Source organism: Odocoileus virginianus, chromosome 24 (assembly GCF_023699985.2).
Source record: "Odocoileus virginianus isolate 20LAN1187 ecotype Illinois chromosome 24, Ovbor_1.2, whole genome shotgun sequence".
NCBI classification, from domain to species: domain Eukaryota; kingdom Metazoa; phylum Chordata; class Mammalia; order Artiodactyla; family Cervidae; genus Odocoileus; species Odocoileus virginianus.
This window is the reverse complement of record NC_069697.1, coordinates 29,964,511-30,065,529: the sequence shown is the minus strand read 5'-3', so window position 1 is coordinate 30,065,529 and position 101,019 is coordinate 29,964,511. Positions and strand designations below refer to the sequence as shown.

Here is a 101,019-nt window from a genome sequence, read left to right as displayed (position 1 = left end):
GCCAGCCAGTGGGAGTCCCAGGAGGCTGGGTCCCAGAGACCCACGTGGGAAGAAGGTCACAACAGGTGCTTATGGCTAGTCTACCCACGATGAGATCCCAGCAGAGGCACCTCCTCATCAGGAAGCCAGGAGAGGGTGCAGCTGTGGCCTCTGATGGGGTTTGGAGGGCCAGGAAGAGGGTGAAGCCACCTGGGCAAGAATCCAGGAGACTGTCACCTGTCAGCCGTGTGGGGAGCGGGAATTCCTGCAGCAGATATTTACTGGTGCTCACTGTATGGCTGCTGCTCTGCCAATCCTGGACTGGCAGGGTGCAGACTGGTCTAGAAACTTCTGGGAACACACTGGTTTCTGCTGGGATGGAAGATAGGGAAGCTCCAGCTTAGGCCACTGTTTGAAGTAGACCACACTCATCTCTGGGCTTCCAAATGATCTGTCAGGGCCAACAGGCTATGGGACAGACTGGCCCAGGGGGGCTACAAAGGGAGATATGTGTCCAGACAAGCCTGTTCCACCTCCCTTTTCTCTCTGAAACTGAGGCTGAGTCACTGCAGCCCAGGACCAGAGTCTGGATGGACCCTGCAACTGGCTCAGCACAGGTGAGGCCTGGAGTCACTTACTGAGGGGCCTCTGGCACCACAAGATGCTGGATCTCCAGCCTCCCCCCAGCTGTGACCTGGGAGTGCCCCCAGGATGGCAGCCCCCATCTCATGACTTGTCCATCAATCTGTAGTTTCCTCTTACCGAGCGTGGCTTAGAACAGCTCCATGTGTGGTTTTCTCCCACACTGGTTTGCATGCTGTGTACCACAGTTGGGTTTCCAGGAATTTTTTTTTTTTTAGTTCACGGGCATCTTGACATTCAGCATCACATTCACCACCAGCCCTAGGCATGTTCGTCAGACATGCCACCTGGCCCATTCGTACTGTGATGGACCCAAGCTGTAAATCTGGTTCCACTGGCTACACCACATCCTGGTACTCTGCCTGGAATGCCCTGCCCCCACCACCCCAACCCATCTGCTGTCCATCTCCTACTCATCCACCAGCCCCAGAGCAAATCCACCCTTCCACAAAGCCTGACTTCCTCCTCCACTCCCACCTATGGACTCAGTTCTTGCTATTTGTCACATGTGCCTTTGAGACACATCACATCTGATAGACAGTGCTGCCAATGGAGTGGGGGTTAACCGCTGCCCTGCCATTTAACTCTTCATCCGTACAGGCTGTTTCTTCAGCTGGCCTCTGAAATTCCTTGATCTAGGAACTCTGCCTCATGGGTCCCCTCAACTGCTTTGTATTGCCCACCTAGTGAATATTAGATTACAGCCAACTTGTGCCTGGGACCATCAATGAATCAGTGAATGAGGAGTAAATGAATGAGCAGACTGAGCCTTCCAGCCTCACTGTGATAAAGGCCCAAGGGAAGATGATGACAAAACAGAAAAAAAGGCTTCCTCCAGTAGCTCTGAAGGGTCCAGAATCGGTCCTCAGGGAGAGTGTGGGAGGGCTCATGGGCACAGGGATTCACTTTGTAGTTGTTTTGTCATAGCAAACACTATTTTCATCTGGGACTAATGGAAACCTCGGGGGACCCAATGCCCCAAACCACTCCTTGGCACCACCACTGCAAAGTGGCAGCCAGTGCAGGGACTGGCTAGAACTCAGGATTCCAGCAAATTCTGAATCCACCATTCAACTTTATCCTGCTTTTTAGAATCCCAAATAAGCAGCTGCCTGCACTTTTTGCCAACTGTGCTAATGTTTGTTTTATACTGCCTGCTAGTGACTGTAAAATAAAACTTTTTCACATCCTCGAACCCCAGTGGCTTCAGAGAGGTCTGGGGGCACAGATGGGAACAAAGAGAGGTGGCTGAGACAGCAGACAGGGATAAGGAGGCTTGGAGAGACAGCGCGGGAGTGAGCAAGGGCAAGATCAAGGCAGCGTGCTGGGCGGAGGCCAACCAGGAACCAGGTGCAGGCTTAAGGCACCCTGCCCACCTCTCGCCCCAGGTGTGTTGGCACCGCCAGCTGATCTGTCCTCACAAAGACGATGACAGGACTGGCAGGAGCAATTCCCAACCCATGGCGTGGGATCTGAAATCTGGCCAAATTTTCATAATTACTGTGCTGAGGTAGTTGGATGATGGGCAGTTTGCCCCTTCCTCGTTCATCTGAGCATGCGCTCCGTTACGCCAAGCCAAGCGGACCATGGATGAGTTCTCAGCATCACACAGGACGATGGACAGGGTGCACTGAAAGCTCGGGTTGAAGCCAGAGGGACACCATGCTGAGGCCACGGGTTCTAAGCCAGGCTGCCTGGGTTTGAATCCCAGCTCTGCCAGTCACCTGCTATACAACCCTGGGCGAGTTCCCCGACCTCTCTGTGCCTAGTAAGAATACCTTACAGGATAGGTTGTGGGACTGAATGAGTCAATATTTGCCAAGTCTTAAAACAATATCAGGCACATAGCAAGACCAGGGAAGTGTGTGCCTTTTTTTTAAAAAAAAAAAAAAGGTCTGGCCTTGAAGCATGGCCATGGGTGCTCCCCTGGTGGAAAGATCAACAGGCTGTGAATGGAGCTGAAGAAGAAGCTGTTCAAGCTGGGGCTGGTGTTTTACCTGGAGCGGAGACTAAGCCACCACGTGGATGGGGCTGTGATAGACGAAGGGCTGATCATATGGAAACATCTCAAGAAGCAGGTGCGCATGCCAACATTACCGTGTGGGAAGAGGCGCAGAAGACTCCCCCAGTCAGAGCCAGGTTGCCCAGGAAGAGAAAGTGGCCATGAAAGTGGAAGCCCCTCCCAAGCCAGCCAGGACTAGTGTGTATGTACTAGGTTGCCTCACTCTTTGCGACCCCATGGACTGCAGCCCGCCAGGCTCCTCTGTCCATGGGATTCTCCAAGCAAGAATACTGGAGTGGGTTGCATGCCCTCCTCCAGGGGATCTTCCCGATCCAGTGATGGAAGCCACATCTCTTACATCTCCTGCTTTGGCAGGCGAGGTCTTTACCACCTGGAAAACCCACAGCCCAAATCAAAAAAGAAGACAAAAGCCCCCCAGACATAGAGGACCTTGAACATAAGAGCTAGATCTCACAGCTCTTCCCCCGGAAGATTCTCAAGGGGAACCAGGAGGACTCAGAAGGTTGTTTCAGAGGACTTAGAAGAAACCGTAGCTCCTTTTCACTCCCTCACAGCCTACTGATTTGCCCTGCAGGGATGTACTGAGAGAAAGAGGGTAGAGAAAAGAGATTGGAGAGATGGTCCAAGCAGTCAGCTCTATTTGTAACAGAGCCCAAGGGTTCTCTCTGAAATGTGTGTGGTTAAGCATGGGAATGGGCCATGAAAAGGGGCTGTGAGTGTGGAAACAAGACAATTGAAAAGCAGGACAGACAGCGCTTACTTGAGCAAAGGCAACAAGAAGCCAACCTACATGATGGCCCTGTTTCCCCAATGAGTGACACTCCAATTGTGGATTTCTGATCAAAATGGTTATTGTAGAGATGACAGAGGAGGTAAGGGTCCTGATATGAGCCCTGCCACCTCCCCTGTGTGACCAGGGTGGACTAGTGACCGTGATTGTCTTGGTTTCCTTTGCTGGATTATGTTTTTAATAAAGTGAACATTATTTTTCCCTTAAAAAAATAGGTTCACATAGAATCTAATTTACATGGATGCTTAGAGAAGGTCTCCCTGAAAAAATAACCTTTAAAGTGGCAATTTTTCTTTTTGTTTGGGGTCATTTTTCTAATCTAAGCTCTCCATTAGGTGATTTATTTTTTATTTTTTGGCCCTGCCGCATAGCTTGTGGGACCTTAATTCCCTGCGTGCGTGCTCAGTTGCTTCAGTAGTGTCTAACTCTTCGCCACCCTATGGACTGTAGCCCTCCAGGCTCCTCTGTCCATAGGATTCTCCAGGCAAGTATATTGGAGTGGGTTGCTATGCCCTCCTCCAGGGGATCTTCCCCACCCAGGGATGGAAACTGCGTCTCTTATGTCTCCTGCACTGACAGGCAGGTTCTTTACCACTTGCGCCTCCTGAAAAGCCCTGATCAGGGATCAAATCTGGGCCCCTGCAGGGTAAGCCAGGAGTCCTAACTACTGAACCACCAGAGAATTCTCTATAAGGTGATTTAAAAAAATAATTCCAAAAATAAATTTACATTCTCAAATTGTACATTTGAGTACTTTCAAGTCTTGGGGATGACACTGTAATGAGTCACAGCGTATAGCTCACCTGATTTGTTGGCCAAAGGTGATCCCTATTTTCTGGGGGTCCGGCTGCAGCCTGGGGAACTGAGCTTTGTGCGTGGGAATCTGAGGGCTTCAGTGGGAACAACGCACAGCTCTGGCCTTCCGGGCCTTGGTTCTAGATGAGATTGCCAACGGTTGCCTGGCCCAGAAGATAAAAACCAAGAGGCGGGACAAAGAAGGCCGGCCTCTTCAGTGGGCCTCCAGAGTCCAGCAGGCTCTACCTCCAGCACACAGGTTGCCCTCCAGAGCCCGGTCCCAGTGAAGCTGAGCAGGTGGAGCTTGCCACCCACTTCTCCCTCCAACTATCACCCCGGAGGATTCTGCCATATTCCCCAAGTCATACTCCGGACCTTGCCCTTGGCCCTCTGTCATGAACATTCCCCTTATGCCATTGCTTTAGGCTCTTCCTTTCCTGTTCTCCCCCTTAAAGTGACCATTAGAAGTATTCACTACAATCTCGGCCATCAGAATCCTCCCAAGTTTGTTGTTGAGTTGCTAAGTCTTTCCAACTCTTTGTGGCCCCATGGACTGCAGCATTCCAAGATCCTCTATCCTTCACTATCTTCCAGAGTTTGCTCAAACTCATGTCCATTGAGTAGGTGGTGCTATCTAACCATCTCATTCTCTGCCACCCCCTTCTCCTTTTGCCTTCAATCTTTCCCAGCATCAGGGTATTTTCCAATGAGTTGGCTCTTTACATCAGGTGGCCAAAATATTGGAGCTTCAGCTTCAGCATGAGTCCTTCCAATGAATATTCAGGATTGATTTCCTTTAGGATTGACTAGTTTGATCTCCTTGCAGTCCAAGGGACTTTCAAGAGTCTTCTTCAACACCACAACTCAAAAGCATCAATTCTTCGGCACTAAGCCTTCTTTATGGTCCAACTCTGACAACCCTACATGACTACTGGAAAAACCATAGCTTTGACTATATGGACTTTTGTCTGAAAAGTGATGTCTCTGCTTTTTAATATGCTGTCTAGGTTTGTCAAAGCTTTCCTTCCAAGGAGCAAGCATCATTTAATTTCCATGACCAGTTCTAACTGTTGCTTCTTGACTTGTATACAGGTGTCGCAGGAGACAGGTAAGGTGGTCTGGTATTCTCATCTAAGAATTTTCCAGTTTGTTGTGATCCCCACAAAGGCTTTAGCATAGTCAATGAAGCAGAATGGATGTTTTTCTGGAATTCCCTTGCTTTCTCTATGACACAACGAATGTTGGCAATTTGATCTCTGGTTCCTACGCCTTTTCTAAACCCAGCTTGTACATCTGGAAGTTCTCAGTTCCTACACTGCTGAAGCCTAGCTTGAAGGATCTTGAGCATAACCTTACTAGCATGTGAAATGAGCACAACTGTACAATAGTCTGAGCATTCTTTGACATTGCCCTTCTTTGGGACTGGAATGAAAACTGACCTTTTCCAGTCCTGTGGCTACTGCTGAGCTTTCCAAATTTGCTGGCATATTGAGTGCAGCACTTTAACAACATCAGCTGGAATTCCATCACCTCCACTAACTTTGTTCAAAATAATGCTTCCTAAGGCCCACTTGACTTCACTTCACACACCAGGATGTCTGGCTCTAGGTTACTGATTACACCATTGTGATTATCCAGTTACTAAGACTTTTTTTCATATAGTCCTTCTGTATATTCTGGGCATCTCTTCTTAATCTCTTCTGCTTCTGTTAGGTCCTTACTGTTTCTGTGCTTTATCGTGCCCATACTTACATGAAATATTCCCTTGATATCTCCAATTTTCTTGAAGAGATTGCTAGTCTTTCCCATTGGTTTCCTCTATTTCTTTGCATTGTTCACTTAAGAAAGCTTTCTTGTCTCTCATTGTTATCCTCTGGAACTCTGCATTCAGTTGAGTGTATCTTTCTCTTTCTCCTTTGCCTTTTACTTCTCTTCATTTCTCCCAAGTTACATACCTATGTAACAGGAACCTCCTAGAGACAACTAGAACTCAAGTAGGCTGCAGAAGATAATATTTAGGGGCAGAGAACTCTCTGAGAATGCTTCTAACAAAATTGTGCTTGGGACTTCCCTAGTGGTCCAGGGGCTAAAACTCCAAGCTCCCAATCCAGGGGGCCCAGATTTGATCCTTGGTCAGGGAACTGGATCCCAAATGATGCAACTAAGAGTTTGAATGCTGCAACTGAAGATTCTGCATGCTGCAAAGATCAACAATCCTGCACACTGCAGTTAAGACCCAGCACAACCAAATAAATAATTTTGTGACTGACTCTCCCTCCCACAGGCAGTCTGGCTGGGGGGCCACCACTGGGAAGGTGCTCAGGAAGTTGCGGAGGGTCCACACCCTCATGACCCAAGAGGGTCACATTGCATGTGATGCCTTGAGCTAAGTCAAAGACAGCAGTTGCAAGAAAATATCGCAAGCCCTTCTAATCCAAATCCCTATTTATTAATAAGGAAGCTGAGGCCTCAGGAGAGGAAGGGACTTGCCCAAGCCCACTGCCTGCTCATGGGAGGACCGCCCTGACGCTGGCCTGTGCTGCCTCAAGCTCTGGTTTACAGAGCGCTTTTTCTGGGAGGTGGAGTAAGTTTTAAATGTCCTCTTGCCAAGGACGCAGCAAAAGGCTGCCCTCTCGCCATCCTTATGCTGGCTAGAGTCCCCTGAGTGCCAGGAAAGCCTTGCAATCTCCTCCACTCAGCAACCGGGAAGCAGTTCCAGCTGCCCACAGCTCACCCACCAGCGAGGAAACTGAGGCCCAGGCCCTCCTCAAAGGCCAACAGCATGGCAGGCAGGGTCAGGCAAGGCCCTGGGCTCCCTGGCCCACGGGCCATACTGGTCAGAATCTAAACACACACAAAAAACCAGAATCTTACTCTTTCCCACATGACATGGGTCTGGGCTCCAAGCCCAGCCTTCCTCCTTCTTCTGGGGGTCCCGAGGCCCAAATTCCTGCAGCAGCAGCAGCCCTTTGGCCCCAGCAAGACCACTTGCCCTATGACATGCAGGCGTGAGAGGGATGAGCTCTCAAAGCACAGAGCAGTCGGATGCAGTTGGCTGGTAGGGATGGTAGCCCCATTTCAGAGCACTGTCAGGCTGGGCTATGCTTGGGTCTTGAAGAGTCCAGAGTCTCAGAGAGGGGTGCCTGGATTGGCTGGGGCAACCGGACGGGCCTGAGAGGATGCTTATTTCCAGCCCATGGCCTTGGCCCTCATGTGAGAAGCCCAGGACTTTGGGGGCAGGGCTGATACTTTCTGGAATGCATTTATGTTCTGGCCTATAGGTCCATGAAAGGAAGAAGAGATGGAGAACAATGGCCCAGTCAGAGACTGTCCCAGCCACCAGCCACCACACTGATACTTGGGTGGCTGGTGCCAGTGTTGAGCTCAGAGCACCCCAAGTCTAGGAGGCAGAGCTGTGCAGGCAGGCGTCCAGGGCTCAGGGGGGCCAGAGGGCTGCAGCCCAGGGGAGCAGCTGTGGGCCTAAGTGCTTAGGGGTGAGCAGTGAGATCCCATGGCCCCAAGCATCCACTGCTGTCTGGACTTGCCCTCTGGGGCATCTCCTCCCCTCTGCTGGCCTTGTTCTGCATCAGTCTCCCTAGCTGGGTGGTCTGCTCCAGGGGGACATAACCACCTATCTCATAGGTAGGACTGCCCTATGAAGCCCACAGTGAGTATTTCAAAATAAAAGGAGGGACTGCTGTGCCGTTCAGTCATGTCTGACTCTCTGAGGCCCACCCGGCTCCTCTGTCCATGGAATTTTCCAAGCAAGAATACTAGCGCAGGTTGCCATTTCCTCCTTCAGAGGATTTTCCCGATGGATTGAACCTGTATCTCTTGTGTCTCCTGCATCGACAGGCAGATTCTTTATTGCTGCACCACCTGGAAGGAGACATTTATAGGCAGGGTCTAGCCCCAGAAAAGAAGACAATGTTGGGGTTCAGGAAGATTATCTCTGCATTTCCTCCAGGGACACGAGGAAAGGATTTGGATGGGAAGGCCCACGACATGGGCATGGTTGATACACATCCAGGTCCTTCACCTGCCCACCCTGTTATTAACAAGTTATGTGACCTTAGGCAAATCTTTGTGTGCCTGTATGACTTTTATAAAACAGGGGTAAAAATACTTCCCTTATCATCAGGGTAAAAATTAAGATAATAGATGAAATAATGAAAATAATGAAAACACTACTCAAAATTAAATCTATTAGTGTGATAAATACTGCGAACAACAGCAACATTAAGAAGATTCATCTTTGCTGCTTGGAAATCAGTGCAGCCAGAGGCCCAGGGCTGCTGGGAACACAGAAGCCGCGAGGAGCATCGTGAAAGCAGGTGTGCCTGTATCACCACCACCAGCTCTAACTCTGCTGGATGCGATGGAGGGGGCGGCTGCGGCCTCAGCTTCAGGTCTGTGCTGCTTGGAGCGAGGTTGGGGAGAGAGGAGAGGGAAGCAGGAGCAGCCAGAGGGTCGGGGCACCCCAGGTTGCCCTACCCCTTCACCAGGTCCTGCTCAGCCTGCTGGAGGGGGACCCTCCCTGGCATGCACCCCATAATTACAGCCCTGGCCTGGTCCCCAGCCTACCCTGGGGGTTGGCAGGAAAACTAAGGATAAGAGGGTAAGGCAGGGGTGTGTGTGTAAATGTTTTAGAGAGGAGGAATCACCCACTCTGTTCCACCTCATCAAATACACACATCATCTCTGCTTTCCTCCCTTTGAGATAAAATATCTTTTAAAGGCCTGACCTCACACTTTCTTCTTTCAGCATCCCATGAATTCCTCTTCCCAATGCAGCTCTTCTGAAGCTGGGGCATATCCTGGGAGCCCACCAGCACAGAGTCTGGCCTGCTAGAGCCCACAACGGATGCCACCCATCCACCCCATAGCTGAACAGCCAGGGAGACAGGTGACTGGGCCCTCAGAGCAAGAGGCCACCGTGACCTGGAGCCTTTCCCTCCGTGCTGGCTCATCCCATCACTGGGGTCTCTGGCTCCCTGTCTGTGTCCTCCTGCCTGTCCTGGGCACAGTTCTCCTGGCAAGGCCTTCCTCGGTCAGTTCAAAAGGCGTCCTGCCCCAGTGACTGAGGCAGCTGGAGATGGCCGGGCAGTCGAGGCGGAAAGGAGATTCCCGCACTGCCAAAACTCCTTGGGGACCTGGGTGTGACCACAGGGAAGAAAAAGAGAAACGCTGACAGAAGATGCCCACCACGCTGGGTTTCTACTCTTTGTTACAGGGCTGGTCGCCCCTGGGTCTGAAAGGATGAGAAGAGCCGTCCAGCTGGCTGGTCTGGACCTGGCCGAAACTTCGACAGAAAATGGGTTTAGGAGACAAGAAAGGCCCTGAAGTTCTGACTCACCATGTCCACACCTCAAGTCATGATTACTCAGCTCCGGAAGCTTCCATGCCCCTGGGTCTTCCATCTCCACCCATGGGCAAGGGCACTGGCTTGGTTACCCTGCCATCTGCTCCATCCCAGGCTCTTCCTGGAGAGTGGGCTCCCCTAATTCCTCTGAGGAGATGCTGCCCCCCACAGGCAGCGGACACGGGGCAGCCCTCAGGTGTCACCTCAGCTGCAGAGGCAGAGCGGCCATTTACCTGTTAGTCTCTAAGAGCTGACCTGGGGTCTTCACACCCATCTGACACATGGAGAAATGGAAGTGGAGAAGTGTTCACTGACTTGCTGGGATTCACTGAGAAACCTGAGGTGTGACCCCCCCCAGTTGGCTGCCTCCTGCTAAGAGCTCTGACCCTTTCTGGAGGCACTGCGAGTCCATGACCTCAGGAAAGAGAGATCCGGCAGGGGAGGGGTAAGGGAAGAAGGGGGTGCTCAGCCTGAGACCCTGAGGATGTGCCAGGGGCCTCCCCTCTCTGGGTATGGGACCCGCTTGCTCCATACGCCCCAGGGCCCTGGTACTCAGAACCCGCACCAGGGCATCGCCAAGGCCGAGGGTCCCTCTCAGGGTCAGGCAGCGCACCTCACCCTGCCGAGGCTCGAGGCCACGGGAGCGGAGAGGGCCGTCCCACCTGGAATTTCCTCATGTGAGGGTCCCTGGGCTGGAGGGTCCTCACGGCGTGGCTGGTTCCCAGGGGAGATGTGGAGGACTCAAAGCCGACAGAGCTGACGGGACCACTCATCACAGACATGACTCCCGGAAACCTCCGCCTCTGCATCCCTGCCTCCGCTCAGAGCACCACCCAGCGGCCGGAGGCAGAAGGCAGGAAGTGGAGTGGCGAGGGGAGGAAGGCGCAGCCTCTCAGACCGCCGTGGACCGCTGAGGGCCACTTGGACCAGCCCCCCGCAGGGCTGCAGGCGCCCACAGCCCCTGTGACGGCTGAGGCCTGGGTGCAGTCAGCCTGGGAGACCATCCCGGGCCGGGGGCGGGGCTTGGCCCTCCCTGCCCCACCCCCAGGGGCTGGCTGGAGAACACAGCCTCTGCCCACTTAGGGCAACAATACGGGTCCTCAGGGACCACCGCTCCTGGACAAACAGCCCTGACCACACCCAGCTGTTTATCGCACAGGCTGTGGAAAGAAAGGCGCCACTGCTCCCCACCTCCACCCGCCGCCTCCCCAGGCAGTGGGCCTGCTCCGGCCACAGGCGTGCGGAACTCAGCCCACCATGGAAACACACCCCAGGGACCAGAGACGGCTGGACAACAGAGCCATGAGGCGGAGAATCTGGGAGGATCCTGGCGTGGAGAGCTCTCTATTGAACACAAAGAGAGAAAACGCTCTGCTCTCCCACTCACTCCAGGCCCTCTCTGTCCCCCACTCCTTGGCCTTGGGCCCCGGCTCGTTCCATTCCCAGGTCCTCCTTGGCCACCAGTCATCACGGGGGACGGGTGCCTCCACGCTGCCCGCTCCCGGGCCTCAGGTCCAGTCCTTGGAGAGCCCTGCCCGGCTCGGCCAGCCCGTGGGCCTCCTGGCCCGGCGCGCCCTGGGCTCTCCTGGCGGCCAGTGTCTGCTCCAGCCCAGCCCCTCCTCACGGCTCCAGCTCCCGGGAGAGGCGGGACAGTTCCCGCTGGTTGTCGATGACCTTCAGCTGCTGGACGTAAGCCCAGGTGCTGGCGGGACTCCGGGTGCTCACGGACTGCTCCGAGCCTGGGGGCAGGGAGGGCGGTCAGCACTTTGTAGAGCCCACCTTTCCCCTTCCAAGGGGCAAATCGACCCCCCTGCCCTATGCCACCAGCCTGCCACTCCCCGCCCCGCCTCTGGGACAGAACAGCACAGTGGTCAACCGCACAGACTGAAGAAAACAGGCCCCCAAATTATATGCAGCTTAATACCCCTTTTACTAAGTTCAAAAACAATGAAAACTAAAGAATATTTTGTTGTCGTGATATATATATATAAAGATATTTTAAAGATATATGTATTTTTAAAAAATTTTTTGGTATGTTTTTTCATATGTACACATGATAAAGCTATTTTTTAAAAATAAGGACATGGGTAACTCAAAATTCAGCATAGTGGTTTCCCTGGGTGGGGAGGGGCAAGAGGACAGGAGAGGGCACCACCACTAGGGAGATGGAAGTTATTGTCAGTGTGCTATTATCAGAATAGATACATACATACAGTAAGATAATGATGACGGTGTGGTATGAACTGTGGATTACGACTAATCCTGTTTCACACAGACTGAAGGCCCATTGAAAGAACACGGGTCTGGAGTAGGAGCACATGGGTCCCAGCTCTGTCTAACCGCTTATCTAACCAGCTCTACCCCACGGCGGCTTCCACCTGTTTTTTCAAGGCTCCAGCCCATTGTATACCTTTAAGTGGGGATAACACTTTACCTACTTCATACAGCTGCTGTGAACCATTATCAACATCATGCTTTGCAACCCCGTGAACTGTAGCCCACCCGGCTCCTCTGTCCATGGGATTTTCCAGGCAAGAATACTGGATCTTCCCAATCCAGGGATTGAACCCAGGTCTTCCTCATCGCAGGCAGATTCTCTTCCATCTGAGCCACCCGGGAAGCCCTTTCACGTATGGATGTGCCTGTAAATGCCAGCCAGCCGTGGCCAGCTTGTCAGCACCCACCCCTGCCCTCACTTACACGTGGAAACCCTGACCGCCTGGCTGTCCTCATGCAGGTGGGAGACTCGGCTTCTGAGCGGTGACAGAGGCACTGGGGGTGGGGGGGGAGTCAGTGAGAGACCAGGTTGGTGCCTTGAAGGGGACATCAGTCAGGGGCGCCCACCGGGGACCTGCCCTCTCACCGTTGCTGTGGCTTCGGCAGTGGTGTAGCATCCGTGCGGCTCTGGCCATCATTCTCTGGGGGCCAAGCAAGGACATGAGACCTGATATGAGGAACGGGGCCCTGGCCTGGCCTGGGGGACAGCTGAAGTGCTCCTAGGCACCAGGGGCTGTAGGAGACGGGGCCATGCCTGCTATGCCCCAGCTCACCCAAAGACCCAGCGGGGACCAGGCACTGGGAAGACAGAAGTCAGGGAGGGCCTAGAGAGGAGCAGGACTAGTGGGGAAGGGATTCTGGCTGAAGGGCGAGATAGCTGAGGCCATCACCCCGGCACTCCCTGGTGGAGACCAGATCCTCTGAGGGCGTGCAATGGAGTAAGGCAGGGGCTATTTTAAAGGAAGTCTTCATATTTACATTACTGAGAACACCTTTGGACCATCTCCCACTCCCGTCCCTTCCAAAGCCATCGTCACAGCCTCCAACCTGTTCCAGCCTCAGATACCCGCTCTCCTTGGACTCACCATCTTCTCAAAGTTGATGAGATTCTCCACCAATGTGTGATTTCCCTCATGGATGAAGGTCATGTCTGCAAAGAGATGGGCCTTGTTCATAGGTCCCCAAACTCCTTCCCCTCCCAGCAGCCAAGGAAAGGTGAGGGGCCAATAACAGGGAGGCGAGGGCCTGCCTCCCCCCACCACGCGACCCTCTTCCTCCCTGCTAACCTCCTGGAATAATTTCTTTATATCACTTAGGCCTCGTGTCATCGGCCATCTAATGTCTGCGTGTCTTAACTCTGCTTCTACCTGGTAAGCTCCTTGTTAACCTTTGTGGCCCCAGGGTGTTGGCACAGTGGAATCATCCAGGGGGTCTGGTGGACACTCTGCGGCAGGGACGGGCGGGATGGGAGCAGGGCGGCAGGGGCTGGTGCCCTTACCTTTGAGAAGAAGGGGCATGAAGGGGATGAGGGGAGGGGAGAGCTTGGTGAGGGCCAGACGGTACACTCGGTGGTTCCACGAGGGGTCCTGAGAGGGAGGAAGCCACAGTGAGAGAGGGAGGGTGGTCCCGCACACTGTGACCTACCACGTGCCACAGCACAACCAAATGCCCACCCGCCAAGGAGAGGCCATGTGCCCACTCCTTGGAGCTCAGCCTCCTCTCGGCCCCAGATCTTCCCAAGGCAGGTTGTGCGGCAGGCAGAGAGACCCGGAGCTGGGATGCCAGGCTGCGTGACGTGGTTTCCTGGCCTCCAGTTAGCCCCCAGGACACGCATGGACATTGTCACAGGGGCTCTGAGGATTCATGGAAAACTCATTTCTGCCCCTATCTCCCTCTGTCCCTCTCTAGTTGGTATACCCCTTTGTACTTCTTCAGCCCTAGGAGAAGAATTTTTTCCCCCAGAGCTCTTGGAGCCTTGCTGATGAAAGCAGCCTGCACGAGCTCTCTTAAACTCATTTCTGCCCCTATCTCCCTCTGTCCCTCTCTAGTTGGTATACCCCTTTGTACTTCTTCAGCCCTAGGAGGAGAATTTTTTCCCCCAGAGCTCTTGGAGCCTTGCTGATGAAAGCAGTCTGCACGAGCTCTCTCCTGAACACTGTACACCTTTTGCTACCCCCGCTACAATTCCTGGGAGTGGAGGGCTCAGCTCCTCAACTCTTGCCTCATTTTTGGCCTAGGCGCCTTGAGTCTCCTGAGGGCCCTCTGACAGACCCCAGAACACCATGCGAGTTGGGTCAAGACCTGCTTCCTGAGTCCTGAGGCAGGTCAGCAGCCCCCTGGTGGTCCCCCGGCACCTCAGGCCCCAGGGCTAGCAAATGCCGCAGCAAATGCCACACAGGCCCCTGTATACCTGCTGAGGCATATAATACACTACACAGACCCCACAGTGCTGAACACCGCATTTCTCAGCCAGCCCCCAGGCTCACAGGCCAAAGGGAACCGGGCCCTGACCCAGCTGGAAGCCCGGACAGTGGCCACGGACAGGCAGGGGTGCCATGGGGAAGAGGCGGGGGCTCGGGCCGGGCTGGGGGGCGTGGGGAGCACTCACCAGCAGCCTCTCGAGGGCCGAGTAGAGCTTCCGGACTTTGTGGGGCAGCCGCTGTGAAGGAGAGGCAGGCGGGGCTGTCAGTGCTCTGGGGTTGCAGGCCCTATCCCCAGCCAGGACCCCCAGGACAGGCAGGGGCCTGACTCAGGACCGGGGTGCGGAGGCCCTGACCTACCCGGCAGAAATGGCACTCACCTCCCAGGTATGGGCCAGGCGGCTGATGGCCGAGTTGCTAAGACCAAACATGACGGCAAAGAAGGAATTAAGATTCTTTTGCTCCTTGAGGCTGTGAGCAGAAGACCCAGAGACCCTCAGGGGAGGCGGCCACACACACAGAGCCCCAGACCCACACCACCCCCCAGGCCACAGCACAAGATCCGGCCAGGCCAGTGCTGCCCTTGCAGGGCCTGGGGCTTTATGGTATGGGGAGGCAGGGGCCCCCGGGGCCCCAGGCAGGCATGAGGGTGGGCAACTTGGCCGCACCCCGATCACAGATCGGGGGGTTAAGTAAAGGCACCGTGGGACTTTGCCACCCAGCCCTCCCAGCCCACAGGCACTCACTGGGCCGCCAGTTTGATGAACTTCCTGAGCAGCTGGGCCCGTAGGCCAGGCACGGAGCAGAGACACAGCTCCGTGGCCACCCAGTACTGCAGCTCGTTGAAGCGGCGCATGAAGCGCTCCAGGTTGGCGGTGGTGACGTCCCGCAGGTGCTGGGGGCCCAGCACATAATGGATCAGCTCCACCTGGGCAGGGGGGCAGCACACGAGGTCAGTGCGTGGGGCGGGGTGTCCAGCACACGAGGTCAGTGCATGGGGCGGGGTGTCCCCATCGCCCGCTCTCCTCCCCTCCACTCTGCCCCAGCACCTGGTGGATGCTGTTGAAGAGGCTCCAGTCGTGGTCTGTGAGCTGGCCCGCCAGGTCCTTGGTGCTCACCAGGTCCAGCCCCTCGGCAGAGCCCACACTGGGCCCCAGCTGCTCGGGGTGTGGGGTCTGCAGGTGGAAGAGTGCTCAGAGGGGTTCCTGGGGAGTCCAGGGGGCATGGTGCGGGGAGAGAGTCTGGGGCCAGAAGTCTGTGCCCAGGGCTGGAGGAATGTCAGGAGGGCAGGGGTGCTGCAGGGAGTGGAGGGGCTCCCCAAGGAGGCATGCCCTGACAGTTCCCCAGTGCTGGGGCCCCTCTCCCAGTTGAGAGCTCCCAACAGTTCTCCCCTTGAGACTTCCTCCATCGGCTGAGGCCCACTCTTCTCTCTTCCTCCTTAGGAACAGCCAGAGCCAGGCCCTGCTCTCCTTTCCATGTGGCCCTGTCCTAGCGCCCACCCGCACCACTCCCAAAACAGCCCTTCCCGGGGCCCTGGCGCCCTGCCTGGCCCTACCAGCTCGTGCACTTCCTGTGGGTTGACAACAAAGAGCCGCTCGTTAAGCCCCAGGGATGTGGCCACACCGCGGGCATCTGGCTGCAGGCCAATGGCATCTGCGAAGAGAGCAGAGGCTGTGCTGGGTGGGGACAGAGAGGGAGGCCAGGGAGCAACCGGAGGCGGGGTGGAGGCTGGAAGAGATCTCCCAATAGCGGCCCTGGAGTCCTAGGCAGGTGTTCTAAATGCACAGGTGCGCATGCCCACACACGCACAGGGGCAGCAGGGCCTGAGGACAATGAGAGAGGAGTCTTAGTGAGACAGGCTGACACTGGGCAACGCTGGAACCTCCCTGAGCCCCAGCTTCCTCCTTTGTCAAACGCAGACACCAAGATTTCCCGTGACTACTCATAAGTCAAATGAAGTCATTGATATAAATAGCGGCTACAAGGATATGATACATATACGAGCCCTTTGAAAATTGGGAAATGCCTTATAGAAATCTGTGTGTGGATTTTCTTTGTGTGTGTGTGTGTGTGTGTGTGTGTGTGTGTGTGTGTATTTTCATCAGCTCTTGTGGACTGGGATTGTGTTTTCATTCATGTTTGAGTCCTCAGTCCCTAGACCAGTAGCCTCCAAAGTAAGGTACACAAGACCATCCATGCATCCAGGAAAAAAATATTAGCACTTACATTGATTTCCCTTACCTGTTTTGCATTTGGTCTGTGTGTTGCTCTATGATCACGTAGCAGTAGTGTAGGAGTGTGTGAATGTGACTTGCCAGGAAATATACACAAACAAGGGAGTTTGTAATAAGATACTGACTACTGACATAGTGAAGTTGCTCAGTCATGTCCGATTCTTTGCAACCCCGTGGACTGTAGCCTGCCAGGCTCCTCCATCCATGGAATTTTCCAGGCAAGAGTACTGGAGTGGGTTGCCATTTCCTTCTCCAGGGGATCTTCCCAACCCAGGGATCGAACCCAGGTCTCCCGCATTGCAGGCAGACGCTTTACCATCTGAACCACCAGGGAAGCCCTGACATAGGTGTCCATCAAAGCAATCAGTGCTCTAAACAGAGCATGGCATGTAGGGTCTCCATTAACACTGGCTTTGGACAACTGCAACTTGCCAAGTGGCCACCAGAGGGCAGTGCTTCCCAGAGGAGCACACAGGCACCAGTGCCCTCATCATCTCGCCTTCCTGAAGAAAGGAGGCTTTGCTGGTCTCCCTGCCACTCCTTGCCATTATTCTCTGCATGACCAGCTGCTTACCCTGGGCTCCAGCTGTCATATCCATGCCGTGTCTTTCATGGATAACAGTGGTTTTTAATGTCCCAAGTTCTCTAAAGGCAGGTCTTAATAATCCTCATGCTGCCATACTCTGAGCACCAACTTTATGCCAGGTCCCATGCTAAGAGCTTCAAACACAGTAGCTCATTTAATAGCCACAGCAGTCCTAGGTGATAGGTCGTTACAGTGCTCATTCAACAGACAAGGAAATGGAAGCTCACAGAGGTCAGACAACTTGGGCAGGATCATATAGACAATATGCAGTGGGTCTGGGATTACAACTCAGGTCTGGGAGTCCACAGTTCAGGCTCTTAACCATCAAGCTGCTCATCTTACCTGCCATGGTACCTCTGCCTCCTAACATGCTGCTGGCCCATAAATGACCCTCGAAGATGTTGATGGACTAAATGAGCAACTACCTAAATTCAAAGTCTGTCTATGTACTCAACGGGTGAGCCTGGGAAAAATCACTGAATCCATTTGAGCTTTAGTTTCCTTGTCTTAAAATAGGATAAACGTACCCATCTCATAAGATGGCTATTAGGATTAAATAAATATGTAAGCATGATAATAATGTCAGGCATGCCTGGTGGCTCAGTGGTAAAGAATCCACCTGCCAAGCAGGAGACGCAGGTTCGATCCCTGGGTCTGTGCCCATCACCTGGAGCGGGAAATAGCAACCCATTCCAGTATTCTTGCCTGGTAAATCCCACAGACAGAGGAGCCTGGCGGACTACAGTCCATGGGGTCACAAAGAGTCGTACATGACTTAGCAACTAAACAACAAATGATAATAATGAAATAGTAGCTAATATCTATGTACAGCTGTCAAACATCATTCTAAACACTTTTATAGATCAGCTCATTTAACCCTCACAAGCAGGCACTTTTTCATCCCCATTTTATAGATGATGAAATGGAGCACAGAGAGATTAAGCATCCTGCTGGGGGACAGAGAGAAGGGAGCCAGAGGGCTGGGCTCAAATGCTGGCAGCAGGCTTCAGAGTTCATGCTCTTCAGCACAACATGCAAAGCACATTGAAGAGATGTAATAAGCCTCCCATAAATGCTAACTACCATTAACATTGACAAAGATGGTGATGATCTTAATTCAGTGGGTGGGCAGAGCTCTGAGGGGGCCCCCTCCCTTGGGACCACCCTACCCAGAGACACAACTCACCACCTGCCGAGTTGACCTTCACTAGCACCTGCCCCTTCGTCCAGCTGTCCTCCTGGGCCAACGCTGCCATCACCTCTCTCACTGAGGCCGTCACAGGCAGCTGCAGGGTTAGCACAGAGTGGTCTGGCCGGCAGATGTCATAGGGGACTGGAGAGGAAGATGAGACTGAACTGTGGGAGGGAGCCGCCTGGTCTCCCCACCCCAGCAGGGAGAAGGCAGTGACTGCAGTGAGGGAGGGTCCCAAGGAGGTGGGTAACGGTACTAAGGAGAAGCCTGGGCAGGCAGGTGGGAGACCCTGAGGTGAGCGAGGGGGGAGCCTGAAACAGAGACCCCCAAGGAGCACAGCATGCCATCCTAGGCCAGGTACCCCAAAGTCAAGGGTGGTGAGAGCAGGGTTCGAGCTCTGCCCCGGCTGACTCGGACCACCAACCTTTGTCCCCAACTCTGATGGCACAGTTGCTGCTGGGGAGAGGCTCGTCCTGGCTGGGGAGCCAAACAGGTACATTCCGGGCCTGAGAAGGAGAGGAAGTAAGGACCAGAGGACACAGGAGAGCCTGCAGGGACGGGGAGGGGCCTGTCACCCGGAGCATGGGTCCCACACAGCACACACGCCACCTAAGGGATCTGCTTGTCCTGCAAACCTGGGACAGGTAAGGCGCTGGGGACATGGGGACTGAGGCTCCCAGGGGAGACAGCAGAGCTCAGAATGAGTCCATGCCCCTCTATGTGTGTGTCACCCCCTCTGCCAAATGGGCCCTGAGCCTCTCTAATCTAACACAAGGCTGCTGTTGATCCTGGTCTTTTCCTCCTTCAGCTACCATTTGCTGTCTTCTACATGCTTATTTTAAGGATCTAAATATGCATAAAAGCCCTTTGACAAAATATTATTATCCCCATTTTACAGATAAAATCAGTGAGGGCTCAGAGAGGTTAAGTAACATACCCAAAGCAGCACAGCTGCTAAGTGGCCCAGCTGAAATCCTAAACCTGCCCCGCCCCGCTCCTCCTCCCCCATGCTCTTGTCCACCAACACTCAACTGTGTCAGCTGCCCCATAACCCTTCCTCCAAGGCCCCACCACAGTGGGCTCTTGGGGGGCCCCCACTGCCCAAAGGCTTCCCTCACACAGCTCCTCTGCCCACCGACTATTCTTTCCAGATTTTGTACTATTTTCCTCCTCCCAACTCTAAAGGCAGCAGATGAGGTTTAGACCTTGGTCCATGGTTCTTCCCTGGATTTCCAAATCTCTGCACTCCCCTCAGAGCTCCTCCCAGCATCGTGTACCAATGCCCCCCCCCCCTCCCCGCCCTCAGCATCTGGAAGACTCTTAAAACCATACCACTGGGCATTGAATTATCTTGCAGACCTTGGTCTCAGGATCTTCCATATCTGTGCTCCATCACCCCAAATACTCCTCAGATCCCCTCATCCCGCTTCCCAGGCTACTCTTCTGGCCATTCCCCTGGGTTCAAGGCTCCTGCTCCCCCCTGCTCCCCTCCCCCACAGAGTATCATCTAGTTCCGGGGTCTCTGTGTTCCCCCTTCTGCAGCCCAGGCCATCTCCGGATCCACCAGCCTGTATCGCCTCACGCCTTATCTACTACAACAGCGCAACTATTCTCCGCCAGCCTAGCCTCTCGGGTGCTTCCCTCCCTCCCACTCCCATCTGCCTGACCAGAGCCAGATTAACCTTCCTATCACAGCGTCCAGGCCACCATTGTCTGCTGGATAAAGCTCAGGCTCCCCAGCTGACCTATTCAATACGCAAATCCCATCTTGTCAATCCTGGGCTCAAACACCTCCAATGGCTTGCAATGGTCAAAGGACAAAGGCCAGGCCCCTTTCAGCGGCCCACAGGGCCCCACCTGCTCTGGCCCCTCCAGGGCTCCCTCAGGAGGTGGGCTCCCTTCCCCACACTTGCCTGCGGCCTCTGCGCCCCCCACCCTCACTCCCTGCACCTCCCAGTTCCAGCGGTCGCTTCTCCCTGACCCCGATCCTCTCCTTTTCAGCCCTTTCCTCCCTGCCTCCAGAGACCCCATCTTTGTCCTCATTCAGCATGAGGTTGCTCTGCAGCTCTGTCCCCCACTTCCCCGTGAGCCCCTCGAGGACAGGGTGGCTCTCCCAATGCCCTACCGCATCCCTGGCATGCCTTAGGTGCCAAGGATGCGGTAGGGGGTTGGGAGAGCCACGCCGGCACCTAAGGCATGCTGCCTGCCCTTCACTGAACATCAGCAGCAAGAGGTCAAGGCCCCTCAGGGATGGAGCCAGCATGCCAGTGGGCCGGGAGAGGCACCAGCAGACAATTAGCCAGGAGACAACTAAACAAAGAAAACAGTTCCACTGGGACAAGGCTTCGAGAAAACCTTTGAGGACACCTTGGAGGGGAGCCAGTGGAGGAGGGGCTCTCACAGGGAGATGGGAGGGGCCGGCAGGTAGGGGCAGGAGGCGAGGAGGGAGGGAGCTTCACCTTCAGCAGAAAAGGACTCAGAGGAGGAAGGGGGCAGGATGAGGTGGGAGAGGCAGCTGGGCCCTGCAGGCCCACATGAGGCATTTGGGTTTGATTCTCACTGCGAGTCTCCACAGGCAGCCCCAACATACCTTGCCAGTCCTCCCCACCCAATTCTTCAAATCTCACTCCAGTCAGGACTCCTCCTCCCACTTTCCTCTCCCAGTCCACTGCTGGGGGTGGCACTGGCCCCCAGGACCCCCAGGGTTTCAGAGATGCCTCCAGGCACCAGCCCTCACCTGCCAGGCGGGAAACTGCTAACTGGCCCAAGCTGTGAGCATGAGTGGGCTTCCCAGGTGGCACTAGTGGTAAAGAACCCGCCTGCCAATGCAGGAGACATAAGAGATGTGGGTTCAATCCCTGGGTCAGATATCTCCAGGAAGATCCCCTGGAGGAGGACATGGCAACCCATTCCAGTATTCTTGCCTGGAGAATCCCATGGATAGAGAAGCCTGACGGGCTACAGTCCATGGAGTCACAAAAAGTTGGACATGACTAAAGCAACTTAGCTTGAACATGAGCATGACCAGATGGAATAAAACCCCTTGTGGGGGTGGGGGGGACTGACCTTAGACCTCTGTCTCCTGCAAGGCCCAGCCCCAGTGTCACATGCAGCCCGAGCTCCATGATCACCTAACCCAGACCAAGGATGTGCCTGTGTTTGGGGGGGACCTTCCCATGTAGAGGGGCCTGGAGGTCCTTGGAGGAGGGGGAAATCAGGGGCCCGGCAGAGGCGCGAGGAGCCCACTCGGGACGGACACCTTCATCTGAGGAGACGTGTTCCCACAGCCGTTCTCCAACCTGTGGAGCAAGTGAGAGGGAGGTGAGGCTGGGGGTAGGGTCTCCCAGCAGGCAGGACGATGCAGGCTCAAGAGCGGAGGGGTGCCCAGGCTCTGGATTCCCCCCACCGTCACCAGAGGCTCAGAGGTTGGCAGACTTGGAGAGGATGACCCAGAACAGGCACGACTTGAAATCCAGCCCCTGGATCCTACGATTTCCCCAGGCCAGCAGGGGAGGGAAAGAGCTCCAGGGAGAAAGGGACCCGGTGTGGTGTCAGCTCAGGGAGGCCACATGTGAGCTCTCCCTGAACCCCAGCTGCCCCCACGGGAGGCCTGGGAGGGCGGGAAGGTCTGGAAGCGCAAGGTAAAGGCTGGGAAATTGACTGGGTGGAGCAGGCGGGAGCTGGCACCAAGGGTGCTCAGCAATAGGTAGGAGCCAGTGAGCAGCGCAGGTGTGCGGGGCGGTGGGAAGATGATACACAGATGACCGCGGGCTGCCTGAGCATGGACGGACGCATGACGGGAGGGTGCAGAGCAAGAGACTGGTGAGAACGCTCACTGAGATGAGCAGGACTAGACAAGTGAGCCAGCACAGGGTTTTACAGGCAGCAGCCGAAGCCCTGGGGGTGGGGGTGGGGTAACGGGCTCAGGGCGGCATAGCTGCAGAGATGCAGCCTAGATTTAAGCCACGTGTTCGCCCCCGCCCCCAGCCGGTGCTCCCAGCTCCTGCCGCACTGCCCGTCCTGCCCGCCTGTGACAAGGTCACTTGAGCCAAAGCATCACCTGTGGTGTCGCCGCCTTTCTGGCCACTGTTCCCGAAGCAGGTTGCTAAGCCGGGCGTCCCTGCTCACCAGGTCCGACAGTTTCTGGGGGGGAAGCCAAGGTTCACTGAGACCCCCGTGTCCATCCTGGGCAATCCGGCCCAGCCCCGCCTGGCTCCCAGGTACCTTGAGGAAGCTGGTGGCCACAGGGTCGGTGCGGAGCGTAGGGCCGTATAGGGTCACCCACTGACTGACCAGCCGCAGGATCTGTTGCCTCTTGTTGCAGACGTAGGAGCTGCGCTCCTGCTCGCTGCCCCCCGCGGGCTCCGCGTGGAAGGTGGGTCCCAGTCAAGGGAACCGCAGTGTCCAACAGGACCACCCACCACCCCCAGAAATGGGCACAGGAGGGCAGGACACCCGGAGCCCGTGAATGGGCTGGGCCTGGAGGGTCCAGGACAGCCGTGCTGCGGGGCCATCCCTCCTGCCCGTCCCACACACCGTCCCCACCCCCAGGGCTGGAAGGATATTGGTGCAGGAGGGCAGCGCAGAGCTGAGCAGTGGGCATGAAGACGCTGTGGGTCAGCAGGAAGTCACTGAGGAATGTCTCTGTGAGGCAGGGACAGGGGACAGGTGAGGGACTCAGCGGTCAAGTCTCCTGACCTCAAGTATATGCATAACCGCGGCATCCTTTTAACCAACCCCACCACGGGCCACAGAGCAGCAACATCCAGTCCCTGTCACAGCACTCCCCACACAAGTCGAGAACACAGGAATGAAAACTTCCGGCCCGCTGACCAAAGAGACCAATCAAGCACCCGATGAGGTCAGATGCACAGTGCCTGGCCCTCTCCCAGGCAGTGCTGACCGCTCTCTGAGTCAGAAAGCAGGCAGGGTGTCTCCCGCCCCTACCTGTTGGGTCATGAGCGCTGGAGTCAGGCCGCATGGCCTCCAACAGAAGTTCTAGGATCTTCTCTGGGGTGCCAGACATCACCGTATACCTGGCAGAGACAGCCGGTCCATAGCACTTGAGCCCCGACTCCCCCTCCCGCAGCTGGGGCAGACATCAAGAATCAATCCTATCACTCAACCGTAGTTGCCAGCCCTCTGCCCACCCCCGTGCGGTGGAGGGGGAACTAACTCGGGGGATGCATCTTAATCCCTGGAAGCCTCTCCACCCCCTGCGGGCAGGTGTGTGACACAGAGAAGGGAGTAAAGCCCGGGAAACAGAAGGAGAGAAGGTGGGCAACAGAGGTGGTATGGAGAGGCGGCACGGCGGGTGTGTTACCGGTTCCTGCCTGGGGTTGGGGGACGAGAAGGGCCAGTGCCCTGGGAGGCTCTCTCCAGCACTAACACCACTTTGCCATGTTCTTCCAGCCTCATGGTCTTTGCTTCCACATCCTGGAGAACAAGCCACACCCAGTGCTCCATATACAACCATAGCTCCTCTCCCCAATCTAGGGCCTCCCTCTGCCTCCCCCATTCCAAACTCCGAGCCCCACAAGGCTCCCACAAGCACCCGCAGCCCTTCTCCCTCCCTAGTCGATGCCCACTGACCTTAGATGTGTCCCTCACTGCTGACTATCGCCCAGCCTGAGCCCCTTCTCCAGCCCATCCCTCCCAGCGCTCCTTCAGTGGATCCCACTCTCCATCAGGCTGCCTCCCCTTGCACCCTAGACCCCCACCCCTGTCTCCTCACCCCTGATCTCCCACTAGAGCCAGGGTTCCCAGGGCTCGCTGAACCTCCTCCGCATGCCACGCACCTCCTCACACACCCAGAGTTGGGCTCCCGCCTCCAGCCACCATCCCCAAGGTTTCCACCTCTGACCTTTCCCTACCCCTTAAAGCCTCCGTCTGGTCCCTCCTCCTTGCCCCTTCTCCTGACACGTGTCCCTGCCCTCCCCACCCCCAGCAGCGGCACCTTGATGATACGGTTGAAGTCCTGTTTGTCCACGCGAAGGAAATGACAGTTGTCTTCCCCCAGGACGATGGTGGCTGCCCGGGGTGCGTCGTTCACCAGAGCCAGCTGTCCAAAGTCGTCTCCCTCGTGCAGGGTGGTCACCAGGCCCTGCAGCCAGGCCCGAGTTACAGCCCAGCCCCCCAGCCCTCACCGGGACAGATCCAGAGCCACCGAAGCAGGAGGGGACCTGAGAGACCGGCAGCCTTGGGGCCATTAAAGGCACTGCCCACGAGGACAAGGACCAGTGACCAGCTCCGCCCCAGGGGCTGGGCACGGGGGGCAGACTCACCTTGCCATGGGTCACCACGTTGACTGAACCCTTCCAGATAATGTACCACGAGGTGCCCTTGTCCCCCTGGCTGAACACTGAGAGAAGCAGCACAGATCAGACATGCCCCAGGCACCCATCACTTCTTCCCTGTGGCCTCCGCCCACGTCCAGGCAGGACTTACACACAGTTCCTGCCTTGCTGTGAGGTTCAAAGAGCAGGACTGCAGCCAGTTCCCGCTTCACCTGTGGGCAGGGGGGCGAGAGTCAGGGAGGCGAGTCCGGGGACGAGGGGCCCGGGGACGAGGGGCCCGGGGAGGAGGTCAGGTCCAAAGCCACGCATGCTCGGGGGACAGAGCTGTGATGAGGTCAGGTGACCTGGGATTCAGCAGGAGACAAAGCAGGGGAAGAAACGGGCAGAGAGAGCCAGAAGGGCCTTCGGACAAGGATGCCACGCCGGGGACAAGACATCAGGCTGAAGTCTCCAGGCCACAGGTGGAAGGGGAGGGGGGTGTCTTCTGGCCTGGCAGGGGTCACAGGACGGGAGGTTTGGGGGAGGGCAAGGTGGGGCGGGGGCCAGGGGCTGACCGAGTTGGAGAGGTGGGCCACGGCCTTGATGTGCAGCAGCTCCTCAAAGATGAGGTCCAGCTCCTCGTCTGTGCGCTGACCAGGGCTGCGGGCACAGGGGACCAGGAAGAAATGATGAACTATGAGCCAGGTGCGGGGAGCCACAGCGCCCACTCAGCCTGGGCTGGCCGGGGCTGCTTATCAATAACGGGCCAGCCTTTGATGGAAGCGCACCATGCTCCAGACATGGGGCCAAGCACTTTACATATGACTTCATCCCACCCTCACAACAACCCCGTGATGTGGGCTATCGTTATCCTTTGACAGAAGAGGAAGCTGGCCATCAGAGACCCAAGGACACAGAGCTAGTAGCCAACGGAACTGGAATTTGAACCCAGACCTGCCACGATTGTCTTGGCCACGGATGCTTCTCAGAGGGGGCAGGGTCACTGGAGGCCACAGGCCCCAGGGCCTCAGTTACAGAGGAAGGACCAGGTTCAGAGGGGGCAGGAGGGCTCGAGATCACAAGGCATGTCTGTGGCAGGTGCAGACCAGAACTCAGGCCTTGGGTCCCGCCAGGGTCCTATTCCTCCACGAGAAGTCGGGGCTCACTCCCCCTCAGGGGGAAACCACAGAGTCTGAGAGCAGGGTTTCGCCCACTTACGGCTTTCGAAGCGCCACCGTGAGCAGGGCATCAGGCCCCCGCTGGGACAACAGGGCCAGAGCCTCCACCAGCTCCTCCTCCAGCTCATGGACGCCCACGGGCTCTGGCTCCGGCCCAGGGAAACGGTAGAACTGGGTGTCTCGGTCCTGGAAGGCCCAGTCGTGTTTCACTGTGGGGCAGAGGCCCAGGCGAGGGGGAGGAGAGGAAATTGAGGCCACATAGGTATGAGGCTTCCACTCAGATGCCCAGCACAGGCCTGCTCCCCAGGACTGCCTTGCACTGGGCGCCCACCCACCCGGGGCTCAGGCTCACCATGGCAGAGGGCGCCTTCATCCAGGAGCACCTGGCAGATACCCACGGCTTGGCTCCGGGAGTGGACGCCCAGCCCCAGGGCCAGGATCCCATCCACCAGCTCCCGGCCGGAGCAACACTGCCTGGGAGGGGAAGGGAACAGGGCAGAGAAAGGAGATCAGAGGGCAGGAGGGAGAGAGGGGAGGGAGGAACTCCATCCGAATGGCACCTTCTAGAGCTAGCAGCAAGGCTGGGTCCAGAGCCTGGACAGAGTGAAAAGGAGAGAAAACTGCTGGGGGTGGCGGGGAGGCGGGCGAGGAGGCAGCCAGGGCCGCCGCTCACCTGTGGAGCCGGAGGTGGTACTTTCTGTCTCTGATGAGGTTGGGGCAGTTGGCCAGGAGGTGTCGATGCAGCTGCTTTCCTGCCCTGAGCACCCGCTCCGTTGAGGCCTGGAGGAAGGAAGCACAGCCAGCTGGCTCAAGCCCTGAGTCCAGGTGTGCGGGCCCCCTCCCAGTCCTGCCCCTCTGGACTCGTACCTGCTCCAGGCTCACGCTGAAATCCAGGGACTCCTCGCTGCTGGTGAGTGGCGTCTGAGGGCAGTGGGGAGTCTGAGTGTTAGTGCCAGGCCTTGAAACCCAGCTCTCGGGCCCATCCACCACGACTCCCAGCCCCGGCCCAGCTCTTGACTCCAGTCATTCATTTAGCTAACGGTTCAACAAAGACTCACTGGGTACTCCCCCATATGCCAGGCATCTGCCTCATCGCTACCCAGGAGCCCTATTACTAGACCCGTGTCTTCCTTCATGACTCCATCAGCGCATCCCCAGGGATAAGGTCCCAGCTCTGCCTCCTCAGGGCCCAGTGTGCCCAGGCATCCAGGTAATTCAGCTTGTAGGGGAGGGGCACCGGGGAGCTGGGGGAGCATGGGGACGTGAGATAAGGCCAGGAAGTAAGCAGCTCAAGAGGTCCGGAGGCCCATGGCCTGATGCTGAGCCAGGGTCGGTCCCCAGTCACAGGACTACAGACAAACTTCCTGCCTTCTGTGGGCCTCGATGCAGGCTGGCAGTTAAAGACACAAGCCCTGGAGCCGACTCCTGGGTTCCAATCCCTGCTCCTATGTAACCCTGAATATATGATTTAATCTCTCCCTGCCTATAAATCTATAAAACATTCATAATAACAACTCAAGCTTTGGAAAGGATTACGTGAGTTAATAGAGATCAAATGTTTAAAGCACTGACTGGCATATACATATAGTTGTGTGTACACGTTAGTTATTATTACTCATCTGTGAAGCACAGGGCGGGTTGCCTGCTGGAAGGCCCTTTATTCTCCTCGATGCTGCTGCTAGTCCCTAACCCTGCAAATCTGAGTCAGACCTGGCAGCATATGGGATGGCTCCGGAAACGGGGCTTATGTAGAATCATTGGTGAACGAGGTTTCCCTGCCCTTGCATCTATTGGGCCATCCAGGACTCGCAGGCCTGTTCGCCCTGGGATGTCGGCCATAAAAGCCTCTCATGCTTCTCTCCTCCTGCCACCTGAGAACTGGAACTTGTGAACACCCCTGAGAAGGATGCCCTACCCTCTAGGAGCCCTCCCAAAGGCAGGCACTGGACAGTTCATACAATATGTCTTTCTTGTGATTTCATCTGACTTCACAGAGAATAGGCTCAGACGGGAAGCAGGCAGAGGAGGCAAGGTCAGTCTTCCTTGACTTAATCAAGAAACAAAACTCTAGAGGTGATGTGCCCTGGTAACTCAGACACATAGCCAGACAGCCAGGGATAAACTCAAGCTCCTACCAGAAGTGCTTACATTCTTCGTCACACTCCACCCGGTACACTGCCTGTTTCCTCTCCCTCCCCTTCCTTCTCTCCGCAGCCTCCCCATCAGCACTCAGGGCCTGAAGAGGACCTGGTCTGGGGCCAGAGCCCTCTCCCCGTACCCAGCATCTTCCCACTGTGTGCCGGGCAGAGGCCTGAGGTCCGACATGCGTAGGCGCTTGGCCCAATGCCGGGCAGAAGTCACTAGGTGTCCCAAAGGTATCCTTACCCCAGTCCTGGGGCCCATCCTAGTGCCAGACATGGCCCTGGAGACTCGGTGATAGGACAGGAAAAGAGGAGGAGCCAAGGAGGGAGGAAGGGCAGGAATGCTACCCGGCCAGCCTCCTGAGCTGGAACAAACAGTGCCAAGAGCTAATGACTTGTTGTTGCTCATGTCAGAGTACCCAGGTGGCCCCAGTCCCCCCAGCGCCCCTCGGTGCCCAGGACCCAGGCTCCAGCACACACTCCCTTCCTGGTATTATTCTGACCCTGGAGGGCACATGAGGAGGGGAGGTGCCCGGTCACATGGCCAGGCTGGTCAAGACTCAGATCTCAGATCCGCAGGCCTCGCTTCAACCATTTCCTGTCCTGCCCCAGGGGACGCGCAGGAGGCTCAGAGCTGGAACGCTGGCCCATCAGAGCTGAGGAAGAGACCTGAAGGCATCCCTCTTATTTTCCCAAAAAAAGCAGCAGGAGCCCAGAGAGATGAAGTAACTTGCCCAGAGTCACACAACTGCTTAGAAATGTAAGATCCTACTGGAATAATTGTTATCAACGCTGAAGCAGAAGTAGGTGTTTGTCTCCTGTTTCCTGGCTAGAGAAAAGGAGGTACAGAGGTTATGTAACCTGCCCTTTTCAAGCTGGTAAATAGGGGCACTAGAATTCACCCTGTGCCCATCTGATTCCAAAGCCCATGATCTTAGCCACTAAGCCCTACCATCTCCCATAGAGCCTCCACGGTGCTGGGCCTCCCCCACTGTGTGCTATGGACTCGGAGGTGGTAAATTCTGTCCTCAGGAACGTTCCACGGGCAGGGAGTTTGAAAAATTCTGGGTTAGACGAAGTTCCATATGTGTGTCATCACAGTCCCTCTGAACCCTTGCCATGGGGTCCATGTCCATGGTCCCCTGTGCATGGGGACCTCCTGGGATCAGGGTGGGGGTCCTATTTAGGGACTGCGGTCAGGTGTGTGGGCTCTGGAGTCAGGCGCCTGGGTTCAAATCTTGGTTCCCCACTACCAGCTTGTTGTGTGACGCTGGGCTGCTTATAAAGCTCTCTGTGCTTTAGCTTCCTCATCTATAACATGGGGTTGGTGGCAACAGTACCTATCCCATAGGCTAATTTTGAGGATCAAATGAGTTAATTAATAATATGGAGCATTCAAAGCCATGCTTGCTTTGCAGTAACTACTTACTCAACGGTAACTTAATATAACTCTTCTTTCATGATGGGCAGCCATTGCTTGGACACAGTGCAAGAAATGCTGTACTTTGACTGATGCTGTACCTGATCTGATGCCCCGGAGTGTCAGCTAGAAAGCAGTGGCTGGTGGGGGTAGGGGGGGAGGCCCTCACCCACCACCTCCTATCAGGTTTGGACAGGAAGGGCTCAGGGTGGAAGAAGAGCTCCTAGTTAGTTTCCCTGCACAGCGTCATGGCCTGCCCCACCCCCTCCCTGTCACCGAGTGTCCGCGTCACACTGGAGGGGCAGGCACAGAGCCAGACAGCCACATGGGGACCCGTCAGACCAGTTCCCTTAGGCCACGGCTAGGGTCTCGGGCCAGGGCTGTGTGCGATGGGACTGGGAAAGGATGCATGAGGCAGGTGAGGTTCTGGAGTGTCACTGGTACCTTTTGTAGCAAGAGAAAATGCACCACACACTTGAACTCTGCAGCCAGATTGTCTCGGACCCAAGCCCAGTTTGACCCTTAGCAGCTGTGTAACCCTAGACTGTCACTTAGCCTCTCTGGGCTTCTGCTTTTGCATCTATAAAATGAAATGAAAAAAAAAAAAGTGAAATGACACCATGAGTAGCTATCTCTCAGGGCTTCTGTGAGATTATTTGATGTGATTAAAGCTCATAATAGCACTTCGGATATAAATACTACACAAACACTAGCTACTTCCATCATTTGGACAGGTTGAATGAAAGCATGTTTTCTGAGTTAGAGAATAGAGCCACCTCTCCCAAAACAATCACTCAAAGAGTAGCATCTCAGGGTTCTCTAAGCGCAGGGGACCCACCAGAGGTCATCCTGACCTTGCCCCTGCCTCTAGACAGATTGGTTTCTGACCTTGCCCCTGCCTCTAGACAGATTGGTTTCTGCGTTAGCTCCCAGACATCAGATAAGATCTCATGTACCCCTAATGTTTATCAAAGGAGACGTTCTTCCACCCTATTCCAGCATCAGCTTTGCCATGGTTGTTAAGTCCTTCCTGTGTCAAACCTCAGGGTCTCCTGATGCAACCTGCTTTAATTCTCTCTTGTTCTGGTCTAATGGGAACACAAAGTGCTCTCTTCAGACCTCAGGAGGTTGATGGATTTCCCTCTCAGTTTTCTAAAGGTGGCCACGGCCTGGGTAACTCCTAGCACTGTCCTCCTGGGACTCTGGGCTCCACCTCCTTACAACATCCACCCATCGCCCTGTGTATGCACACTCCCTGCCGGACACTTGTTCCCTCACACGAGCCCCCTCAGCCAAAGGCATCATCTCAGAGGTGAGAATTAACAGCTTCACAGGGACCCAGAGTCTCTTAAACACAGACACAATGGGCTGAAACCACCTCACCCCTACTCCCCAGAGACGGTCCTCAGGAGAGGATGTGGCCCCTGCCTCGAGCCTTAAAAATCTAAGTTCCCTCTAATCATCAATTCGTGCACACACACCTGGTAGGGGAGGGGCCTCGTTTCTGTGTCTCTGACCCCATCTCTCACTCCACTGATCCTCACCCGCACCTTTTTGGCCTCCCCACGCATACCAGCCCTTCAATTCTGGGACTGAGGGAGTGAGGAGACAGCCTAGCAGCCTCCTTCACTCTCTCCCTTACTTTGGGTCCCAGGGGATCCTCCAGTGACCTCATTGTCCTGGCCCCTGACCTTCCCCCGACTCCCCACCTAGCCTCTACAAGCCAGGCAAGGGACAGGAAATGCACAAGTAATTATAGCCTGAGAGGGAAGAGGGAGGGAGGGTTCCAGCCCACTGGCTCCAAGCAGTGGCTACTGCCAGTGACCTGGGGTGGGGGTGGGGGGCAAACAGCTAAGCCCAGAAAGACCCTGGCTCCCCTGCCCCCTCCAGAGTGCCATCTGGAGCAGGACCCAGGCCCATGAGGCCACTTCTCAAGAGGACCCAGGGAGGGAGGGGATGGAGGACAGCTGGGGACCGACACCTAGATTCTCCTCTCACTTCCCATTGCAAGGGGGACCCCATTATCTTGGTGGGCCTTGGTTTTCTCAACTCAGCTTCATATTTTGGTACATTTGGTAAATATAAATGGCAATATTTGGTAAATACATAAATGGGTGAGGTAGGAAGAAGGAGGCAGAAGGTGGTGGTCATTCTACTCAAAAAAGAATTTGCTCCTAAGAGAGGGGTTCTCCCAACTCTATCACCTAATCCAACTCCACCCCTTTGCCCCGGTGCCCTCCCCGCACCCACCTGCACACACGTCACAAACACACACCAGAACTCAGGTGAAGAAACTCTATTAAGTCTGGGTGACTGGGGAGAGCTTCTCTGCTGTTTTGGATCCTGCAACCATATCCTGCCCACCATCTCCCCCCGCACCCAACACACACTTCTCTTTCCTTCATTCTTGCAGCTCCAGAGATGTTCTTCACTGGCAAAGGGAGCTCCGTTCATCTCAGAGTCTCCAAACTTCTCAGAATTCTCCCCGGAGCCCCTCCAAGCCGATGCCAAGCAACGTTCACATGACCACTTCACCCCAGATCAAGATGCAGACTCCACACAGTTCAGTCTCACTAAACGAGAATGCTGCCACGGTGATGTTTAAAGAATAGTACCAAGCTTACCTCCCCAGCACTTGACCTGACCCCTGTATTTCATACATGTCTTCCACCCCCACCTGAAGAACACACGAGCGCCTAACTCAAGCCACACGGAAGTGACAAGTTCTTTTCCCCTTCGCCACACGCCTGAATAGGGGGACTTGGGCACCACACACATACACAACACAGTTGTGTAAGCCACCCACACACTGCAGCCAGACTACCTGACCGGCTGTCCACACCAGGTGTATCCCCCAGGCCTGCAGAGCAAGTTGGACCACCAGCAGCATGCTCGCCCTCCCAGTCCGGCCCCCTCCAGCCCAGGGGGGCCTGGCCCTGGCTGGGGAAGGGGATGGGACTCACCCAGCGCAGCCCCTGGATGCAGCTGGGGCGCTGGTGTTCGAGCAGCAGCTGGTAGGAGCAGCTTCGGGACCGGTACATCCTCCTGAGCACCATGTTGAGCAGCGTCCCCTCCGGCACCACGTCCGGGAGGCCTCCCAACAGCGGTGCTCCCAGAATCGAGTTGCCCTCCACAGCCAGGCCCACCTGCCAGCGGCTCTCACCTGGCCAGCCCACCTGTGATGGGAAGAGGAAGGCAGCCTGACATGAGGCTGGGTCCTGGGCAGCTGGACCAAAGCACGGCCCGGCCGCCCCAGGCAGAAGCACTTCCTTCGAATCCTCTGGACTGGTCAGGCGGAGGTGCTGCGCCCCTGCCAGGAGCCGGGGGAGGGACAGGAAGACCTTCACTGGGGCCTGCCGGTCTGGCGCGCTTAGGGGTCTCCAGCCGGCGGCGTACCAGAGATCAGGCCCTTCTTTGGAATTCTGCCCCACCCCACCGATCATGGACCTGCAGGGATCTCCACCAACTCCCAGTATGGAGCTCCGGACTCACTGGATCCCCGAGAAACGCAGCTTCAGCTCAAACCCTTCTTTTCTCCTCCTTCCTCACCCTGGACCAAGCCTCTGTCTCCCACCCCAACTCCCCCACCGTGTCAGCTTCCTCCCTGCTCCTCCTCCCCCGCCCCCACCCCACCTTACCCACCTTCATGTTCCTCCTTCAAGCTCGCACAGCCGTGCAGGCTCTAGCAGAAGGCAGGGGGCGGCGGGAGCACCCGCCCGCCCCACAACGAGCCACTGTGTGCCCCCGGCCTGGAAGTCCCCGGCGAAGTGAGCAGACCAATGCGTAGCTGGAGCCGCTTCCAAGGCAGCCCCAGCCAGGCTGGGTGGAAAGGCTCGTCTCGGGTTGGGGGAGAACTGGGGGCTTGGTGGGGGGACAACGTCACCCCCGCCCCCCGCGACAAGGAACCCCGAGCCTCCCCTCCGTCCCAAACGAAAGAGCCAGCTGGCACCGGGCGCTGAAGCGAGGCTGCAGCTGGCACTGATCCGGGCGGGAGCTGTCACACCCCCTGCGCGGCCCGCCCCCTTCCCCTCCCGGGCCGACCGGAGGGGGCAGGGAGGACGCGCCGGGCGCTCGGGCAGGAAAGGGGGCGGGCTCCAGCAGGGGGCGGAGTCGGAGCCCCGGGTACCCGGAGCTGGCGGGAACCTTGGCCTCGAGAAACCCCGGGGGCCGGAGCGCCCCGGGAGTGTGTGCCCGGCGGCGGCGGCGGGACTGGAGGGGTAGGGGCTGCGGGGCAGGGCCGCCATGCGGCCGGGAAGAGAAACGCAAACAAGGAAACGGGGGGAAGGGGGAAGGGGGTGAGTCACTGCGGCCCCACCCGGGAGGGAAATCCGGGCTGGGGCCGCTTCCCGGCCGGGGGTGCCCTGTCTCCTGTTTCGGTTCAGGGTCTCGAACAGGCTGGGGGAGGGACTGGGCCATTTTCCCGGAGGGAATCCCGCTGCCCAGCCTCCCACCGCAGCGCTCCTAGGCACGCACCCCATCCGCCGCCTTCTCCCCGCCCTACACACGCACGCACACCCCCGGCATGGGTGGGGAAGTTGAGGCTGGAATGGAAGGATGGCGCCCGCGGACGGTGGGGGCTGGAGTCGGGGCCGAGCTCCGGGAGGAGGGGGATGTTAGAAGGCCTCGCCCCCCCGCGGTTCCGGAGTCCCAGGCCGGCTGTGTGTGGAGAGCCATCGCCTCCCTGGGCCTCAGTTCCCGCCGCCGCGCCAGTGGCCCAGCGCCCCCTCTTCGCCTTTCTCCTGCTTCTGAGGCGGCGGAGAGATAGTGGCTCCTGGTCAGCTATTCCCCCGGCGCCAGCGGCATAACTAGTCCCATTCTTCACTGAGGGTTTTGGAAGGAGTCGCGCGCCCCGCCCCCGGCTTTCTAGAACGCACCCTCTTTTTGCCCCATGAGTGTCCCTTCCCTCTGTAGCTGAGCCTTCCTGGACAGAGGAAGACACATCTCTAACATACCATGCCCCCTGCTCTTCCACCGATGATTATTCTCTTGGGGGTGTGGGTGTGGATTTTCATTGTGATTAAAACCTCAATTTCAAGTGTCTTTATAAGTCTTCCCAGGAGCTCATCAAATTTAAGTTCCAGTCCCTTAAATTCAGATTCAGTCTTACTGGCATGAAATGGAAAATCTGTGTTTTGAACAAATACCCTAAGGTTGTCTGCTGGGAATGTTCTCACTGTGAGAAATGTTGGTGGAGTTTTAAATGCTCCCTCAGGGAAGATGAGGTTAGGTATGCGTCCTCAGTTGACTTTAGCCCACCAGGCTCCTCTGTCCGTGGGATTTTCCAGACAAGAACACTGGAGGGGGTTGCCATTTCCTTCTCCAGCGGACCTTCCCAGCCCAGGATGAAAGATGAGTCTCCTGCATTGCCAGGCAGATTCTTTACTACTGAGCCACCTGGGAGAGGAGCCTAAAGATGATTCTAGCCCCAAGCCCAAACCCAGCCACCCAGGTTCAGGGAATTTTAAAGAAGGAAGAACAGTTTGAAGGGATTAACAGGCAGAGGTCACATGGGGAAGAGAGTTGAGAGGGAGTGGGGCTGGGGAGTGAGTTGAAATTTCAGGTTGCTGGTGCCACTGATCTGTCTAGAAGTTGCTGCAGGGGAGTTTCCAGAGATTGCGGTCATAAACGGGTCTCTGATTTCCTATTCACACTGCCACTACTTTAGGCAGGTGGAAAAGGAGCCAGTGAGTGAGGCAGGACACTTGCGTCCCTCACAGCAGACCACAAAAGCCTGTAAGTGCCTGGCGCTGTTCCAGGTGTTCACAGGTATTTTCTCTCTGCCATCAGCCTATGAATTAGTACTGCTATCATTCCCACCTAAGATGGTGAAGATGAGGCTCAGAGGTATTAAGTAACTTGCCAAGGTCACACAGCTATTCAGTGATAGAACTGGGGCTTGAACCTGGGTTGCCTGGCTGCACTTAACCCCCAGGCTATGCTGCGCTGTGTGTACATCAGATTCATTTTCTGATCTGGATTACATGCCTAAGAGAGGGGGCTACAGAAACAGAAATTGAGTATGGTGGGGGGTAAGGTGCCAGGATCCAAAGACAGTCATCAAATGGGACCTTCCAACTTGTTTATCTCTGAAGAGCAGGGCACCCCACCTCCCGCCAGGGCAAATGATTGAGCAGGTGTTGTCTTCTCAGGATTCCTGGCTGGGACTGGCCGGTGGAATGAATGCTCAGTAGATTTTTGATAGAGGCTGAGGCCTGAAGGGGGCAGGGGTCTAAAGGAGTGTGTCTGAGGAAGACACTTTAAGCTAGATGGTGAGTCATCATGGGGACAATCTTGCCATGCCCCGGTACAACCTCCACCCTCCCCTATCTTTACATGCTTGAAAGGTGTGTGAGGACAGATAAATAATAACAATAGTTAGCATGCACCAGGCTCTGTTCTTGACACTTGTTATACATTCACAGATTTAATCATCACAACAATCCTATCAGATAGGTACTATTGTTATCCCATTTTGCAGATGAGGAGATGGAGACATGGAACGGTTAACTGACATGCCCAAAGTCCCACAGCTAAGATGGGGAGCACTGAGTGATTCTCCCCAAGCACTTACAAATCTGGGCACTTTATTTACCACTCTGCAGTCCTGCCTCTCCAATACTGACAACTCCTGCAAAGGCAAAACCCACATCCAGAGTCCTTTCCCCCACACCTGGGCGCTCAGGCTCCAGAGGTGGGGAGTGGGACAGACGGATGATGGAGGCTGAGCAACCGGGCCCCTTGACACCGTCCACCTCCACACTGAGATCTCTGCCGGGACACGAGCCTCCTGGAACCCTGCCTCCCTGTTTTCAGACTGGCAACAGAGGAAGGCAGAGGCTCCCAGGGAGTAGTCCAGGAAGGTTGATGGGTAAGGAGGGCTTTTTGGCCCGCTGTGGCTCTGGGCTGTAGTCCTCACCCAGGCCTCTCTGCTGAGCTCTATACTGGTGGAGCCCAGGGCCTCTTGGATCTTCACACTACATGAGTAGAAAACTTCCCACCCTAGCTGCCCCTCTTCCCGCCCTGCCTCTCTCAGCTCCCTGCTCCAGGACCCCCACCACTGCCTAAGCAAGGCACCTCATACCTCAGTCCTTCCTTTTCCCACATCCAGTCAGCCTCCAATTTGGGCTGATTCAACCAGTGGATAAGCTTTTGCATCCATCCATTATGCCCCAGTTCAGTTCAGTTCAGTCGCTCAGTCATATCCAACTCTTTGCAACCCCATGGACTGCAGCATGCCAGGCTTCCCTGTCCATCACCAATTCCTGGAGCTTACTCAAACTCCTGTCCATAGAGTTGGTGATGCCCCATCCCCTCTGAAACTGCTCTAGCCCAATGATGGTCTCTTCCAGCACTCGCTCTATGCAGGGTAATCTGCTTACTACTTTAGAGACATCACCTTTTAATCCTCAGAACAATCACTATTTACAAGTGAAGACCCTGAGGAGCAGAGAGGTGAAGTAATGTAGCCAAGGTCACATAGCTAGTAAGTAGTAATGCCAGACTCAAGCAGTCTGACCGCAGAGCCCACACTCAAGTCACAGTTTGGTAGTGCCTCCCTGATCACTGATGCTGAAGCTGAAGCTGCAACACTTTGGTCACCTGATGTGAAGCGCTGACTCATCAGAAAAGACCCTGATGCTGGGAAAGATTGAGGGCAGGAGGAGAAGGGGTGACAGAGGATGAAATGGTTGGATGGCATCACCAGTTCAGTGGACCTGAGTTTGAGCAAACTCTGAGAGATAATGAAGGACAAGGGAAGACTGGCGTGCTGCAGTCCACAGGGTCGCAAAGAGTCAGACACGACTGAGCAACTGAGCAACCCTGATCACTACTGTCAGCCTTGCCTTCCTCAGCCGTTCCTATGCAATGCCACAAGAATCTTTAATTTCTTCAGCAGCATTTATTGTGTCAGGAACTCTGCCGTAAACTGAGAATCTAAAACCAGGCAGATCCTGGGCTCCAGGGCCATGGAACCTAGTGGAATTTTCTGGCAACTCCCTAACACACTAATCTGGTCAGGCCTCTACCCAGCACAGTGTCTGGCATATAGTGGGTGCTTAATGATCCCGGGGGGAAATGAGATGAAATCTGTGGGGGAGTCAGCCAGGTCCAGCCGTGGGCGTGTACGAAGGGCAGGGCGGAAGGGAGAGCAGCTGCTCTTCCAGTTCATTTTGAGGACATTTTATTTCATCTCCCTCCCTCCTGGCTGCTTCCTTGTCTCCTATTCTTTCCTCCTTCTCCTATGCTACAGACCTTGCTCACGAGGCTCAGCAACATCCTTTGAAGTTGTTGGTGGGATGGAGGGTGCAGGTTGGAGGTTGGAGGGCATCTTAGCTAACAGGCCTCCTGTGGGACTATGGAAAAGGCCCAGCTTGGAGACCAGAGGGTGTATGGGCTGTTCCTCGGCCCGCTGCAGCCTCCCTCAGCATCCCCGCCATTCTCCCTTGGCCACGGCTTATCGACAATGGAGAGAGACTGAGACAATGGAGAGAGCCCAGCTCCCCTCATCTGCGCTCCACCGCCCAGCTCTGGAAGGCTCAAAGTCCGCTTGGCCAGGCTCCTGACCCCAAGGGTGGTTCCAGTCCAGTTCCCCCATCTCCTCCCCTCCCCATTCCTGGGGTGGGGGACCGAGGCAGGGAGCTGGAACACTGATGGGCCCCAAGCCAAATCTTCCTAGGACCAGCAGGTCACGGCCAGTCACTCTTGAACTGCTAAGGACCGTGATAGAGTGAGGGGCAGAGGAGAGACTGGTTTCCCACTCCTGCTCCCCAGCAGGGAGCAAGCTGGAGAGAGGTCTATGAGGGTGGACAGAGCTCGGGACCAGTGGGGAGCTGCCCGAGGCCAGAGCCGGGACCCCACACTTAACTGGAGGTACATTCTTCTGGCTGGTGGTCAAGCTACCTCTGCATGATGGCGGCAAGGAAACGGTCACTGAATAGGCCTGTCGTGCTGACAGCGGTGGCCAGAGGGCAAGGAGAGGCCGGGAGAGCAAAAGAGAAAGGAGGGGCAGGTCTGGAGCTGTGCTACGGGAGGGAACAGGCCTGCCTAGCGGGCGAGTTTGGTGGTGTTTGAATGTGGAGGAGGTGCCTTCCCCCTCCAGCTTCTGCTTCTCAAGTGTGTGTGCGTGTTTGTGCGTTACACACACCCAGAAGACACTGCCTCTGCCCTTGAGTGATCAGTGCTTTGAAACGGCGGCTCCAGCCTAGTCATGACCACTTCCTCTCCGAGCCTTCTCCGTGGTCCTTGCTCCTACACTCCTATTAGAGCTACTAGTCTGCACTTGCCTTTACCTGAACCCACCCCACTCCCTGCCTCTCCCTGGGGCTCACTACCCTCACTACCTCCTCCCCTGGCCTCCTCCCAACATCTCCCACCCTCCCCAAACCCTCATCTCAGGGGCTCCTATCTTCCACCCACCCTGGGCCCTGGACCCTCTCTCAGGATGCAAACTCCGCACCCACTTGGCCCTCATGCTTTAGAGACGTGGCAGGGGTGCTGCAGGAGCCTGAGGGGGGTTCTGTCTGGATCTAGAGCCTTGGCCAGGGAGAGAGCAAGGCTGTGGGTAACCAGGCAAGCAGGCCAGGCAGAGAAGCCCCCTTCTGAGCATCACAGCAGACCCCAACCCTGCCCCCAGATCCCCCTCCGGAAGAGCTGGGGCCAGGGGAAGCTGAACAGTCCAAAGACTTGACACCAGACCGACTGCCCATTTCCTTTGTCCAGACAGGACACAGCGAAAGGCCAGGGAGGCTGTAAAGAGGGGGTCCAGACAGGGAAACAGAAAAGAGAGGTGACATCCCTCTTCTGAAGGTCTGACTGAGAAGGGGCTGCAGGCCACTCCCTCCCCTCCTGGGATCAGTCCTGGCTCCAGGATGGAGGGGCGGCCACTGGCTGCTCAGACTTCCCCCCAGCCCCGCCCCAGGCCTCAGGAAGTCCTTCCTGTTCTTGCCTGGCCACCCCTCCTCTGGGAGCTTCACCTCCAGAGAAATGGAAAGGCAGCAGACTCCCCTTTTAAACCTGCAGCAGGGGGGCATGGCACCCACCTCATCCCTCCCCCTCTCATTCCACCTCTCATTCCACAGAGGACTGGATTCTGATTTCACACACAGGCCCCTCCAGACGGAGCCCCGAGGGTTTGGGTTTGTCACCTGCCGCGTCCCAGCACAGCTCTTCTCCCACACAGAACCGGCCGGCCTGCGTCAGTTTCTCCTGCAGGGCCCCATCTCCCTGCCGCACGCCTGGCGCTCAGCACAACTGCCGATTAGAAATTTCACAGAAGTTGCCTCTTCGCAGTGACTTTGGCGGGCAGGAGCTGGCTGCGCATTGCTCCAGGCCACCTGGCTTAGCACAGCCAGGGCCGAGGCACAGAGGCCTCAGAAGAGGTTTCCTGGGTTGAATAGGTAAACTCATCGCCCCGCTCCTGCCGCGGGTCCCTTCACCTTCCTCCTGCCTCCCGCAGCTCTGACTTTCCTTCCGCTACCTTTCTCCCCAGTTTTCTTGGCCCACCCCCATCCCTCAGCCCGCCTCGGTCTATTTCTCACCCATCCTCTGCCTCCTCCCGGAAGCGCCCTCAGATTCATGCCTCTAACCTCTCTAAGGTGCTATCCGCGGGTCCCACGCACTCGTCCCTTAACTTTACCCAGGGCCCCTTACAGCTAGATCAGAGGAGACTCCTGTGTACTGACTGAGTCTCCCTGGTGACCTTCTCCCTCCACAAATCCGATCCCTGAAGACAAATCTAAGGGACAGATGTGTCCTAATCCCTGTCCTGGCCTCTGTCCTTTAGGGAGAGTTGGTGCCCTCCCCTCCTCCAGCCTTTGTAGCCTCTCACTCCCCAGTGCTCCGGCTCTTGCCTTGCAGGGGTTAACTCCCAGCTTTCTCTCTCTCTGCCCCCTCACCCAACAACAATCCCACAGTGAAACAGGAAGGAAAAGAGCATTGGGACATACCTGTGACCGAGGGTTCAGGTCAGGAGATGGAGGTCACCAGAGGACTAGGAGAGGCGAGGAGGCCTGGGCCCCGGGCCCCTCCTTGTTGCCCTTTCAAATGCCTCGGCGGCTGTGATCACTCACACGCACCACATCCTCCCACTCCACGCTTGTCTGTCTCTGGTGCTCATCTAGCTCTGGGGCTCAGAGACCAGTTGCTTCCGCTCAGCATCTTCTCACTCAGCATCCTATCCTCTGCGTGGACCTCCAGGTTGTCAGTGCACAGGCAGAGGAAGTGGGGTTTCGGTGAGAAGCCAGACTGTGAGTGGTTTCACTCTAGCTGTAAAAGATGAAGTTGCCCCCTTCTAGGGGCAGAAAGCAGCCACAGTCCTAGGGGGCAGCACTGGAGGAGGGGGAGGCCAAGGTGACTCCCCTGGCTCTGAGTCCTCAATTTAGGATTACTTCCTTCAGCCTGGGCAGCTGGGATGCTCACGATGGGCCTAGCTCCTCCCTGCAGTGAGCCACCTGCTACTCGTCTCTAGAACCGTCCTTTCTGCTCTGTGGTCTACAAGCTGAGCTCAAAAGGAAGACGAAACTGCCGGAGGGCAAGTTGAGGTGTCAGGCGCAGCCTCGGGCTACCTTCGCCAGGGTCCTCAGCCTTGAACCCCACAAGGGTTGGGGGTGGGCAAGGGGACCACATAAGGTCTGGGGAGAATCTTGTGGAATTTGCCACCTAAATACATGCATAGGAGATTCTTAGCCCAGTCTTGGCACAGCTGGGTCTCAAGGCACAAGATTAGAGAATGCTGCCCCCTAGAGCCAGGATTAAAGAATTCTTCACAGACATCTGGCCATTCTTTTCGTTTATTTATAAAACAAATATGTATTGAGTTCCTACCTAAGCCCCTGGCATTAGGCTAGAAACCGGGAATACAGAAGTGATCAAGGCAGGCAATAAGACCACTGACCATGAGAGTTTTTCATAGACTCAGGGATTTCTTGAAATGTTGGACCTGTGATGGTAAAATCAGCACAGTCCCAGACAAACCTAGAGGAGCTGATCCCTAACATATAAAGCCCCTGACCTCATGGAGATTTATACTCAGTGGGATGGCAAGGGTGAGGGTGAAAAGATTAAACAGATACATAAGACAGTTTCATGTAGTGATAAGATGTCACTTATCACAACGTGTAAGACAGAGTAGGGGGCTGTGCTGCCGCTGCTAAGTCGCTTCAGTTGTGTCTGACTCTCTGCGACCCCATAGACAGCAGCCCACCAGGCTCCCCCGTCCCTGGGATTCTCCAGGCAAGAACACTGGAGTGGGTTGCCATTTCCTTCGCCAATGCAGGAAAGTGAAAAGTGAAAGTGAAGTCGCTCAGTCATGTCCGACTCTTCTCGACCCCATGGACTGCAGCCCACCAGTCTCCTCCGTCTGTGGGATTTTCCAGGTAAGAGTACTGGAGTGGGGTGCCATTGCCTTCTCCAAGTAGGGGCTGTACTTTAGAGAACAAGGACAGGATTGCCTCTCTGATGAATTAACATGTGACCTGAGGCTTGAATGATGAATGAACAATCTTATAAGCACTCAGAGAAGAGTTTTCCAGGACTTCCCTGGCAGTCCAGTAGTTAGGACTCCACACTACCACTGCTGGGGGCATGGGTTAGATCCCTGGTCAAGGACTAGGATCCCGCATCCTGCTCGCTGGGCTTTCCTGGTGGCTCAGACGGTACAGAATCTGCCTGCAATGTAGGAGACCCAGGTTCGATCCCTGGGTCAGGAAGATCCCCCAGAGAAGGGAATGGCAACTCACCCCAGTATTCTTGCTTGGAGAATCCCATGGTGGAACCTGGCGGACTATAATCCATGGGGTCACAAGAGTCAGACACAACTGAGTGACTTGCACTTTCACTACTTTTCACTTCATCCCGCCTGCCACAACACATGGCCAAAAAAAAAAAAGAGAGAGAAGAGCTTTCTAGACACAAAGCTGCTAACACCCCAGAGCAGGAACAATCTCGGCACATTCAAGAAACAGAAAGAAGGCCAGTGTACCTGAACCGAAATGGGCAGAGGTGAGACTGGTTGGAGTCGCAAAGGCTCTGATTTGCTTACCCGAATTGCTATGGAAAATATTGAGGGATTTAAGCAGGGGAGAGCTGTATTTTGATTGTTATCTCTAAAAGACCATTCCAGCTGCTGGCTGCAGAGTGGAGGGGCAAGAAGGAGCAGAGGAAGGAAGACAGGTTAGGGAGCTGTTGCAGAAGGGCAGGTAGTGATGATGGTGCTCCGACTAGGCATGGGGACAGAGAGGAAAGAGAGGGCAGACCCAACTGTGCTTGCTAATGAATTGGACATGGGGTGAAGCCATAGTGAATAAGGATATATCCCAAAGGATATCAGAGTTCCCTCTGTGTGGGGATTAAGAAGCAGTGAGGAGGAAGCCCCGACACATCCAATAAACTCAATCAACTGGCGTATAGCTCCTAGCATTGTGCTATTGTTGTTCAATCATTCAATCATGTCCAGCTCTTTGCTACCCCACGGACTGCAGCATGCCAGGCTCCCCTATCCTTTACTGCCTCCCGTAGTTTGCTCAAATTTGTGTCCATCAAGTCAATGATGCCATCCAACCATCTCATCCTCTGTCACCCTCTTCTCTTCCTGCCCTCAATCTTTCTCAGCATCAGGGTCTTTTCCAATGAGTAGACATTGTGGGAGGAGATCTATGTCTGGAATGTGCCTGCTTAGGAGGAGTGAGAAAGAAATGTCTTAGGAGACAAGATGCCCCGTGGGTGGGAGTCAGGAGTCTCTTAATATTGATGTGGTCCAATTTAAAAGTGACATCAGAGGTTATCCATGTAGGAGATGTTTACATGACCTGAAATGGAATGAGGGAAGGTAAATTAGGGTAATGAGGTTAATTGTAACAAGCCCGAAATCTCAGTGACTTAGTGCACACACACAAAAAAGTGTTTTTCATTCACAGTCCAGGGAGGGTCTGGGGGAATGGAGTGGGTAGTTCTGTTCATTCATTCATTTAAGGGTCCCAGGCTCTTTCTATCATGTGGCACAGCTGTCTTCAATATGTGGCTTCTAAAGTCATCACAGAATGGGAGGAGGGAATGCATGGTGCACAGGAGACTGTACGGGTCCAGCCTGGAAATGGGGCACATTGTTTCTGCTTTGATTCCAGTGCTCAGAACCATCTCTGATAGCATCACCTTAACTGCAAGGAAGCTGGGAAGTGTTCAAAGTTCCAATTCAGTAGGTCATGGGCCAGAAAAAGAGATGCTCTTGGTAAGCACTGCTGGTCTCTGCTGCAGGCAGGGAGAGTGGCTGCCTCTCTTAGGGATATTGGGTGAGGGGAGTGGTGTTTTCTTGGGTTAGGATTGCAATGAGAGCTCGCTCTCTGAAAGGAAAGGAAGCTGATGTGGGGAGAAGAGCATGTGTGATGCACACCTGTGTGCTTTGCAGCTTCATAATCCTCTCATGCTTTTCCCTTCTCCTGGCTTTTCTCCAGGTAAGATCTTTCTTTTCTTTTTTCTTTTTTTTTTAATTTGGCTGCTCCAGGTCTTAGTTGTGGATATAGGATCTTCAATCTTTGTTGTGGTGTGCAGGATCTTTTAATTGTGGCATACAGGATCTAGTTACCTGATCAGGGATCGAACCCAGGCCCCCTACATTGGGAGCTCAGAGTCTAAATGACCACCAGGAAAGTCCCCAGATAAGATCTTTATCCCACATCATATCGTTAAAATAGCATTGTGAATGCTTTCCCCTCTACAATTTTCTTTTCCCATCAAATCTAACTTGGATACTAAAGTCTAAATAATCTTTCCTAAGACATGGTTTTTGTTGTGCTATCCATGTTCAGTAATAACAATAACAAGAATTTTAAAAATGGCAATAATAATTTGTCAGATTATTGCGTTGAGTGCTTTAACTTCGGCATCTCAGTATTTCTCAGTTGCTGTAACAAGCCGATTACGCATCATTCCCACCCTGCAGATAGAGCAGCAGAGATTCTGAGAGATTCCTGTACTGTCTAACGTGCTGTCTAATATGGCAGCCACTAGCCATGTGTAGCCACTCGCCACTAGGCATCTGGTCCCATCCCTTCATGGCAAATAGATGGAGGAAAAGTGGAAACAGTGGCAGATTTTATTTTTTTGGCTCCCAAATCACTTCAGATGGTAACTGCAGCCACGAAATTAAAAGATGCTTGGTCCTTGAAAGAAAAGCTATGACAAATCTAGACAGTATATTAAACCTAGACAGTATATTAAACCTAGACAGCATATTAAAAAGCTGCATAGGAAAAAAAAATAAAAAGCTGCATAGTCAAAGCTATGGTTTTTCCAGCAGTCATGTGCGGATGTGAGAGTTGGACTGTAAAGAAGACTGAGCACCAAAGAATTGATGCCTTTGAATTGTGGTGCTGGAGAAGACTCTTGGGAGTCCCTTGGACTGCAAGGAGATCAAGCCAGTCAATCCTAAAGGAAATCAAACCTAAATATTCATTGGAAGGACTGATGCTGAAGCTCCAATACTTTGGCCATCTGATGTGAAGAGCTGACTCATTAGAAAAGACCCTGACGCTGGGAAAGATTGAGGGCAGGAGGAGAAGGGGATGACAGGGGGGGATGAGATGGTTGGATGGCATCACCGACTGAAGGCACATGAGTTTGAGCAAACTCTAGGAAGATAGTGAAGGACAGGGAAGCCTGGCGTGCTGCAATCCATGGGGTCACAAAGAGTTAGACACAACTGAGCAACTGAACAACAACAAGCCATGTGTGGCCATTTAGATTAAAATCAATTAAAAACTTAGTTCTTCAGTCATATTAGGTACATATCAAATACTCAACAGCCACATGTGACCAGTAGCTACCAGTGCAGAGAGGGCAGATATAGAAAATTGTTTTCTTCTGGGCAGAAAGTTCTCCTGAGTTAGGGGAAACCTACTCATGTGACATAGTAAGTGGTAACCGCATCTGAGCATGAAATTCTTCAACAGCTCCTTATTGCTTTCACAGTTAAGCCAAAGTTTCAGCCTGCTCTTAAATCTTCTTGTGTTATATCCTGGGCCCAAGCTACTGTTACATAATTATCTCTCGTTATTTTCTTGCACAACCTCACTCTCCAGTGTAACAAGTTTGTTCACTCCTTTCCAATAGTCCTGACATGTGCATTCATAAATATTTTTGCTCTCCTCCTTTCTATCTGCCCAGCTAGTTAATTGCTACCTGACCTTAAGGTTCAAATAGCATAAATATTTCTTGAATCGGTTCCCTCTTCCCCATTCTCGCTGACTCAGCCCGAACCACCTTCCATTCTCCCCTCATCATCTCTTGCCCTTACAGCCTTTCCACTGCTACTAACCATACTCGCTGATGTTTACGAAGCACCTACTGCATACTAGTCACTCTTCTAAGCACTGACTCCTCACAAAATACTTTGAAGCAAACAACACAGCTGTCTCCATTTTACAGATGGGACAACTAAAGCATAGAGAAATGAAGGATTTGAGTGGCCTCTCTGCTTTCTGGTCTTTTCAAAGGAAGTTCACCCTCACACTATTACCCTGGCCACATTTCTTAAACACAGAACTGTTACTTCCCTCCCCTGGCTCCACAGAGAAGGGGAAACCTTCTAAGAAGAGCAAGCAAGGCCATTTTCATTCAGAATAATTCCAACCTCAAAACCCTTTACACCACCCATAGACCACAAACTACTTACAGTTTCCCAAACCTGCCACGTTATTTCTTCCTTCTGTGCTGTCACCCAGGCTGCTCCCACTGCGTGGAGTGTAACCCTGCAGGCCAGCTCTGAAGTCATCCACGGCAGTGTACTCTGGACCACAGGGCCTGCTCCCTCCTTGGAACAGCCAGCAGTAACTCCCTCCATCAGTAGCTCCCAAAGGAGGGGTGGATACTGAGATCACCAAATTAAAATCGCTTCTCATTTAAAATATATATATACTTACAAGATTCAAACTTAATAAGGCAGGGGTGGATTCTGGGGTCTTTTTTTTTTTTTTTTAAAGAAGCTTCCCAGACTATTCAGAAGTGAAGCAAATACTTCCCTTGTAGCTCAGAGGATAAGAATCTGCCTACCAATGCAGGTGACTCAGGTTAGATCCCTAGTCTCAGGAAGACCGCACATGCCTCAGAGCAACTAAGCCCCGGCCACAACTACTGAGCTGGCACGCTAGAGACTTCTCTTGTACTCCACAAGAGAAGCCACCGCAATGAGAAGCCCCTGCACCCCAAGGAAGAGTAGCTCCCACTTGCTGCAACTAGAGAAAGCCTGTGCAAAAGCAATGAAGATCCAGGGCAGCCCAAAAAAAAAAAAAAAGTGAGGCAAATGTGGTTTACATCATTCACTTGGCAACTAATCATGTCCTAACTAGATATGATCTCCTTTATTGTTATTTAATTCTTACCTTCATTCACTCACATTCATCCATTCAACAAATGTTTACCAAGGGGATTTGATGTGCTGGAAACTGTTTTATGTGTTGGTGTGAATAAAAGAGGCACAGTTGCTGTACATGGAGATGACATTCCAGAGAGATGTGATAGCTGAATAATGGGCCACCAAGATGTCAGTGTCCTGATCCCCAGAATTTGTGAATTTATTACTTCACATGCCAAAGGGGTTTTGCTGGTGTGATTAAATTAAGGATTTTAATGGGGAAATTACTTTGGATTATCCAGGTTCTTAATCACAAGGGTCCTTATAAGGGAAAAGAAGGAGGCAGCAGAGTTAGTGAGAGAGAAAAGATGATGTAATGACAGAAGCAGAGGTCGGGGTGGTGTGATTGTTGGCTTTGAAGATGAAGGAGTTGGCTTCGAGGACACTCAGAGTCAAGGGATGTGGACAGCTTTAGAAGCTGAAAATGCAAGGAAACAGCTTTTCCCCTCATGCCTCCCAAAGGGAGGCTGCCCTGCCCTCCCCTAGATTTTAGCCCTCTGAGTTCCATTTTTGGACACCTGACCTACAGAACTGTGAGACAGTAAATGTATGTTATTTGAAGCCACTAGATCTGTGGTAGTTTGCTACAGCAGGGAAAAGAAATAAATACAAGGTATATTGCATACTTTCTTCGTGCCAGTATGAGATGAGCCTCCTCCACTATATTGTAAGCGTTTGAGGGCTCCGTGTGCTACATTTTTATCTTCTCTGCGGGCTCCCAGCATGGCGCTGGACCCGCAGCCAAGCTCAGGATACACCTGCTACAGATTCCAGTCTCTTCCTTGGCTTTGTCTGACTCTGATGGAAGTGGCGTTCGGGTAGAGTTGGGGTGGGAGGGGTACGCTTGTGGAGATAAGAAAAAGGAGCTGTCCTTGAAGGGAGGGAGTCTGAGGTCAGAAGACCAGAAGGGTTCCAAGAGAAGCATCTGCTGAGACTTGCTTAACGCCTGAGGAGGGAACCTGATGGATGGATAGGCGCAGGCGCGAAAGCAATCATATTCGCTGTGTAATTTCCTATATCTTAATTTTTTATAATTGATTTTTAAAGAGAAATTTACATCTTAAATTTTAAACGGGAACGTGATAAATGTTAAAAGCAAACACAGCGGCTGGTTTGTAGAGCTGAGTGTTTCCGGGCCCCGCCGAGGCCTAAATATCCTGATACGGTAGCTCGGACGACGGGCCCCGGAACCTGCCCTTTTAGGCGGCATCCCCAAGAGATCCGGGCCGCAGACTGCAGGCAAGCCCAGGCCGAGCTAGCCGCGGTGGTTCCGGGAGCGGGCGGCCTCCGGCCGGGGAGGGCGCTGTGCCGGCGGCGCAGGGGGCGGGCCGGGGGCGGAGCGCGGGCGGCCGGCGGCTCCGGCTCGGCTCCCGGCTCCCCGCTCCGGCTCCGGGCCCTGCACCTGTGACCAGCGGCCGCGCTCGCCCTCCGCGCCCGGCGTCCGCAGCCCGCAGCCCCATGGCCCCGTCCCGCCTGCAGCTCGGCCTTCGCGCCGCCTACTCGGGTCTCAGCTCCGTGGCCGGCTTCTCCATCTTCCTCGTCTGGACGGTGGTCTACAGACAGCCGGGCACCGCGGCCATGGGGGGGCTCGCAGGTACCCCGGGGCGCGCGGGGGGCGCTGGGGTCCGGCTCCCGCGGCTCGGGCGCCCGGCTGCGGGGAGGTGCCGGCGGCTGCTCCGGGAAGCTCCTCCCGGGCGGCGCTTCCCGGGGAGTGGGTGGCGTGTTTACCCAAGAACGTCCGTGGGCAGAGCAGGCCCCGCGTGGGCCCGGGCTCCTGGACATCCCTCGGGGGCCTCGGGGACCCGATGCCCGCCCCAGGCCCGGGGCCCCGATGTTCCGCCTCTGCAGTTTTCACCAGCCCCGCGCCCCACGGGTGAGCCCGTCCACTCTCCACCCTGTGCCTCGGTGACAGCGCCCCTGCGCGCCCGCTACCCTCACCACCTCTTATGGGCGGCCAGGCGTGAAGACACCCAAACACACACGTACTTGTTTTTGGGGGATCCGCGCCCCTTTCCTGGAGGCTGGGTGAGCGCGGAGAAGGAGTCAGTGGAAAGGAGGGCTGGGTTTCCCCGGGAAGCCCGGCTGCCTCCTTCCAGGGTGGAGCCCAGCCCCGGCAGAGTCCTCAGCGGGGACTCAGGACCGCGCTAGGGGTCTGGGGGGAGCTGACGTTTTCTTTCCACCACGTCGGTGTCTCTGTACCACCCTTCTGCTGTGGCTGCTGGGCCAAGGTCGGTTCAACCCCGCCAGCCTCCCTTTCTGTGCCTTCAGCAGGGCAGAGGAGGCTAACACTGGTGTCGAGAACGCCCGCGCGCTGGTGGAGGTCCCGTGCCTACCAATGCTCTGTGCGCGCTCTGCATCTTCGGGCATGATGTTAACCTCTCTGTGTTGTAGAGTTGGTGAGAAGAGGAAACATATTTTTTTCTATTTGCTCACCTTTTTTTTTTTTAAACGCTTTCTATGTGTCAGGCACCCTGTTAAGCAAACTGCTTCTGTCATCTCATTTAATCCTTAATTAGTTAGGCATTATTCCTGTGTCCGTTTTACAGGTCAGGCTTAAACTGAGGCTTAATGTAAATAAATAGCTTACCCAGGGTTACACAGCTCCATGAAATAATATGTGTGGGAAAGCACTCTGGGAAAAAAGTACATGTGAGGATAATGCTTCTACATTAGGATGAGCTTATTGGTAACTAAACTCTGCCAAAAGAGCCCTAAATGGACTAACTAAAAATAACTAGATTTGCTCATTGCCCTGAAGCTTACCGACTACTATCTGGATAGAGGAGGAATGGAGGTGGGATTTCTGCCTTGTAAGAGGGGCATAGGTTACCGCAGCCTGAGCAATGCCAAGCCCAGCACTGGGGGTCTCCAAGGAAGGGTGAGCAGGTGCCTGGCTGGGCTGCTCCTCATGCCTGCCAGGATTCCCCACCTGTGGGTTCCTGTCCTCCTGGGGAACCAGCCTGCCCCCCTCTGCTCAGTTATCTACAGACCCCTGGCTCCTTTCCCCTCTGCACGCCCCGCTCCCCCCGCCTGCCATGTTCCTCCTGCTTCTCTTGTCCTTGCAGTTTGTTCCCTTGTCCGTTAGCCCTGCTGCTTTTCCCTCTGGATGGCGGTGTGACTCCTCAGGCGAGGCCCAGGGGTTGCCCTAATGAGACGTGACCAGAGGGGGCTGGTTGGGGGTGAGGAGGAAGGGCCACCCCGGAAGCCGAGCTGGGTGTGTGGAGTCTGACCTGATGGAGTGAGCCCCACGGAGCCGTGTGACTGTAGGCGTATCAATGCCTCCTGGGGTTCAGATTCCTCTTCTGTTAAGGAATGGGAGGAGATGCTGCCGACAGGCGTGTTGTGTGAGGCCCCCATTCAGGTCTAGAATGTAACAGCTGCCTGTCCTTTCCCTGAATCACCCATCTTGCAGCTTCCTGTTGGGGGGCAGCCTTGGGGAGTCCCAGGGTTTCCCTCTGACCCAGTCCTGCCTTCTCTCCCTCCCTGAAAACATTGCTTAGGCTCCGAGACAGGCCAGCTATGGAGTTGCCCGTGCGGAGCGGTGTGAGGGCAGCAACAGCTGGGGCAGGGTCCTGGCACCTCCCTGGCAGCCGTCGCAGCACCAAAGATGCCCGGTGATGGTGGTAGTGGCGGCCGTGGTCGTGGCCCTCGTGGTAGCAGTGTGGCAGGTGGGTGGGGGCAGTGAGGGCCACACGTCCGCGCCACGTGAGTGGGTGCTGAGCGCGTCTGCAGCCAGTCAGCCTCTTCCTCTTTTGGGGGTGAATCATCAGCAGATTTGTGAGCACCCCAGTTCTGACTTGGCATTTTCAGAAACTGCCAAGTCACCAGAGGGCAGCCCCAGCGCACTCCTTCCGCTGTGTGCCAGGCGGGGCCGCTGGGGGCTGCTGCTTTCCTGGAGCCCCTGGGAAAATGTGCCTGGGTGGGGAGACCCACTCTCCCCGATCCTGGTGGGTGTCTGGGAAGAAGTGGCTTGGAGGAGAGGCTGGAGAAATGGTTTTGCTTGGGAGCCCTTGGGAAGAAGACCGACTCTAGGTCTAGTAGCCCAAAATAGAGAGTAATATTGGAAAGCTTGACTGGGTGTCTAGCGGGCTCTGGGTTCTTCCCGTGAGCTGTGAGTGAGACAACCAGGGGTGGGGAGAGGGCTGTGGGAACAGAGTGGGCCCCGGGTTCAGTGGCTCACTGTCTGCATTTCCCTGTGGGCCCCCCTGGGCTCCTCCTGGCTCCTCACCTCTAACCCAGCCACTGGGGGTTCTTTCACTGACCAGCTGTGTGCCTTTGTTGCCCCGGGCCAAGCAGGGCCCTGCTCCTTGAGGCAGGTGGGCTGGAGCAAGGAGTGCATGGACACGCAGCTAGGTGGGCCTGGGAAACTATCCTCTCTGCCCCGAGAGAGCCGTGCAGACCAGGCTTCCGGCAGTCTAGAGTGTCCCAGGGAAGTGAGCAGGCCTGAGGCGTGGGAGAGACCCCGGGGGCTCTGGCTGGCTCACTGACCACCTGGGTGGAGTTAGGGGCGGTCCCTCTTCTACAGGTAGAGGGGCAGAGGCAGGAACCAGCGTGAGTGGGGATTGGCCTGCTTCCAGATGTGGCTGGTGTTTATCTGGAGGCCAGGCCTATGAGCAGGGGAAGTGAGCAGCGGGGGCAGGTTGTGCCTGCTTGTTAACGGAGAGCTGGGATCTGGAACACCCCGAATGGTCATCTTCCTCTTCCTCCTGCTCAGCCCTTTTTGCTACATGGGTGGATGTGGGGGTGGATACATGGGTGTTTGGGAGGCACCGCTGGAGCGCAGCTAGTGGACAGAGAGAGGGCGTCTCACAGGCCCTTATTTCAGTTTCCTAACCCAGAAATTGCTGAGTCACAGGGGAATTGCTCTGACCTCCTTATTTTTCCCTTAAGCTGGCTTCCAGAATCTTTGAGTGTGGAACATCAGAGAGCCATCTATTTCAGCCCCTCCCTGGCACAGTGAGGTGGCAGAGGGCAAGTGGAGCTGCCACAGAGGTGCTCATCTGACGGCCCCTTGGATGTACATGGTGCCAATACCCTTCCTTCCTAGGGCCCTTTAAGAGACCAGACAGCTCCCCCAGTGAACACTTAGGATGCACGTGAGATGATTGGGAAAGACTTCTGGGAAGGGTGACTAGCACCGCATCCATTCAGATCGTGGAAGACATACGCAGAAGCCGGGGGGTTGGTATTTTGTCCGTCTCCGGCCTGGACCCGCTTCCTGCCTAGGCGGGGATGAGGACATGCTTGTCCTGGCTCCAGGGCCGCATTCCAGGCCCCTAACCCCTGAGGGAGGTGGGGGTGGAGCGGGGGCTGAGCTGGGAGAGCGTGGGTCGAACATCATGGGAGAGGAACCCGCAGGTGTTGGCGGAGCTGAGTCCTCACTCGCGGGGAGCCTTGGGTCCCCCAGTTCCCAGGTTGGTGGGACCTTCGAGCGTCCCTGCTTTCAGATGTGGAGGCTCTGAGAGTCATGAGCAGCCCCGCAGTGCCAAGCCCAGGCTTCCTGGCTGGCAGTCTCGTGGTTCTCTGTCCCTTGCCAGGCTGCCTGAATTGTGACAGCTTCTGAGGTGCTTAACCAGAGTAGAGATCTGTGATGACTCCCCCCGCCCCCCTTCTTATTTTCCCCCAAAATTATGAAATATTTCAGGCACATAAAAAGGGATAGACAATTTAGTGAACTCCCTTAGATACCGTAGATTCAGTCAGAGCACTGTCCCACCCTGATCTCCGTATCTGCTTCCCCTCCCTCTCTCCCCTGCCAGAGCTGACCACTGCTTTCCCCAGCCTCCCAGTGCTCCTCTGCATGTAGTGTGTGCGCCTCACTTTCTGAAAGGCCTCCTGACTCTCAGGATACAGCAGTCTCCACACAGCTGACTCTGCCTCATTCCTCCCTTGTCGGGACCCTGCAGCTCTGCCCCAGACCCTTGCCAATGGAATTAATATTTGCTTCTCTCTTTGGGCTGCGGTGGCAGGCAGCGCCTGGCACAGAGGGCACTCATTGTATTGGCTGACTGGCAGCTGGCATTGGAGGGGAAGAGCCTGGCCAGGCCCAGAGGGCAAACCTAGGGCCGGCTGGGGGCAACTGGCCTGCCCTTTCAGCAAACAACTTAGGAAGTGGAGTCTAGCAGGGGACTTCCCTGGCAGTCCAGTGATCAAGACTCCGAGCTTCCACTGCTGGGGGCATGGACTGATCCCTGGTCAGGGAACTACAAGCCTGAATGCCACATGGCAAGCCAAATAAATAAATAAAACAGAGTCTGGCCAAGAGCAAGAAGGCGGCCACTTGGGCATTGGGTGGTCCTGGGGGTTTTACCACTGGGCCTCCCCATCCCATAAAACCAATACATGGAGTGGGGAAGAGCCCCACTGCCCGCACCATTAGCCTTTCAATGTGGTGGTGGTGGCCTCTGAAGGTGGGGGAGCAGGAGCATCAGAAGAAGTGCTAGTCACTCAGTCATGTCTGACTCTTTGTGACCTTATGGACTTTAGCCCACCAAGCTCCTCTGTCCATGGGATTCTCCAGGCACGGATACTGAAGTAGGTTGCCATTCTCTTCTCCAGGGGATCTTCTCGACCCAGGGATCGAACCTGCGTCTCCTGCATCGCAGGCAGATTCTTTACTGCTGAGCCTCCTGGAAAGCCCAGGAGCAGCACCAGGGTGGGAGCAATGCCCCCACATCTGTGGCCCCCAGGTTGGGTAGTAGGCAGTCCTTGGAAGGCAGGTTGGACTGCAGTGGTCCTCAAATTTTCTGACTTCAGGACCCCTGTATGCTCTTAAAATGTGGAGAAACCCCAAGGAAATGTTGTTGATGTGGGTTATATCTATCAAGATGTGCTGTATTGGAAATTAATACTGAGGAATTAAAAATTCTTAATCATTTTAACCTATAATATTAAAAATAACATTGTGATAAGTAACAAATTTTTGGTAAGAAATACTCAGGTTTTCCAAAACAAAAAACTAAGGAGAATGACATGGTTTCATATTTTTGCAAATCTCTTTAATGTCTGGCTTACTGGAAGGCAGCCAGAATCTCTCAGCTGCTTTTGCATTCATGTCCTCTTTACATCACAGGCCACTGTGGACTCCAGCAAACTCCACTCAACAGGGACGGAGAAAAGGCCCATACTACCTTACTGTTTTTTTTGTGAGAACTGTTTGGCCTGGGGGACCCGCAGGGCGCCGGGGGTCGGCAGGTTGAGGACGAAAGGGCCCCTGCCTGAGTCTCTCGCTCTCTCCCCGGCAGGTGTGCTGGCGCTGTGGGTGCTGGTGACGCACGTGATGTACATGCAGGATTACTGGAGGACGTGGCTGAAGGGGCTGCGCGGCTTCTTCTTCGTGGGCGTGCTCTTCTCAGCCGTCTCCGTCGCCACGTTCTGCACCTTCCTGGTGCTGGCCATCACTGGACACCAGAGTAAGGGCTTCCGCCGGGTCGGAGAGAGTGTGGGTGGGGCGCTCAGTAGATCCCAGGATTACCTTGCTAAGTCCAACGTTTATGCCCACAAGCCTGGGCAGATCACTTAACTTCCCTGTGCCGGCGTTTTCTCATTGTTAAGCTGGGGAGAATGGACCCCGCCCCCCCTCCAACCCTGTGTTAGAAGAGGGAACTGTGAGCTGCAGTCAGCACCCAGAAGTCTGCGGTTAGCAGCGCCTTTTAGCCTCCCGCCCAGCTCCGGGATGGGAGCGCCCCCTGGTGGCTGCAGTCTGCAAGTAGCCAAAGGCCCTTTCTGCCCGCTCCGATGCTGAAGCAGATTGGAAGGTAGAGGTCTAAGGTCAGTGTCACAATAGCAGAGTGGATGATGATACAGACCTCTGATTAGCCAGCCCTGACCTAGCCTCATCCCCACTGCTTCCTGCTGGCAAACTCTGAATGCTCCGGAACCTCTATTATACCTGATCTCTCCACTGGATCGGTTCAGCCTCTGTTGGAGACTGTGGGGAAGAATGGCCCGGGGCTTGTGGCGTGGTGGCTAGGGGTCAAGGGCAAGGTCCTCTTGAGTCACAGTTGGATTCTTCTGCCCTGCAGGCCTCACAGACCCCAACAGCTACTACCTCTCTTGTGTCTGGAGCTTCATTTCCTTCAAGTGGGCCTTCCTGCTTAGCCTCTACGCCCACCGCTACCGGGCTGACTTTGCTGACATTAGCATCCTCAGCGATTTCTGACCCCACGGGATGAGGGCTCTGCACCCCGACAGTCCTCAGGACCTGGACTCAGCCTCTGAGACATCAGGCGGACTTGTACACCCCCTGGGAACCCCAGAACGGAGGCGGAAAATACACAGCAGGACAACGGATGGTGGTCTCCATGAAGCTGTCCTGTCCCTTTCGGGGGAGCCCTGGGTGCTGTGGGAAGGGGTCCTGCCATGCTGCTCATCAGCCTGGCTGGAGGGCAGCTTTAGACCTTTAAAACGTGGATCTATTTTCTTAGCACTCAGTGGGCAGTCCTTGTAAGCAGGCCAGGGCAACAGTGAAGGCAGTGGGGCCTTGGCGGTGCCCGGGGCCCAGGGGCAGGCCGTATGGTCTCTGCTGCCCCGGGCCTTCTCCCTCAGGCAGGGTGGGACCCTGGGGAGGTCAGGTCAGATAAGGGATCTCTAGTAGAGACTTCTCAACCCCCCACCCCAGCACCCTCATCCCTGTGTCCCCCAAGTGTCAGGTAGTTGAACTCACTGGTCCCAGGGGTGGGTGACATTGGCTCTCTTTTCCCGAGGCCTGGGGACCTGGGGGGGGGGGGGCCTCAGCATCCCTCTCCCCACCCTGTTCCCACAGCGCTGGCTCCAAGATCGTGCTAGAGCCGGCGCCCCTTCACCACGTACATCAGAGCAGGATGCCCCAAATGAGGCCAGACTCACGGTCTTGGGGGAGGTGCTCCTGCCCCCCAAAGGGCTTTAGGGAAGGGGGCAGCACAGCTTGGGCGAGAAGCAGAGGCTTCTAGAGCCCAACATTTCCTCTCATACCTGGCACTCCTCCTGGCACCCGAGTCCCCCACCCCCACCCCGCACCGCCCCTGCCAGCTGCCCTTCATGAGAGCTTTTTATCTTTCCAAGTCCCCCTTCCGAAAGACGAAATCTGCTCTACTGCCTATACACTGGCCCAAGGGCTCACCGCGCTCGGGAGGGAAGGGGCTCCATCAATCTTTTCTTCGGCTGCCATTGTGCACGGTCCACCCCTCTCCCACCCGATGTGTCCTGCCCCTCGGCTCTCTGCCTTATCTGTGTCACCGTCACTTTAGCACAAGTACAGTGGCCATTTATATCAGCCAGCCTCCAGTGCTTTCTTGCGGGGTGGACTGGGAGCAGTGGGTGGGAAGGGTGGGGATGGGGGGCTCTCCAGTTGTCTCATTAAGCCATTTCCGTAACAGAGGAGGTTCTCTCCCCCTGGTCCCACTTGAGGGACTCCCCATGGGGGAACCCCCAGCCCAGCGCTCCTCCTCCAGCCCCCTCAGCACACCCCCAACCAGGGTGAGGATGCCCCGGGGCACAGCTTCAGCAATGCCTGTCGCCCAAGAGGCCAGGATAGAAGGGGTAGACACGCTTTCCTTGTGCTCTCCAGGTTCGGAGGACTTGAGGCCAGATCCTAGCTAATGAGGCTGCTGCTTCTGCCGCCTGAAGAAGCCTGGCCGTGTCGGAACTGTAAAGACAGGCGCCAGCAGCCCCAGCACCTCACAGTGGGTGAGCGTGCCCTGTCCTGTCATCTCACCATTTTCTCTTCTAGGCTCAGTAGATGCTTAAAGAGTCAAGGTACATTAGAGCAGGCAGGAACCCAACAGTGTCTATTTCAGGAGCCTTCAGCTGATAAACAGAGGCCCAGGTGGTGATGTGACTTACCTGATGTGACTTACCAGTCCCAGTTGGGACTGAGACTCTTTAGGGAAGCCCGAGTGAGTGGGTCTGCAGGCCTCCCTGGCCCCACCCCTTAACCAGTCCCAGAGCTGTGAGGACCCAGAGCTGCTGCCTCACTGTTACCCAGAGGTGCGGCAGGAGGAGACAGCCAGGGTGGGTTCAGGATAGATTCTTCCTGCAAGGCAGCTGCCACAGATCAAGGAGCTGGAGGGAGCTGCCTCCCAGCCCAACCCGTCCCTTCTCTTCCACATCGAATCAGGTATAAACTGTGCTGTGTAGCTGTAGGCCCACTGCCCACCCCTCATCCCCCGGAGGCCCTTTCACATGCACCTTTAAAGCAAATAAAACATTTATTATTCAGATTTTTTTCCATTTTTTTTTCTTTTTTACAAAAAAACATGCATACATACACAGGGTATAGTGGTCCTGGGGAAGACACACGCGCTTGCACGCACACACACTCCCTCTTACTCTTTCACTCACGCACACACACACACACACACACACACACACACACAAATACTTTCCTTCGTGGCCCCAGGCCTCAACCCCAGAAGCCTCGAAGACTCTGCCAGGGTAGCCCCCCCCCCATGTCTTCCATCCACTCTCCCACCCACTCTCCCCTTAGCCAAGCTAGTCCTATGTAGGGCAAGAGTCAGCTGGGGTCCCGGAGACCCCAGAAAGAGAGAAGGCTCACGGAGGGGCGTGGTGACTGAGGGAGCCCTGGGGGGTCATGCTGTGCTTCTGAGGGGAGATGAAGGGTTTGGCACCATTGGATCAGGAAGCACGGAACTCCAAGAGCACCTGTCTGCTCCCCCAGGGCACTGAGATGGTGGATGCAGGGAGTCCTCTGGCAGGGGCAGGGACCAGATGGGAGGCCTGCCGTGCCTGCTCTCAGAGGGGGCTTTGCCTCACTGCCCCGTGGTGGGGAGAAGCTTCCAGAGTCATCCGAGGGAGCAGGAGAGGAGGAACTCCCCGGCACCCAGGGACACGGGACCCCTCGGCTCCTCCTAACCTTCCTCCCTCCCCCGACTCCAGCCCCCAGAGCCTAGGAAGGGCCACTCCGGCAGAGGCCGCGTTCACATTTCTGTGTGAAGCCTGGGGCTGTGTGCAAAGTCCCGGGTCTACAGAGCCTAGAATAGTGGTTATGGGCTGGGTCCAGCTGACCCAGTCCTCCTCTGTGCAGTCCTGAGGAGCCGGGCCCCGCTTGGGGCCGGGACCCAGAGGGGAAGACTCTGCATTGGGGAGACGTCTACCGGGGCCTGGCTGGCCTTGCAGCCTGCCTCCTCCAAGGTCCTCTGGTCCCTGTCCTAGGCCCCGGGCCTTCTCAGGGTCCTTGGGTGACTGTCAAGGCTGTTCTTTGGCCCCGACTACCTGCCCGAAGGATCTCTGAAGACCCCGGGAACTGGTACTGCTGCCCGAAGTTGGAGGAGAACCAGGTCCGCGGGGCGGGGCGGGGCGGGGCAGGGCGCAGCGGGTGGCAGATCCGTTCTGGAGCCTCAGAGATTCATGGGTTCCTCCTCCTCCACCAGCTGCCCTGAGGTCCTGGGGGAGGGACAAGGGTGGTGCTGCCAGAGGGTCTGGGGCCTGGGGCCTGGGGCGGGCCGGGGCCCAGCTTCCTGAGAAGCCTGAAGTGGCTGTGCCGGGACCTGGGGGGATACCCGCAGGGGAGGGGCCGTCAGCCCAGGCTCTTACCGCTCTTCAGCCAGGATGCCCACAGAGAGGGATGCCAGCGCCGTCACTGCCTCCACTTCTTCTGCGTCGGCCCCTGGCACCCTGTGCACCCAGGAGTCTGGACGGGAGGCCAGGCGCTGCATGCAGCCCCAGTATTCACCTGGGCAAGAAGCTGATTCAGAAACAGTCGGGGGTACGAGGCCCCCCACCTGCCAGCCACATGTCCTAGACTGGTACTGAGGCTGGACATCTGAGGGCAAGGGCCCCAGAGTAGCAGGCGTGTCCTCGGCATGGGGTCAGTTCTCAGCTGCCTCCACCTCCACACAACACCCTCCCAGACTTGATCCCCCCAACTGTGAGCAACTGAGGGTGCAGGGTGCAGTGAGGCGCCCTCACAAAGCCCAGGCCACTCCCCCACCCCCTCGGCTGACCCATCCCCGTGGGTGTAGGGTTTCCATGACCACCACCTGGGCTTCCTTCCCCTGGATGGGGTCGGCATCACCGTGACATCACAGAGCCCCGAGTCCCAGCCTCCTGGAGCGCAGGGTCCCCCTCACATGAAGACCCCAGCAGTGCTCAGCCCCACACAGGACAGGGGAGGTGGGAAGGACACAGAACCGGGAGAACTGGCCAACACTGCAGCTGCTCTGGGTGGCCGTCGGAAGCCACCTATCTGCCCAGGGCTCCCACTGCCGCATCCAGACCATGGACATGACCATCCTGCCTATTGCTGTGAGACATAATGTCCATGGAACATGCCAAGCACAGAGCCTGGCCAGTGTGAGGGCTCCATGCCAAGTATAGCAGCACCTTCAGTGTCATGTATGACCATGCTGAACCCAGATGTGGGAAATCTGTTTTATTCATCTTTGTATCCCTAGCATAGATCATGGGGCTTCCCTAGTAGCTCAGACGGTAAAGAGTATGCCTGCAATGCAGAAGACCCAGGTTTGATCTCTAGGTCAGGGAGATCCCCTGGAGGAGGAAATGGCAACCCACTCCAGTATTCTTGCCTGGAGGATTCCATGAGCAGAGGAGCCTGGAGGGCTACAGTCCATGGAGTCTCAAAGAAGTGGACACGACTGAGCAACTCACACACACACTGCACAGATCATGGGTAGCATATAAAGTGCTCCATAGATGCTGAGCTGAAGTTGAAAATTTAAAGTGCTTTCCAAATGAGGAGTTAACCTAGGACCCAGCTCCCAAAGCAGGTAGAGTTCCTAAGATCCTGTGGCCAGAACTGAGGGTCAGGGTGGGAACCAACACTTCCACAAACAAGGCCTGAGTGCTGCTGGGGGCAGGGGCCTGGCCTAGGGCGGCGGCTGGGGAAGGGAGGCCAGTCCTGCCTGGTCCCCACTGTCTGCCGGTCCCTGCTGGGTCCATCTGGAAGGCTCCAAGGGTATTCACCTGTGGAGGCACCTGCCCCCCATTACTATGGGGTACTTTACAGGATGCCTATTCTGAAGCAGCAGCAGCTCCCCTGGCCTGGCTGGGGTTGGAAGACCTGGGGCTCTGGTCCCTGGGGGCAACAGACCCCCGAGTTTTCCCCAAGTCTGGGGTCAACAGTGTCCTCTCTCCACACTCACTGTGCACTCGGATCACAGCTTCCAGGGAGCGGATGGCATTGAGGTTGGGTTTCTGCTTCCAGCCTTCTTCTGAGAGGGGATCCACCTACAGAAGAAAGCGTGCATCAACTGCCTGCCTTGCAGGGACCCACAGGCCCAGCTCTCCCCGATCCCGGGGCCCTCGCTTTCCAGGCTCAGATAGGCATGTGCTCCTGGCTCTGCCTGGGGCAGGGGACGTTGACCTGAGGCCTGACCCAGAGAAGAGGCATCCACCCTGTTCCCCTCAGTCCAGGCCTGGCCACCCCCGCCCTGCCCATCTGCAAGCCCCCAGGGAGGTGTACCATCTGTCTGCTCCCTGGGGTGCTCCTGGGAAAACTGGACTGCCTTCCCCACAGATGCATGGGTCAAGGGCGGGCTCCTCACCTTGTTGCCCAGAAGAGCAGACACACAGGCCTCGGAGGCATCACAGATGGCTGTGAGGTCATGGCCACCCTCCAGGGCCAGCACCACCGCACCTCCGGCCAAACTCATGAGCTGCTGAGTCATGTACCCAAAACCTAGAGGGTGGGTGAGGAGGGTTAGGAGGGGCCGGGGTAGAGGAGGGGGCCCTGCTCCACCTCTGTTATTTCCCTACTCGGCTCCTCCTTAGAAGCAGTGACTTAGGTGACAAATCTCTACTCTACCAACGGCTTTCACATGGAACCCCCCGTCAGTCCTATTCGGGAGCCTCCCTGAAGGCTCAATGAGGTTAAGGGCGGCGAGTGAGTGACAGGGGAGGACTTGAACCGGGGGTAGGGACTCCAGCCCGTGTCTTTTCCCCTGAGATACACCATATTCCTCCCCGTCCTCCAGGCTCAGCAGGCTGAGTGGGCTCCCTCTGTTCTGAGAACTCTGCTCCTCCCCATCCACCCCTGCCCAGGAGAAGGTGCCCGCCCACCTGGGAAGGACACAGTCAGGGTGGGAGAAGTCCTGTGACCGAGCCTCCAGTCTGCGGGACTTGAGTCCCCAGGTGTGACTTAGGCCTTCCTCGATGAACCGACCTGGCCTGTGCACGATCCCCGTCCCACGCTCACGGCCCTGGGCCAGCCGCTGTCACCTCCCTCTTGACTTGGGCAGCGCTGCCCCCGCCCCAGCCTAGGCTTCACGACCTTGCCACCCCCCGAGTCAGGGCCCTCCTTACACTTGGCAGAAACATGGTAGCCACCCAGTGGGGGCGGGTGACCCTCGGCAGCATCAAATCCAGCCGATACCAGGACCAGGTCCGGCGAGAACTCCCGGGCGATGGGCATCACGACTATCCTGTGTGCGGGGGAAGGGGGCTCACAGGCTGTTCAGGGCCGCCTGGCAGTCCTCTCCCACCAACTTTACGGGGGAGCACCCTGCTCTCAGCACTCCCAGCAGGATGAGCGGACGCCTCTGGCTTCCTTGACCCTGGCCCGCCATCCATGTCCCTGGTGCAGCCTAAGGACTCAGCCACCCAGGGCTCTTAGCTGGCAAGAGGCAGGAAGGAGCCAAGGATGAGGGGATGAAAGAGGAGCTGGTGCACTGTGTTTGGTGGGGAGTGGTGGGCAGGGCCACAGGGAAGGGGCAGGTTACTAAAGCCTCAGGGAAACACTGGAAACACTCAGCCCTCAGCTGCCACCTGCTTAGGACTGAGTCGGCCCCACGTCACCACTCACCACCTGAGAGCTGACCAGGGCAATAGATGCTCTGAGGTCCTGGGCCACCAGATCCATGCTCATCCTTTGCACCTGCCAGCCCCTCACAGCTACCTCCCGCCACCCCTCATCCCTCACCCAACCCTGGGTCCATTTTGCTGTCCTTCAAGACAGTAAACCTAGGCTATGGGTGCACAGATGCCAGGAACCCCGGCCCAGGGCTCCTACAAACTTAACTCTCATTAAGAATACTCCAGAAAAGTATACAGAGACCTATTTCCAGGCTTCCCTTTTTCCAAATGGAGTCTAGGAACCCCCAGACAGAAATACACAAAGGCTCCTGAGCCAAGTCCCTCTTGGAGAATGGCTTTTCTTAAGCAACAACTTCAATATGGACATCACCTGCTTGCTTTCCCTCTTCCTCCACAGTTTAGGCTTCTCAGCTCCTATGCAAAGCCCACCTCCTCCAGGCAGCCTTCTTTGCCTGAACAGAGCAGCCTTGCTCACTGCCCCCTGCCTGTCTCCCTGCGCTCAGTTCAACACTGGCTCTTGGTAACGTGTGACATTATAAAGTATGCCTTGACCTTTTCAGTCTGTTTCTTGTCTTCCCACAGGGACTGGATGCCCCTAGAGGCTAGCGTAACCATGCCTTTCCCTTTGTCTCAGTCCATAGGCCCACTCCATAGCTGGCTTATAACGTCTCGTGATTAGACAAGCTGACAAGCCACCTGATCACCTCCAACCTGGTGCTGCTGGAAAAGGGGAGGAGAGGGTGGCCCTCCTGGGCCAGGCCTCCTCTGGGCGCTTAGCGAGCTTACCTGAAGGCAGCCAGGTACTCAGGATCCCCCATCGGGGGGTCCAGACCTCCAGCCCAGGCCACGTTGACATTGAAGCCCTCACCGCTGCCAGCTCCCACCTGGAAAATGGGAGGCAAGAGAGATGTGAAGAAAGCAGTGTCCCGGGAGCAGAACCCCTGGATGTCAGTGCTACAAGAGCAGCTCATGCAGCCCCTTCACTCCCAAATGTAGAAACGGAGGATCAGAGAGGCTCAGCAGCCTACCCAGGATCACACAGCTAGCTGCAACAAGAGAGAGTTAGGGCCACTCGGGAGAGTCAGTGGGCTGGAAGATGTGGTTACCTCATCCACAGCCCCACTGCCAGGGAAGAAGTTGCCGTCGTCATGGCGATGAAGGGAGATGTACAGCACATTGGGGTCCTGGTAGAAGGTCTGCTGGGTGCCGTTGCCATGGTGAACGTCCTGTGCAGGGAGATGCGCAGTGGATTAGGGCAGGTCTGAAAGCAGAGAGACTGGGACAGAAGCAGGCTGGAAAAGTCTCCAGGTCATTGACCATTCTGAAGGTCAGGAGCCTAGACCTGGGGGTGAGAACACGGGGGCTCCTAGAGTTAAACTGTCAAGGGGCCCGTGGGCGCTTTCTAAGCCTCAGTCTCCCCACGTTATGTAAAGATATGTACATAAGACTCTGGGTGGGGGTGATGATAACATAAGACCCGGAAGGGGCGGAGCTGCACCGAGGGCCGGCCAGCCAGAGCCGCGGGAGAATAAGTACTGGTGGAGGGTGAGTGCCGGAAGAGGGAAGAGTCCAGGGTCACACATCAGGAACCCTCACTACTGCGTCTTGCCCAAGGTCAGGGCATGATGCAAGTGATGGAAACCACACACCATTAGAGAGGGGCTAGGACAACGAGGCCCAGCGCCACCCTCAGAGGAGCGCCGAGCACAACCCCCAGGCTCTTGCCTGGCCTGGGAATGCGGAGGACTGCGCATGTGCACAAGTGTGGCCCGTTCCTCCCTCCTGCGCTGAAACATCCCATAAGCAGATGTTAGGACGAAGTGGTTAGACACAGGTGCTCCAGGGCTAAGGGGCCTCGGGTCTCAGGACTTACAAGCTGTACGGCTGTGTACAGGTCAACCTAACCCCTGTGCTGACTTCCCTTATCTGTAAACCAGGCAGAGTCAGGATCAAATATGTGATGCGTGAAACCATCAGTGTCTGGGTTTGATTAGTGGTAGGTTGATGTTATGTGCTATTATTGGCACTCTCACTACCTTCAGGGGAAGAGCAGAAGTGACCAGATCTACAGAGAGAAGCCCACAGAGGCCCAAAGGCAGCATTCAGATGGCTCCTCCCCTGTGGGAGCCAGTTCCCACAGGCCAACTCCTCCGGGCCTCCCAAAGGCCCCGTGATGGGGGCACTATCCTCACCCACGTTTACACACAGGGACACCGAGGCTCAGGGAGGCGAATGCAGAACTAGGTAGGACACAAAGCCACAAAGTCTCGGGTCGCCAGGCTCAGGGCTGCCTCCACAGGGCTCTCGGACCTGCAGGGGCCAGGAGCCGGGACCTACCCAGTCCACAATGAGAATCTTGCTGGCTTTGCCCTGCTGTTGCAGCTGCCGGCAGGCGATGGCCACTGAGTTGAAGAAGCAGAAGCCCCTGGGAGGAAAAGACAGAGGTCGTGCCAGCCTGTTCCCTCCCCATGCTACTCCCGCCCCACCTGTCTCCAGCCCGGCCCCAGAAGGCTGACAGGAAGGAAGGGGAACCTGGCCAACTAAGGCCCCCCCAGCAGGAGGGCCATGAGGACCTGCCCCCCCGCTCCAGCCCACCTAGGCCTCTCCGGGACTTACATGGCTGTGGAATGGTCTGCGTGGTGTCCTGGGGGCCGAACCACAGCAAAACCGTTCTGGAAACAGAAAGAATGCTTGTCAACCAAACAGCCAACCGTCTGACCCACACCTCCATGAACCCGTCCCCCAGCTGCAGGCTCTTCCCGAGAAGGGACTGCAAGACAGCGTGACTGACCAAGGGGCCCTCTGCTGAGCCCCAGGCCGGGAACACAGAACCTCCCATCCTGGGGGTTCCTGGCTGTTATCGCTTTGTAATAACAACAGCTATTATTTATTGGGCAAAATCTATGTGCATGGCACTGTGCTAAGCACAGGGTAAACACTGGATTTCACCCTCACAACACTCTGAGGTAAATGTTACCTAATCTTCATAACATCTTCATAAGATAAACATTGCGATTATCTGGTTTACAGACAGGAGAAACCTGGAGCCTTAGGTGGATTTAATATTAATAACTCGTGCAAAGTTGCCTGATAGCAGAGCTAAGACTTGGGCCATGAGCTTCTAAACAGTGGGGGCTCAACACAAGCTCCCATAAGGTGCCAAGCCCAGAGCAAACAAGCATGGGTGTCAGCCTGCTATGTAAAACTTCAGCACCACAAAGGGCCAGTCTGCCAGGGCACGGGCCCCTGGAGAGGCTCCGCGACTTGCCCGCAGTCACACAGCAAACATGTTAACCGACCCCGCATTAGCATGGGCCTGCCTCTCTTAAGAGACCACAGGACCAGGGGCCCAGTGACTTGATTCCTCAGCAGGTAACGTGAGCCTAGGCTTCAGATCTCATCTGGGTCCCCAGAGCTCTCGGTTTCCCTCCCGAAACCCTGCGGTGATCTCCAGGAGGAATGTGATGCTGGGCGTTGGGTCTGCCTTCCCTGCTGCCCGCCCCCTGCCTCCTTCCTCCGTGGCTAGTCCACCCTCCACTCAAGCCTCCTACCTTTAGCTCACGGGAGGCCACTTTGAAGGCGAGGTCGGTGACGCTGCCAGCAGCCCAGCGGGCCGCATTGGAGGAGTGCAGCTCATTCCAGATGGTGTCAGTGTCCACCTGTGGGGGCCAGAGTCAAGGCCCGCCTCACCCACGGCCTCCCACAGGAGCCGGGGCCTCGGGGGCAGCGCCCACCCCACGGCTAGGACCCCAGGGGCAGGGAGCTGGGCAGATGGCACTGCCTCCCCCATGCCCCACCGCCCAAAGGCCAGGCCTCCCGTGTCCCCCAGTCCCAGCACAACTTCTTCCCAGCTTCAGTCCACATCACCAGCCCGCATCTGGCCAGCATTCTGCCGGCAGCATCGCACCTGCCTCCCCGGTCAGAGGAGGGGGCATGGCGTTACCTGGGCGGGACTTGGGGTTTGGGCCTGGAGGGGGTTTTAAGCCCCCGCTGACTCTGCTCAGGCCCTCGGGATGGTCGGAGCTTGAGGGGCCGTCTGCACCACTGTCTTCCACTCAGGGCCCCTAGCCCAGGCTGGGAGGCCCCCCAAACCCAGTCCCTGGGCCTCAAGGCTAGGGAGGGGCCGGGGGGCGTGATGGGGAGATGGGGAGGGCGAGGCGGACCGAGAGAGGCGAGGAAGGCAGAGAGAGTCGCAAGAGGCTGGAGAAAGAGAGAAAGACAGAGACAGAGGGAGAGGAGGGAGGAGAAAACAGAAGCAACAACAGTTGGAAAAATCAGAAAGTGGCAAGAAATGGGAAGTTGTGAACAGGGCGCTGACCGGCTCCCACACAGCCTCCCAGCGACAGTTCCCATCCCTCCAGGACTAGGCCTCCGTCCCCTGCTCCACATGCCCAGCCAGGAAACCACCATGGGGACATTTTGAGGGCAGGAAGGGCACCGCCAGGAGGCAGAAGTCCCCAGGCGGAGTGAGAAGGAGCAGGGAAAGCTAGGGCGTCAGAGAGACATGCCTGGGTTGCCAAGGATGCCAGAGGCACCCACAGCGCCGGGCCAGGCGGCCTGGAGGCCAGCGTGCTCTCAGAGGGAGATGAGCCCAAGCCCCAGGCTCAGCCCTGCTCTCTCAGCCTCCTCAACCTCCACTAGAGGCCTTCAGAGTGCAAGGCAAGGGGCTCTGCGCTCAGGAGGACACTCCCACCAATGAGGAGCTTCTAGCTGAGGGCAGAGCCCGGCCCACGGGGCCGGCAGGACCACCGAAACGATCAGGCAGGGGCTGGGCCTGGGGGATCAGGAGGGAGGAGGAGGTCTGGAGACCCCGCACACTTACCCCAACGCCGCCACAAGGCAGCATCACGAACATCCGCTGTGCCAGGAGGCCTGCGGGGAGAGGCCCAGGTGCATGAACTGAACCCGTTCAGCCTCTGGGCCGGCCCAGAGCAGGGAGGCCCTGAGAAGAGGGCGGGGAGGGGCTGGCAGGGAGGGGTGGAGGTGGGCAGCAGAAGAACCAGGGGCAGCACAGGGATGCCTGGACGCCGAAGGGACGAGCTTGGCAGAGCGAGGACTAGACCGCAGGAGGGTGCTCTGGCTGGGTGGGCCGGAGGCGGGGGGGTGGGGTGGGGGTGGGGGTCTGGGGGCCCCTACCTGCCAGCTTCCCGTTGTCCAGTTTGAGGCGGCTGAGCGGGTTGGTGCCATAGAGGAGCACGTGCCGTTCGGAGTGCACCGACTGTAGCTCCTCCAGGGAGGCCTTCCGGCCCCGGAGAGACTGAGGAGGGACCCATGGAACCCCTGAGCCTCTGCTTTGGGCAGCCCTCCCCTGCCATTCCCACCGCCCAGACTGGCTCCAGGCCCTCCCAGCTCCCTCCCTCCCGCAGCCCTCACCCACTCTAATCCCAAAGCCCACCCCCCTGCCTCCTCACCTCACACTGGCTCCGGAGCCCCCGCTCCAGCAGCCGCGACCAGATGCTCTGGATACGGCCCGCGTGCTCCGGGTGCCTGCTGTTGTCCCCACAGGAGCACTGGTGCTTCAGCATCACCGAGTCATAGACCAGCCCTGCAGGGAGTGGGCTCAGGGGTCAGGGCCCCGGGGAGCCCCAGACATACCCCACGGCCCACACAGTCCCCCGTACCCCATCCTACCCCTCGGCGCCTGCACACACACCCCCAGCTCCTTACCCAGGCAGCCTCGGGCACCTCACCCACACACCACACAGCCCCAGCCTACACAACTGCCACATGCCACTGCCTTCCCAACTCACTGACCCTCCTCATGTGGTGCAAGGACCATGACCGTGACCTCAAGAGCTGGGGGCCTAACGGAGGGAGGCCTGAGGTGGGGGCTCGCCTGGATGTGATGACCCAAATAGGAGCCCCCAAACTGGGAGCTGGGAAGCCCACAGAGACACTGGGCCATGTGAGAAGACAGATGTGGCTTTGGGGAAATTCAAATGGGGGAAAATGAATAACCACCTGACTGCTCGACCAATAAGAAATGTTTAAACTAAAATACTATGATGACATACTATAAAATCTCATTTTCAGGGCTTCCCTGGTGGCTTAGTGGTAAAGAATCTGCCTGCCAATGCAGGAGACATGGCTTTGGTCCCTGGTCCGGGAAGATCCCACAGGCCAAGGAGCAACTGAGTCCATGCACCAGAACTACTGAGCCTGTGCTCCGTAACGTCAGAAGCCACTGCAATGAGAAACCCACACACCACAGCTGGAGGGTAACCTCCACTCACCGCAACTAGGGAAGAGCCTGCACAGCCGAAAATAAATAAATTACTTTATTAAAAAACTCACTTTTAAAGATTAATTATTATCACAAAGGACTCATCATGAGTAAAATAAATAAAGTAGGGTATAAAATGTAGCCACAAGACGTAGTGTATATGGGATTTATACGTTTGGCTAGAACAAAGCCTGGCCTGAAATATGGCAACATGGGGCATGGGGCAACGAGGGGTTGCCTCTCGGTGATGGGATACTGGCTCGTTATTTTTTTTATTTTTTAAATAAACTTAAAGGTCACACCTATAGGTTTTTTCTTTCCTTAATATTTATTTATTTGGCTGCACCAGGTCTTCGTTGTGGCATGCAGCATGTGAATTCTTAGTTGCAGCGTGTGGGGTCTAGTTCCCTAACTAAGGATCGAACCTGGGGCCCCTGCATTGAGAGCACGGAGTCCTAGCCACTGGATTACCAAAGAAGTCCCCTTGCTGGTGGTTTTTCTTCCATTCTTATGCTTTTCTATATTTTTCAAAATTTCTGAAGTGCTCTTGAGTTCTTCTCACAAGCAGAGCAACGATGTAATTTTTGAAAGGCCTGAACTAATTGTCAGGAGACCTGAATTCTTAGCCTGGCCTGACTGCCAGCCAGCTGTCCCCTAGATTTCCTGAGCCTGGGTCTCCTTAACTGTAACATGGAAACCACCTGCTCCATGGGACACTGAGTAGATCTCCTCAGACTAAGAAAGGGCTCTGTGGTCTCAAAACATGTCCAGAGTGAATTATGACACGGGAATTATGGACTCCTCTCCGAGCCCCCGTGTGCCCCGGCCTCTTCCTCCTGCCCTCCAATCCAAGCCTTACCCGTGGTGAAGGGCAGGGTCCGGGCAGGGGTCTCTGAGCTGGGCAGGATACGGGCCTGGCTGGCGGGCTCTGGAGTCGGCAGTGAGGCAGGTGCAGCCGGGGACGACTGAGCCCTGGACAGCGGGCCGGTGACTGCCCGGGGCCAGGGGAAGCAGCACAGAGTCTCCAGTGGCTCCTCGGGGGAGCCGCCCGGCCAGTCGCTGCTGCTCCCAGAGGAACACCTGAGGGACACAGGGGGCCTCAGGCTCCAGGTTCTCAGACCCTGCTCCATCCGCCTCTGCCCACAGCCAAGAAACCTCCCGTCAGGACCATTTTCTGCAGAAGCCTCTGGCCCTGCCGCCCAGCTGGGCTTTGAGTCTCTGAGCTCCCTGCCCATATACTCCCCCAAAGATCTGCAGCCCTGACTGACCACCCCATTCCACCAGAGCTCCCTGAGCCCTCGAGACTCCAACACCAGAACTGGGGTGAGGGGCCTCAGGTTGGCTCTGACCAGGATCTCCTGGTCTCTGAGGACTACCCACCGCCCAAGGACACAGGGACCTTCGTGAGCCGCTACACCCTGTGGACTGTCACCACATCTTATGGGCTGAGTTGTGTCCCTTCCCACCTCGTATTTAGGATGAGACACCCAGTCCCCTCAGAACGTGACCTGATCAGAGATAGGGTTTTCACAGAGGTACTCAAGTTAAAATGAGGTCATCAGGGTACGCTCCAATATGATTCTTGTCCTAATAAACAGGGGAAGTTGCGATACAGACGTGGACAGAAGACCACGTGCAGACCCAGGGAGAAGGCGGCCGTCTACAAGCCGAGGGAAGAGACCTAGGGCAGCACCTTCCTTCACTGGGCTCAGAGGGAACCCACCCACCAACACGCCGATGTCAGACCTCTAGCTTCCAGAAGTGTGGGGAAAGGAACACCTGCTGTAAGGCACACATTCTGTAGTACTTGTTACATGAGGCCCAGCAAACGAAGGCGCCATGGCTTGACTCGTGCAGTTGAAGGGCCAAGCCCAGCTCTGCCCCACCTCCTGCCCTAGCACCTTCCTGGAAACAGTACTAACAGTCACAGGGGAGAAGTCCCAGAGCGGGAATGCGTGGGGCTCCGTGAAAGGCCAGTCTTACCACCAGAAAGGGACATGGCTTCACCCTGAGGCTGGAAGGCTGCTGGAGGTGCACGTACATGTATGTGTGGAGGAATGCACGTATGCCTATGTGTGAATGCATGTATGCCTGCGTGTGTGTCTGTCTGTACCTCAGTGTGGGTTTGGCAGGGAACCCATGGTCCCAGAGCTGTCCCCTGCACTGACATCCTATCTCCCTCCCTTCCATCATTACCAGGCCCCAGAGTCTCCTGACTCTACTTTCCTAGAGGCCCCTGGGCCCAACCATACCTGCTGGTGCTGCTGGAGAGGAACAGGGCCTCTGGCCTCGTGCTGCCCATGGCTGGACTCCCTGTGTTCCAGGCTGTCATCCCGCAGCGGCCCCACGCTCCCGCCGTCCGTCTCGAGGTCCTCAGCCGAGGGTATCTGCCGCAGTCGGGGCTTCTCACTCGGCTTGGCTGACCTCTGGGGGTGGGGGGAGATGTCTACTGAGGAGACATGCTGTGGCACAGGGCATGTGGTGGGGAGTGGTGGTTGGGGCCAGATCGTCCTGCATCCCGCTGGGACTCTAGTGATCACACAGCCCTGGGCCCCACACATCCCCCCTCTCGCCTTGTCCCTCCTGAGCTTCCTTTCTTTCAGCCCCAGTTCAGGGGCCCAGTTCAGCCACCCCTCACTGCCTCCCCTACCCCGTTCCCCTCACCTTGATCAGCTGGACGTGAGGTTTGAGCCGCTCCAGGCGGGGCTGCAGGGGGCCCAGCAGTGAGGGGGCAGTGGCGCTTGGGGGCAGGGGCTCTGAGCGGGTCCGGCTCAGTGGCCGGTGGAGGCCTGATCCAGAGGGCCGCTCGGTGGTCAGTAAGGACTGGGCCAAGTGGAAGGGCAGTGGCCCAAGCCCGGGCACTGGAAAGAATGGGGTGGGGGGCATAAGGAGGGGACCACAAGGAAGAGTGGAGGGAAGCCAGGGTGGGGGGTGAGGCGAGCCAGGGACTCAGCAGCAAGACGCACAGGACGGGACCCAGGCCAAGCTTGGCCCTCGGCAGGGTGCTGGGATCCAGCCCTTCTGGAGAAGCTGGGACTCACCAGTCAGCAGAGGGGTGTGAGACACTGAGGGATCCAGGAGGAGAATGGGCTGCAGGCGAGAGGGCAGGGGGCCCCCAGCCTCGGGCTCCAGGCCATGGGGCAGGAAGAGGTGAGCATGGGGGCTCCCCAGGACTGGGCCCCGAGGGCCCAGAGTTGCATGGGTCCTGCGGTCACCATCAGCCTGTGGGAGAGTGGGGGGAACATCACTGGCAAGAAGACCCCGGTGGGGAGGACAGTGAAGGCCATGGGGTGGGGTGTAGGAGAAGGGATGGAGAGATCTCGGGTGCTTGGGGTGGGGGAGGGCGCCTCAGCCACTCACCCTGGCAGGGGCGGGCAGCCCCAGTGTGATTGTGGGCAGCAAGGCGAACGGGGCCAGAGAGGTCTCCTGCAGCCGCAGCCGCTGGCCCAAGAGCGCCTGCCATGGGAGCAGGGCAGGGGTCATCGGTTCCAGACCTCCACCCCCTGGCACACTTTCCCCAGAACCCCCCAGAGGCTTGGGTGGGGGCTGCCCAGATGCTGAAGCCCCAGCCTGGCAGGGCCGCCGGCTGAGGACCACTGAGCCCTAGAGATGCCCCGGGGTACCCAGCCTGCCAAGGCCTTACCTCAGAGCCCAGGACGGGGTTGGGGCCATGCTCGCTGTCGTTGGGGGAGCTGCACCCTGATGCCGGTGTGCTGCTACTACTAGGGGAGGAGTCTGAAGGGTTGGGGAGAGGGGGGCGCACAGTTAGGAGCCAAGGGTGGCCAGGAGGGGACCAGGAACAAGCCCCTTCCGCGGTGGGTGGGCTCTGCTTCCTGCTTTCTTCCCAGCAGGACAGGAAGGCCACCATCAGCCTCCAGCATGTCTGAACAATGTTGTTTTTTTTTCCCCTTCTTCTGGACAGATGTCAGATTAGCCAATAGAGCAAGAGCTGGGTTCAGCCCCAACTCACCCCCTGGCAAGTGCGTAGGGTACCCTGTGACAACCACCCACGGCATCCCTGGGGGAGGGCACCAGGCCTGCCACCCACCCTGCCGGGCCTCACCGCCGAGGGTTTCTGCTGGCCGCCGCCGAAGGCTGGGAGGGGCACTCTCCTTCCGGAGTAGCGGGTTCTTCCTCCGCTCCAGGGACTTCTTGGGCTTGTAGCGCAGCTTCAGGTTGGGCTCGGAGACTGCAGGAGCGCCGGGGTGACTCGGCACACGCCCACCCCGTCTCTGCCAGAAGCCCTCCCTTCCAGCCCTCTCTGAGACAGGCAGGCGGAGGCAGTGCCCCCTCCCTGACTCTCCCCCAAGGCTCTTCCCCCTGAGCCCCCTGGCCGTCCCTGCTGGCCTGTCCACGCACCTGTCTTGCGCAGAGGGAAGTGTTCTGGGGGGTCGCAAGGCAGGCTGGGAACAGGAGGCAGGAAGCTGCTGAGCATGGAACGGGCAGCTCCCTCCGTCTCCAAGGGCTCCAGAGTTCTGCGGAGTGAGCACCAAGGCTGCTTCAGAGGGGCAGAGATGCCCAGTGGCATGGCAGCCACCTCCTTCCACCCTTTGGGACCTGCCGGCGAGGCGGCGGGGCTTCCCAGGTGGCGCTAGTGGTAAAGAGCCCCCCTGCCAATGTAGGAGACATAAGAGATGTGGGTTCGATTCCTGGGTTGGGAAGATACCCTGGAGGTGGGCATGGAAACCCACTCCAGTATTCTTGCCTGGAGAATCCCATGGACAGAGGAGCCTGGCGGGCTACAATCCATGGGGTCACAAAGAGTCGGACACGACTGAAGCGACTTAGGATGCAGGCATGCTGGAGTGGAGCAGCCAGCAGGGCCAGGCGGCGTGCATGGCCAGCAGGAACAGGGGCCATCTCCAGGGGGCAGTACTGGGCCACCCATCCTGATCTGTGCTTAGGAGCCAGGGTCCCAGACACAAAGGGAGGAAGCTGTTCTAGGAATCTGGATATTTCTGTGCTTAGGGGAAGATACAGAGGAGAAAGTTAGCGTGGTGTGTGTGAGAGAGTGTATGTGGGGGGAGGAGGGCTTGTAGGGAAGAAAGGCCTCAGGCGGGGTGAGGAGAGGTAATTAAAGGCCAGAGGAGGGCAGGTATGAGCTGGGAGAGAGGGTCGGAGGAGAGGCACTAGGATTAGAGGTGAGGGGTGAGGATAAGGTGAAGGACAGATAAGGTGAAGGAGAGCAGCGGTCTGCGTGTGCTGTGCGCTCATTGGCGGACATCCGGAGGGGGGCGTGGCAAGGACACAAGGGGGCGGGGCGGAGAGGAAGTTACCTGTAGGGAACGCTGGGGCTGTTAGGATGGACCGTTCTCTCTAGGGCTGCCTGTTGTTTCTTCAGAATCACCTCTGCCAGCTTCTGCTTGACCACACTGCTGGCTACGGCACCTGCAGGGGCGGAAATCATGAGTGGTTCAGAGGGTGGGCTGGACGGGGTGTCTCCCTGGAACATTTTCTGCCCACTGCCCTGATCACGCCACCCCCTGGAAGGCTTCCCAGGGGCCCTTCATGCAATAGCCAAGGCTGAGGCTACACCCCTTCTGTGAAGCCCACGGGTCTCCCTTCACCTACTCCCGCATTCACCCGCAGTGCCTGGCAGGCAGAGAGCAGCCCTGACCGGGGCTGGCATTGTCCTTCCCCGCCCACACAGGGGGCCGTGGACACGCCGGGGGGTGGGGGAGGCTTCCATCCTTACTTCGTTTGCTCTTGTCCTTATTGAGAAGCTGCCGCAGCTCTTGTTCCTGCTGCCCCATCTGCAACTCAGGCATCGGTGTGTCCATTGAGAGCTGTGGGGAGGGGGCGAGGAGTTGAGGACAGGTGGAGGCTGAAGGGAGGGCGGGGCCGGGTCTGGGCTCGAGGCTTCGTGGCAGCTCTAGCTTTACCCGCATGGGCTCTGCGGAGCGCTGGGGCTGCAGGCCCGCCAAGAAGAGGTGGTGGTGGAGGCGCTGGGGGTGCTGCAGGGCCAGCAGTGTGGGCTCCGGCGGGGGCTCCACCGGGGGCCGCTGGCCCACCCGCAGGTCCATGGGCTGGGGCTGAGGGCCTGGCGTGTCTGCGCGGGGCCTGGGCCAGCCTGAGGGCACACAGAGAGGGCAGGGTGAGTGGGAAAGACCCGCAGGTGAGCGATTACCTAATCAGCCTCCTTCAGACTCACTTGACAAGGCCAAACACCCTCCAGGGGCCTTCCCCCTGGGGACCCTCAGCACAGTCCTGCAAGGTAGGTATTTTCAATTCTGTTTCACCCGTGAGAAAGGAGGTCATATACACCATGCCGTTAGTCTACCGCTGGTGATGGTGAGCTGAGCCTTTTGACCCCAAGCATAGTTTTCTACTAAGTATATTGCCTCTCCAGGCCACGGCTGGGGGCTGTGGGATTTAGGAATGGGCTGAGGACCCTTTAGTGATACATCCTGGGCCCTGACCTCTCCTTCCCTTCTTCCCCCCTGGAGGAGGACTGGACACATATGCCCTCTGATAAACTGATCTCAAAAACAGCAATAGGACAGGCCCCTTTGTTCTGCCTCCAAGTCCAAAGGGCACTCCAGGCCCTCAGTCGCCATCCTCCCTATTTTATCCCAGGCCAAGGATAAAGAAGAGGTGCCTCAAACCCACAGCCAGCCCTGGCCAGCACCCTAGGCCTGCACGGCCCATGTGCCCAGGGAGCTCCCAGGTACCCTCATGCCAGGTCCGGGCTGGGTGTGGCAAGGACGGCAGCTTCAAGGCCTCTTCTTGAGTGTCCCCTGCACCCAGGCCAGAAGCACCCTGCCAAGGCCATGAATGCAGGGGCTATATATAACCAGTTGCCAGACTAGGTCCCACGCCAGCACCGCCAGCTCGGCCAGGCTGCGCTCAGCAGCCAGACATTCCCAGTTATCCTAGAAAAGAGGTCGCAGGTGGGGCTGGGAGCAGGTGACAGCACACAAGCAGAGGAACCTTTTCAGAGAGGCTTCCTTCAGCTAATGCAGTGCTGGGCATTCCCTATGGGGGCAGCCATAGGCTGTCTTCCAGGCCTGAACTAGAAGGACTGGAAGGCGCTGGGCAAAGACCAGCCAGGGACTCAGGAAACGCAGCCTCCAGGTCCAGCTGAACCATTATCTTAACATCCACAGCACATGTGCGGACTTGCTGCAAACCCTTTCACCTCATCACCCTGGGGCCCTGGGAGGGAGCTACTACTATTCCCACAGGAAGAAACTGAGGCTCAGGTGAAGGGACCTGGCCAAGGCCACCAAGCCCAGGGCACAGTGAGCTCAGGTTCTGTCCTGCTGAGACCAGCGCTCTGGCTCCATTTTCCCATCCACTTTCAGGAAGTTGCCTCCCCTGTCTCTCACCCCAGGATGGGTTTCTCACTAGAGAAAGGCAGAGGGGCTTGCAGTAGGGGGTCACTAAGTGGTACCTGCTCTTATATTCTCTGACTGTGAGATGGAGACGAGAGAGGAGCAGAGCAGGGAGGTGCCTGTACAACTCTCTGGATGTCAAGAGACCAGAGCGGGCAGCTGGGCACCCAGATACTGACAACAGCAGGCAATGCACCACTTTGATGTCCCCACCTCTTGCTCACGCCTCCACTCAGGGACCCCCAAATTCTCGTTCTGGGTTGAGTTTGGGCCTCTGATGCCATTGCAATTCTGCCCTAGGAAAGGTCTCAGTCCTCTCATGGCAGGTGTCCTGGCTTCCTGGAGGGACTCCCTCAGTGATGCATGAGGGTCCTCAGGGTCCTGGACTTGCAGCCAGCAGCTTTGGCCACACAGACTGGGAACGGCCCATTCCTCTCTCCCAGCACTGCCTTAGCCTCCAGAGCACAGGCTGCTGGGAAGGTGGGAGGGGCTCTGCCTTCAACCCTGGGAACCCCTCTCAGGGTGAATTAACATTTGAGGGTCTCCACAGGCTGGTGCTAAGCTGGCCTCTCTCCACTTTGTCTCCCACATGTGAACACGGACCCTCCACCTCAGCCATCAGCTCCCGTCTCGTCACAGCCCACGTACCTCCCTTCCTCTCAGCTTTTGCTCACAAAGTCCCACCGCTGGTGCTGTCTTCACCCCTCGATTCCACTTTTCTAGATCCTGCCAGACTTCCAAGCCTTGCTGGAGTCTTTCCGCTTTCCTGAACCCAGCCCAGGGTCCCGTGTCCAGCCCTCCTCTGAATTTCCATCATGCTGGTGGTTCTGTCCCCTGAAAGCACCGGCGAGGCAGGTAGCAAATCCGAGCTAAGCTCCAAGGGCAAGGACTTGATTCTCCCTATTGCTCACTATCCCAGCACCTAGAACCAGGACCTAGTGCATGACAGGCACTCAGCAAATACTGTCTGAATCAAAAGTAAATCCCTATGTCCTCTGTGCCCTGGAGTAGAGATGGAGTTCCTTCATGCTTCTTTTTCTTTTTCCAATTTGTCTTTCAATGTTTAGATAATTACACAACTAGGATTAAATGACAGTAGGTGGTGAACTCTATGTTTCTTGAATGGATGGATGAATCCCTTAATCAGCTGCTGCCTCCTTTCACACAGATCACATACTACATTCTACCATTATTTCTTTTTTTATTTGTGTGTCTCATCTCCCCAGGTCTGCAAGCTTTCGACAGCTAGGACTGGAGCAAAGAGGACGTGCCCTTCCTTTCTCGCTGCCCTAGGCTGGTGTCAGGTGTGGAACCTGCACCCAGAAGGCCCTCAGTGGATCTGGTTGAAACTAAGGACAAAGCAGCCCTCATCCAGTCCAGCCTCCCCCACCCCCCGCCCAACTACGGGCACATCCTAAACCATGGGCATCCACTCCCTCCTCACCCAACACAGCCTGACCGCAGCGGGGGTGTGGAACACTGAGAGGATCATGGATGGGGGTCCTCGACCTCCACCAAGCACCACGAGGCATCTTCCCGTCCTGCAAAGGCTGCTGTGCCCACTCCACAAGGGTGGCGTGAGGGCCACAGAGCTGACAAACAAGAATGCACCCCCTCCCCAGAGCCCCCAAGGCAGGGATCTGAGCATAAATATTAGCTTCCTACTTGCCTTCCTGTTTCACTGCCCCAGCGCAGACAAGAGCATCCTGCCTTTCCTTTTCCTGTTGTGCTTCCCAGCTCTGGGGCCTGCCTGGACCCAGAGTTGCCTCTCTTATCCCCCACCCTCACCTCTTCCCCACAAAACCCCAACTTTGCCCCCCCCAGGACCCCAATCTCCCAACTCTCTGGCCCATCCTCCAGCCACCCTGCTGAACCACCTGCTCTCCTTTTCAGCTCCTCAGCCTCCTTTGTCCTCTCCAGCCCCATCTTCCACTCCCCACCACACTCTCCCTCAGGCATACTCTTACCTATGACGGGGGGGCTGGAGCAGGGGGCAGCTGGGCTCACCTGGGTCCCATCTGTACAGAGAAGAGAGACAGAGTGAATCAGCTGCCAGGAGAGGAGGGGCAGGGGAGGGAGAGGAGAGAGGGCTAAGCCAGGCAGGCTGCCTGCCTGTCAAGGAGGCCCCACTCCAGCCCGAGCATGCCAAAACCTGGCACCTCCACCGGAAGCTAGCCAGAAAGTCAAGACCCCACCGCATTCCTTTCCTCGAACTCCTATGCTGCTTGAGAGTGATCCCCAGCTCCATCTTCCTCATCCGATCTATCAAGTGGCTCAGATATCTCTGTCTATTAGAGCTCAATCCTGGACAAGAAACTCAGGTGCTTCCAGTTTACCCAGCAGTGTCAGCCCTCCCTGAGGTGCCCAGCCTTCTCTGGGCAGCCGAAGCAGACTCCCAAGGTTGGAAGGGGAAGGAGGGCTGGGGGTGAGGCAGACAGCAGGCTGATGAGGCTGCTCTAAGGATGCCTGGAGGGAGACGAGGGGAAGGGGGAGCAGGACTGAAAAGGGAGCTGGGCCCCCCTCCACAGTGGGGGAGGGATTAGGTCGTGGCCTGGAGGTCAGGTCAGATCTGATGTGAAGGGGCGGGTCTGGAATGCATAGCTTGAGGACCCCACAAGAGGAACCCCTTCTTCCTACTGCCCCATCCTGGGTCTTGCAGCCTCTGTGCCCCCAGAGAAGGGACTCGCCCAGCCTTTGTTTCATGGATAACCTGAAAAAAGAAGTCTTTCCTTCTGGAAAGAGCCACCTCTCCTAGACTCCTAGGTTCAGCCCAGGGCCCCCTACCCCACCTCCCGCCACCATCCAGTTCAGATCCCATGGAACCCCATGGTAGGGCAGTCAGCAGCAGGGAGGCCTAAGGGAGCCCAGGGGCTGGCTGGGGTGGGGAAAGCTGAGTCCTGAGGCCACCTTGCCCTCCTGCTGTCCAGCTCAGGGCAGAGGGGACGGAGCTGGAGACCAGAGGCCTCCTGGAGGGGCAAGTGGTGGACACACAGAAGCCCTCCTCAGACCAGATTTGGGGCAGAAGCTGTGTTTTCTGAAGGTCAGCTGGCAGGCGCTGCTCTGTGGCCTAAGGGCAGCTTCAGTCCTCTTTTAGAAGCTGGACAAGTAAAAGTGCCTGCAGGCAGGTGCCTGTCGGGGAGGGGCTCCTCTGCGCACAGAGAGACTCCCACCAACTGCCCCCAGACACTGCCCTGCACCCCGGATGATGACATTTGGTAGGGAAATGTCACTCCACCTATTCAAATGTGGCCTATCCTCTCAAGTCCAGCCCAAGCCCATCTCCTCAGGAAGCTCCACCTGACCTCCCCTGGCACCCATGCGGTACCCACCACCTCGACACTCCAGTAATCGGGGTCTCTGCAGTGCCACTGGTAAGCTATGACCATCGGCTCCTAATAACTTGCCGGGCACATGGCAGGCTCTGTTAGGAACCGGTGACTCGAACGCAATGACACTCTCCTGGCCCCATGCCTAGGATGTGGCATGTGTATCTCTCAAGGTTTGTGAGCCTCAAGAAACAGGAGTGCGAGAGGCAACCTCCCCTCCCCAGGATGGGATAGCCCCCCACCCCGGGCCTCCCTCAGGACCTCCTTCTCCGAGAGAGGCTTCGAAACTAGGCTCCTGGCTGCACGTCCAGAGACCGTAGAGTCCTGTGCCTCCAGTCCCTGCTGCTGGGAACTGTCCCCTACAGCCCTCGGTCCCTGCCTGAGGGCTGGCCAGCAGCACGCACTGTGGGGGCACAGCCAGCTTCTCTGCACCCCACTCCCCTGTAACCACGGGTTCCGGACACCATGCACCCTCTGCAGAGGACAGAACTAATGGCCCTGAACTCCACAGTGTTTGTTACGGGGCTCAGAAGAGACATTCTGTGATGATATGATGTAAACTCTGTTTGGAAAATCTGTGTGTGTGTGTGTTTTGCCTACCAACAGGAGTGTGTTTCAGAAGCAATGCCTGGAAAGAGCTCTGCTTCTCTCAAGCCCCTGGGTCCATGCTGAGAGACCAGGGGCTCGTAAGAGCCCAGAGCAACAGAGATAATTGTTGGGGAGCAGCTCTCCTCTGTCCCAGAGAGAAGAAAAGGCACCCGGTCAGCGGCTGACCTGAAACCGCAAAGTGACCATCTGGCATCTCAGACTTGGGGATGGATTTGGGGGCCCCTCTCATCAGCCCCTCTCACAGTGCTATTATCACTAATTTGGGTGCCATCAGGAGTGAAATGTGGGCTTCCCTAGTGGCTCAAATGGTAAAGAATCTGCCTGCAATGCAGGAGACCCAGGTTCGATCCCTAGGTCAGGAAGTTCCCCTGGAGAAGGAAATGGCTACCCACTCCAGTATTCTCGCCTGGAGAATTCCACAGACAGAGGAACTTGGCGGGCCACAGTTCATGGGGTCACAAAGCATTGGACACAACTGAGCGACTGACACTTTCACGAGTGGAACACAATCAGGAGTGAATGGACCCAAGGGAAGGAAAACACAGGATAGGTCTGGCCCTTCTCCAATTGCTCCAGGCCTGTGTGGACAGCTTTCATTTCTGGACTCCTGGTCACTCCCTATTCCTACCTTCTTTGGAGGCAACTGCTGTCAGGCTGATGAGACCGTTTACCTGGTGCTGAAGTTCCCATCTAGTCACCTTCCCCAACTGGACACCTGATCTTACCCAGAAATTCTGCCCCAGTTGGTCCGCCCCGGCCCGCAGCCACCTCCAGGGCAAACATAAATGCAGCTCTCCTGTCCCCGAGCACCTGTACGAGCTGGCCTCCCGCTCCTCCCTTGTTTCCCCGTGGTCCTCACCTGCCTAGCAGATGCAACTAGAAACCTGAGCCAGGCCTGGCCACCTGCTCTCCCCGGCGCTGCCAGTCCTATGGCAGGGGAGGGCTTCCCCAAGAGCACTGCCACCCACAAGCCCCCTCCAAATGCTCCCCATGTCTTTGTCAAGGCTGTGTTCCCCTCCCTCGTCTCCTGAGGAGCTGAAAAAGGAGGAACAGGCAGACCCCTGCCCTGCGGGCATGAGGCGAAGCCCTGGGTCCAGGGCTGACTCTGCCCCTTCCCTCCCCCAGCCCCCTCAGCTCAGGGCTGCTTCCCCTGACAAAGCTTGACTCTGCAGGGGACTGGCAGGGAAGACAAAGCTGGGAATGAAATGGCCAGGAAGGTCCAAGAATCAGATTTGCCTGACTGACACAGAGTGAGGACGGCGGTGTATGTTAGGAGCTGATGAGGCTTGTGCAGGCAATACTCTCACTTCCCAGAGAAGAGAAAGAGAGAGGGGAGGCGGGCTAGGTCACAGTCACCCAGCGGGTCAGCGGTACCACCAGGCCAGACCAGTGCGGGGAGGAAAACCCAAGAAGTCGATCCCCAAAGCAGGTTCTAAGTACCTCTCAGTGAGGGCACTGGTCTCGGCTTGAAGGGGGTGGAAAAGTGGATAAAACCTGGCTTTCACTTTCAGGAGTTTCAACTCCACACAGCCCACGATTTTTTAAAAATTGAAAAGTATATGACTTGTTGACACTAAAAACATTTCAAAGAGCCCCCCAAAGTATGAAACTAGAAGTTTCTCACTTATCCAACTCCCTAGGACTTCCTTAGACTCAACTCCATTTAACAGTTTCTTATGTCCCCCTTCCAGAAATTCTCTTGCTACTTACTAATTCTATTGCTCATGATCTTGGCACCAAGCTGCTTATTACTCAGATTTATCCAGAACCTAGTGTGCAGCAAGCTGGATGGGAACTCCGGCCCCATGAAGTGTAATAAGTGAGGGTCCGAAGCACGGAGGACGTTGTGTTTGAGGTTAGATAGACCGGTGTTTACATTCCAAAGCCCTCAGTGACCGGCAGGGACAGCCAGGGACACGCTGCAGCCTGGGCAAGGCTTGGTTGTGCCTCTGAAATTCGACGATAAGAATATGGACCAGGAAGAGGTCATCTGAGATAAACGACGCTGCGTGTGAAGCACGGGGCAGATGGTGGGTACCCCCTGGCAGGGTCGTGATTCATACTGTTTGCCCCTGAACACACCTGCAGCCACCCTCTGGCATAGCATCTCAGCATCTGGTCCCATCTGCATTCTCCCCTCTTCTCCCAGTCCACTTGCTCCCAGATGCGCTCCTGTCCAATCTCTTATCTCCTGACTCTCCCGACACAGGCTCTTCTCTTTCTTCTTCATCTGAACTTTTGTAAACTAGCAGTTTACTATGCGCCCTGCGCTGGCTAGTTCATCTAACCCTGATGACAAACCTATGCGGCGGTAACTATTTTTATCCCTATTATATAGATTAGTCAACTGAGGCCCAGCAGTATTAAATAACTCATCTGGAGGCCCATAACAGGGAAGTGGCTAAGCTGGGACTTCAGCCAGACAAATAGGCTCTAGAATCCATGTTCTCAAGCAACACTGGCGGCTGCTTCTCCCCAGCACCTCCACTCTACAGGCTAGTGGGTGGACAGCAAATGCAGAACCTGGCTGGGCACAGGGAAAGATAAAAATCACGCAGCTCCCAGGAAACCTGAACCAGTGGGGGCAGACTCCAGTCCTGCTGCAGGTTAGAGGGCGGAAGCTACCTGTCCCATCTCTAGGCCCCAGTGAAGACAGGCCTCCCAGATCACAGATAGATACCAACTGCTGACTCTGCAGATTCCATGCCAAGCGATGATTTCGGACTATAGGTGGGAACAGAGGCTGGCAACTGACAAGGCCGGAACTTGGACGAGCACCGCTGTCATCCTCAGGATCTCGGGTATCCTCCCTTGTGCCTTCCTTAGATGCTCAAGGCCTCTAAGGCTTTCTCATTAGCGTCTCAAAGCAAGCTCCACCAGGCAAGCAGGAAGGTGGGCAGGCCTGGGGCGGAGGCTCCCAGGTGAGCGGCCTGGGACGCGGGCCTGCCCAGACAAAGGCCTCCAGTCAGGCAGAGGCGGGGGACCCAAGCTCGCAGGTTCCGCAGCTGTGCGGCAAGCAGGAGGCTGGATGTGAGGGCCGCAAGGCCGGCCCTCCACCTCCGCCTCCGCAGCAAGCATGCCCCTTTCCCCGTGCCTGGGGCCCTGGGGCAGCTATTTTTAGCTCTTGACACCTGGGTATTTTGCAGCCGCAGGATGTCCGGTTTGGAGTCTCTTTCTGGGAATCCCACATGCGGCTGTTGTAAACAGCCCCACGCAGCGGTGGCCTGCGCTGGGAGCCGGCACCCCCCTTTCGGCTGTTTGAGATGAATCAAACAGGAAGCAGATGTAACCATGGCAGCGGCAGCTTGAGCTCCCTTGGGGTGGGAAGGCGTCCTCTCTGGCTTCTTGTCCCTGCCCCGGGGTCCAGTCCCTTCTGAGGTCTCTCCTGGTGGATGGAGACCACCCTGAGGCAGGGGAGCTGGGCCTTTCTGAGTCCTGAGGGGCTGGTTCCTGGGACTGGCGCTCTCTGGGGCATCTCACTGCCCTCTGGCAAGAAAAAATGGGAGTCTCTCCAAACCCGGCCAGCTCCCGGGGCCTTGGGACCACTACTTTAGTCCTCCCTGGCTATCCTCTGTGACGGTGGGAAGGGGAGGGCAGAAGCACTTGATCAGGGTGTGTGGCATCGCTCAGCAGCAGGCTGCCCCCAGTCCCAGGCCAGGCCCCCTCGTCCAGACTGCTCCAAGTTTCTCAGGTCCCCAAAGGCCTCAGAAACCAGAGTTGCCACTTACCCTCAGCCCTCTGCTCCAGAAGCGCCAATCCCTGAAATAGGAAGTTCACCACGATGTCTGCCCACCATCTGTCTTTCCTATCACAAGCAAAACAACCTGAGCAGTCAAGATGGGGCCCCCGTCTGTAATTCAGGGAGAAGATCTGAGTTTCTGTCAAGCTTCTGCCTTTGGCTCTCCCCCTCCCCCAACCCCCAGTGCCCCACTGAGACCAGCTGCTCCCTCTTAGCCACCAGCCCCAGCCAGTCTTTCTCAAGGGCCAGCGCTTGCCCCAACAGGAAGCACGGTCACCGCCCTGGGGCTGTCTCAGAGCTGCTCCTTTCTCCCCTCTGAGGTCTGTGTTCACGCCCTCACCCTCACTGATCCCCCAGCTCCTGGGCCCCCCTCGGCCAGACCCTGCCTCCCTCTGCACCCCATTTCTGCCTCCCGCTGGTTCTGCCTCTCTTGGCTATGCCTTTCTGGCTCCTCTCACCCATGCCACCCACAAGGACACTCAGCCCACTACAGAGACTGCCAGGGAAAAGCTTAAGTTATAATATTAATACCAATCATTATTATTTTATTATTACCAGTAATGAGTAATATTAGTACGGATCAACAACCATGTACTGAATGCTTACTGGGTGCTGGTTACTGTGCTAAGTATCTGCCTTGTACTCTCGCATTTGGTCTTCACAAGCACCCTACAAGGTCAACACTGCTACCATCCTCAAATCACAAAGGAGGTGACTGAGGCTCAGAGAGGTTACGAAACTTGCCGAGGTCATACAGATGGTAAGTGGGGCTTCTGGGACTCCAGGATCTAAGCTCATAATCACTACACTGGTGTGTACAATGAGCCCCACCCACCGAGGTGAGGTGAGGCCACCTGGGGGTCACTGGACAGAGTGTGGTCCCAGCATCGGAAGGCCTGGGCGTGACTCACGTGTTCCCACAACGCCGGCACTGCATCCAGAAGACAACAACAAAAATAAAGACAGGACCATCTCTGCCTGTGCCTCCAAGAGGCACTCCCTAACCCCAGCTCCACTTCCTTTTTCATCCTTTTCATTTTCCCTGCTTTTTAAATGTACTTGTTACCATTTTATCATTTCCTGTAAGCTGCCCCCACCCCCAGGGCTGCCTCGGAGGACCAACGCTGTGAAGGCCCTCTGGAAACCGTCAGGCCCTGTCTAAAATGCAGGTTACATAACCCAAGCAAGACACCCACAGAGCGGCTAATCGGGAGTGAATCCCCAGGGAGAGGATGCTCTCTTCTTCTCTCTCCCTCTCTTGCCCAGGCCTTACACACTCGGGCAGGCCGTGGGAAGGGGTGGAGGGGGCCCCACGTGCAAAAGAGAGCCCGCATCTTCAGGGCTTCCCTGGTAGCTCAGTGGTAAAGAATCTGCTTGCAGTGCAGGAGACCTGGGTTTGATCCTTGGGTCGGGAAAATCCTCTGGAGAAGAGAATGGCAACCCATTCCAGTAGTCTAGCCTGGAAAATCCTACGGACAGAGGAGCCTGGTGGGCTGGGGTCGCAAGAGTTGGACATGACAGTGACAGGCTCCTGGGGGCTAGGAACACAAGCAAACAGCTGTCAGCACCCCTGGACCTGGATGTCCGGAGAGAGACAGAGATCACGGTGGAGACCCTGGCCTGCTCCATGGCCTGGGGCATCACGGATATGAGTCCATGAATAGTAACAAGCTATGAATGCTGGCACTCACAGGATGCCACATTAATATTCATGACAGTTAAATACCAGATCCCCATCCCAGTTAAGCCCCGGAATCCCACTCATTTCGCCTGTTATTTTTGGAAGGTGGCCGGTAGATGCTCCAGGTGACACAATTCCCTTTTGCGGTCAGGGCTGCCCTTCAGGCTTGCTCGGCTGGGGTTTCTCCAGACCACAGATCCAGCTAGGGTGCGTGCACAGCTCTCAGGGAATTCAAATGCCTGATGCATGGTCCTGGGTATTGATTTGGGCCAACCAGCTGTCTTGGAAAATTTCTAGCCAACTGGGGATTTGATGAGATGAGAATTTACTGTAGTGGAAGCTAGAGATCACTGACTGAAAAAAATGGCATACGCTATGTGGTCTTGTTTTGGTAAAATGCACAACATGAAGCCATGTCAAGAGATGGAAAGGTGCTCGGAGGGACCGTGGCAGCGAGCTCCTGTTGCTGAGATTGGATGTTTCTTACTCTTTCATCTTTGCTCCTCTGTGTTGTCTGACTATCTGTGAGGTGCATAAACTGCCTCTGTAACAACAGAACAGAATTGATATGTGTATATATACCCATGCACTATCAAGATGGCACTGCCGATGGGCATGTAAGCTCTGGATCCCGTGAGAACTAGGACACAGGGCTCTCACTGACTCCGCGTATTCGTGGACCCCGTATCCTCTGGGGTTCTGCATTATCTACAGCCCAGGATCCTCGGCCTCTCCCTGAGGCACACAGAAGGCCAAGCACAGGCCTGGGCACCAAGTCAGGACTGACTTAATGGATGCCTGCAGCCTGAATAATGATCATTTCCTGAAAGAAATGCCTCCTGCCTCTTCCAGGGCCGCTGTGCTGGGAATAGAGACTGCTGACATCACTGACCTTCTCATCCCTCCCCTGCCTCATGCTCCTCTTAAAAGTTGCCAGGGAGGGGCTAAAATAAAGGTCACCCCGGCAGATGCTGGCAAGGTACTCACTGCACTGCAGGGCCATCAGGGCCAGTCCCATCCCAGACCCTCCCAGTACCAGCTGGCAGCGGGGCCCTAGGGTCCCTTGCATCCTGCCTCACTGGGAGAGGCGGGGGTGAGGGAGTAAAAGAGAGAAGGGGTCCACCCTGTGACTTCTGGCTACAGGCTCCTGCTGTTCCAGGCCCTTATGGGTGGAGGAATCTGTGAATTTGGCCTGGTTTTTCCTGTGAACTGGGGCTGAGCCCAGTTTCTGTTCTTCATGTCTTTAACATTCCCTATCCCTGACCTTCAAAAATATGAACAATAACATCAATAATGGTGATGATGTTCTCTGCGCACTGACCTCATACCGGGCACAGTGCTAGTTTTACTGACTTGAATCTTGAGAGCAACTCAAGGAGCTTGAAGCAATGATTACTTTCATATTCCAGAGATGAGGAAACCGAGGCCAGAGAGGGCTACACTTGGCTTTTTGCAGGAGGAAAATAGGGACGCTACCACATTCCTCCCTGTGCCCTCACTGGCGGGCCCTTCTGCGAGCTCTGTGATGGGCCCGGGAGAGTGAAGGTGATCACTCACATCTGCAGGGTGCATTTGAATCTGCTGAGGGTTGACAGGCACATATGAGTAAATCCCCACTTGAAAGATTAGGAAATCAGGTGTCAGAGTCCTTGGCAGTCTTGCACAAGGCTCCTCAGCCTATTCAACTGGGATTCAACCCAGGTCTCTGGTCTGAGAATGGTTTCTTCCCCACTACCACACCATCTCCATGGCCAGACTCTCCAGATGACTCTGAAGGCCTGGAAGATAGAAGCCGGCCCTCCAGTGCCCTGGAGCCCAAGTCAAGGCCCAGCCCCTCGCCCGGCGGGGCAGGCGGGGGTGGGGGGCTGTGCCAGCGCGCCTCCTCAGCTCCACCGTGACTCACTCCTGGGACCCAGGGGAAACACAGCCCTGAGCTGCGGGCAAACACGGCCTGCCGCCTGCCCCGCCTCCAGCTCCCCGCCTCCACATTTGCTAACCGAAACCCGGCTGTTGCTATTTTTAACCCTCCAGCTCCCCCTTGCCTGGGGCTCCCCCCTTCACCCCACCCCCACCCCCCTGCCCCAACCGGGTGCCACCAGCCTGTCATTCTGAGAGCAGTTCCACAACCTGAACGCCCAGGAGGGCACAGCGGATGCCCGTGCAGGTTTGTGGGGCAAGCAAAACAACACGGTTACATTACAGCCCCGTCGCCCCAGTCGCCGAATTCCCCCACCCCGACTCTTTCCGAACCTGTGACTCCCAGCCTGCCCTGCTTCTCCCTCTCATCCTGGCAGCGGGGGAGGGAGAAATGGGACTTCAAGGGCTGGGGGGGTATGTGGGGGCACTGCAGGAGCCAGAGCTGGCCTCCTGGGGTGGGGGGGAGCTGAGCTGGCCTCCTGAAGGGGGACGGGGTCCCCCTCCCTCCCTCCAGGGTGCCAGGCTCTCCCTGAAGGCCCAAGGTCTCTGCCCACCAGGATTTCCAATCCCTGCAGGCAACATGGGGAAAAAAGGAAGTGGCTGGCGACAGGGTGGGGATGGTGAGTTGAGCCCAGGGCCCTCCTCATGAGCCGTCCTCTCTCCCCGTCCTGGGCGGAAGGCCGGGGAGACACAGGAGTCCAGGGAGTGAGTGTATCAGAAAGCCGAAAGGAGGCCCAGGGCGGAGGGACTCCAGGCGGGTGGTTGGAGGCCTCTTCTTTTACACGAGGGCTCCTCTGATACACAGCTCTCCCAGGAGAGGGCCGGACCATCCTGCAGCCCACAGCTCCAGGCCCCCCAGGAAAACCTACCAGAAGAGGCTGGAGGCGAGAGGGTCTGAAGGCTGCTGGCTGACGTGAAAGGTAACCTTCTGAGAAGGGGCCGAAGGGGTAGGCCTGCAGGGGGACCAGAGGGGCACGGCCTTCTAGCTGTCTTCTGCCGCCCCCACCCAATGCCTCCCAACCCCGCCCCGTGCGCAGAATCTCTCCCGGTTTGAGGAGCAGATTCCAAGGGCCCAGGAGAGGCTCTGCAGCGCCCAGCCCAAGGTCTCCTCCTCTCTCTCTCTCCTGCCCCAGGCCCCACTCGGCCAGCCTCAGCCGTCACTTTGCTCCGTCCTCACACTGGCCCCAGCCCCAGTCCTTTTTCCTGGTGTGTCCTCTCTTCCAGGGCCCAAGTCCTCTCTAAGTAGGATCCCCCTCTCTCAGAGACTCCTGAACCAGGTAAATAGATCCCAGTGGCCACAGAGGCAGCCAGGCTAGACCAAGAAGGGAGGGACTTGGCACAGGAGTTACAGGGTGGCGAGAGGGGGAGGAAGGGAATGAGGAGGGAGGAAGGTGAAGCAGGAGGGTCAGGAACGGGGCAGCACTTTGCTGCCGCCTCCCCGGCACCCAACACATCCACGGGGCCCTGGACTCAGCCCCTGCAAGGGAAAGACGCTGCTCCCCTGAGTGCTGAAGCAGCCTGAGGTCAGCCCTGCCCAGCTCCCCCTCCTCTTCTCCCCTTCCATCAGCCTCTGTGGATTGCCTGAGCAGCCGAGACCCTGATGTCTTCCGTGCCAGGCCAAAGGCTGGCCCTCGGTCTCCAATCCTCAGCCTAGCTTAGGTCCCTCACCTGGATCCAGGTGGTTGCCAAGCATGGCTCAGAAGCTCCGAGGGCTCACTTCCAGCCTGGGGACGTGAGAGCAGGCATCCATGTCACTTCTCGGGCAGGCCTCCCCTGGCCTCCCCGTCTAAGGAAGTCCCCCCTTGTTATTCTCTGTTGCTGCGCCCGGTTCATTTCCTTCTTAGGGTTCATCACAATGGGTAACTAGATGTATCTACTCATTTCTTGACTTGCTTACTTGTCTTACCGTCTCCACCACTAGAGTGGAAGTTCCCTGAGGTCAGACGCCCTGCCAATGAGATCACTGTGTATCTGTGCCCGGGACCTGGCATACAGCAAGTCTCAGTAAGCACCCAATGAGTAAATAAATAGCTGAATGCTTGGCACAGCAAAGGGGGCCTTCTGCTTGCCAATGTCACTTTTAGGATTGATGAGCCACAGGTCCAGGATTACCCCAGGGAGAAGGAAGCAGGATGTAACAGGAAAAGCAAGGTCAGGAAGTCCAGGACCCCAGGGAAAAGGTCAAGGCCAGCAAGCATCCACTCCAGTTCCGTCTGGTCCACAGTGTCATGCTGAGTGTGGACATGTACACAATCGCACACCCAGAGGACGCATGGGTGAGTCCTGGACTGGTGTTGAAAGGCTTGGATTTTGTCCTGGTTCTTATCTTACTATCCTTGTGTCCTGGGACAAACCACATACCTTCTGCGGGTCTGTTTCCTCAAAGGAAAAACTGAAGAGGTGGGCCCAGACCAGCAGTCCTCAAACACGGCCTGGCACCAGATCACCTGAAGCACGTGTCAAAATCCAGGCTCCCAGGCCCCACCCCTGCAGAGTTTGAGTCTGGAATGGGGCCTGAGGATCTTTATTTTGAATACATTCCCAGGTATTGAAATGTACCTGGAATTGGAAATGTCTTAGGAAGCCAAAACGGGAAGGGAGGTGTCAGATTTAAGGACTCCTTCTAATACTCAGACCACTAAGGAAAGGGTTGTCTGGGGGTACTTTCCTGCAGTTCCAAGTGGTCCTGAACGCTAAAGCAAGCGGCCTGGGAACCAGCATTTGAAGAGAGATGAGCATGCTTTCCAGCAAGTACCTGGACTTCAAAAAATAAAGCCATTCCTGCACAGGCATACACCCCCTCCAAATACATCGATCCACCCCACGCAGAGACATGAGTGCAAAGGTGCACAACTCTAGAGACCACACACATCCACACTACGTGTGTGCGTCTTCCCCAGACACCCAACAAAGAGCCACCACATGGATTGCAAATTGCCACGGAATCACCAGCTCTACACACAAGCCTGGGGGCACACGTGCAGACCTACCACCACTCACTCAGTGTGCATACACACCCATCACGTGTAGATCCACATGAAACTGACACCATCCTGAATTTATTCGGCCTCTGGGAACTGGTGCAGGACCAAAGGAGCTATGCTCTGCTGATGAAAACATCTTTCCCGCCTCTGCCACTCCACCCCCCCCCCCCTTTGCCCCAGGCAGCACGGTGTCCAGTTCCTTTCACAGGGGGAGAGCTGGAGGACAGTGGAGGGATGGAATGAGGAGAGGCACAGAACCCCCTACCCCAAAAGTCCAGCAAAACGTCTCTTCTGCTTCCCCCACCAGGAGGTGCAAAAGGGCCTCCACCCAGCCCAGCCCCCCACCCCCCACCCCCTGTGCTCACTTACTTGCCTAAGATTCCCAAGCCCTGGTCCCCGGGAGCCAAAATGGTAAGGGAGGCGGTCAGATTTAAGGACTCCTCCTAATACTCAGACCACTAAGGAAAGGGCTGTCTGGGGGCACTTTCCTGCAGTTCCAAGGCCTGGGTCCCCCTGGGAAGGTTGCCACAGAAACAGGGGGAAATATCACAGGGAAACACAATACCCGGCAGGGTCACCTGCTGACCAGGCTTCCTGCTGTGTTGCCCACCGCCGCCCCGCCTCCCCATCTCATTGCCCTCTTGGCCTCCTTCTCTGGCCTTCCCCGGGGCCTCCTCACCGAAGCTCTCCTTCCTGCCTCCCCTGCCTTATGCAGAAAACTCTGCTCCTTTTGGTTCCAAACAACATCAGGGATGGCCCAGAGCTCAGTCCCCCACTCCTAATCCTACTAGCGCCCCCACCACAGGAAATCAAAGCTTCCTGCCCCAGAGGAAGTGCCCCATCTAGTGAACAAATCCAACACAGAAACGACAGTCTCAGAGCCTTGGGAAGACAGATGCCAGCTCCTATGCCTCACCCCAGCCCTGCTTCCAGCAGTACCCCTCACCCCACCACAGGCTGGTCTCAGGTCTGCCTAAGGACAGGGCAGGACAAGGCGTGAAGAGGGCATGGGTGGGACCTGAGCCAGGCCGGGGAGGAGAAGGCCAGGAGAATGGGCACTGGCAGAGTTAGAAGGTCTGGTCCTGGCCCCGCTTGGCCTTCCATTCCCTGGCTGGGTGACCCTGGGCCTTACCTTAGCTTATCTTCTCTCAGACCCCTGACAACTTCAAAATTACCAGCTCTTAAAAACGAAAGGCAAAGAAGTGGAGGAGGTTACGCAGGACAAGGACGCCTGCAGCACCAGGAGGGTACCCACTCCCCACATCCGTCACACGTGAGATTCTCATTTCCAAGGGCTTTCTATCCAGATTGAGGGGAGGATGGTGGAAAAGAAAGTTTCAACTCTCATTCCCAGAAAAGAATGAAAGCTGGGGTCCACTATTACCGAAGGAAATGGGGGCCATAACAGCTCCCATCCTGGACACCAGTCCATCTCCTATTGTCAGCCTCTCCTCTGTGGTCATTTTATTGATGGGGAAACTGAGCTTCAGTGTCAAAGTGGAGTGACCAGTTTAGATTCTGGGAACAGTCAGTGCCAGACCTGAATGCAACCTTCCCAGCCGCAGGATAACAGCTTAAGACTTTGTGGCCAGAGACACCCACCCCTGGGCTCAGGCTAAGGAACACAGAGGAATCAGGAGAACACTGCCCAAGGGCCATTCTAGGCATAATACCAAGAAGCAGCTCTAAGCCTGGCCTTGGTGGGGTCCAGAAACATCATGGGACTAAAGGCCGAGGAAGAGTCCCAGCGGGTCCCAGACCTCGTTCCAGTTCAGGTTCACCGGGAACAACACAGCGAGACTGCTTGTGCCTTTGTTTCCCCAGAAGTGACTCCACAGAAGAGGAACATTACTTCTTAATTCAGTGGGTAAAGGGAACAAACAAGAAAGTAGGGAGGTTGAGATGCTGAGCAATGAGCTCTGCAAGAGGTCTTGCAGAGGCTGCAGAAGGAGCTTCCAAGGGGGTTGGTATGAGGAGTGTGGCTGCCCAAGCCACTTGGAGGACCTGACCTACGGGGTCCTAGAGGGCAGAAATGGGCCACTGTTAAGGGGCAGGGAAACCGAGTCACAGTCTCCTTTCTTTCAACCCAGTGGCTGGGCAGGGGTCTTGAGGAAAGTCCTCATCAACCCAGGTGCATGTCCAGGGAATAGGATGATGAATCCAGATGCTGAGTTCCCAGCAGGGCCACTGAAACTGGCAGGCAGAGCTGGGCCTCAAGCAGATGCTGAATGAGGGTGTGGCGCGGGACGGGCAGCAGCAGGACAGGCAGTGTCCAGACACAGGGGGAGGCCTCTGGGGTACACAAGACCGCCAGCAGGGACAGGGACTGGCCTGGACTGGGTGGGAGGAGCTCCAGTGGTCGGCCAGGTCAGATCCGAAAGGGTAGCTTGGGCAGCAGGAGAGAAGGAAATGGGGGTGGGGGTGCTGGCTGGCCTGCAAGTCCCAGAGGTCTTTCTCTTAGTTCACAGGCCCAGAATCAGAGCCCAGCCCAGCTGCCGGATTTGCCGCCTACTCTCACTCCCCAGGACCATCAGACCCCAGGTTTGGGGGGCACACATCCTGCCCCCCACCGCTCAGGACACAGCCTGCGGTCCCCATCTTCCCGCGCCCCGCCAGCACCTCCACAGCTCACTTAAGCACAGGTGTCTCTTCACCCAGATGGGTGAGCAAGGGGCGGGGGGGGGGAGGGGGGGGGCGTTGCTCAGAGAAACCTCGCTGTCAGAGACCCTCCCTCCCAGGGATCACTTTCCCCAGCGGAGGGGTCGGAGTAAAGTCCAGCCGGGATCCGCGGGCTGGGGGCGCTGATGTTCGGGGCTCACAGTGTGGCCCCAACTCAACGGGTCCTGCCCTTTGCCCAGCGCTTCCAAACCTTCCGCCCGGGAGCACCGCCCCCTCCCGGGGCCGCGGCGGCCGTCCCTCCCTCCAGGGTCCCCCGGTCAGTCCTCCCCGCGAATGGGGGTGATGGGACGCCGGGCCCGCGCACCGGCGGCCCGGGGCCTCCAACTCCCTCCCTCGGGCCTGTCGCTGCCCCGGGGCGGGCGGATGTGGGCGCCCCGCAGGAGGCCCTTAACCCTCCGGCCCCGGAACCAGCCCGGGCCGGGAGCCTGCCAGAGCCCCGCGGAGCCGGGCGACACGGGGACGGTCGCGGGGGCGCACGCCAGGCTGGGCCCGCGGGGCCGCCTGGAGCCCCGCGCGGGAGCCGGAGCCCGAGCCCAAGCCCAAGCCCGAGCCCAAGCCCGGGCGGGCGGCGCTGGGTGCCGCGCGCAGGGCGGGGCGGCCGGGCGGGGGGCGGCAGCCCAGTACTCACCAGCGCCGGGGCTGTGCATCCAGGGGCCGGGGCCCTCAGAGCGGGGGGCTCATGGCGGGGCGGGGGGCTGGGGCGCCGGCCTCACATCCCCCCCGGTCGCCGGAGGCTGCGGAGCGACTGTGAGACGGCGAGAGGAAGGGAGGGGGCCGGGAGGGGGAGGGCCCTGGCAGCCCGGCCGGCCGGGTAGGATGACAATGGAAGGAAATGCTTTATCTGAGTCTGAGAGCGGGCCAAGGGGGAGGGGAGGGAGGGGGCAGGCGCTCGCGGCCCGGGGACACACCACCCGGCAGACACGGCGCGGCGCCCGGGCTGGCGGACGGGCGGGCGGACACCCCGCGCGGCCGGATCGCGGGGAGGCAGCGCCGAACCCGGAACGCGGGGGACGCGGCCCCGACCCGCGCGCGGCCGCCGCGCTGCAGCCCAAGTCCCGGCCGCCGCGCGGCGCAGCGACCCGCGCACAATTCCCGGAAACCCAGATACCTGAGCGCACGCACCCTCGCGGGCGGCCGGGGCCGCGAGCACACATCCATGTTGGCCAGGGGCAGAGTCGTCTACACAGACACGCCGCAGGGAGGGACCCCCGCGCTCACAGGCACCAGCTCGCACGGCCCGCCAGCCAGCAGTTACCCGGGGAGGGGCGGGAGGCCGCGGGACGCGCGTGGAGTCCTCGGTCCCGGCGAGGAATCCCAGACGGACACCCCCGACCCCGCCCCAAGCACAACGTGCCTGAAGAAAGTTCCAGGATCTGATTTGAATCACTGCCCAGCCCTCCCCCTCTGCCACCCCCCCCCACCCGCCCCGTGCCTGCTGAGGGGAATAGAAGGGTCCAGCCTGTTCCTATTAAAAGAAAAAGGGGGTGGGGTGGTGAGGATTTTGAAAGTTTTCTTTTTTTAAAGAAATTTCTCAAGGGATTTCCTTCCCTCCTCTCCTCTTCCTCTCTTCCTCCCATTCCTCTCCCCCCACCACCCTCCCCCCCCCCACTTTCCCCCTCCCGGTCCCTATGAGTCAAACTTCAGCAATGTGCCCAGTGTCTCCCAGTGCATTACAGCGGATCATAGAAATGTTCCAGTCTGTGAGTCGGAATGTAGCCGCCTCCAGCCCTCCCTCAGCTAATAAACTCAGCTCCGGGCTGGCTTTGCACAGCAGCCCTCGCTGCCCCGGCTCCCTGTTAGCAAGACCAGAAGGTCAGGGTCAGGGGTCAGGGGCTGAGGACCTCCCCATTGTGCTTCCCGGCCTGGTCTGTCAGCCCTCTGCCTCTGGCAATCTGCTGGGTCAGAGACACAGCAGCTCCCGCGAAGTGGAGAAGTCTACAGGAAACGCTGGTCTCTCCCTGATGGTGGGGGGCTCACCCCTGGCAGGCAGAGGGCATCTTCCCTCTGACCCCATCCTGCTTCCCTCCATCCTGGGAAGATTGGAATCCCACGATGCTACAGCAAAAGAAGAAATTGAGGCTGAGCCAGAGACGTGTCAGATTAGAAACAAGAGTCCCAGGGGCCGAGGAGAGCTTGGCCATGCTGAGGTCCAACATCTGACCATGGCCTCCCTGTTCCTGCAAACTTGGCTCCAGTCTCCCCACCTGTTGCTCCTGCTTCCTACCTCAGGCCTTTTTGTGGTCCCAGCGCTCACAAAGCAGGCAGATCTCACCCCTCTGCACTTGTTCACTTATCCTCACAGACCCCTTTCCCAGCATGAAGGCCTCCTACAACATGGCACCACACATCTCTCTCTCTCTTCCCTCCCCTTCCACGGTTCTGCTAAGGGCCTGGAGATACTTAGTCCTCAGTACTTAGATGCTAGTACTAAGAACTTAGATGTTATTTTGCTATTATTACTATTATTAATATTATTTCAGCTAAACTGGGCTAATGGCTGTCCCCCTCATGTCCTCATGCTCTCCCATTCCCCTACTTTGGTTCATGCCCGCTCCCTCCAAAAACGAATGTCCTACCTCCCCTCTCTCTCCTGTTAAAATCTGTCTAATCCTCAAGGTCTATCCCACCTTCTCCAGGAGCCTTTCCCTGATTCCCATAGCCAGAGGGATTCTTTCTTCTCCTTGAAGGACTCCGCTCCAGCATCCTGTCAGTCTTCCTCTGTACTTTGACCTTCACCCACTTGCATCCTTGTCTCAGCTCTCTCCTCCTTCGCAAGAATGTTCCAGAGTGGATGTCCCCTGAGCCTAGCTACTGCCTTAGTCAGGGGTACGTTCCTTGTAGTGTCTTGCTGAGTGCCTTGCACAGAATTCAGGCTCCCTCTGGGTCATTTTTGGAATTGGAACAGATTCATGGACTTCAAGGACCATCCCCTAGCTGAACAACTTCAGTATATCTTTTCTCTCAGGACTCCCCACTAAAGACACATGTTCTTCCGCCTCAGGTGTTTTTTTCCCAGCCCTTGCTTCCAAACCAAATCCCTCTCTGTGCCCATGGCCTCCATACCCACAGCCTCCAGAAAAATTGCTTGGTTGCTTCAGCTGCTCAGCCTCTCCCCTCTGTCTGTCTCCTTTAGCCTCACAATGCTCCCTCCTGACACCCCCCCAGGACTCCTGTAGTTATTTCTGGACTGAAATCAGGCCCTTGTTTGCTCATTTCTACCATATGCATCATTCATGTATTTGTTTATGAGTTTTCTTTTTCTTTTTAACCTAACCACTGAGTTCTAAGAGATTTGAGCACAAAGGTTATCTCCTTTCACCCTCTGCCTGTCCCCTCGGTACTCCGCACATGGCTTTCTACACACACCAGAATTCCCTGCCTGAAGTCAAGGCAGAGAGAAAGACAGCAGGTGAGTCCTACATCCAGGAGCCGGACTGTGCCGCTCCTTCTCTTGCCCCTTTACTTACCACCACCCCACCTGCATCTCATGGCCCAATCTTAAGCCAGTTTCGACACTTGATCATAGCCAAAAGGCCAAGAAGCGATTAAGCCAGTTTCTAAGTCACACCTCCCTTAATGGGATGTGTTAAGGAGTCTCCAGAAAAGAGACCCAAGGCAGAAAAGTTCAGGCTACCTTTTTCTCTTCTACCCTTGTTACCACGTGGAGGGGTTTGTTTTGTTTTGTTTTTGCACAGACTGCTCAATTAAGCACCCTGCAGAAGAGATGCGTCTCATAGAACCTGCCTAGGCTCCCTGGTATCTTCCTTGAGGCTCTGGCCATACAAAGCCTGAGGGCACTGCCTTCTGCTTTCTTTGGGGCTCTGGGGCTACCTGACATTCTCTTTCCCTTTCTTCTTTCCTTCCCTCGCTTAGCTACCTTTTACTGTTTACCGTGCAGCAGCCCTATGCCATCCCCCTGGCAAATATTAGATCATTTATTCATAACAGTAATCCTTGTTATGCTTGTGATTAACATACGGATGACGGCTCATAAAAGCTGAGAAACCTGACCAAAGTTACACAACTGGAAATTGAGGAGGGCATTCATCTATTCAACAAATGTTGTTGGGTGCCTATCTTGTGCCAGGGTTTAAAGCCCCATCCAGAGTCATCTGGTCTAAACCTCAGGCCTCTGAGACCACTCCTGACCCAGCTTTCTAGATGTGGTAGCTGAAGCCACAATCCCTCCTGTAACCCGCACTTCCCCCACACTCTCCACAAGGCCAATCAGAATGTGTTCATCCCTGGCCTGGGGAGATCTCAGAGGGACAGCCACTTCCTTGGGTGGGTTGGGCCTTGGATTCCAGTTTGAACCTGGAACCAGATGCCAGTGCATAGGGTTTGGACTAGAAATATAAATAGGGGAGATAAATCCTCAGCTCCAAATAAAGTGTTTAATGGAGCCAGATATAACAAGTGGAAGGAAGGAGAAGAGGGAGGGTAATTAGGATTTATCCAGCGGCTCCTTTGTATCACATGCTGTTCAAGGCCCTTTCACTTATACCTCATTATTATCCCCATTGTTTTAGTTAAGGAACTAAAGCTCAGTAAGACAGCGTTTTGCCCAAGGCCGTATTTTCCCACATGGCTCAGTGGTAAAGAATCTGCCTACACTGCAGGAGACCCAGGTTCGATCCCTGGGTTGGGAAGATCCCCTGGAGAAAGGAAAGGCTACCCTCTCTAGTATTCTGACCTAGAGAATTCCATGGACTGAATAGGCCATGGGGTCACAAAGAGTCAGACACAACTTAGCGAATGAGCATGCATGCACGCATAGAACCAGTAAGTGATTCAGTTGTAAATGTGCCTGATTCAGAGCCTGTGCAGTTTCTTCTAACAGATCAAAATAATGCAGAAGTTGTGGCCAGGTCTCCTTCTCCAGTGCAGCCTGGTTTCTAGAGGTCCCAGCTGATCAAGGAATGACACTCTAGATGCCAAGTTTCCTTCCTCACCGACCCCAGTCATGTCCTCTCATCCCCGGCCCCCACCTTTATCTGTTGCATTGCTCTGGAGGGATCAGAGGCGCTATGTAAGTATTCTGGCTAGGATGGAGGGGTGTGACTTTGGGGTGCAGCTAGGCAGACTTCCGCTCAGGATTTTAGGATCTGAGAGAAGAAGCCATACATCCTCCTGGGTCAGAGTTAAATTAAGAAGAGGCTGGGTCATGGCCACCAGTTCAGATAGCCTGAGCTGGGAGGCGAGATGACTGTGGGGACAGAGGCAGGTGGAGAAAACTAAGCAAGTTCCTTCCTCATCCTCCTACCTCCCTCATCCCCCTACCTCCCTCCATTGTCAACAAAGGTGATGTGGTTTCCCCTGTGGTCTGTTGCCCTAGACACCTGCAGTTCTGGGTACATGTGTGTATGTGTGTATGTGCCAGCCATGCCCTAGGGGGACACAGGGAGAAAGCAGTGGGACAGGATGGGGAGGGGCAGGAAGCCAGAGACAAGGGCTCCTCAACCCCCAGGTGAAGATGGCACAGTGATCGTGGAGGATGGCAGAGGCCACCCCCTGGGCTACTCCAGACCCCAGCCAGGAACCTCAGGAGAGCATCGTGGGTGCAGGGCCCTGGGCTATGCTGGGAGCCACGGAACTTGAGTTCTAGGCCCAGTTCTGCCATTAACTTCCTGGGTCACACCTTTCTAAGTCTCAGTTTCCTGCTTTGTAAAATAGCAAGGCCTTGGTTTTCTACCTCACAGGCCTGGTCTGAGATTATACAAATAATATATGCAGAAGGCTGTACCACTGTGAGATTTAGAAATATTACAGTTGCCCCCTACACACACACACACACACACACACACACACACACACACATAGTGCAGATAAAGAACAAAAATAAAAGCAAAAGCACAGTTTCTGCCCTCATTTTGCTCACACTGTGTTGAGGAAATAAAATAAACACATAAAATACTTGAAAGCCTCTTGTGTAGCCAACTATTTAAAAAATCTCACCACTGTGTGATCTCGGCCAAATCAAGACCTCTCTGGGCCTCAGGCTGGTTTCTCATCTATTAAATGAGAGAGCTGGTCTAAATCATCTCTACTTACTTTTCTGAGTCTGATGCAGTTTTCTGATTCTGTTATTTCGAATGTACATGGCAAAGAGAAAAGACCTGAGCAGATCACAGCCTAAATGAAGTCAGTGAGCTTTAAGCTGGGTTTTGAAGGAGCCCAGAAAAGCGAATCGGTGTGGGGGAAGGGGGCGACATTCCAGGTAGAGAGAATGGCATGTGCAAGGGCGAGGCAATGAAGCAGGGGGTGGCCAACAGATTAGTGAGGCTCAGGAATGAGGTTGGTGAGGACTGAGGGAGCCTGGGGAGGAAGTGGGAACCAGAGGAGGAGGAGAAGGGTCAGTCCCCAGGGGTGAGGCTGCTGAGACTGAAAGTGGGCAGGAATATGGATGGGAAGATACTCTCCCAGCTCCTGAGGCTGGTGCCAAAGCGCATCCAGCCAAACTCCACCCAGGAGGGAGAGAAAGAAAGGTCCCCTGGCCAAGAGGCCCCACCTACAGGGACGGCCCATTCCTCCCTTCCTTTCTCTCCCAATTCTGCTCCAGCTGGGAGGTAAGAGAGCCCCCCCATTCCCCAAGCCAGAGCCCTGTTAGTGCCATAAACAGACAGATGAGGGCATTGCTGCATCCCTCCCCAACAATAATGCCAGCTGTGAAATAATAATAGAAAGTGTAATGTTGATGATCAAAATACTGAAATATCAGTCACCGTGTTTTGTAACAGAAACTAACAGAATGTTGGAAGTCAATTATTCTTCAAAAACAAACACACAAACAAGTTCCTCAAGAAAGAGATGAGATTTGTGGTCACCAGAGGCTTAGAGGCAGGGGGAATTGGAGAAAGGCAGTCAAATAGCAACCCACTCCAGTATTCTTGCTGGAGAAATCCCATGGACAGAGGAGACTGGCGGGTTACAGTCCTGGGGGGTCACAAAGAGTCGGGCACGGCTGAGCAACTGAGCACACACCTAGTCAAAAGGTACAAACTTCCAGGAGTAAGATAAATAAGTATGAGGGATATAATGATCATGCACAACATGATAAATATAATTAGTACTGCTTTATATCCAGGAAATTGTTAAGAGAGTAAATCCTGAGTTCTCATCACAGGAAAAAATCTTTTTTTCTGTCTTTGGTTTTGTGTCTATATGAGTGTTCACTAAGCTTATTGTAATACACATTTCATGATGTATACGAATCAAATCATTATGCAGTATACCTTATACAGTGCTATATGTCAATTATATCTCAACGAGACTGAAAAAAATAGTAATCGATGATGATGGTGATGAAATAAACTACCCATCCCTTGCCCTCTGATAAAACCCCACAGCACCAAAACCTCTTGTTATGGCTGTTCCATTTACTAGAATCTTCGCTCCTAAGAGCTGCAAGCAGTGTGTAAAACTATCCAATCTGTAGGATCTCCCAAACCTGACAGTATATCAAAATCATGCAAGAGAACCTGTGAGTAGCAGATTCCTGGGCCCTCTCACAGTCTCTATCTTTTGGGGTGCTGGGGGTGGGGAGTACCTAGTAATCTGCTGTTCCCCAGGTAATTCTAAGGTTTGGTTAGTTTCAGGATGCTCTGATCTAATCAAACCACTCCTTTCTAGTTGAGGAAACCGAGGAGCCAGTCTCCTTGCTGGCGGTGTCATGGTTAATCCGTGGTGGGGAGCAGGCAGAGAAGTCAGGCGTCCCAGCTTCTAGGTCAGTGCTCCTTCCCCAGCCTGCACCGCCCAGCCCCGGAGATGCCTGTGCCAGCAGAGATTATGGTCAGGGAGGCAGCCACTGGGCCATACCCTAATCATGAGCGAGAAGAAATTCGTCTGAGTTGCAAAATGCCTCTCTGCAGTCAGCTCACAATTACTCGCTCCAGTGGCCACTGCAGGGATGCTGCAGTCCACCCACTGGTGGGCTTGGGAGTTCAGCCTTGCTACATGGCCCAGCAGGGCCCTCTCTAGCACCAGTGACTCTATCGACTGGAGGGCAGGGTCCACCTTGCTACCTATCTCAATGGTTCCATTTGACAGGCACTTACCTCTGATCCTGGAATCTCCAGGAAAGACCTTGAGGAGGTCCTGGCCTAAGAACACTCACCTCTCTTCCCCAGGAGTGTCTCTAGGGTGGGTTTGAACTAGGGTCCTGTGTGCAGTAGAAGAGCTTCAACGTAAGGGGAGGGTGGAAGGGGGTGAGGGTAAGTACACAGCAGGGTGAGTGGGAGTGTCCTTGCTATGACCTTGAAGTATCCACCCACCTGTAGCCATCATTACTACTCTTTTTCAATGAGGATAATTTCTTAGTTTTTGAGCATCTCCTCTGGCTCAGGTTCTTGGGCACAGAGGCAAAGGGAGCCACAGTCTTTATCCTTGGTGAATTCATCTCCTGGAGAGCAGGAGCAGGATACAGTCAAAGAAAAGAACCTGGAATGGAGAAAACTGTCTGATGAGGGACTACACCACCAGCGCTGCAAAGGATGCTGGGTTCATGAGTCGTGGGAGCTCCACCTTGGAAGGGCACTGATGGACCGTCGGGTCCTTGTGGGTGAGGGCAGTGGCTCTGCTCTGTCCTGCCCCCTCTGTGCCTGGAATGGTGATTCTAGAAGTCCCCATCTCACCTCCCTCATACCAGCTTGGCCTGAGTGGCAGGGGCAGGAGGGCACAGCAGGCATCGAGACAGCCGCTCTCGCCTGGGCAGACCCTGAGGCTGGGCCCCAGGCTTCTCTGAGCACAGCTTTCAATGAACCATTTAACCAAAACCCAGAGAGGACCGGCTGAGGGAGCCTGTGTTGTCCAGTTGTTAAAACTGAGACTCTGGAGTCAGGCTGCTTGGGTGGAATTTCTTGGTTTTCTCTTCTGCAAACTGGGGCATGAAGGGCCTGCCGTATTCGGATTGTTGCGAGAACTGGACCAGAAGTCGAAGTGTTCCGTGTGGAACCTGCCGTCTACTGACTGTTAGGGATGAAGCCGGAGCTGACGTTAGTAATAGGAGACAGCGCTGTCCCTTCTGTCCCTCGCAGTTGAACTT

At 56.2% G+C, this 101,019-nt stretch overlaps 3 protein-coding genes across 8 annotated transcripts; 1 reads left to right on the top strand and 2 right to left on the bottom strand.

Moving 5' to 3' along the window:
* Positions 1–10,906: 10,906 nt before the first annotated feature.
* Positions 10,907–40,453, bottom strand: RAPGEF3 (Rap guanine nucleotide exchange factor 3). 6 transcript variants are annotated; one of them, XM_070454511.1, is made up of 29 exons: positions 40,261–40,453; positions 39,460–39,565; positions 32,278–32,490; positions 26,621–26,674; positions 26,427–26,533; positions 26,106–26,227; positions 25,794–25,962; positions 25,151–25,235; positions 24,748–24,808; positions 24,585–24,661; positions 24,257–24,403; positions 23,624–23,736; positions 23,248–23,336; positions 22,866–22,944; positions 22,525–22,675; positions 22,361–22,443; positions 21,560–21,599; positions 18,725–18,806; positions 18,295–18,441; positions 15,844–15,941; positions 15,338–15,463; positions 15,035–15,216; positions 14,669–14,759; positions 14,477–14,527; positions 13,367–13,454; positions 12,954–13,018; positions 12,455–12,509; positions 12,292–12,363; positions 10,907–11,330 (listed from the first exon to the last, which is right to left on the bottom strand). In XM_070454511.1, exons 3-29 carry the CDS (start codon positions 32,368–32,370, stop codon positions 11,212–11,214), a joined length of 2,646 nt encoding a protein of 881 aa, XP_070310612.1. In that variant the 5' UTR covers positions 32,371–32,490; positions 39,460–39,565; positions 40,261–40,453; the 3' UTR covers positions 10,907–11,211. The 6 variants fall into 6 exon arrangements, with proteins under 6 accessions (XP_070310612.1, XP_070310614.1, XP_070310613.1 ...); XM_070454513.1 differs by lacking the exon at positions 39,460–39,565; XM_070454512.1 differs by lacking the exon at positions 40,261–40,453 and having other exon boundaries at positions 39,460–39,698.
* A 7,581-nt stretch (positions 40,454–48,034) lies between these two features.
* Positions 48,035–55,971, top strand: SLC48A1 (solute carrier family 48 member 1). The gene is made up of 3 exons (XM_020889234.2): positions 48,035–48,312; positions 53,963–54,130; positions 54,743–55,971. Exons 1-3 carry the CDS (start codon positions 48,177–48,179, stop codon positions 54,877–54,879), a joined length of 441 nt encoding a protein of 146 aa, XP_020744893.1. The 5' UTR covers positions 48,035–48,176; the 3' UTR covers positions 54,880–55,971.
* A 915-nt stretch (positions 55,972–56,886) lies between these two features.
* On the bottom strand, positions 56,887–88,145 carry HDAC7 (histone deacetylase 7). The gene is given in 27 exon segments (XM_070454509.1): positions 56,887–58,100; positions 58,251–58,389; positions 59,819–59,903; positions 60,221–60,354; positions 60,978–61,096; positions 62,274–62,371; positions 62,594–62,713; positions 63,825–63,912; positions 64,104–64,159; positions 65,039–65,146; positions 66,310–66,359; positions 66,624–66,744; positions 66,899–67,032; positions 68,570–68,693; positions 68,695–68,790; positions 69,963–70,136; positions 70,375–70,571; positions 70,752–70,932; positions 71,071–71,166; positions 71,354–71,445; positions 71,774–71,899; positions 72,070–72,185; positions 72,987–73,098; positions 73,406–73,496; positions 73,593–73,780; positions 77,012–77,062; positions 87,985–88,145. Coding segments are annotated over 27 exon segments (2,967 nt in total). The 5' UTR covers positions 88,010–88,145; the 3' UTR covers positions 56,887–58,054.
* Between the last annotated feature and the right edge of the window lie 12,874 nt (positions 88,146–101,019).

What these genes read in the sequence shown, in the direction of transcription:
- SLC48A1 (XM_020889234.2), top strand. Translation starts at nt 48,177, where the DNA reads ATGGCCCCGTCCCGCCTGCAGCTCGGCCTTCGCGCCGCCTACTCGGGT. An exon ending in GGCCATGGGGGGGCTCGCAG is followed by an intron (nt 48,313 to 53,962) that starts GTACCCCGGGGC and finishes TCTCCCCGGCAG; the next exon opens with GTGTGCTGGCGCTGTGGGTG. An exon ending in GGCCATCACTGGACACCAGA is followed by an intron (nt 54,131 to 54,742) that starts GTAAGGGCTTCC and finishes TCTGCCCTGCAG; the next exon opens with GCCTCACAGACCCCAACAGC.
- RAPGEF3 (XM_020889233.2), bottom strand. An exon ending in CAGCAAGGCAGGAACTGTGT is followed by an intron (nt 24,662 to 24,747) that starts GTAAGTCCTGCC and finishes TGCTTCTCTCAG; the next exon opens with TGTTCAGCCAGGGGGACAAG. An exon ending in TGCGCTGCCCTCCTGCACCA is followed by an intron (nt 22,676 to 22,865) that starts ATATCCTTCCAG and finishes ACTGGGACCCAC; the next exon opens with CTTCCACGCGGAGCCCGCGG.